At 36.7% G+C, this 144,179-nt stretch overlaps 1 protein-coding gene across 1 annotated transcript; it reads right to left on the bottom strand.

The window, feature by feature from the left end:
• Nucleotides 1–35,266: 35,266 nt before the first annotated feature.
• On the bottom strand, nt 35,267–130,523 carry LOC131079997 (uncharacterized). Its single transcript, XM_058018046.2, has 4 exons — nt 129,550–130,523; nt 99,340–99,487; nt 92,042–92,148; nt 35,267–35,766 (listed from the first exon to the last, which is right to left on the bottom strand). The coding sequence occupies exons 1-4, from the start codon at nt 130,282–130,284 to the stop codon at nt 35,500–35,502; spliced, it is 1,257 nt and encodes a 418-aa protein (XP_057874029.2). The 5' UTR covers nt 130,285–130,523; the 3' UTR covers nt 35,267–35,499.
• Nucleotides 130,524–144,179: the final 13,656 nt, after the last annotated feature.

The raw sequence follows: 144,179 nt of genomic DNA, 5'->3' as shown, positions 1-144,179 counted from the left end.
CAGACCAAAACCAACTAACCAAATATGAGTATAAGTATCATGAACACGCCAATTCCATCACTAGACTATACTAGAGCCTGCTGGATCATACCGGATCCAAGTTAACCAGAAACCACTTAACCTACCGAGATCAGAAGGGTGCCGGTAAAGCATCCAAACAACTAGTGTTGACATCAATGACAAAACATCAATGCAACACATAATCAGTTCCACCAAATGGCCAACAATCTCCCCCTTTGGCATTGATGGCAACACTAGATGTGAAAAACATCTAAGTACTAAGAAATGCCAAACAAGTCTCCCCCCTGTAAAAGACAACAAACAATCACCTGCATATAGCTCTCAATATCTCTCCCTTTTACTTTTCATATCTCTCCCCCTGTGACTTTTCTTTTTCTTCCTTTATCTTTTTTTTTCACATCAATATCTCTCCCCCTTTGACATCAATGCCAGAAATCTGACAAAAATATCAAAGCAAAAACATAAGCCTTTGAATCTCAAAGCTGACTACTCCCCTTGAGCAGTAGCATCCCACATTAGTGCCAAAATGAATAATATCTCTGATAATGCATGTTGGACTGATGCCAAACTGCATCAATCAAGTCTCTACCGGAGGGGCAAAAACTCCCAATCTGTCTCTCAGGTACTCAAATGATTCCTTGAATAAAGGTTTAGTGAAAATATCTGCAATCTGCTCTTTAGTGTTCACATAAACTAGTCTAACTTCATTTGCTTCCACCTTCTCCTTCAAAAAGTTATACTTGATAGATATGTGCTTTGTCTTAGAATGAAATACCAAATTTTTTGATATATCAATAGCAACAGAGTTATCGTAGTGAATAACTATCGGTGCATCACAATCCACCTTTATATCCTTCAACATTTGATTCATCCATAAAAATTGTGTACAGTTAGTAGCAACAACAACATACTCAACTTCAGCAGTAGATAGAGAAGTACATGACTGTTTCTTGTTGATCCATGAAACCAACTTCTTTCCAAGAAAGAAAGCTCCACCGAAAGTACTTTTCCGATCATCAACGTCTCCAGCCCAATCAACATCTGTATATGCACATAAAGTAAAGTTATTGTGAGACATGGACCAACTCTGATACCATGTGAGATTTTGCCAAGATCAAGAGGCAATGGAAAGCACAAATAAGAGAGATAAAATATATGATAGAAATAAACTGTATTCTATCAAGAGAAAATACTGATCAACTGGATCATCAAGCGTTACATACAATGAATATGAGCCTTCTTATATAGGCAAGGCTATATGGATATGTAAGCACATAAACATGACATGTGGCTCAATAAGAAACAAGGGTAGGTAGGAATAGGTGTGGGTAGGTAGGAGAAACAATATAATATTCCACGTGAGGTGGATCACCCACTGAATGTGGAGTGTAACAACAAGATAAGTCCACAAAAGGTGGTGTTTATGGTGAAAATGGATAACAATAATAACAATATTGAAAGGCTAAATGAATTCAACCACGAAATCCTAGCCTAACAATCAACAAAGATCCACCATAACATATGAAGATTACCTAAGACAATGCAAATCAAATGAAATCACAAAGATTATACCATCACATGTCCAATAGGGTTTGGATCTCCATTCTTCCTATCTCCATTGATCTTGCTTGATATATTTGCTCTCAGATTTTATATGCACAAGAGCTCAACAAAGAACGGAACGTGGTTGCAAGTAGGATCGTAGTGTAGTCGAGTCCTCCAAATTGTCGATTAGGCTGAGTGATTAGAGTGATTAGGGTTTGATAATGAGGGAAGCATCTCCTTATATAGAAGACACAATAAGAAATGGAGGGATAAGATTGAGAGGTGTAAAAAAGGAGGTCGGCTAGGATTAGAGGGTAGGTAGAAGAAATAGTAAAATAGTGAAAGGGGTAGGTAGTGTAGGAATTAAGAGATGAATGACATGTGTCATGGGTAGAAAAAGCTAATGAATTAATTAAATAAATAAAGATTTATTTAATAAATAGAAGAAGTAGGATAATTAAATAAATAAGAATATTTATTTAATTTAGGGAAAAGGATAATTTAAATAAATAAATGTATTTATTTAAATGAGAAATAAAGCTAGAAGAGGATAAATGAATTAATTAAATAAATAAGAACTTATTTAATTAATAGAAGAATTAGGCTTAGATAATTAAATAAATAAAATATTTATTTAATTAGACTGGACAATTTTAGGTGTCTACATTTTGCCCCTCTTTGAGACAATGCGACTTGTCGCGTTGTTTCAAAGAAGATGAGATGAACTGATACAGAGTTGCCCCAGAATGGGAATGATATGCCCCCTCGAGAGATTGGATGAAAATGTCTGGAAAGATTGCAGACAATCTCTCGATAAGAAAGAAAGGCTAGAATGGAATGGTCGGATAAAGTGACAAAGTCACAGGATAATGAAGACTGACTCGGGAAATGAAGGCAAGGGCTAGGGTAGGCTATAAGATAGACCATAGGGGAAAATACATCCTCATTGTCATCTACACATCCATGAGATTAGAGTGCAGAGTGAAAATAGAGCAGCAACAGTCAGCAGCGATGGCTTTCACTCACAGATTCGACCACGTTCGTCGATTTCAGAGGCCAGCAGAGGCAGGAGAGCCAGTAAGTACCACCAAACCTCCTTGTACTTTGATGCATTTATTGTTGTCATTAATGCATACTAGGTAATGTAATAAATGCACGTTTATGTCAGGAAAGCGTGTTTGCATTTGAAAAGTATGAATTTGCATCTTCTAGGTCAAATCGGCAGTTCTGTGATGAACATACGCTGTCGATTGGATAAGCTGCTGAGAGGATACACTCAAGCAGGTCCTCTAGGAAGACTAGGATAGATCAAGGCACTTTGTGATGAATAGTGAGTACCAAGATAAAGTACTTTGTGATGAACAGGGAGTACTAAAATATGAGCAGCACTTTGTGATGAACAGGGAGTGCAAATGTGAGTAACACTTTGTGATGAACAGGGAGTGTCACACACGTAGTACTTTGTGATGAACAGTGAGTACCACTAGGATAGAAGCAACACTTTGTGATGAACAGTGAGTGTCACTAGGATAGATAACCATATGCATTTAGATAAAAAGTAGCATTTTGTGATGAACAGTGAATGCCACCATGACTGACATGATTAATTTGCTTGACTACAGGAGTATCTGCCTATGCTAGAGTCACGGGAGAGATTCCCGTCCACACAGAGGTTGCGACCAGAGTTGTCATTTCACGATAGAGCTGCCATTGAGGAGATGGGATTGAGACACGTATTATATGTGCCTGAGTTTCGGGCAAACATGGGTTTGCTGATTGCGCTGGCGGAGAGATGGCACTCCGAGACATGCACATTTCATTTGCCGATGGGGGAGATGACAGTCACCCTGGAGGATGTATATAGGATTATGCGGATACTGATTGATGGGGAGCTGATTCTGTACGATCGAGACGGAGACAGGGATGCCCTTAGATGAGTGTTCTAGGATCCAAGATTGGAGATGAGGGCAGGACACGTGGCATGGGATACCATGACATGGATAGGATTAGCACTACCAATAGTGTTGGTAGGAGTGATCAGTGAGTTCCTCTATATCAGTTTTGTACCATTTTGTATAATGATGTAGACACCTATGGGTGATTGTAGCCATATGATTTTGACATCATTGTATCATGACACTTTATATATATATATGAGATGATTCATCTTTGCGGCAACTATATGCATGTGTACCTATGTGATGAGATGTTCTTATGTGATGCTTATGATATGGATGCAAATATGTATATGATGCCATGCAACATATATTTTTTTTGTTCGTTTATGTTTTATATGTGTATGCATGATGCAAATGTGAATGTAAGTAATGCAGATGAATATGATAATGCAAATGTAAATGTGCTAACAGGTGTTGTGTGTAGGATGTGATGCAGTTGTGATATCTATATGTATGTATGAAATGCTTATATGTGGTAATGTAGGTGCAGCTACATGAAATGCAAATGTTTTTGGTGTGTCATTATACTCAGTCATGTGATAGCAGGCTACGTGGACTCGAGAAGGATGATGGAAGTCAATCAAGAAAGGGGGATGGAAGACAGAAGATATGACAGTGAAAGAGCTTCTTGTGCGTTATCATCATTGAGCTTTATTATGGCAAAATAGGTAATGACAATCGAGGCATATGTTTGACCCAGAAAGTCATTGTACCTGTTTGCATGGAGATAAGATAGTCACAAACAAGGAATGCCCCAGTTCACACTAGACTCACAGTGTCCTCATATCCTTGGACAAGTCATAGGATTACTAAGAGACAATCCACAGATAGCAAAAGAAAATGGGTGACGATACCCCATCCTCACCTTTCTAGTCAAAGACATCCTGGAGATAGAATCTCTAGTCAGAGACATCCCAGAAAAGCTAAAAGACATGTCACCAAAAAAGATGAAATCAAAAGAAAACCAAGAATCGACACCAACATCCACTATAGTCCTCAAGTTTAGTGTCTCTTGTCACTTGTATAAGTCTTATTTTATTGTGGTCACAATGTTCACTTTCATAGAAAGGATTAGATAGCACTGAACCATAATGTTGTCTGAGTCTGTTGAAAGATTTGATTTGTTGAAGCCCATTGTTGCTACTGTCTCATCTGAAACTAACTGAATCCATGAAACTAATACTTTATTGCGGAGAAGACGAAACTTTATTGCGGATCTGTGATGCAAATGTTGCTTTATTGTGGATTGTGTGCGGACAGACTGAAGGAAGCTGGAAGAAACTGTACTCCTTGAAACATGTGATGTTCTCAGTTCCACACCCATCACTAGACGTAGGATTTTGCCTTAGCCACAGATAGGATCTGATTTATTATGGATGGAAAGGGATGTGAAAAGGGAGGTTTATTATGAATGGCTAACCAATCTTAGGTAGATCAATAACAAGCCATGATGGGATTGGGTAAGTTTATTATGGATGAATAGGTTGTGAGTGTGTGCGAAGTGAAAGGATGAAAGTGAATCCTGAAGGAGGGAGGAGCAATGTCTCTACGCATGGCGCTGGTGACCCAGTTTTCACCATGGTACTTGCCCAGGGCGCCACCGAAGTGGTTTTCACCGTTGGACGAAATTATTTCTCTTTACTTTTTTTGATTTTTTCAATGTTTTTGTGTCACAAGGCGCCTGTTTGCCAGGTTTTCACCAAGTAACGATTTTTTTGTTTTATAATTTTTTTTGTATTTTTGATTTTTTTTTTGATTTTTTTTGTATTTTTGAATTAGGATATTCCAAAGAGCTATGTGTAGAACCTGCGAAGGTGCATGCTATTGATAGGATCCTCCAAAGGTTCACCTTCTGTAGTTGAGAGCTGATATGCCCCTGATCCATAGGCTGCTGTAACGATGTAAGGACCCAGCCAGTTGGGTTCGAACTTGCCCTTCTTCTCTCTGTCTTGCTGATTTTTGGGATTTTCTCTGAGAACTAAGTCACCTACCTCAAATGTGCGAGGCTTGACTTTATGATTGTAGCTGTGACGTTCCTTGACTGAATGATGTGTATCTTGAGTGTCTGTCTTCCTTGATGAAGGAATTGAGATAGAATTACTAGAGTGTGGACTACACAGGCCCGTATGCGTGTCACCTGAAGAAGTTTGGGCATCCCTGATAACAAAATCCTTTGAGTAAGCTCCATTAAAGGTCCATGATGTATCGCTAGAAGGGGATGGATGTGTGGAGCAAGTGGAAGAGTTATGAAGGCATATGATTGTGAAAAGAAGTGAAAGTAGGATAGCATGATGGAGACTTAGGATCAACAAGTATGCTTTTTGACTTGAAATTGTAGAACTTTTGCCCCCAGTTATTTTGATATTAGGGGAGATCAACTCTTGCTCTTTTTCTTTCATAGGATTTTTATCCTTGAATTTTATTTTTGCAGAGTCCAATAACTTTTGATTTTGATTTGGACTAAAGGACTTTTCTTTATTTTTGACTTTTAGATTTTTCTTTTCAAAGCTTAATTTTTGATCCCCAATGAGTAAGGGCTTTTGTAATTCTTGTTGATCCAAGTTTGGAAGTGGAGTGTAAATGGAAGGAGTGGATGAAATAGTAAAGCTATGTGAGTTTTCAAGAGGGCTGGCGATATGCTCAATAGATTCTTCGCAGGAACCACTCTTAGGAATATTGATATCAAGAGATGCTTGCACCACTAGAGGAGATTTGCATTCAGACTTAGTAGCCACAACACTAGGTGGTTCACACCCAATTCCTTGGTCTTGCATATTGCTTGTAGATTGTTCCTGTCGACAAAATGTGTTAGGGAGTGGGAGTTGATCAACATGAAAGATATACTCACCACATCCTAGGTCTTTAATCTTTAACTTTTCTTTTAGCTCTACTTGTTTTGATGTAGAAGCTTTCAAGGATTCTGGATCCATGTATGCTGAAGATGGAACAACTTCTCGATTAGCTGGAATTGTTATTTCTGATCTAGGTCACAAATTGTTGCAATATATGAATGGATTTGGATCCGCTTTGATGGTCACTTCAACTCCATTGTGTGGAAACTTGATACATCGATGATATGTAGAAGGGACTGCGCTCATCTCATGAATCCATGGACGTCCCAAGAGTATGTTGTATGTGAGATCTAGATCTAGGACTTGAAAAACCACATCCTTTGTAACTGGCCCAACTCTGAGAGGTAAGGTGATTGTGCCCTTGGATGAACGCTCTTCATCGTCATATGCCTTGATGGCGATTTTGTTTGTAGAATTTACAGCTTTATCAGAATATCCCAATTGTTTAATTGTGCTCAATGTACAAATGTTTAGACCTGCTCCTCCATCTATCAAGACTCGTTTGATTCTATGTTTGTGTATGAAGGCTTCAATGTGTAATGGTGCATTATGTGGCTGACTTACGGAGGTGTCATCGGCTTCTGTGAATGTAAGGGAATGTGGAACGGAAAGGTATCCCATCATGGCTTGAAACTTGTCCACGTTCAGATCAGTAGGAACAGCGGTGTCTCTCAAGATTTTGTCAAGAATAGCTTTATGAGCGGGGGATATACGTAGGAGCTCAAGAATGGAGATGAGCGCGGGTGTCTTCCCTAACTGTTCTACAAGGTCATACTCAGGTTTGGTAGATGAAGAAGCGGTGTTTTTAGTTGAAGCACCTGGCAAAGTAATTTTACCTCGACGAGTTGTAACATGACATTCAGAAGTAGGTTCGGAAGAAGATCCAACACCTCTTAGGACAATCTTGGGTCGCTGGGTAGAACTCTCAGGAGTTTTGTCCTTGATGATAATAGTAGAGACATGATTGTCCATCGAGATGTGATTGATGATTGAATCATAGTTGTAGGGTGCTCTAGTATAGTTGGCTTGATCATCTGTGGCTTTAGCTTTTCCCTTATCATGCTTTGGGAATGGTTCCTTAAACATCTCATGTTCTTGATTGGATGAATGTCCCTCAATCTCAATGTCACCTCTATCAATGAGATCCTGTATGATGTTCTTCAGTCGATGACAATTTCTTGTCTTATGACCCTTGCTCTTATGAAATTCACAATACTCATCATCATTCCACCAATTCGGCTTAACCTTTGGTTCATATGGAGGAAAATCTGGAACTGTGATTACCTTGTTTGCCACAAGCTTCTTGAAAACTGACTCAAGTGGTTCTCCCAATGGAGTGTACTTCCTTCGTGATCTGGAAGTTGTTTGAGTATTTACTTGATTGTTTGTAGAACTTGATCCTGAAAAGATGAATTTAGGTCGCACTGTGTTGGCATCAACAACACCATCATTGACTGTGTTCTTGTTTTTATTCCAAAATCTTGGCTTCTCTTTTCCTTTAAAGTCATCTTTGTTTTCCTTAGATATTTTAATGACTCCTTGTTCAATTAGGACCTTTTCTGTTGCTAAGCCTTTTTCGATAACATCCTTGAAGGTAGACAAACAAGCTTTCCTTAAGTCATAACCAATCTCTTTGTTAACATTTTGGGTGAACATCTCTACCATTTTTTTTTGTGGAATCTCACAAGAGCATCTGCTAGCTAGATTTCTCCATCTTTGTAAAAATGATACAAAAGATTCTCCCTCTTTTTGCTTGGTGTTGCACAAAGTAGTGACTGATATGTCTATCTCTATATTGTAGGAGAAATGTTGAATAAATGCTTCTGCTAGGTCACCCCATGACTTAATACTAGGTGGAAGTTGGGAGAACCATTCCATAGCTTGATCACCTAAACTTTATGGGAATAATCTCATCAAATATGTCTCTTCTGCTGCTACCTCAATGCAAGCTGTGAAAAATTGTCTTATGTGTGCCTTAGGATCCCCTTTTCCTCTATACTTATCAAATTTAGGCATCACAAAGTGTGTAGGAAAAGGAGGCATTGGAATGCTCTTGTCAAATGGATAAGGACATATGTCTCTCATTGTGTATGTTGGCTTCGGTGTATTTATGTCCTCCATTTTCTTTTGTAAGTCCCTGATTTGTTGCTCCAAATTGCTCTTAGGTGGAGATCGACTTCTTGGACCATATCCTATGTTTGAGGCACCCATTGGAGGAGGTGCATGTTGCATATATGGATGATATTGATCATACACATGTTCATATGGAGGAGATTTGTAATGATGTTGCATATATGGACCACTTGGTATAGATTCATGTTGAGGAACACCATATCTATTTTGTGCATGTATACCATACTCTACAGGCATGTCATGTTCTATTGTATTGCCCCCAAATTTGACATGAGGTTTCCTTGTGTCCAAATTTTGAGCATGCCTTGGAATATCCCATTGCTTTGGTGGTTGATCCTTAGCATTGATATGTGATTGAGCATATTTTTCTCCATAAGACTTCCATAATGGTCTGCGAAGGTGAGTATCATATGTTTGACCATGTGTATGTGGGACCTCTGGTTTTTGAAGCAAAGCTGATGGTGATTCAGGTACCATATGTGGTCCTCTATTTCCTCCACTATTAGGTCTCCTTTGATCCATATTGGAGTGAGGTTGTTGCAAAGGTCTATGTTCCATTATTTGAGACATGTCAAAATCATGAGGTATCTTGGCTCCACTTTGTGCCATCATTTGTAAGAAGTATTGTCTATCCCTCCTCATTATTTCCTCAACCAATCGATTGAAATGGGGATTCATAATGGATTCTTCCACATCTGCTGAATGTACTGAAAGGTTGTCCACATTGTCATTTTGTGTAGCATTGTTGTTTATAGTGTCCATGTTCTCAACATTTGGAATGTTTCTATAGGCATCCATGTCAGGTAATGCAGTATGATCAGAATTGAAAAATATATCATTGTCATACTCATAAAAACTCATGTTTGCGGACTCTTGAGCCTCTTTAGTTTCTCTCCTAGATTTTTGAAGACGGGTTTCAACCATGAACTAGGTATTGACCAAGATGTGAGAGACTAGATGAAAAATGGAAAGAGTATGGAAGACCAAGAGTTGTATGGAGTGTAAATGAATCTGAGGTGTACTTGCAATGTCCAAAGTGTAAGAGCAAGTATGTATGTAGTAGAGTAGGTGTGACTTTCAAAGAGATGATTGTTTCTCTTGATGAGGTAAGCTAACCTTGACTCTAAGTAAGACCAAATGAGACCCAAAGGTAAGAAACCTTGATGAGGGACCACTTAGCAAAGTGTAGTTGTATGTAGTATGTTGACAAAGTATGACGAGGACAAGCAAGTGACCTTTTGACTCAAGTTTAGACAAATGTGAATGTAATGTAAGGTGTAAAGCAATGATGGATTTTGTGAGACCCAAAGACAAGTTGAATGCAAGATGAAAACCTAGAGAAACAACCTAGGAAGCTCAAGAATTCCGAAACTGATTGCTCTTGTTTGCTTGACTGTAAAATTTTTCCAATTTGTGAAGTTGTGACCAAATCTGAATGTTTGACTGTTTTTCGTGACAAGAGGACACAATGTTGATGAGGACTCAATGTTTGCAAGTGTTTAGACTTTCCAAGAAAAGTGTGTTGTTTGATGTAAAAATGTTTTGCATACACTTGAAAACACAAAAGACACAATGTTTTGCTGTTTGGTTTTGAATGTTTTGAATGTTTAAAATAAGTCAAGCACAATTCTTATGGCTGGCCAAGACAATAGTTGTTGATCCCACATGGGGTTTTACCCTCGAGGCTACGCTATTTAGAGCGGATACTTAGATGCTTGACCTCACTGGCTCCACCCTCAACACTCACTTCTCGGGTCAGCCAAGCATCAGTCCCCATGAAAACTCCCCATGGCGAACTTTGTATCTCTACTAAGAACTGTATGTGTGTGGGCCACTACCAGAGGTCCGACCTCCTGCCCCAACAACTAGAAGGATTTGGGCTTCTAAAACAAAAAGGTGCTAGTAAGGGCATCCGCTCGTGTGGCCATACATGCGGCACTTTCAACTCTGTAAATACAGAAGGCTCCCAGCCAGTAGGGGTTACGCCCTACAAATGATCAAATAAATTTGATCAAACGGGTTTATGGGGAGACATAGTGTCGGTATGAATTAATTAAATAAATAAAGATTTATTTAATAAATAGAAGAAGTAGGATAATTAAATAAATAAGAATATTTATTTAATTTAGGGAAAAGGATAATTTAAATAAATAAATGTATTTATTTAAATGAGAAATAAAGCTAGAAGAGGATAAATGAATTAATTAAATAAATAAGAACTTATTTAATTAATAGAAGAATTAGGCTTAGATAATTAAATAAATAAATATTTATTTATTTAGACTGGACAATTTTAGGTGTCTACAGGTGGAAATTCTCCTACACACACTAACCCAATGTGGCACAAACACCCAAGTGTCTCATACCCAAACTACTATGAAATGCATTTCCTAAGTAAACTTAAGTAAGGTGTAATAATATCCACGATGAATAATTATTTACACCAACACCCCCCCTTAAGTGCAACTTAGGGGAATGCACTTAAGTCTACAATGCAACTAAGCAATGCAAGATGGGTCCCGGCTACCAGGCCATGTTAGGTACCCATGTACAAATGCAAATGCATGCAAACCAATGCAATGAAATCTCTCACAAAGCGAGAAAAGAGAGAAAAACCCAATGGGAAAAAACCCTCCCCCAAAAGAGAGATGAAAACTAGATACAAAGAACTCTCATGGAAGTATGTGAAGGACAAAACCCCATGTGAGGAAAAAGTCCCCCCCATATGAGAGAAGGAGAAGAGAGACTAGGAAGCCCCCCCTCAATCTGGAATTTGCACCAATGATAGAAGCTCGAAGATGAATGAAGAAACTGCTCCATGAATGTCGAACAACATTCCTCCCCTTAGGAAGAAACAAAACCAAAGGTGTATCCATGAAGTCTCCCCAACCATGAAGGGAAGATGAAGCAAAAATACTCATGATGAAAGGAATCTCTAAAAACTGCTCAAGTGTCCCCATGTCGATGTTGAAAGGTACCCCCTCCAAAGGTGGTAAACTATGCCACACTACTGAAAAAGGTACTCCAAGATCTAGCGGAGATGAATGTAGAACAATATCCAAAGACTCATATGTATCCTCAAAAGATAAAGAGACTTCCTCCAAGTGTTGTACAAAAGTATCCACAATCATGTCAACCTCTAAAGAATGATCATGTAGAGAATGCACAAGAGGGTCAGAGTGATCCCTCACAAAAATCAAAGAAGGATCATCTTCATCAAAGAGAAGATGAATGTCATCAATGGTGTCTCCCAAATTTGCAATGTAGGAGTCCACAAACAAACCTACAATGTCTGTCAAGTAGGCATCCCAATCAACTGAAGCTGGAAGACATGAAATATCCCACTGCACTAAATCATAAGAAGGCAAAACTGTTGCACTAGTTGCATCATCAAGTGCAATAGGTGGTGTGATATCAATAGAAGGAGATGAAATGCAAGGCTCAAGAATGGGGTCACATGTGAGGATCCCCAAGTTCAAATGCCCAAAGTTCTCCTCAAAATCTGAATCATCAACATAGGAAGAACCAACCTTATCAATAGGACCAAAATCTAAAAAAGAGTACAACCAAGATGCATGATCAACCACCCCAGTCGTAATGATAGCTCCACTCTCCAAGTCTCTAATGATAACTGAATCCGGTGTGAACTCCACAGTTTTCCTAGTTGCCCCATGTGTGATTTGATAGATGGAAAGAAGATTATTTGTCAAGTGGGGTACACACAACACATCATTGAAGGAGTTATCCCCAATGACAATAGATCCTTTCCCAATCACATCCATGTATGTATGATTGCCCATCAAAATCTGCGGCATGTGGTAAGGCTCAAATGTAGAAAATATAGATTGCGAAGATGCCATATGATGAGAAGCCCCTGAATCTAGAAGCCATCTCCTTGAATCATGACTTGTAGTAGCACAAAGAGCTTGTCCCTTTCCTTTATCTGTCCCAAAAGAGTGATCCTTTCCTTTATCCTTGGAAGAAGAAGCCGATGTAGACATTCTAGAAGGTAGGTTGATTCTATTCTTCTCAAGAAGATTCTTCAACTCATCAATATCCTTCTTATAACAATAATGTTCATCATGTCCCGACTTCTTGCAATATCCACAAAAAAGATTGTCCTTATATGATTTTCTCTTAGGTGAGAATGGTGAATCACCTTGTTGTGGAGAGGAAGATTGTGCTCCATCTTGATGTGGTTTTGACTTAGGTTGCTTTTGATTCTTGCCTTTTCTTTGATTACTTTGATTCCCTTTGTTAGCCACCAAAGCTTGTGACTTTGAAGATTTGAGAATCCCCATCATGGTCAACTTAGATTGCTCAAGTATCAACATCTCTGTGAATGAATCAAATGAGGGAGAAGTGTATGAGGAACCTTGAGCTAACCTATGGGTGTGAAAGCTAGATACAAAGGCTGCATACTCTGAAGGAAGCTTGTCCAACAAGTTATAAACCAATTGAGTATCCTTTTTGTCAATTCCACAATCCTTTAGCTTTGCTCTTAGCTCAGCTGCTTTTGTGACATAATCTTGGATTGTATCAAAATCCTTGGGATCCAAAGTTGTGAGTTCACTATCAAGCTTGTAGCCCTTAATCTCATCAACTTGACCATACAATTTCTTAAAATATCCCAAGCCTCTTTAATTGTTGTACACTTATCAATGTGAAAAATGAGGTCATCTGATACATACTTTCTAAGAGTTCCAAGTGCCATAGCATTCTTAGTAAGCCATTCAATTTGAGCATTAGAATCAGCCTTAGGATCAGGTGGTGCTGTAATAGTTTCATTTACATACTGAATGCATCCTTTTTCCATTAGTTTACTCCATGCCTTAATTTTCCATGATGCATAATTATGAGGAGTTAAAAGTGGAAATTTAGGAGAACCCATAGCACCAAAATGAAAAAACACAAGATAGAGAGAGGTACAATCACACAAGACACCCCCCCAAAATACTAAATCAAGAATTCCCCCCAAAATGCTGATTTTGGCACTTTATACTTAGTGCGTATACAATGGGCCACTTGCAAAATAAGACAAAGTGGACTTCTGATTTCAATTTACAATTTCTCAAAATGAGATCTAAGAGACTTCAACAAATACTGCTAGTGATCTAAACTGAGATCCAAGCAAAATGCAAGTACCAAATATGCCAAAAATGGCCAAATAATGAAAGTACAATTTTTACTTAAAATTATTGCAAACAAATGGCAGATTATGAAAGTAGATGAAAAAATATGCACTTTAAAAAAAAAGGCACCTTTAAAGGAGTCCATATGAGCCCAAATGAAGCCTCCAAAGTTGTAAAAATTGGGATTTCATGATTTCTGAAAAACCTATATCCGAAAATCAGAAAACTCCTACACCACTATCCAGATCATGAAATTCTACCCCAAAACAAAAAAAATTGCTCGAAAAAACAAGTCTGGATGAGTGAGATATCGTTATTTGAAAATTGCCTGCAAAATTATAATTTCTGGAAAATTTCCACCGCAGCGTCAAACTTCAAATGCCTCTAGATTTGGCCTCCAAAGTCTAATTTGGATGAAACAAAAGGCAAAACTAACTTTCTTGGACCTCCTTAATCCAATGGTATCCTTAGATTTGACCCATCAAGCTTCAATAAAAACCTGCAATAGAAAACTCCAAAATACACAACCCCAAATAGCATCAAATTTCTCTCAATTAGCAAACCAATGACACTCTAATGGCTCTGATACCATGTGAGACATGGACCAACTCTGATACCATGTGAGATTTTGCAAAGATCAAGAGGCAATGGAAAGCACAAATAAGAGAGATAAAATATATGATAGAAATAAACTGTATTCTATCAAGAGAAAATACTGATTAACTGGATCATCAAGCGTTACATACAATGAATATGAGCCTTCTTATATAGGCAAGGCTATATGGATATGTGATCACACAAACATGACATGTGGCTCAATAAGAAACAAGGGTAGGTAGGAAATAGGTGTGGGTAGGTAGGAGAAACAATATAATATTCCACATGAGGTGGATCACCTACTGAATGTGGAGTGTAACAACAAGATAAGTCCACAAAAGGTGGAAATTCTCCTACACACACTATCCCAATGTGGCACAAAAACCCAAGTGTCTCATACCCAAACTACTATGAAATGCATTTCCTAAGTAAACTTAAGTAAGGTGTAATAATATCCATGATGAATAATTATTTACATCAACAGTTATCATTCTTAGGTACCATAAGCCATATTCTGATGTACCTTGCAAGTATCTAAAAATCCTTTTCACTGCCATCTCATGATTTTCTCTAGGATCACTCTGAAATCTTGAAACAATACAAACAACATTCATAATGTTAGGCCTAGTCTGAGTCAAATAGAGCTGACCTCCAATCATAGATTTGTATCTTGTAGGATTTACCAGTGTAGAAACATCTTTTCTTGTCAATTTATCACTTCTAACCACAGGAGTACTTACCGGTTTAGAATCTCCCATACCAAATTTTTTCAATAATTCCTTAGCATATTTAGTTTGATAGATGAAAATGCCTTTGTTAGTCTGAGTAATCTGCAAACCTAAGAAAAATTCCATCTCACCAATCATAGACATCTCAAATTCTTTCTCCATGTTCTTAGAAAATTCTATGCATAATTTATCTTCACCTCAAAAAATAATGTCATCAATAAATACTTCAACAATCAGTATTTCATCATCAGTGATTTTATAATATAAATTACTGTCAGCACTGCCCTTAGTAAAGCCAAGCTTCAAAAGATATTTATCCAATCTTTCATACCAGGCTCTAGCTGCTTGTTTTAATCCATATAAAACTTTCTTTAACCTGCAAACCATATTAGTATCATTTGATAGCGAAAAACCATTAGGTTTCTCAATATAAACTTCCTCATAAAAATCCCCATTCAAGAATGCACATTTAACATCCAACTGATAAACTTTGTAGTTTTTATAAGCAACAAATGCAAGAAATAATCTTACAGCTTCAATCCTAGCTACCGGTACAAAGGTCTCTACATAATCAATTCCTTCCTTCTGAGAATATCCTTTACAAACCAATCTAGCCTTATTGCTTATAACTTCACCATCCTCATTAAATTTATTTCTAAAAACCCATTTAGTTCCAATGACATTTTTATTTTTAGGTCAGAGAACTAAAGTCCATGTGTTATTTTTCTCAATCTGATCTAATTCTTCTTCTATAGCTTTTAACCAATGTTCATTTTTACACGCCTCAATTACTGATACCAGTTCAGCTTGTGAAATTAAACATACCTCATTAGTTGCTAGTCTTCTTCTTGTCATCACTCTATTGCTCTTATCCCCAATGATTTGATCTTCCAGTTGATTCAGTCTCACATACCTAGGAGTCTTTTGATTCTTTGTTCCTCTTCCATGTTCTTCGGTTACTGTAGAATTCTCTGATGTTGTCGGAGTAACTGGTTCAACTCTCTATTCTGGTCAAGGTGCTACCGGTTTAGATATAATCATTTCCACTGTCGATTCCTTCTCATAAACTTTGATTTGACTTTTGTTCAACTCATCTACTTTGACATTAGCACTCTCCACAATTCTCTACAATCTCTTGTTATAACATCTATATGTTTTGCTTTCATTAGAATAACCAAGAAATATGCCTTCATCACATCTAGGATCAAATTTCCCAATAGTATAATCTCTCCTTATATAACATTTACTACCAGAAATTCTGAAATACCTAACTGTAGGTGTATTGCCAAACCATAATTTATAAGGTGTCTTAACTGTTTCCCCTTTGATATGTACTATCTTGAATGTATAAACCACTATACTCATTGCTTCTCTCTAGTAGATATGAGGTAGACTAGATTCCATCATAATTGTTCTAGCAACATCTAAGATAGTTCTATTCTTCCTTTCCACAACTCCATTCTGCTGAGGTGTCTGGGGAGCAAAAAATTGTCATCTTATACCATGCTTGTCACAAAAGTTAGTAAACTCACCAGATGCGAATTATCCACCATGATCTGATCTCAAACATTTAATCTTCAATCCTGTCTCAGTTCCACTTTAGCCTTAAATATTTTAAACTTTTCAAATGCTTCAAATTTTTCTCTCAAAAAAGTAACCCACCTCATTCTAGAATAATCATCAATGATTAGCATGAAGTATCTATCACCATGAAAACTTTTAACTCTAGCAGGGCCACACAAATCAGTATGAATAAGATCAAGAACATCATTTGATTTATCTTGTATACTCCTAAAAGAGGTTCTAACCTATTTACCCATTTGACATTCTTTACATACCGGATTATAGGGCTTCATAATCTTAGGTATATCCCTAACTGCCTTAGTTGAATGAATCTTCACAATGCAATCAAAATTCACATGACACAACCTTTTATGCCATAGCCAACTCTCATCAATCCGTGTAATCAAACATGTCTTCTCACCAGAGTTTAAATGCGATATATTACCTTTTGTCTGTGTACCGGTTGCAATCTCCAAGCCAGATCTGTTAATGATTTTGCATTTTCCATCCTTGAACTGTAATTGAAATCCCTTATCTACTAATTGTCCTACACTCAAAATATTATGCTTCAAACCTTCAACATAATAGACATTGTCAGTATTGTTCTTACCATCTAATGATATAGTTCCTTTTCCTTTAATCATACATGCCTTGTCATCTCAAAATCTAACTAGTCCACCATCAAATTCTTGCGGAGACAGAAACTTCCCTTTATCTCTGGTTATATGATGTGAACAACCACTGTTAATTACCCATTCATCCTTGTCTTCAATTTTAGCAGCAAGTGCCTTCTCTTCAGGTACATTCTCTTCCAGTGCCAGATTATCTTCCTTGATAGCCAGGAACACCCATTCCTTCCCATAGCTGAATCCACTAGCAGAGTCTTCTGCCTGTTCATCATCTGAATCATTAATGCCTTCCTCATCTGCTATGTAGCATGATTGTCTTTGTTTTTCTTGTACTTATATTTGTTCTGATATCCAGGGTTAGGCTTAAATGATCTTTTAATTCTTTCTTCAAATATTGAATTCCTTTTAGGACATCTAGATGCAAAATGACCAATCTTATTACATGCAAAACATTTAAAAGGTGCTTTTCCTTCATACTTACTTCCTATCGGTCCTTTAGGTACTCTTCTAGCAAATAGTGCTTCAAGTTGCTCAAACTCATCATCTTCTCTCTTCATATCTTCCAATTCTTTTCCATATAAAGGTTTCCAGTGTTGCTTACTGGTTGTAGATGTAGATGCATGAAAAGAAGGTTCAGTCTTCACAGCTCCAGAAGGTCCAAATTCCTCAAGCTCAAAAGTAGATAGTTTCCTAGCCAAAGTATCTCTATTGACAAATGTATTAGCCATTGTTCTAAACTCATTAATAGCAATAGCCTTCATTTTGTAAGTTGGTGGTAGGTCTCTCAGGACTTTAGAAATAATTTCATCTTCGCTCAAAGTTCTACCAAAACATTGAATTCCCATAACAATCTCATTTACCCTTTCCATGAATGCAGTAATCCTTTCATCTTCTTCCATCTTCAGGTTTTCATATCTCACCTGGTAACCATCAAGTTTAGTAATCTTCACTGTAGGGTCACCTTCATTAAAAGTCTCCAACTTATCCCATACACCCTTTTTAGATGATTTGTCGGTTAATCCCATTATTTGTTGATCATAAAGTGCACACAAGAGGGCTTCTCTTGCTCTATAATCATTCTAAAGCTCCTTATCTAGGTTTGTTGGAGGAGGATTACCAGATCCTGGATTATAGGGTGTGACACCATTTTGTGTGATCTCCCAAATTTCCTTGCCAAGACATCTCAGATGAGTTTCCATCTGAATCTTCCATACTGTGTAATTTGTTCCATGAAGCCTCGAAATATCCCTTCAAAAGATAGCTCCAAAAGAACTGGATGAACTTGAACTGATAGTCACCATAGGATCTTCCTCAAGCGGTTAAGCTTTCTGTAGAGAGGACCAAAGCTCTGATACCAATTGTTAGACAATTCAGATAATCAGAAGACAATTGAGAGGTGGGGAGGGGCGGGGGTGAGTCACAGATTATAGGAACATTCAACAACTAAAACTTTAATACCGGAACCCAAAACAGTAATACCGAAATAGCAGTTAATCCAATTAAGTATAAATAATAATCACAGAATAAAATCCATCCATAAAACACTAAGATTTGTACATGGAAAACCTGGTAAGGGGAAAAACCACGGTGGGAAGCCTTCCCATAGTCAGATAATACTTCTATAGTAAGTATGCGAATTACAATGAAGGGGCCTGCACTTGCAGGAAGGCCAACAACTTAGAGTGCACTACTCATCACAAAAGGAGCCTCACCGACTACATATAGATCCAGGCAACAATCTGGAGAAGTGTTGAACTACAAAAGATAGCATGTCCTATGCCAGAGTACAGTTCTAGTTAAGCTCAATACTGGAGGACTAAATCCTCTTACATAAACCCAATTCGATCTCCAATGATTGACCAACTCCTCTGCTTGTATGATATTACATTATTCACACATTACATTCCTTGACCATGACCTCTTACATTAACCATGATGATCTACAATGAGATCTTACATCTATTTATACAAACCCTCGACCATAAACACTCAAGTCAGCCACCAGATAATAAACCAATTACATAATTACAAACCATGTCGGCCTTACACCAAACAAGTAATATCAACACATAATACATCCCAGAAATACATCAATAGGTCCTATCCACACGTTACATTAAAGCTGGTCCATAACCTAGATCAACCGAGACCAAGTATAGGTCCACACATTTTAGCAATGATCTCCAATCGCCAAGTCTTGAACACGATCACCAACAACATCCTAAAACTCCATCAGAAGCTGCACCAACACCACTTATGCAATTCATCAAAGATCTCCATCAAAAGCTCTGCCGGTGAAACCCTCGCCAGAACCAAAAATGAATCTTCTAAGAAAGTAGGATAGCATCCAATCACCAGACCAAAACCAATTGACCAAATATGAGTATAAGTATCATGAACAAGCCAATTCCATCACCAGACTATACCGGAGCCTGCTGGATCATACCGGATCCAAGTTAACCAGAAACCACTTAACCTATAGGGACCAGAAGGGTGCTGGTAAAGCATCCAAACAACTAGTGTTGACATCGATGACAAAACATCAATGCAACACATAATCAATTCCACCAAATGGCCAATAGTAAGATCACAATGGACAATCACAAATTAATGACAACAAAAATCAACTTTTTGACTTGGCTCCAAATATATCACTAATCCAAGAACACAACGATAGCTCAAAGCCCTATATAGTTGATGAGAATATGCAATCATAACCCACATGAAATTGATTAATTATAATCTCTCTAAAGATAAATCCTTGGTTATAAATACATAGAAGTAATCCTCCTCCTACACTACTGATTTATATTTATATTTTTTTGATATTGTGAGATTGGTAAAAGGGTTCCAAACTAGTTCCTATCTACTAGACACTAGAGTCACAATTCATAGAGAAGAAAACAAAGTGGGATCAAACAACATGGAGCTATATATTTGTATACCACAAAGATCATGAAAGTTTTAATAGAACATATCACAGTCCAAAATTGCATACATCCATATAAAATATGAGAAATATTCTTAGAAAGCTCACGATATTTTTAAAGTGTTGTCATACTTATGTAACTTGGTATTACAATTTCATGTTAGTAATTGTGATAAAGGAAAATTCTTAATGACAACTTAGAAACTTTCCTAGATTTAAATATACTTCCCTAGAGATATTTTGCAAGGAAATCCACTTACAACACTAATCTTCTTTGATCCCCATTGGTCTATAATACTTGAACGAATTGGATATGGCATCTATAGTTATGAATTTTTTGGGTAAATCCTTGATATTTAAAGAGCCACAATTGAACCAACCTCTTTAAAATGCTAAAAAATATTCATTATAATAGTGGGGTGATACCCTAATATGTGACACTATAGTGCTCTCAAAATATATGGTTGGGAATGAATCCCCCTCATAAATTGTTCTCCAAATCAAACCTTGTGCATTAATTGTGGTAGTTAGGAGAAAACCTTGAAAATTTAAATTTGGCACCCAAACACATACTGAAAACGGGTACCTTAGGATCCATCAAACCTTTATATCCATTAAAACAATCACCTCCTATTTAGCAAATCTTTGGATGATTAGAAATTTAAAAAAATGAACCCTCAACAAGGCAAAGAAAACCATCAAAGTATTGGCCAAACCACCTACCCATCAAACCATTGGACCTGAAAGAGGAACATGAAAACCCCGACGCCCCAATATAAGTCATTTTGTTAGACATCAATCTGTCGAGCTATCTTTGGAATGCATACCATGGGATAGGATGAAACACTCTAAAATTTTGAAAGGTCAATGGTGTTAGCAAAGGAAAGGCAACGTTTAAAACTTTTGGGGATGTATGGAAAGGCAAAAGGGATGAGAAAGGTCAAAATTCCATTTTTTTAAAAAGAAATTTGTAATGGAAGAAGAGGATATTGGGTTATTATACTTTCAAGGAATTCAATACTGAGATGAAAAGTGCAATGGGGATGAATGGATGAAGAATTTTAAAAAAAGAGCCAAGTTTTAGGGAATTTAAGAAGGGATGCTAGGAAGGTAAGAGAAAATTGAAACTCTAAAACTCTAAAATTCTAACAAGTTGAAGATTTAGTAAAATTTCAAAAGTGAAGCTTGTGGACTACATAGTCAAGAAATTGGGGAGACAAGGACCAAGGGATGAATGGAGGACGTAGTTTGAAAATTCGATAGACACAAATGACTAAGTAATTTTTAATACCTTTTGACATTAGGGATTGGGGATACAAAGAAATAATATAGGGGAATGTGAAACTCAAAAAATCTATTTAGATAACACAAATACAACTTTTAACCTTCGCACCTTGGGTCTTAAGGAAGCTTAAAAGAGGTATGAGTATAAAAGAAACTATAAGAACCCAAAAGTCCAGACTTTGAAACAACCAATTTTGCAAGGTTCCAATGTGGGGTTTTGAGAGTGATAGGGAATGACATGATAGATGTAGCATCATAAATTGCATCCCTATCCAATTTCTTGCTCAACTAGGCCCTATTTTAGTATGTATGACCTCCTACATCCAATTTTGCTCATCACAACCCAATTCAACATATCATTTTGGTATCCCCTCCCCATTTATGATCTCAAGTCCCAATTTGGGTCTGCTTTGGAGGGAGCATTGTGCCTAGGGTGTCTCACTCCCCTTAGTTCGGCCCCAAATTAAAATCACACAACGATCGAGTGAATTTAGCGGGAAATATTTTTCTATGTTGACATGCTCCATGTTTTGCACCCTAAAATGCTTGCGAGAGGTATATAAGAAAGACATCCTCCCTCATTTTGGTAAGACCATGGATATAAGAAGGATAAGGCATTCAAGAATTCAAGTATTCATCATTCAAGGTATTCCATCCCACCATATTCTTCATTGTGGCAACCTTCAACAACCTTCATGCAAGCATGTCTTTTGTGATGTCCTTTTAGGTCTTTTTTGTGGAGTCATGCTATTGCATCAACATTGATGATCATCTTCAAAGAAGCATTTGCATCATCAAGGTATAAGACACTTCCATTTTTAGATCTAGCCTTTATTACCTAACGACACACTTTCCTTTCAAGTTTATTTCAATTCTATTTCAAAGTTAATTCCAAAACCGAGGTTTGACTTTTACAAACCTCTTTCTCCCCAACAATTTCCTCTCATTTCTGTGTGTGGGAATAGGTGGAAAAGCTATGGAAATAGGTATAGACTAATTAAGAAAAGATCTACAATCTGCAATTCGTCAAAGTTGAAAAATGACAAGAGTAGGTCGAGCTAGGTGACTGAGTCCCCGGAGCAGCCCAAGTTAGGCAAATGAGTCTCTTCAGTTTTGCCTCAAATTTGGTTTGCAGGTTAGTATCGGCCTATATTAGTACATACTTTTCTAGAATTGGGTTATTAGTCTGTTACACGCAGAAAATGGTCAATTCCTCATCCTAATTTAGATTTCTTCATCTATCATTTGCATAGCTACTTTCAACTCACAACGAAGGACCATTGCATCCACTTCGTGTTTGAATCATCTTGAACCTAGTGGATCCTTCTCCTTCTGAATGTAATCAATGTGGAAATAGGCCTAGTTTCCTAATTTGCACGCATTAAGCAAGTGAACCCTATATCCCCACATTGCAATAGGATGAAAACTCCCAAAACTTTGTCAAATAAAAAAAATAAAGCACTTAGACAAATTTGGAAGCATCAAAGTGGGGAATTAGGATTGGAGGGGATGGTATGAAAAGATGAACAACCAAGAAACTTTCAAATCCTAAAAAACTCAACACTTTGACAATATTTGATTTTTCAACTTGGCTAATTGACTAAAACATGAAAAGGGCGGATTAATACTGTTGCAGATGTGATTGTTGTGGATGAGATGATGTTGTTAAGTGGTTGACATTTATGTCAACATATTGGTGGTATTGATGATATCGTTGTTGTTCTTAACACTGGTAATTTGAAATATGTGATTTTGGAATCTTTGGTGCTCTGGAAGATGTGTTGGTGATCCGAATATTTCAGGTTATTGGATATGGTGTTGATTGTTGGTATTAGTGTACATCTTGGTCCTATTATTATTTATGTTGCTTTAGGAAATAGTGTTTGGGTCTGGATAAAGTCTAGAATTTGAGGATGTGCAATGACTTGTGGTGTAGCATGTGTATCATAATTTTGGGACCGAAATTTGTAATGAGTGTAATGTGTGGATCTGATTGTTGATGTGTATTGTGATATGGTCTATTACTCATTCCTTCCCACCACTAGATGTTTAGAGTTTATCTATTTTAGATCTCTATCTTGGACGACTTGGAAGATTATGCTTACCAGAAGATAGTATATATATGAGTATAATCTAATTGAGTTAGATATAGAAAAAGTGTGACATTTTTTTGAAGATATGTGAGATTGGAAAGGAAATATCTGACTGTTGGTGATGTGAGCGAGTGTGTTGGTTTTGAGGTACCAGAAGCACTCTAGTTTGTGCATACTGTGTTTTAGTGGTGGATTCTTTCTTTCTTTCTCTCTTTCTTCGATAGTGAGCCTTTTTCTGGGCAGCGAGCCCACCCGCAGTGAGCATTTTGGCAACGAGCCACCTTTGTAAAAATCAGCTTAACCGATGTCAGCTTAATCGATGTTTATATCGAGAACTAACATTCTCCGTGGTTTTTCCCTTCTTGGGTTTTCCATGTCATATCTGGTATTCATTGTGTAATCTATTGTATGCTTAAGTTTTCATGTTATATCCATGTTAATTAATTTTGTTAGTTTGGATCTGGAGGTGAAAACAAAAAAAGTAATTGTTTTAAGCTATCAAATGATTCACCCACCTCTTAGTTGCCCAGATATTCATCAATTGGTATAAGAGCTTTGGTTCCTTGGAGACAAGCTTAACTGCTTGAAGTAGATCCTGATCCGATAACACATAAATTGACTATTCCTATCTTTGAAGGATCTGACTATAGTTTCTAGAAAGTGAATATGAGAAGCTACCTAATATCTTTGGGATACAATACTTTGAAAGCAATGCAAACTAAGTATGCTCAACCAATAAATGGTCTTACCACTCTTGATGAGATTCAAGCTTATGAAAAGAATGAAAAGGGAAAGGTATGCTATCTTTAGTGCTTTATCTAAGACTGAATTGACAAAGGTTATTTCATTGAATACTTATTATAAGGTTTGGAAAAAGTTGAGAGATATATATGAAGGAAATGAGAGAGTGAAATTATCAAAGAAGCTAATAGCTAAGTGCAAATATGAAAAATTTGAAAATGGAAGGAGAGGACATAACTATATGAAAATTTGAAAATGGAAGAAGGAGAGGACATAACTAGCTATTTTCAGAAGGTTGAACGTGTGGTGAATGAAATCGGAGAGCTTGACAACACTTTGCCAGATGAAGATATAATTGAGAAGATCTTGATGTCCCTACCAAAAAGTTATAGTGACAAGATCTCGACTATTGAAGAAACCTATGATTCAAAGAACTTCACTAGAGAGAAGCTTTATGGCACTTTATTAGCATTTGAGATAAGGAAGTTTGGAAAAGACAAGCCTAAGACTAAATCTACATTTAAAGTGTCTAAGGAAGATCCAAAAGATGTAAATTTTGATGAGATGGAAGTTAACTGTGTGAGGAAATTGAAGAAAGGCACCAACAAATACAAAGGTATGTCACCCCTTAAATGTTTTAGATGTGGAAAGATTGGTCATATTTCTACTAGGTGTCCGGAAAAGAATTCAAGACAGAAATCTGGAAAAAATAAAGGAAAATTCAATTAGAGAGCCTATTTTTTCAAAGATGATGCTAGCATTTCAGATGATGAATCAGATTATGAAGATGGTGATTGTTTGTTTTTAGTAGAAAGAGATGTTCCCAAGATTTATATCCCTAGGACTATTGCTACTGCTTTACATGCTAGAAGATATAGAAATGAATGGTTGATTGATAGTGGATGTTCAAACCATATGACTGGTGACAAAAGTAAGTTAATGAAACTTGATAAGTATGATGGTGGTACTATTAGGTTCAAATATGATCAAACAACACAAATTGTGCAAATTGGTTCTATTTATTTTGATGGAAAGCATAATACTAACAATATTTACTGTGTGAAGGGTTTGCATCGTAATCTTTTGAGTGTTGGACAGATGTGCAAAAATGGTTATAATGTTGTCTTTCAGGATAATGGTTGTGAGATCTATAAAGGATCCAAAATTGTTATTGCAACATATCTACTAGAAGGAGCTACAAAGCATTGTTTGTTGTCTAAGATCAATGATAGCTGGCTCTGACATCGAAGAATGTGTCATATAAATTTTGACAACCTAGCGAAGACTAGCTCATCAAGTGCAGTGAGAGATTTATCAAAGCTAACCAAACCAGATAACAAGATGTACAAAGAATGTCAAGTTGGAAAGAAATCAAGAGGATCTTATAAAGGAAATGAGCATTCGTCCACCAAATTGTTGGATTTAGTGCATATAGACCTATGCGGTCTGACCATAATAAGGAGTATACAAGGTGAGAGGTACTTCATGTTATTCATTGATGATTACCCTAGAATGTCATGGGTTGCATTTTTGAGAGAAGTCAAAAGCTTTAGAGAAATTCAAAATATTCAAGGATAAAGTTGAAAATGAAGTTGATAGAAAGATTAAGTGTTTAAGGTTTGACAGAGAAGGAGAATTTACTTTTTATGAGTTTAACAATTTTTGTGAGAACCATGGTATTAGAAAACAATTATCTACCTCAAGAACACCTCAACAGGATGGTGTAGTTGAAAGGATGAACTAGACATTCCAGGAAGTAGCTAGAACAATGATCAAAGGAGAAGAATTCCCATAAATATATTGGAGAGAAGCAATCCATACTGCAGTCTACACCCTTATCAGAATTCTATACCAGAAAAGACATGGGAAGACATTTTATAAGCTATGGCATGGTAGACTCCAATAGTGAAACATTTCAAGGTATTTGGAAGCAAGTGCTACATCTAGAGAGATGTGGATAATCTTTAAAAGTTTGATAGTAGAGCTAATGAAGGCGTATATATAGGATATTCTACAAGAAGCAAGGCATATCAGTGTTATAACAAAGGCTTAACAAGATTGCTGAAAGTGCAAATGTGAAGGTTGATGAAGACACTTCTAAAGAGTTTGACAAATTGGTAGGTTATGAGTCTGATGAACAGGATGATAGAAAGAGGGAAGAGAAGACCATAGAAGGAGAAGAAGAAAAGGAAGCTTAGGAAGCTCCTACATCTACATCTAAAACCCCAAGATATGTTCAGAGGAATCACTCAGTGGATCAGATCATTGAAGACAAGAACAAAGGTATCATCACAAGAAGCAAAGTAGCTCAAGAACAAGTTCTATTATGTTTACTTTTAGAGATTGAACCAAAAACAATAGAAGAAGCTTGCAATGATCAGAATTGGATGAAGGCAATGAAAGAAGAACTCGATCAAATTGAGAAGAATCAGACATGGGAATTAGTCAATAGATTGCTAAATAAGAATGTGATTGCAATTAAGTGGGTATTTCAGAACAAGATGGATGAAGATGGAAAGGTTGCGAGAAATAAATAAAGGTTGGTTTGCAAAGGTTATACTCAGATTGAAGGAATTGATTTTGATGAGACATATGCCTGAGTTGCTCGGATGGAAGCAATCAACATGTTTTTGGATTTTGTAGCTTTTAAGGATTTCAAAGTTTATTAGATGGATGTGAAATCAAAATTCTTGAATGGAGAGTTGAAAGAAGAAGTTTATATTGAACAACCAGAAGGATTAAAGTTGAAAGATGATCTGAACATTGTTTGCAAATTGAAGAAAGCCCTGTATGGACTAAAACAAGCCACTAGAGCTTGGTATTGAAGGCTAGATAAGTACTTGATTGATCAAGGATTTCAAAAGGGTTAAGTTCGCAACAATTTATATTTCAAAACCAATTCAGGTAAAATCCTAATTGTTGTAGTGTATGTTGACGATATAATCTTTAGAGGTAATGAAGGTATGTGCAAAAAATTTGTTAATGAGATGTAGAAGGAATTTGAGATGTTCATGATTGGTGAGTTAAATTTCTTCCTTAGTTTGCAAGTTAATCAGAATGACAAAGGAATTTTTATTTCTTAGACTAAATACATCAAGGAATTGTGAAAAAGTTTGGGTTAGAAAACTCCAAACTGGTATGTACACCTATGATCACCAGATGCAAGTTGACAAAAGATGATAAGTCCCATAAAGCAGATGCAAGTTAGTACATATTAATGATTGGAGGATTGTTATATTTGACTACTACCAGATTGGATATAATGTATGCAGTTTGTCTGGTAGCCAGATTTCAACAAGAATCGAAAGAGTCCAATGTTGTGGCAGTGAAAATAATCTTCAACTATCTAAAAGGAACAAAAGATTTTGGATTGTGGTACCTTAGAAGTTAAAAGTTTACTTTGACAACTTATACTGATCTAGATTGGGCTGAAAGTGTCGATGACAAGAAAAGTACAAGTGGTGGAGCATTCTTTCTAGGCTCTCGGTTAGTGGCGCTTGGTCAAGTAAGAAGCAGGATTTGGTCTCTTTATTTACAGTTGAAGCATAATATATTGTAACATCTTCATGCTGCACACATATTTTATGGATGAATTAGACTTTGAAGGATATTAGAGTAAAATTCAATGAACCTATTTGTATTATGTGTGATAACACTAGTGCAATAAATATTTCTAAGAATCCAGTACAACATTCCAAAACAAAAAATATATCCATTTGGTATCACTTCTTGAGGGAAAAAGTATTAGATAATAAAGTAAAGCTTGAGTATGTACCCACAAAGGAGAAAATTGTATATATATTCACAAAGGCATTATGAAAAGATACTTTTGAGTATCTATGACAGAAGTTAGGGGTTTACCCCTTTCTAGTTTGAATTAATGTGCATTGGTCCAGTGAGCAGATTGCATATTTTTATCTGGACTGATGCTTGGGTGCTTCTTCTTAGGGGGAGAGAGTGAGTTTCATAGGGGGAGTTATGCCCACCTTTATCACTGTTGTCAAAGGGGGAGAGATCTTGAGAGTTTTAGTGAGTTTTAGGTTATTTAGTTGTAGAGATGGTTTTGTGTTTGTTGTTGATGGATGTTGCCATCAATGACAAAGGGGGAGATTATTGTAGATGTAATTGTTGTGGATGAGATGATGTTGTTAAGTGGTTTTCATTGATGTCATCATATTGGTGGGCATTGTTGATATCGCTATTATTCTTAACACTGGTAATCCAGAATATGTGATCCCGAAATATTTGGTGCTTCGGAAGATGCATTGGTGATTTAGATATTTTGGGTTATTGGATATGGTGTTGATCATTGGTAGTAATGTGCATCTTGGTCCTATTATTATTTTTGTTGCTTTGGGCAATGGTGTTTGGCTCCAGATTTAGTCCAAAATTTGAGGATGTGCAGCTGCTTGTGGTGTAGCGTATGCATTGTGATTTTTGGGACCAGAATTTGTAATGAGTGTAACATGTTGATTTGATTGTTGATGTGTATTGTGGTATGGTCTACTACTCATTCCTTCCCACCACCAGAATGTTTAGTGTTGACATATTTTAGATCTTTGCCTTGGCCGACTTGGAAGACTATGCTTCCTAGAAGACAGTATATATGAGAGTGAGCTGATTGAGTTAGATATAGAAAAAGTGTGACATTGTTTTGAAGATATGCGAGATTGGAAAGGAAAGATCTAAATATTGGTGATGTGAGTGAGTGTGTTGGTTTTGAGACACCAGAAGCAGTCTGGTTTGTGTAAATTGTGTTTTAGTGGTGGATTCTTTTTTTCTTTCTCTCTTTCTTCGACAGTGAGCCCACCTGCCATGAGCATTTTGGCAGTGATCCACCTTTGTAAAAATGACCTTAACTGGTGTCACCTTAATTGGTTTTTATATTGAGAATTAACATTCTCCATGGTTTTTCCCTTCTTGGGTTTTCCATGTCCTATTTGGTATTCATTGTGTGATCTATTGTATGCTTTTGTTTTCATGTTATATCCGCGTTAATTAATTCTGTTAGTTTGGATCCAGAGGTGAAAAGAAGAAAAATAATTGTTTTAAGTTATCAATTGATTCACCCCCCCTCAGTTGCCCAGATATTCAACAAATAAAACATCCAAAGATACAATTTTAAGTAAATTGAAACATTTAGATTTTCTCAAATTGATTATTAACAATGGGTCACATATTACTAAGACACATAGAAAGGGTCTAAAGCAAATTTTTTTTTACAAATTTGAAACCCAATAACTATAAAATTTCCACATGTTTACTATACACATCATATTGTAGGTAACTTCAAGCATGATCTAAAATTAATTTTAGGCAAATTAGATGGATGCATATCTACCTATCTAAACATTACAACTTGAATTGATAGCCTCATTATTTGTAATCTATTTACGACTTATTTCAGTAATTAATAAAATGGAAAACTTTACCATATACTTATCATTTCTTTCATACCCCTTTAAATGGACTTATGAGGCTTTCACACTTAGGGTGCACTTTATGGAGTCACCCTATTTCCCAAGAATGCAACCCTAAAATCTCACACTTTACTAGCTAAGGTACATGGTTGTCCTTTAGTTATACTCATGAATTAAATCTTATATAATATGTATAAATCCATTGTGTATGTGATAATTAATCCTTCCTTTAAATCAAGGAAGGAAGATATTGGATATGATCTACTTGAGATAATTTCATTTAAGTCATGCTAAGTCTTATGGTTATTAACAATTAAATGCATGTCTATTACCATGTTTCTCAAGTTTGTGTGATTGTGTTTATTCATTTGATTTAAATTAGGTGCAAGTGAGAGGATGGTAGAGAAAGGTACTCTTAGAGACTGTTAAAAGGAGAAAATCTTGTACAAACTACTATTGATGGTAGATCATTTTGCTATATTTTTCTTCACATAGGGTTTATTTTAAAAACTAATTTTATATAATTATATTTTTCTTTTGATATTGTGTTTATATTTACTCATTTATGATATAATTCTACATATTAGTAATAACTAAGACTCAAGTGAATATGAATAATGAGAATATGTCCATCTCTATTGATGTAAGCCTTCCATGTTCCAATACTGCATAGAACTAGTGACTAATAAAATAAAGAATATAAGGTTCATATTTTTGACTTATACACTATCCATGTTGCTTAATACCAACTTAATTGTATTGCCCAACCCTTCATGTACAATAATATTTGTTTACAATGGTTTAATTTTATTTCCCCAGTGCCACATTTGAGGCATTTTTATTGAAAATTAGTTAATATTATTATTGATGTAATTAATTATATGATTTTATATAAAGTAATATGTTGGGATTTATTAGTTCACCCATGATTCTATAGTATCTCTCTCTTATGACGTTTTTATTTATTTATATCCTCCATGAATGATGTATAAGAGGATAAATTTGATATTGTGGTTGAAGGTAAAACACCCTCATGATGCCCTTTTTTCCATGACATTGACATGACTTACAATTCCTTCAATTACTATGTGGAATTTTTTTTGTTGAAACTATATCATCCAAATTTTAGGATTGATTTGATTGTTCTTTCTAATATTTATATCATTGTTGTTGAGAAATAAGCAAAATGTATGTCTTTTTGAAAGCGTGAAAAAATAAATTATGTATTAATCAACATTGGTCCTTAATAGAATCATATTTTCAATTTAACAATAAGAAACCTATTTTATATAATTTGTCACATTATTAGTACCTCAAAATATTATAAAATTGCTACGAACTTTTGAAGATGCAAATTTGATTATAAATATTATTGTTTTTTATTAGATAAAAGGTGAAAACAAGGGACCCTACCTTTACAAAGCATGAAGCCAAATTAGTTCATCACAAAAAACATAAAAAACCAATGTAAAGCTACAACAGTAGTAGTAGAAATGATAACAACAACAATAACCTAGGTGATCCTTGTCCTTAGGAACTCCAATTTTCCCATGTTATTCCTCAATGTTCTACTTTTGGGTTTTATCTATAGATTATTTGTTAGCAATATTTTTCTTCATCATTTTTCTTTTCGCTTTGGTCTAGGTATACAAATTTGGTTTCTTTGTAGAAATGGAGTTCTTGAAGGGCTTGTTGGTACTTATAATATTGAGAATATAATTCAAACTAGAATAAAACAGTTACACCCATAATCTCTTTAGGTTTATCCTTATCAAATTACCTAGGCACAATATCCTCCCCTACTAAAAACCACAACATTCACATCTTCTTGTGTAGGATTATCTTTCAATTTATGCTTGAGGGTGGATAATTTGGTAGATATTCTATTCTTTTTAGGGCTTGAGTGGGAAACTTCCTTTCCCTTTTCTCTTATCCCAATTTTACTTTTAACTTCAGTAGGGAAAAATTCCTTCCCAACTTTAATATCATGGGGACCTTTGGTCACTCCAAAATGTTTCTCCACTTCCACATGGCCACAAGTTGACTAGGGCAAGATTGGGTAGTCATTTTTGGATTGGGGGTGGGGCCTTTGAATTGCAAGGGTTTGTTAACTATACCAAGTGAGATGTTAAGGTGATGGTGATACAAGTAGAAGATTAAACCCTAATGCAATGGGAGAGTTACTATATTGGATAATATTTCATGAAATTCTTAACAAGTGACAATAGGTAGTGGGAGAAACTTATACAAGCTGTGATGAAGGTGGTTTAGAAGGGGGAGTGATAGGTGAAGATACACTAAAATTGACCCTCTAAAATGAAATATCTTATAAGATGGAAAAATATCTAATCACACAGGTTAGGAAGGTCATCCCTCTTAAATTCATTTTGAAACTTGACTAGGTGTTTTTCACCCTCAAGAAAATCATTTATGCACTCTTCGTGTCTACTACTCTTTGGAAATTTGATCTTTATACCTTCCATGCAAAGACTAGTAGCCACCTTAATGAGTTCCTTTTCCACTTCAAAACGAACACCATCAATATCAATTTTTTATCATCATTCCAAGATTGGGAAAATTTTATAGAAATTGAGGGGTCAAAGCTTCTCATAGATTTACCGTACAATTGGACGCCACATTTTTAAAAGATTTCCCACACAATATTCTTATTCTGCACCTATTGGCATGAAAGTGATTTAGCTCTTATTTTGTTTCCACCCATATTCGCCCAATTTGTCAGGAGAGTTAGCAAACTAAAGAGCAATAGGTAATCAACCAAGAATAGAAGGAGAAGATTTCATTAAAGTTTTTCTAATAATTGTGTTTAAGATACCATCTCTTGCACGTGAGCAAGACACTACCTCCATAGTGGATTTTAGTATTCTAATAGTAGTTTCTTTAAGTTTAAGCCATCGAAGAATGAATGTTCTTTTGCAAGCCAAGGGAAGTATAATTACACCAATTATGGAAAAAATCACACAAACCCTTGACATGACACAACCATAATCCCTTTAAATTAATCACGATGTGGAAGCCACAACTATCCTTAATCATCAGTATATCCATTACTTCATAATGGGGGTTCCAATTTAAGGAAAGACTAATTCTTATCATCATAAAAAAATATTTTTTGAGGAATATTAACAATGTGTTTCCAACACCTCCAATCTTCAGCAAGGAAACCAACATTGGCCAATCCATCTACTTAATATTACCCTTCTTGAAAACATGAGTAGAAAAGAAGTAAAAATTGGAAGACCAAAATTTGAAGTCCTTAGCATAACTTTCCAATTTTCATCTCGATTCCATTTTTCCATTGAAGACGTCAATTATAACTTTTGACTGTCCCTCAAATTGGATGTTACCAATTCCAAGAGTGAGGGAAAGATGGAGATCCCAACAATCCATGACCATCTCAACTTCATTATTCATTTTTAATCCAATGCTTCTTGGATAATCTACTACAAGTTCAACTTTATCATTCCTCAATATTCCTCCTCCATTGCCCATATTTACTTTTGAAGCCCCATTAAACTTAATTTACCCCATCCTATATGTGAGGGATTCCACCTCACAACCTTTCTTTGTATTTGTTTATCAAACCCAATATTAATGATCTCTCTTTGTTAACCCCCGAATGACAAGCAATTTTATCTTCTTTGGAAATAGGAGGATAACTAGGATTTTTTAAAATTGTCACTTCCACATTTTTAACAATGGCTCTGTAGATGCCACTTAAGGTCACATTCATCTTTTAGAACTTTTCCCTAAATATTCTATTGTTCTTCTCTTTCCACACCTCCCAACAAATATACAAGGGATTCAAATACCACAATTCCATAACCATTGAATGTTGAAAATGGGGGAGACCGAATTTCAATAAAGGAGTTTGTAGAGTAAGGCATAACCAATTGAATTCATATTTTTAAATAATGTTTTCCCTTAAGTATAAAGAGTACTCATAATGGAAGAAAAGGTGGTTTGCTATTTCTTCACTAGAGGAACAAATAGTAGAATTTGGGAGGGAGAAGCCCCTTCTTTGTAAATTACTTTCAGTAAGAATTCTATCAAGAGGAACAGTCCACCAAAAGTGATTGACTCTTGAAGTGAAATACCATTCTAGATATTAGTCCACCTCTTTTCATTTTTAGGATTGTCTAGTTGAATTGAGCACCTTGAAGCCACTAAATGTTGACCCTTTATGTCTTTACACCAATAGGTTATGTCAACCTGTTAAAATATAGGTAGCCTCAACACTTTTATCCTATATAATTTTATGGGTTGTTGATTTATAAATGCTTCTTTATTGTTTCATTAGTAAAGTTTTTTGGTTTAAACACATGCTTTATCATTGTTCATGTTATTACTATGTTGTTTACCTCATATTTCAACACCAAAGACTTGTGATCCCAAGCCAAGCTATTGCTTGATGAATCTTCTAGGGCAGTGTGGTGTTGCATTGCATCATAATGCTCGATAAGCCTATTGAGACCAAGTGGTACTAAATAGAATTGAACACAACAATATGTCCTTGATATTTCATGAGTTTATTAAAACTCAACATTGATTTGGCTTCCCCATAATCAAAGCAAAAAAAAGGAACAATATTTAAACATATTTACTACTTATTAAACTTGGACATCTTGTTGATAGGGAAAATTATATTCGGTTAAATGCAATTCACAATTAGATTCCTTGAAAGTGTACTTGATTTAAGTGGTGGTGAGAGTGACATTGGTTTTCCTCTCAATCTTTGTTTTTCTCTCATGTCTTTCATGCCACAAATGTCATAATCAATGACGATATTTAAACTTATTTACTTCTTATTAAACTTGGATATCTTGTTGATAGGAAAATTATGTTTGGTTAAATGCATTTTACAATTAGATTTTTTGAAAGTGTACTTGATTTAAGTGGTTGTGAGAGGACATTGGTTTTTCTCTCACGTCTTTCATGCCACTGATGCCATAATCAATGTCGATATTTAAACTTATTTACTTCTTATTGAACTTGGGTATCTTGCTAATAGGGAAAAACATAATTGGTTAAATGCAATTCACAAGTAGATTTTTTTAAAGTGCACTTGATTTAAGTGGTGGTGAGAGTGACACTGGCTTTCCTCTTAGTCTTCTTTCTCTCATGTATTTCTTGCCATGGTTGTCATAATCAATGGATTTATTGTTTTTTGTGAATTGTTTATACATTGAAAAGACATTAAGCGCAATAAAGTAGTTGGTTTACATTTTGCTATTTAGTAGATATTCTAACATGAATTATCGTCTTGGTGCCAAGTTAAAGAAGAGTTAGATGATATGTTCAATCCATGTTGTTGTGCGAAGCCAAGTTGAGCGTTAGCTACTACGGTATAGATACAACATATTCAATTCTTAAACCAACCAATAATTTAGTATGAAATTAGAGAGCTTAACTAAATTAGAGAGCTTAGTTTAGTAAAAACTATGATTTTGTAAATTGAAGTGTGTTTTAAACAATGCTATAATCTTGCATTAGTAGGCTATGAATAAAGTTTCTAATAGAAAAATTCACATAAATCTCAAACTTATTATATCCAAGTAAAAAAATAGAGTTCCAACACTCAAAGTAATATGCCCACAAATTATTTTTCATGTTTTAGAACACAAAAGTAGAATTCTCAACCTCTAAACATTATTCAATTTCAATGCATATAAAAATATCAATCAATTATAATGTCATGGAAGATCCCATTTGATTCAACTATAAATAATTTGAACATGGAAAATGACAATAATAAGAACCTCATATGGTTCCAAGAATGAATCACCCTTACCTTTTGATTATTAAGTTTGGATGTTCCATATATGACAATGCTTACAATGAACCTAAGTTATCTATTCATTTCAATTTTTTAATTGCTTCATTTGTTGCTTGAACACTATACCAGTTGAGAAGTGGCGATACCAATGCCTTTGCAAGCTGAGGTTGTCCTAAAACAACCAAAATTTTAATAAATGGTTCAAGAGTCTTCTCATTTATAGTACCACCTAATGTGAGAAGGAACCATAACATTTGATGTATGGGGGTCATTTGTATCATATAACGCACACTATAGACAGGGTGCTTTTGATAGAAATATGCAGCACTTCGACCTCGTTGCTTCTCCTGCAATTCCAAGTCAAATTCATATCATAATTTTATATAATTCATACTTTTCATAACAAGAAACTAGTCATATCCCATGTCAAGGCTTTTGAATTATAGTCTTGGTTTGTGTTTAAAGAATGAACATACAATATCCATGAAGCTAAATGAATAATGATTCCCTAAAGAATAGAAAAATATAATATGTTCCTTAAAGAAATAAAATAATATTTATAGCTTCATCTATCCATTGAATCTTAGATAATTCATATTGGAGTCCACTGGTAATTTAAATAAATCCTTACTTTATGTCATATGTTAGAATATAATTATATCCTTATTTTTATTTTCAAAGGAGTAGAGAAGAAATCTTGGTCAATGTAATATAAATCTAATCAAAGAAAAGCCTAAGCACACAAAAGGATGTGCATCAATAACAATCAATATAGACCATATAAAACAAGGAATACATCACAAAACTATAAGAAAATTATGTAGCCATTCATAAGGTAACTATTTACAAATTCCCCTTAGAGAGCCAAAGAAATCTACATTATGTATATAGTAAGATGAGGTTTATAATTATATCAAGCTATGTAAACAACACAAGACCTCTCTTAGTAGACACAATATAAGGACAATATATATAGGATACCCAATTAGACTACAAGGCTAAGCACAATAAAACAAAAAGATGACTAAGCAACCAAGGATAAATGTTAGACAATAATTTAAAGGATAGTAATGTTAGATGATATGCAACAAATAATATAATGAGAAATTACAACTATGCAAATGAAAGAGGTAGGACAAATAGATACTTACCTAGGGTTGACATGGAGCATTAATCTCCCCCTTAGCTTAGGCAGTTGAGGAGTAGTTGTAGGTAAAACTAGAGAAGAAGCCCCAGTAGACCATAGGGAGGAACCCTAGAGATTTGACATACATTAGAAGTTAATAATCGTAGGTCCTTGCATCCAACTTGTCTTGGTGATGTGTTCCTTGCCATATTCCTCTAAGAATCCCCTAAGAGAAGATGGGTAGAAGTAAGTGGAGGCAAAGAAGATTTTTTCATTTTTACCTTCAAAAAGAATCTAGAAGGATATAAATAAGGATGCAAACCTTAAAAATAATCTCAAAATAGTTGACATCAACATCCCCTTAGATCACAAATATAATGTGTTTGTCCCTCATTGGCTCAACTATTGTTGTTCATCCAATAGGGGTCAGGTTGTAATTCATATTGCAATTCAATGGAATTGTTGGTGATGTCAACCAACAAATCTTAGGTTTAAGAAGGAAAATAGAATGATAAAAGGAGGCCTAAAGCTATTTATGTGTGTTAGGGGGGGGGGGGGGGGGGGAGAAGACAATAATGCAAGGATATATATGGGAAAAGATTCAAAAGAGAAAGAGGGAATTGAGAGGATACTAACGCAATAATAATGACCCACAATACATCTTTTGTGAACTACTGAAATTAGCCCACCCCAATCTCTATTAGGGAGGTAAGTACAACTACATGTTTTGACAACACGAAATGTTCGGCCATTTTCAAGCCTATACATATGCTCCCACAAATCTCATCACTTGTCATGCAATGTAGGAACAACATGAGCAACCTTCTTCGCCCTTACAAAACATTGGTCCTTCAAGAAAACATATAAAAAAATAAATAAAAATGCCTTGATGACTCGAATGGAATTTCAAAATATCTTCTAAGTTCCTTTGTTTGAAAACAATGCATCCATGTGTCTAGATTTGCTTGTTGCTCTGACAAGAAGTTCCTATGGTAGCCTAAAGATGCAAGACTACATAGAAAAATGTAATGTTAGCATACACACAAGTCTAATGTGTACCTATATGTAAATGCAAATAATAACTCTCAAAAGGTAGGTCCTAGGACTAGTTTGGATAGCCAAAAGGATCAAGCATTACTTAGGCCTAGAAGGCCCAAGAAGGAATCAAAAGAAAGTGCAAATAGTTACGAGAGAAAAGTTAGACATAATTAAGTTCAAAAATCCAAACTTGTACAAGGGAAAATCCCAATCAAATTCAAGAGAAAACCTTGTGAGATTGAGAAATGGTTGAGAGCGCAACTTCAAGTCCAAAGATGTAGCTACATTCAAGTAATCTCATTACATGTCTTTGTAGAATGCGTTAAAAGAGAGAAAGAAAGGAATTGAAAAGAATATGGAAGAGACTTGGAAACAAGATTGTCTATTGAGGGAGATATTTAAAGGGAGAGGCATGGACAAGATAGTGCAACTAGGTAAAAACAAGGTATATGTCTAAAACTAGGCAACTTAATCAATTCCTCAAGGTTCACAATTTTCAATTTGTAGATTCAAAACACTCAATGGGTTTGGACTTGGGCTAACTAGTAATGTTATTAAGTATAGTCCATGATAAATTTGCTAATAATGTAATAAATTGCTACTTTCCATGAAATCGTGGAAAGACATCTCAACCTGAAAAATCCACACTAGAATATATCCAATCTTGCAAATTCCGATCCTACAACTCTTGTTGAGTAGGTTCATTTTCAGCTTGTAGATGGTTCCTAAGAGGGAAATTAAACATTAGAGGCCTAGAGTTAGTTCTTCTAATTCGTTGGTTTGCATTTGTGTTGTTAATTGAACCATCTCCATGACCATCATTTCCACCATCACTTCCGCCACCATGTTTATTATTATTGTTATTGCCCAAAATATATTTGAGTCATCATCTTACACATTTGAGCAATGCTCTATTGTAAATCATGTTACCCTTAAGACAAATAATTGAGAATGTATCTGGTGCTAGGATCCTCTCTATGCTCTCTTTCTTTGTGCTTTCTATCACCCATATTTATTTCAAACCTTTCACCTTCTACAAATGGATCAATTATCAATCTCTCTTCAATATTTAGGTTGGATCTATTCCTTTTGAGGTTGTCATCATGTGTATAAGGTGGGTGTGTATATGGTTGCATTACTCAAGTCAAGTCATGCCAACTATGCATTTATATTGAACCCTCTAAGCTAGCAGGCTACACAACTTTGATACCACTATAATAACCCCCTTCAATTTTTCACCCAATTGTTATTAGTCTCTTCCCAATGTTACCATATTTCTTACTCTCTCATAATATGATTCTATGATTGTTATAGTGTTTATTTGCAGTTTTCTTGTTTTCATGTTTTAGATTTCATGAAGTATAGCATAGTGCATTGGAAATGAACACATAAATATTCATAGGAAAAGTAATAACAATTGGAACTTAATTTCCTTGAAACTCAATACAAGCTTTGCAAACAAAGTTAAGAGATAAATCACATAAATGTGACCTTAAATGACAGAGGTAATATTTACACATACAACTCAAAGAGAATACACAACAATTCATATGCTCACATCCAACTATGAAGAGAAAGTCTAATGCAACAACAAATACTCTTCATGCCCACGTCCAAGTAGAAATCTTGATCAAACCTATTAAAGTTCTTCAAATTTCAATTCAAAATCAAGGTACGTATAATGATGTTGTATTGCAATGCAAATATTTCTCACAATATATATCAATTCTGTTTTCTAATTATTTTCTATGTATTGCAGATGGTGGAGAAAGAGCATTAATAATTTCGATGTCCTTTGGATAACAATAACACACACACACACACAGATATATATATATATATATTTCTTGGCAAGGATTTCTTCATCTGATCGATGCTATTTCATCAACACTCCCTCTTAGCTCGGGAAGATGAATGACAACATATCTAGCATCACATTTCTCAATATGGTCAGGATTCCTTATGGAGTCTCATAATCTCACTCTATAGAGGATCATATCACTCAAACATGTGATATGAAGTATGACCTAAACATGTGATACAAAAATCATATCACCTAAGCACGTGACATGAAGTATCACCTAAACATGTGATACAAAAGTTCACCACAGTAACTTGTGATGACAAGATATCACCTAAGCACGTGATATCAATATTGCAAAGCAAGCAATACTAAGGATAAAAACACGAGAATAATTAAATCCTCATTTTATCCAAATAGTGGTATGTGCATTGACATTTCAAAATGCCTTTACCACAATATAATTATGGCACATCCATAACATACCAGGAATCACACATGATATCTGGTTTGATCATTATAAGATCGCCACCTTATAATTTCTACATACAAGTGTCCATTATTTGAGAGATCGTCACCTCTTAGAAATGTACACAGGGGGTGGAGCCTATAAAAGTCATAGCATGACAAAGAAGTTTACACATTAAACATCTTTATTAATATATAAGTACAGATTACGAAGCAAATTACCTTTCAATCATACCAAGACCGTTTCTGAAGTGCTCAACTTTCACCCTGGAAAGTGGTTTGGTAAGAATATCTGCTGTCTGGTCCCTTGTACAAATGTATTCCAATTGGATCACATTCCTGTCTACCATATCTCACACATAATGGTATGGAATCTCAATATGTTTGGATCTGTTATGAAACACCGGATTTATTGAGAGTTTTATGCAACTCTGATTGTCACAATGAATAACTGTAGGTTTCATTGGTTCACCAAATAACCCTACAAGCAACTTCCTAAGCCATACTGCCTCTCGAGCAGCCATGGAAGCTACAATATACTCGGCCTCAGTGGAACTCTGTGCTATTGATGACCGTTTTCTGTTGATCCAGGATATCATCGCTGAACCTAAACTGAAGCAACATCCTGAGGTGCTTTTTTTGTCAGTTACACTTCCAGCCCAATCTGAATCTATGAATTCGTGTAAATCCAAATCAACTCTCTTATACATGAGACCAAGATTTAAAGTACCTTGTAGATATCTCATGATGTGTTTTACTGCTACCAGGTGTATCTCCTTTGGTTCATACATAAACTGACTCAAAGCATTAACTGCGTAACAAATATCTGGTCTTGTATTTACCAAATACATCAGGGACCCAATCATTTGCCTGTATAGAGTAGGATCTGTGGGTTGTGATTCTGCTGCTGCTTCCTTAAGTCTATGAAGGTTTGTTTCCATCAGAGAAGTCATAGGTCTGCAGTTTAACATTCCAAATCTCTTCAAAATGTCCAAGGTATACTTACCCTGGTTTAGTATGATGCCATCAAAATTTTGCCATACTTCTAATCCTAGGAAGTAATAAAGGAGTCCCAAGTCCTTCATGCCAAATTCTTTAGCAAGGTCTTTCTTGCACTGATCTATGATGTGATCTTCACCTGTAATTAACAAATCATCAACATATAGAATCAATGTCAACATATCATCTTTGTTTTGTTTATAGTAAAGATTTGGATCTACATCATTCTTTGAGAAACCTAGCCCTGTGAGATAAGTATCAATTCTTTCATACCAGGCCCTGGGAGCCTGTTTAAGCCCATAAAGAGCTTTCTTGAGTCTATGCACATGAGACTCTGCATTATGAATCTCAAATCCTTCAGGTTGCTCTAGATATACTTCTTCTGCAATCTTTCCATTAATAAATGTTGTCTTTATGTCCATCTGATGTACTTTCCATCCTTTTGCTGCGGCAATCGCTAAGACTGCTCTTACTGAGGTGTATTTGGCCACAATTGCAAAGGTTTCTTCGTAATCAATTCCTTCCTTTTGTGAGAACCCTCTGGCTACAAATTTGACCTTGTGTTTCTCAATGCTGCCATCTGCAGCATGTTTGATCTTGAAGAGCCATTTGGAAGATACAACAGATTTTCTAGCTGGCCTGGGAATAATCTCCCAAACATCATTTTTTACAATGGACTGGTATTCATCAGACACGGCATCCTTCCATACTTGATGTTTAAGTGCATGTGATACATTGGTAGGTTCAACTTTTGAAAGTTCATTCATGAGGGCAACATAGTTGGTGAATCTATTAGGCCTTTTGCTTTCTCTGAAGGTTCCTGAAGGGGCAACATACTTATGAGCTTCTTCTACAGTTTTGGTGGCCCATAGTGGTATTTTCTTGAGATTTTCTCTAGGCGGGTTTTGAATTTCACCTTCATTTTCCTCAAGATTCTCCCTCTGAAACTCAGGAGCAGGATCTTCATCTATGCTAGGAGCAGGAACATGGACTTCAGGTTCTATGGAACTTTGGGCTTTTATGAAGGCTAAGTCTTCTTCAAAAATTACATCCCTACTAAGTTCAATATGCCCCTGACCAGGTATGTAGATTCTGTAGGCCTTGGAGGTTTCACTATACCCAACAAATATTCCCCTTTTTCCTGAAGGCTCTAGTTTTAACCTTTTCTCTTTAGGTACATGGATATAAACAGGGCATCCAAATATTCTAAGATGGCTAATATCTGGCTTTGTTTTAGTAAAAACTTCCTCAGGGGTTTTATCTTCAATATGGGAGTGAGGACATCTATTTTGGATATACATGGCAGTGCAGGAGGCTTCTGCCCAAAGATGGGTATCTAGATTCTGATCAAGAAGCATAGATTTGGCAGCTTCTACAATTGTCCTATTTTTCCTCTCAGCTACCCCATTTTGTTGAGGATTATAAGGTACAGTAAACTCCCTCTTAATCCCAACATTTTTACAAAAATCTTTAAATAGATCTGAGGTGTATTCCCCCCCATTGTCAGTTCTTAGGGTTTTAACTTTATTACCTGAGAATTTTTCTGTTAGGGTTTTAAATTCTTTAAACTTATTAAGGATCTCTTCTGATTCTTTACATTTCAAAAAGTAGATCCAAGTTTTTCTAGAGTAGTCATCCACAAATATTACATAATACAAAAATCCCTCTAAAGAGGGTACTGACATAGGTCCACATACATCAGAGTGGACTAATTCTAAAACATTACTTGTTTTCCTAGTACTATTTTGAAAAGAGCCCTTGGTATTTTTACCTAGGGCACATCCCTTGCATGCCCCTGAATGATATTGCTTTAACTTGGGTAAACCTGTGACAAGGTTTTCCATAGATGATAAAGCTTTGAAATTCAGGTGACCTAGTCTTCTATGCCAAACTTCATTAGCATCAACAACTTCATGGATTAGGGCTAGGTTGGGCTCTATGCATAGCTCATATAAGTAACATTGTCTTTGACCAATGGTTTTGGCTTTCTCGATGGACGAATTCTTTGGCCAAGCCAACACTTTGTTGTCCATGAAGGTCACCCTATACCCATTATCCTCTAGTGCTGAGATGGAGACTAGGTTCCTCTTGATGCTGGGACATATAGTACTCCTGTAAGCTGTAATGATAAGCCTGAATTCAGTATGATGATGCAAGTTCCAATTCCTCTGACTGGATATGCAAAGTCATCTCCGATTGTTACTTCCTCATTGGTCTCCTCTATCATGGAGTCTAACACTTCTCCGAACCCTGTAATATATCTGGATGAGCCACTGTCAATCACCCATGAGTTAGCCTTGTTTGATACTTGGTTTGAAAGTGCTGAGTAGAACACATATTTCTCGGAATCATCTTCGTCCTTTGACTTTCCAACTTTGACAAATGTAGCTTGTTTAGATCTTTCGAGACATTTAGCAACATAGTGCCCGAACTTGTCACACCTGAAGCATTGAATATGAGAGAGATCCTTCTTGGAGGTATTCTTGCCTTGATGTCCTTTCCTCTTCTTTAATTGTTTCTTCTTTCTTTTCTTATTGGAGTTGGTGTTTAGAACTTGAAAATCTTCATCTATATTCTTATGCTTGATCCCTTTCTTATTCAACCTTGATTCTTCTTGAAGACAATCCACTTTTAGCCTATCAAAATTTGGATATTTAGCCCTTGCACTGATGCCTTGAACGAACATTTCCCAGACACTAGGTAACCCATCTAGAGCAATGAGTGTTAACTCTTTGCTTTGGATTTCATATCCAAGTGTTGCTAGTTCATCCCTTAGGGTAGATATCCGCATGAAGTAGGCATTGATTGACTCCCCTTTTATCATACTTATATGATTTATCTCTCTTTTTAGAGCCAAGGTTCTGCTTGCATTGGTTATCTCAAATGCATTTTCGAGTGCCTTGAACATATGATAGGCAGTCTCATGTTTCTTTATGATTGGCATAATATTGTTTCTCACTTCATCAACTGTAATCTTGATGGCCTTTTCATTACCCTCGATCCATGTTGTTTTGTCAGGTTCATTCTCAGATTCTTTAGGTCCGACTCTTACAAATGATTCAACTTTATTCTCCTTTAGGATCATCTTAATTCTGAATTTCCATGCTGAGAAATTGTCGCCTCCTTCAAGTCTATCTTCAAATTTGATAGTGTTGGCCATTTGAAGAAATGTGATGTTAGATATCTTCTTGACTTTGAATTTTTCACGAATTTGAATGCCTTAGGTTCAATCTACCGAGGCTTTGATACCATGTAAAAGTTCTTCAAATTTCAATTCAAAATCAAGGTATGTATAATGATGTTGTATTGCAATGCAAATATTTCTCACAGTATATATCAATTCTGTTTTCTAATTATCTTCTATGTATTGTAGATGGTGGAGAAAGAACATTAATAATTTCGATGTCCTTTGGATAACAATAACAGGCACATATATATCTTACAAGAGAGATGTCATGGGCAGACATGTCTCCACCCGTCCATGGCATCTCTTAATTGTGCCTCTACAAATAAACCGATATGAATTGGTGTATGCTTATCGGGTTTAACACAACGATCAATGTTTTGTTTATGCCAAACGATCGGTATTGCCAACCGATAACAATGTGAATCTGCAATGTATGCTATCGGGTTACTAGACCCGATAGCATATTGGTGTCGATTCAATGAATTGACACCAATATGCTATCGGGTCTAGTAACCCGATAGCATATGATCGGTGCTTAACTAATGTTAAGCAAGTCGCCGATCAAAACAAAAACGCAATCGGATATTATTCATTGTTAACCCGATACATATAGTTATCAACTTTTAATATAAATTAATTATATAAATATATATATATATATATATTTTTTTTTTTTCTTGGCAAGGATTTCTTCATCTGATTGATGTTATTTCATCAACAAAACCCAAAATATCCAACATACCATATGCCAAAGAAAGTCCTCTCACAATCTAGACGGGAAAGTAAGCTTGAGATAGATGAAGATAGTGGCCAGTTGGGAGGGTTCCCCTTCTAGTTGACTCCTTAACCACTCGTTCCTGTGTGCAACAATAATAGAAAGTGGTGACCAACAAAGATAAACTCAAATCGGCCCCAAATAATCTTCAACTACAACAGTAAAGTAGGACGCCTAGCAAATATGCTCATATTTGGGAAGAAGATGCCCCACACAACTGTATTAGCAAACCCACATTGAACAATTGCTATCTTACCTCACACCTCATTGAATTTTTGCTATTTATTTCCACACCCTTGGACATTCAAATATCACACTAAGAATGAGTTTCCCATCCAACAACTCCAATGCTATGCATAAAAATGCGCCATTGATATCTCTCACTTAGCTATCTCATAAATTGCATCAAAATTTAATCATTATACCCAAATGAGAAATTTTAGTGATCTCTCCTACAACTAGCTAGGGTAGATTAGTCTTACTATCGAATCCAATACCCTTAGGGTGTCCAACTCCAAAAAAACTCTCCAAAAATATATGAGAGAAAGAGCCTTGAAATATCCTTTTTATAACATCCTTGAAAGCCTCTAGAAAATTTTCAATTTCCTGCACTTTTAATATTTTATTTAAACCCAAGAAATAAAGTGACTTTTATTAATTCTCCTTTAATAATCCACTAGAATCAATTTATAAAGCTTATTAAATTAATTAAATAAAATTGCTCATTAAATAAACTTTGCTAAATAATATAAAATAATTCCCTTTTTTTGGGGGTTGGGGTCTAGCTCGATTGGCGAGAACTTCGAGTAAGCACGAGGTCACAAGGTCTAGTCTCCCACCAACCCACATGGTACCAAAGGACATGTTGCGCCAGTGTCACTGGTCACATTAAAAAATTTATTAGGCGCATTGTAGTTTATAGGGGGGGTGCTATACCCGATTCCTGTAGTCTAAAAAAAAAATTCCCTTTTTCTCAACTTTAGCCTACAAAAATTAACAAGGCTAAATAGTTTCTCTAGACTTCTATGTGGAAAGGGACATTACATTCCAATTGTTATTCAAAGAATGGCTCATTAATATATTTAGCCTCCAAAGAGTTGATTGGATCCTACACGGGTTCCCTAAGCTTGCATAGTATCACAACTCTTTTTGGATGATGCAAGATTGTTTGACCCCTAATCTATTTCCGAATTAACAAAGCAAATGGAACATGTAATAACTTATAAGTAACCCTTTTCTCACAATTCTTACCAATTTGAGTTTAATCCATTTGTCTATGTTACCATTTTTGAACAAGTTGACCAAGAAATTGATTTCACCACCACACAATACATTGACTTAAAAATGACATCGAATATAGCAACCCATTGTCTCTTTTGCCTAATGATGATTTTGTCCTTTAACTCCTAAGCACTAGAGACACACAATTACCTCCTTTGACAACTATTTAGCCACTATAAATACCAAAACTAATGTTATACAAGACTTCCCACCAACCCCATAACATATTGAAGATAAAAACTCTATACGAGCTCAAGAAACTATGTTGTTCAGGTTGAAACCACCAGAATACTGAGAGGGGGGGGTGGTGAATCAATATTTCCAAAGATTAAAACTTTTCTTCACAATTATAACCTTCCACTTAAATATCAAACAAACTTGACTGTTATTATACATGAAGAACACAACCACAAGATAAACACTGGAATTTATATGTGGAAAACCCAAATGGGAAAAACCACGGGCAGTGTTAACTCTCAGGAGAATATAACTAGTTATATTTGTGTTTACAAATAAAAGTGGCTCTCACTGCTAGATTACAAAAATGGCTCACTGCCGAATTGCTCACTGCAGATACAACAAAGAGATGGCTAACTGCCAGAATGCTCACTGCAAGTAAAAGGGTTGAACTGAAAGGGATAGCATCTCCAAATGCATGGGATCAATTCTAAGGTTAAGCTCAGATTAAAAATCTCAAACTCTACAACATATCCAGTTAGAGATCTTTGCACAACTATCTTGCAATAGGTCCGGTAAAGGACTACTGCACCACTGCAACACTGTCTCCATTTGTTGTTCGCAACATACACTTCACACACTGCTATATTTGCTGCTAACTTTCACACATCACACACCTTCACACACTTAGTCTTGTTTTTCTCTTTCGTTCCTTATGCTACTCTATATATATATATATATATATATATATATATATATATATATATATATATATATATATATATATATATATATATATAACGGAGGGCACAAATACAAAATAGTGTGTCGGCCAAACTCAACACGTTATCAATATGCTCATGTCGGCCTCCGCAAGACTTCTACACGCTTCCTTTACATACTTCGATTGCCAATGCATACATCGAAATTACCGGAATGGGGCAGGGTCATCCGGATCCAAGAATATTGACTCATTATCACAAAATCAAGCTCAATATCTCCAAAATGTAGATTCTACGCGTACCAAGAGAACCACAACACAAAACTTGAAGAGATACTTCTGACAATTACCGAAGCAGATAACATCGAGACACATAATTGATACTAAGGTCAATGAGAATTCCTAACATCGGGATAATGAGAACTCCTCAAATCCCTAACTGCGCACAACTCCCCCTTACTTATGCAACTCCTCAAATCCATATTCCTTTCTCCCCCATTTGACATCAAGGACAAAGGATGTCTTTGATGAAAAAGAAAAAAAAAGAACAAATATATACACCCAAAAATGTCAAAACTTATATATCACACCAAAAATTTCAGCCACTCTTCTTTGGAAATATAAACTTGTATTTTTCTTTCAAATCCAGAAGAACTTCCCAAGAATGTGTAGCCAGTTTGATACTTACTAAAAGACTTTAGCACTCAACTAACAGATCGACTGAATTCGAAAAAAATATCCAAAGCAGATGGATTCTGCTCATACTCGATTGCATTCTCAAGCAATGCTAAAAAATGCTCTAGTTTAGCTTCAACAATCTCCTTAACTTTCCAAAACACACTCACAATCTTCTTTTTGCCTTTGCAACAATAAGAGCTTAGCTTGAAGACAATTAATTCTTTTCCTCTGCTCACCATCCTTAGCACTCAGAAAATCAAAAGAATTGCCTAGACTTGTCAGTTCATCTTTAATAGCATCAATCTTACTTTTGTGCTTCACCGCAACTGTCGGCCAAGAGATACAATACTTGTAGATTTTACTAGCATTGCGGATATAGTCTCTCAATTCCTCAATACATGTTGATAAGTTTTTTTGTGCATTAATACATTCATTCAGCAAATTATGTATTTCCATACCTTTTTCCTCAACTAACTGCTAAGACATTCTTTCTTTTAGAACCTCATTCAAAGATTCCAGAAGCAAATTATTGATATCTTTAGGGCTCATGTTGTTTCGGATCAAATGCTTCATCAAAATGCTTTCAATTCTGTCTGACTCAACTGAAGTCAACCATTTCACACCTATCTTCTTGATTCCATCCATGCTATCAACCAATTTTATCAAATTAGATTCATCATCTGAATCTCCAACTTCTTGCTCTACAACTTCCGAATCTCCTTTAGCTATAGGGGATTCCAAATCATCAATTACACATCTTCTACCTTGCTTCTCTTTGGCTTTGAAATACTGACAGGAACAAATTGTTTCCTTTCTTCTTTTTGGAAGACGAATCTCCAAAACTAGAAGAGAAAGATACAAAAACTGAGCCAACACTCCACATGTCCATAAATGATTTGAAATAGACATTGCAAACTTCCTCTTTGTTAGCCAAACTGTTCAAATATCTAAATATTTGTCTTGAAATTGGAACACCAGACTCCCATATAACATTATCTTTTGCTGGAAGGGATTCCAAACAGTACATAACCAAATTCACAAGCAATGACCCAAACCGGAAAGCATAGTTCTTCTCTTTTGTCATCTTAATGTTTTCGAACAACAATTCACACAAGTTGAATGATTTGTTCTCCATCACAAGCATATTTGCCATATACACTGCAATTGCCGAGGTGGCGCCTTCCCTATTTCTCAAATAAATTTTATAAGAGATTCCATAGGCAACATACCTTACCACAAAGTTGATGATTGTGTTAATGATCAAGACTCACTGATCACCCTTCACACCGGTCAAGGCTTCTACTTCTCTATTCAAAATTGACTTCTTTGCCGAAACTTCTCCATTGTCGCACAAACCGGTGATCATAGAAATGACTTCCTTCGTAATCGGATAGGGTTTATCCAACATGATGCATTTATCCCACACACGACGAAGAATTATCTTGATAACTTCTGCATTATCGAACCAAGGGAATTTGGTCCATAGATTCAAACCTTTGCCTTCCAATCCTTTGACCCTTTGCAATTCATCACCATTCTCCGGATTAAACTCATCTAGGAGTACTTTGCCCACAAGTTGAAATTCCTCGTTGCTAGATTCTCCGATGATCAATTTTCCTTCCATGATTGCTTGCACCGCTCACTCTGCTATTGCTCCACTGTTCATGATATACTCAAGCACAAATAATCGATATGAAAGAAATGAACTCAAAAACTGATACTTATCTTGCTCAAGATACTTCATTAGGGTTTTGCCGCCAAGAACTGTCTTATCGATGATGTCAACAAGATTCCTCTGATTACCGGATACCACTCAAAGAATTGTCATGCTGGATTAGCGACATGATCCATTCATACGAGGAGGATAGAAGAGTTTTCTTTCAGATCAAAACTCCCCCTGACCCAAAACTCTGAACTTAATTACCAGAGGAAGGGGCACCTGCACTAGATTCCGGTACTTTAGGATTATTTCCTATGCTCTCACTCTTCTTTCTCTAGACCAAATTTTCTTTCTTCTTTGATTCACCATTCATCACATTCTTCTTAGCAGATTTCTCCATATTTCCATTCCTACATTGATTAGCATAATGTCCGCACTTCTTGCATTTGAAACAACTAACAATCTTCCTTTCAGATCTTATTGGATGTGATCTGTATCTGCATTGAATGGCCTTATATCCGTAGTTATTGCAAATGTAACAGTATGCATGAAAGTTGTAATTATTTGAATCAACTGGATTATAATTCTGTCTGACAACATGATTTCTACAAAGACTTGCTTTATGTCCAAACATTTTGCAACTATAACACTAAAAGCTTCTACAATTTGTTGCCTAGTGTCTAAATTTATTACATTTAAAACAATAGCCATTAAAAGATAGGTACCTTTGTGTATTAGGCTGTCGGACCGATGGTCTTCTTGCATTTGATTTCTGATTCCAAGATTTCTTCTCATTTTCTGACTTCTCTTCTTCAACTTTGACTTCTTTGTTTTCTTCTTTATCATTCTGATCCGAATACATATCGGGTTGGAAACCAAGTTCGGTTTTGTTTGATTTAACTTGCTACATGCTGATCAAATCTTCTAGGAGCTTACTGCTGTCAAGGATCTTATATTCTGCCTTCAGATCCTTCACTTCTTGTTCAAGATTTTCACATTCTCCAGACTTCTGCTTTATTGTCTCTTTCAAGAACTACTCTAACTTGTCATTTTCTTCAATCTTCTGCAACAAATCTTTAATAGTCTCATTCGCTTGTTTCAACTGATTGTTAACCTCCTTATGTCTCAATTTGAACTTCGGAATTTGCTCTCTCAACTTCTACACACATTCATTTGCTACCGTTACATTCACCTTCAATTCTTCATTCTCTGATTCAATGCTTTCTAAATCTTTAAGAGCTATCTTCAAATCTTCCGCCCAGCATAAAGGTGCCATGACTCAACCGATACGGATCTCCCTCAAGCAAGGGACCAAGGCTTTGATATCAATTGTTGTTTAGGTTGAATGCACCACAATACTAAGAGGGGGGGTTGAATCAGTATTCCCAGAGATTAAAAGTTTTATTCACAATTATAACCTTCCACTTAAATATCAAACAAACTTGACTGATATTAAACATGAAGAGCACATCCACAAGATAAACACCAAAATTTATACGTGGAAAACCCAAATGAGAAAAACCACAGAGAGTGTTAACTCTCGGGAGAATATAACTAGTTATATTTGTGTTTACAAAGAGAGGTTGCTCACTGCCAAATTACAAAAAATGGCTCACTGCCAGACTGCTCACTAAAGATACAACAAAGAGATGGCTAACTGTTGGAATTCTCACTGCAAGGTAAAGGGTTGAATTGAAAGGGATAGCATCTCCAAATGCATGGGATTAGTTCTAAGGTTAAGCTCAGATTACAGATCTCAAACTCTACAACAGATCCGATTAGAGATCTCTGCACAACTGTCATGCAATAGGTCCAATAAAGGACTACTACATCACTGCAACATTGTCTCCTTTTGCTTTTCGCAACACACACTTCACACACTGCTATCTTTGTTACCAACTTTTGCACATCACACATCTTCACACACTTAGTCTTGTTTTTCTCTCTTTCCTTGCTTAAGCTACTACATATGTATATGTATATATATATATCGGAGGGCACACATACAAAATAGTGTGTCAGCCAAGCCCAACACGCTATCAATATGCTCATGTCGGCCTCTGCAAGACTTCTACACGCTTCCTTTACATACTTTGATAGCCAATGCATACACCGAGATTATTGGAATGGGGCAAGGTCATTCGGACCCAAGAATACTGACCCTTTATCACAAAATCAAGCTCAATATCTCCAAAATGTAGATTCCACGGTTACCAAGAAAACCGCAACACAAAACTCGAAGAGATACTTCTGACAATTACCGAAGCAGCTAACATCGGGACACATAATTGATACTGGGATCAATGAGAACTAACACCGGGATAATGAGAAGTCCAGGAAACCTCAAGACTCATCATCCAAAGCTGTCCATAACAAGGAAAACTTTAAGAAACCCCCCCCTTGGACAAGGTGTAAAAACCTGGCGAAAGTTGTATAATTCCCGAGGAAAATTTTAATTTTACTAGCGAATTTTTGCAGTTTACGGAGAAAAAATAATAATCTCCATTGGCGAATTAGCCGTGATCGCTCAAAGTTTGTGAAAAATCCTGGCGAATTGTAATGTTTTTAAAACAAGAAAAATATTTGCATGGGCGAATTGTAATGTTTTTAAAACCAGAAAAATATTTGCATTGGCGATTTCAACCTATTTTCAAACCATTAAAAAAAATATTGACGATTTCAACCTATTTTCAAACCATAAAAATAAAATATTGGCGATTTCAACCTATTTTAAAACCAGAAAAAAAATATATTGGCGATTTCAAGATATTAAGTCATTAAAACACGTGGCACACAGTCGTCAACTCTCTGCCTGAAAGACTGCACATTAGAAAATCTCACGACCTAGCGACAAGCTTTTACGATTCTATCTCCAACTCAAGCTGAAAATGCTAAGCTTTCATAACCTCGAGATCTAGTGACTGAGGGAAACTGAACTACCCTTGCCAATTCTCGACCACAAAATGTTAAGTCCTTGTCACCACAGCGACTTGGAGATAGTGGTAACTTTAACCCTTGTCGCGTACTTGCCAACATAAAACTGTTTATCTCTTAACCGCTAGCACTTCACTTGCAAGCTCGCGGCTTGATCAGGTCTTCAGACATTTAACTTCGCAAGATGGTGATAACCATAAAACTTAACCACAAATTGTCTAGTCGCTAGCTCGCGACCTAAAAATGCTAACATTAAACAAACATGAGAGCTAGCGACAACTCTATGAAATGAGTTACTCGCTAACTCTTGCGGCTATAATGTATGATATCAGACCAACTCGAGACCTCGCGACCAAAGCAATTTCATTAACAATCTTCAGCTCGGTAACATAAAATGCTAACACCCAAAAAGCTAGAGACCTCGCGATGTAAACCCAAACCAACTTGTCGCCAGCTCACGGCTTGATCACGTCTACAGACATTTTACCTCACCAGCTGGCGATAACCATAAAACTTAACCACAAACTATCTTGTCGCTAGCTCGCAACTTAAAAATGCTAACATTAAACAAACATGAGAGCTAGCGGCAACTGTGCTAGCAAGCTAATATGTACGAGGAATTTTTAAGGCTTCAATGTCGACTCATTCCTGAGGGACTAGTTTGAAGGTTTCTCCTAAGTCGAGGTTGATTAGACAAGTGAGGACGACGATTTCAGAGGCATAAAAGGATTTGATAGCTTCTAAGTTAGAGATGGGAGATCACAAATTTCTCTGAGAAATTAGAGCTCAGGTTGCTTGTTGTTAGGGATTCTGAAGCAAAATTTGTCCAATCAAGGAGGAATAAAATTAGAACAAAATCGTTCACAATAGATGAGCCTTAGCAGGATGCAGTGGATTTGATAGGCATGACTTCTAGAGTCTACAGTCATGTTGAAAAACACCAAAATGATGAATTTTCACGTGAATGAGCATCACCAAATGAAGTGTTAAAAGGTTATAAATACAATGGAGTGGTGACTTAATTGGTAGAAGAGAAAAGAAACATTTTTCATTTTCTGAGAGTGGTTTTTTCCTCAGAAAGGAAGATGATGTTTGAGCAGGATCGTGCATGGAGTTGTTGTGTGCTCTGTGATACTGGATGAGTGTTTTTTTGTTTTTTCCTATATGAGTTTGTTTATTATCAGAGGGGTTGTGAAAGTGAGAAGGATTGCCAGAGGGGGTGTGAAAGCCTTTTCTTATCAATAAAGGCCAAGCATGGTACATCCTCTGCTTCTACTTTGCCACAAGATGGCAGGGGGTTTGAAGAAGGAGCCTGCAGAGGAATGAAAGAAGGATTTGTTTGGGTGGGGAGTGGCAGCTAGTCATCTTTGTGACGACATGGAAGCTGCAACCCCTCCCCAAAATATTACATTTACCCTAAAGCTCCTCTTTCCACTTTCCTTGATCGTGGGCATGAAGGCTCGAGCCCCTCTTTCCATTTTCTCTATTTTTGGGCATTAAGGCTTCCTCCTCTATTTTAAATTTTAGGGGTGACTTTACTAAGTTACTTCTTGCCAGGTCCCAGTATCCATTTCGAGAAGGGAAACGATCTGTTGGATAAAATGTAACATCTCACATTCCATCCAAAGGCATCAGGGTGATAATGGCATGGCTCAAGCAGTTTTGCAAGTTGTATAGTCATTGGGGTTCCTTTTCTGGTTCCAGTAGTGATTCTAGACTCTAGGTGAAGGGAGCAAGTTGTATATTCATTTACAGAGCAAATGAAAAGCATTTAGTGTCAAGCTTTGTGCAGGTTCTTGAAGGAGTTATATATAAATTTATTTTGTGACGGTCGACGAAAGTAGTAATTTTATTCAATAGAAATTAAATTTTGATCTATTTCTCTCCGATGTATAATTCTATACCTTTCAAATAATCAGAATCATGAGTTTTAACTTTTTTCATTTGTTGCATTGTTATGGTGTATGTAATTTTTCATTTAATGCGTCCTATTATGCCCAGGAATGCAAAATTTCTGTTAGTCTGGAATCATATTAAGGATTCACCTCAGTGTAATTGGTGGGCAGATTATAGGTATGAGTAAATGCCAACTTTATGGAGGAGGGAAAACATGTACATGATAGTCATAGAACACCTCCATGTATATTACATAAACATCCATAGCATATAAAATCATAAGAGTATTAAGAATGAAAGTATCAAACACCACAATAGATAGGAATACAACATAATTAGTAAAACATGCATGCAACTCAATTAAAATAAATATCTTTTGAGGATCCAATTCCATGATAGATGTTATAGACAAATCACAATTTCATGATCAAAGGCAAACAAGAAAACATATTCACCCACAATGAATCAACTATTATAATTGGAAGGTCACTTCATCAAGTCAACATCAAGACAACAGACTAGTGCCTTATCCTAGGGCATAGAGTCACTTACAATTCAAAGACAACCTAATAATAAACTTCAATAAGATTCATTTACAGATAAATATGAATGAATATGCCATTACATACACAACCCAGATTCATATGTAAACTGAAAAACCCTTGACCATTCAATTCACAGTGAAAACAAATTCAACACAAAGACAATTATGTGAAGATCTCAAACTGCAAATGCTATTGATATTATATTCATAATGATATCAAAAAGTAAATTTAAAATGCGATTCAGCTATGAACTTATCAAATTCTTGAACAAGTGAACTATAATAACTATAAGTCTATATCAGAGTTTTCAACATCAATAAAAGTGGCCAACTGGCCATCCCTCTCTACTGATAAAAAAAAAAGTGGCCAACTGACCATCCCTGTCTACCGATTAAAAAAAAAGTGGCCATCCCTCTCAGATTAATCTTGGAATCCTTTTATAAGATGAGGATTCAACAAGCTTAACATTATTGTGAGGAGTCTTGGTTAGCAACCTGGCATTTCTTCTTGTTCTTTAGCATGGCTTGCCACCTGTCCACCTCTTTGTTTGTTGGCCAACTGAATGCCTTTACCTCTTCCAACTTTGCAACTGAATCTGTCCATCTGGCATCTGTAACTGCCCTGGCCTCAACAATAAAATTTGCATGGTCAACCTCAACCTTGAACAATGAATCAAGCATACCGTTAAGGAAATCAACATCAACCTGTTCATCTATATGCTTGATTATTTCTTCTTCCTCTAGAATCAAATCAAATTCGTTGGTCCAATCAAAAACTGATTTCAAATCTCCATTACTATCATAAATTGAAGGCACCAATTTACTATAACCTTTCCCAAATGTTTGCAATTTTTCATTTATAAGCACACCCTTTCCTGTGAAAAATGCATAAGCTGCATTCATTACCTCCACCATATCTTTAGTGTCATAGATCTTGGGAGGGAACTCGTCACTATACATCATTGCAGTATCTAGCTTATCCATTAATCTGCTTCTTCCTGACCAAGCATTGAACAAAGGTCCAAGAAAAGTGACAGCCTGAGAGGATGTTTTACTTGCCTCTTTCAAAGAAACGTGCAAATCATGCACTACCATCAATTTTCCTTTCAATACATTAATCCTATGTTTCAGAATTTCTGACACGACAAAGATAGCCTTGACATTTTGTTCCTTTTCAAGATTTTCAATTTTCTCTACGTATTCCTCCATTTTTGCTGTCACATTAGCTGGTATTTCTTGTACTTGTTCTGTAATCTGTATTGGAGGGGGTTCATTTGCAATTTTTTCTTTCAACTCCACTAACTCTTCCTCCAGAGCGCACTTCTTCATCAGCGTCTCTTCATATTTTTTAGATAATGCAATCAATTGGCTATATGTTTCTGTGTATCTTCTTGACAAATCTTTTGTTTTTGATAAATTCATGAAAGAAACTTGAGTAAAAAATGAGGCAATCTCCGTGTCAGTTGTGTTCTGCAAATTCCAGATCATTCTGTTAGCTCTCTTTTCTACTTGGATATTTAGAAGGTGGGGCTTTTGAGTGGAAGGGGCCAAAGACCAAGCAACAAATGTCTTTGACTTAGGATTAAATCCTGATCCTCTTATTACATCTCCAATTTCAAATTCAGTTTTAAACATTGGGTCCTCTTGCTTCCTAATCTGATCAATAATAAAAATAGACTGGATATCCCAGTCAGGCATCATAATCATACCAGTACTCTTAATCAATTGTCTTGCCCGTTCCACAGATATTTGCTCCTTGTCAGGATCATATTCCTGCAGTGCCTTGATGATCTCGTCTTTCTTTTCTACATTTCCTTCCTCTATGATCAGATTTTGTCTTAATTGATTTTGTTTCAAACTTGTCAATTTTTTTAAAAATTCATCTGACTTAATAAAGTCATCATCTTTCATGAACTCATTTGACAACATCACACGCTCATCAAAGCCTTGAGTAAGGGCTTCGTTTGTTTCTCCATGTTCTTCAAACTGCTCTGCTTCTCTGAGATGTGTCCTTATTTGATGAAAGTAGTGTCCTTGTTCTGTAACAATTGCTTTAGCAGGGTCTCTCCTCACAATTGTACCAACCTCTTTGGTTTTTTGTTTCTTTGCAGGTGGCACTCAGGTAGATTGAACTTCATCCCCACTCTCTACATCATCAACAGACACAGTAAGTGGCCTCTTGCCATGTGAAGAATGTCCATCTTGGGGGTCTTGTTGCTGAGCAGCCACTTTTGGAATTTGAGGCATTTGTTCCATCAGAGTTTCATATAAACTCAACATTTTGTTAATTCTCTCCAGGTACGGGTTATCAAGGCAAAAATTTGAGAAACTAGGGTCAACAACCTTCAATTTTGCTTCAACTCTCATCAATTTTTTCTATTTTTTTCTCCTTTCTTGTACTTCCTCTTTTCTCAGCAAATTTCTAACCACATCATCATCCAATGGTTCATGGTCCTTTATTGTGGCCCAAGGTGTCATTTTTGGCAATGCACGTTTAATAAATTGTTTAGGATCACAAAATCTAGACACAACATTAACCAACCTATATTGTTTAAGGAAATTGTTTACTTCATCAAAGGAACTCCTACCAATGGTAAAACCAAACACAACCCAAAGCCTAGGAAGAAGAGAACCCTTCTCGTGTTTGTCAAGGTATTCTTTTTCAACTAGGGTCAATTGCCAAATAAACTCCATAAAAGCAATCTTAATTGGAACAAATTTTAGTAAAATATGGGGAGGCTGAGGACACCCATAGACTTTGATCACAGTAAAGTTATCAAAAAAGAAAAATTCCCCCCCAGTTATGTGAAATAGACCAGTTTGGAACATACTTGTAAGGTCTCAAAACTCTCCTAACATTAATTAACAATCTTTCCCTATTTATTCCTAGCATTTCCATAATTGACAAAACAATCCAATTTTCAAAGAAAAGGAAAGAAGAATGGGGAGAACTACTGTCCCAAACTTGGGTCCATCTTTGTATTGGCATTGAGACACCCAATTCTTCTTTGAAAAGCTCCAATTCTTTATCCATGAACTCAACATTATAGAACAAGATTAAATGCATCAACAATGAATAATGCTTGAATGTAGGGCTGGGGGCATCACTCTAAATTTCAACTAGAGCATTATGAATGTGTTCAACCACATAGCCCACATAATCGTAATCTTTGTTAACATCTGGGTGTTGAATGTCCATAGCCATCATTAGTAATTCGGTTGACACTGTTGAATCTTCATCAAAACCCAACACGCTGCATAATCCATAGATTGTACAATGCATATAATGGTGGAAAGGTGTGATGTCAAATGGTCGTTCGATACTATTTGGAATTATAACTGGTTTCCTATTCACCCTAGGCATGTATCTGGGCATTGCATGCTTCTTGATAACACCTTTGTATTTGTCATAATCCTCTACAATCCGCTCCAAATCTATATCTGTACATGCAACACCAGTAATCTGGAAAGCTTAAACAAAGCTAGCTCTGTTAATTGAAACTAGGGCAGACTGGTTCTTTCTTCTGATTACCCTAGATACTGGGCAATAGCGTTTGGCCAACTCTTTGATCAAATCCACATCAACATACACATCTAGCACAATTAACTTTGCCATATTTAAATCCCAAGGGTTTGACATCAAGACACCCTTAACCCTATTATTCCAGAAATAATGAAACAGAGCAGAACCAGTCATATGAAGCGTGGTTGAGTTTCTGCATTGGCTCCATAAATATTTCCATGCCAAATCATTTGTATTCAAAGCAACAGAAGTCCCTGGCAGCAAATCTACAAATTCTTCTTTGTATTTCTTGTCCTTCTTTTCCTCAATGGCCTTGGGCTGGGAACCTCCAGTTCCACTCATCGCCTTGCTCATTTTAGCTGCAGGAGAAAAACTTAACCAATTTTCTAAAATTTTCCCACACCCAACACTCCGAATTCTCCAACGTTGTTGCAGAGCTCAATTCACTCGATTACCTTGAAGATAGAATGCATTAATGCAATTATACAAAATCTCGGTTCGATCATGCAATTTATGGTATTTGGGCACTATCACTTCTCTCAAGTCTCATTAATTGCCACACTTGCATGAACTAGCTACTGTGACATTAATTCAAAGCTGAAGTACTCGAGTGAAATTTGAATTCATTCCCTTCTATTTGATTGGCAATTGCCATTCAAAAATTTTACATAACTCGGCAAACAAGTCCACATGTCAATCCCCATCTTTAATCGCACACTCGCAACCGGTTATAACAATTTGGAAAGTAACTGGCGAGTTAGCAACAATGCTACCAAATCCTCTTAATCGCAAGCTCGCAACCCCTTTTACGAATCCTCAAAGAATCTCGCGAGTGAGCGACAACCGTTGATTTTCATCAAGCCCTTCAGTCGCAACCTCGCAACAACATTTGTAATATTCTTTCTTTACCTGCGAGCTGACGACCACTGCAAATCTAACAAAACAACTTATTTCATTGCAAGCTCGCAACTCGAAACTTGACTTAAACTCTTGCGATCCCGCGACAACAAGACACTTAACCGCCACCGCATGCTCGCAACACTTTTTGACTTAAGACTTACAAACCCGCGAGCATGTGATGACCACAAAATCAGACCAAAACTTACCTGTCGCTAGATCGCAACATAAAATGCTAAACAACTTCAAAACCTACGAGCAAGTGACGAAACCAACTAAGCTGCGATACCAACCACATCGCATGATCGCAAATTAAAATGACTTAACTGCTAACACCTCACAACCTTGCGATAACATAAAATCACACCCAATTGTAACCTCGCAACATAAAATGGTCAAGTGCAAAACATCTTGTGAGGTAGCGACAACTAAAATCTCCCAATACTTGCAAGCTCACGACTTAAACTGACTTGATGATAAAGGACTTGCGAGCTAGCGATAACCATAAAATCTCAAAACTATTTATCTCTTGACCGCAGCGACCCAACGAGTACCAACAAAAATCGATGTTTTATGTTAATTACCTTCATAAACAGGCGCGAGTAGTGGCACACAGACCATTAATGACTTACTCGCTAACTCTCACGGCTATAATGCATGGCATCAAACCAATTCGAGACCTCACGACCAAAGCAATTTCATTACCAATCTCCAGCTCACTAACACCCAAAAAACTAGAGACCTCGCGATTTAAACCCAAACCAACACTTGCTAACTCGCCACTTAAATTGTTAAACATGAAACTTATCTGCGAGTTAGAGATGAAACATTAAACATGTCTCATTGTCTGACCAACCGTTTGACCACACTTGACGTTGACATGGACAAATAAAGAGAGGACAACTCAGATTTTCAACGCACGACAACTTCGGTTTACTAGCCAACTAAGACAAAAAACAAACACAAAACCCTAATCGCCATGAACATCATGTTAAGCATTTAATGTAGAATAGTAGAAAGGTTCTAACAATTATGCAATATGAATAATTTTATGGATCTTGTGACTCAAATTGTTGCATTTCATGTTCAACATAATGTGGAACCAATTTACTAATAATTCAATTGTTTACTAATAATTCAAATTCACAATTAAAAATATGAAATAAGTATCCATTCTGATTGACAAATTCAAGGAATACAATATCAAAAATCATCAATGACAACTATAGTATTGCAAATTGAAATTGTAATATGACTCAAGAACTGTAATATAATTATAAATACCTATAAACTGACTGCTAATTCACTTCAGTGACTCAGTCTGAGGCTTCTATATCCCAAATGGACTCAAGATCCGAAAACTGACTAGTACTAACAGGTTCATCTTCATTCTGAGTCGGGTATTCAAAAATTTCTTCGTCTTCATGCTGACTCTGAGTTTGCGATCCATCATTTGTCTCAGCACTAGCACTAGTAGTAGCACCACCAGCTTTTAAAGTGTTGCACAACCCTCGTCTTTCATGCATGGAATTCCAGATTGCCAATGCCCTATCATATGGAAAATCTCTAACATTATACCAAGTTACAAACAACCTCAAGCAAGTTTCCAAATTTTTGTCTAATTTGTTTCTGATCTTTGATTTCAAAAGCCCTAATGCACTGAAAACTCTCTCATCTTCCACCGACCCCAATATCATTGTTTGACATAAATTAGCAAGTTTCAAATATTCTGGTATTGCAATATGCAATACTTCACTTTGATCTATCCTTTTCCAAAGCCTTGTGATTGGTCCAGGTTCAAATGGATTCTCCAAGTCAACCAACTGTTGTTTCATAGTCAATGCAAAGCGTTTACATTGTTTTTTAAGATGATCTGAATTTAAAATTCCTTCTATTGGTTGTCCATTGCAATATGCATCTTTTAAAAATGTCAATATCAATTTCTCTAGTTTTTTATGAAACACCTTTGCGTCATTTGGATTATCTCCAATTGAATGCCAAAATTGAGGATACACAACCCATGGCTTCAAGTATTTCTTCTCAAGGGAATCTTTCATGAATCTCAGTTGAAAGTTCATATGCAATAGACTTCAAATTATCACTAACAGATTTAACAATCTTGTCAAAATCTTCCTTTTTAACTGGTAGTGCTCTGCTTCGCTTGCTCGTCTTCGATTGGTGCATTGGTATCTGAAATCCTTTTACAAAGACACAACTCATTTTTTGTATTGAAATGTAAAAAAAATTCAGCATGATTCAAATCTATAATTATCTGCCACCTAAAAAAATTTGGGCTTCACCTTGTTAGATCTGAATATAGACCATCCACGCCCAAGCATGTTATTTTACGTAGAGTGTTATACTCATTGATATACATAGTTCTGGTTTGGGCTTTCTTAAAAAGTTTGTTCATTGAATCCAGCATGGGGAGAAGACTAGCTAAAGTTAACAGAGTCTCTATATCACTTAACTTATGTAAGAGATAAGGAGTTTTGTCTATTGTGAGGCATTGCTCATACATTAGTCCGATCAAGGATTGATATTCTGTTAGAACTCATTCCGTTGGTCCATGCAAGGAGATCCATCTGCTCTCAACATCCCTGAGAAACTTGTTTCCTGCTGTTACTCCCTCAACAAAAATATGAAATTCTGCAAAACGTTTAGGACTTCAGCAAAAGTATGAGTGGAGCTCGTGGACCAGATCTTCAACTTTTGACACTGTAGGGAAATTGCTTACAATTCTATATGCTAAATTCATTCAATGGGCCATGCAGTGAATGCCAACCATGTATGGTGCAATACTAGTTTGTAATCTTGCGCAAAGACTGGTCCTTTGACCTTGCATTACTACAGCTCCATCAACTCCAACACACACCAACTTCTTGGCAATTGTCAAGTCATCCATACCAGCAATTTCATTCAAAGCTTTCTGCTATTGAATTGCCCCTCATTTTATGAACACAAAGTAGATGAGCTCGACGGACGTGTTCTTTTACGGTATACACATGCATACAAACCCAAGCAGTGTTATCTACCATAGTAACTTCATCTATGGATAATGAAATGAAATTTGACTCTTTTACACTCTCTTGTAAATTTTGCTTTTCCACCTCAACGAGACAGTTTGCCATTTCCCATCCAGCGTTTATTGACCAAAGTGACATATGATAGTGAGGAACATTCAAAAAAGATAATAAATTACTATATTCTGGGAAATCTTTCATAGGACGCCCTCTCGATAGAATATGAAAAATAACACTCATCTGAACAGTCTTTGCCAGGTTTGCATCTTTCGCTGCATGTTCAAGCTCAACCTTGATTGTATTTCCAAATCCACTATTACCAATCAGTGTCATTTTGTGATTATGCTCTTCATATTCCGTTGCATACTTAACATGAAGACATTCTTCCTTTGATTTCCATCTTACTGCTAGTGTTTCCTTTCCGTCTATGATATGTTTTTCATAAACCTTACCAATATGCTTTTCTATGGTGTCAAGCTTTAGCTGCATCTTCTTCTCTCTTCAGTTTTCCAGCTACAAATCTTACACCTGCATTCTGTTGGTTGTTCATCATTGTTTGGGACTGGTTCAATGAATGGGTACTTTGCTACCCAATCAATCTTAAAATTCCTCGTCATCTCCCACTCTCACCCCTGTTTTACTTTCCTTTTTCTTTTCTTCCTACCAACATCATCTTCAGTACTAGCATTTGCATCCGAGTGAATTATCTCATTGTGTGTCTCCCTTAGAACATCTTCTGCCATGTCGGTATTGTCATCCTCATTTGATGCATTTAACTCAATGACAATCCCACCTTGTGGTGGTGGTGAGCTACTGTGAATGGCTTCTGCAACTGCAGAAGTTGATGGACTAGAAACTTTGCCAATTCCAAAGAAAGACTTTATGGTAGTATCTTTAAGTTTAAGTTTTGGGCGTTCTGATGGCCTCCCAATCCCTTCAGTTTCACCGCCCTGAGGAGGCTTACCCTTGTCTGAAATCCCAATCCCTTCACCACCCTGAGGAGTCTCAGTCTCACCCTTGTCTGACATCTCAATCCCTTCACCACCCTGAGGAGTCTCACCCATGTCTGACTATGACATCTTGAGTCTTGACCTCTCACTATGAATTAAAAGTTAAAACTAATACTATCAAGTATGAAGAAATGATTACTCACCTTTATGCCTTCTCAATTCTCTGAATCAAGAATCAGGAATGCCTGGGCCTGTGTTGCAAGATTGTAACTCTAGCCCTCTGCCCTACAATAAACTTCGACGTTCCAACTCAAATTACAGAATGCGAATCGAAAGCTCCCAAATTTACTAATCAGACACGAACAAATTGTAAGAAAGAGTGTATTTATATCAATCCATGACTGCATTTTTGGCGAACTGCGCGGGCATTTCAAAATGCACCTTGATTTAAGCGGGGCGAAATGGGTCCTCGAATGCTTATAATGTTTTAATTGATATTGGCAAATTTCGCTGACGCATGCAATGAACATTTAATTTACCGTTGGCAAATTAGGTCCTGGGTACGTGGTCGTTTTGCTATTTCTGGCGAATAACGGAGGTGATCTAATACCCACGTCCGAGTGATTCTAGGTGAATATTACGGGCATGCACGTCGAACGGTGTGTGGTCAATGGCGAAGCCAGAATACAGTGTACCGTTAACCCCGAAATTCCGGGCGATTTGACCACTATGCTGCCCCAAACTATTCGCCATTTCCTCAAAAAAAAAACACGGAATTCGCCAATTGGCGAAGATTCGCCACTAAAAAACTCTCTGGTCCATAACATGCTGCATAATGACTTTAGACCAAAACAACAACATTGAACTGCACATACTGACTGCATACAATCCTTGCATACAACATTCACAACATCCATAACATCCAGACCAATATCTGAACTGCATACACTGTCCGATAGACTGTATACAAACCTTGCATAAAACATTCACAACATCCATAACATCCGGACCAATATCCGGACGGCATGCACTATCCGGTCAAAACCGGATAGCCGGTTGGACATCAATGACAACATTATTAACACGTCTAACAATCTCCAACAAACTATAGATACCAAAATATTTACAAGTGAAAATTCATGCATTGCAAAATTGGGTCTATCATTTTTTAAGTAGAACAAGATTTAGAAAAAACTTACATTTAGAGTTCAAAATGGAAACATACCAAAGTTTCTAGCATTAACCTTGAAATTGCAACCCTTAACATTGTCACTTACAAAGATATAGTGCCAATATGCTAAAAGTGATGCCTATTTCCAACAAGAAATTGTGTATATATGTTATGAAGAAATCTAAAAATTACTAGAAAAATTGTCAACCTTATGAATTATTTTGAAAAGGCTTACAACACTATCCCCATGAGACTAAAAGAACACTATGGTCATTTGTTTTTGTATACACATTCCAAACTTTATTGCTGTCAACCCAAAATATAACTATCCTTTACAATCCATTCATGTCACGATCCTACCATAGAAGGGTAGACACAACATAAAGGAAAATCACCTTGATGCAAGACTTCGCAATTTTCCTAATTGGGACTCTATACCAGTGATCCACCACAGTGATTATGTCTAACAGCCACAAGTTGTGATCATGTCTAACAACCGCAAGTTATGAATGAAGAGGCACAGGTGGTTTCACTAAGATAGAAGCGATTAAGATTGTTAAGAGCAACAGTCACAATAAAGAGAGATACCACCTTTCGAAAGAAAGATGTCGATAGTAGATGGGACATGACTGTCCAATTACCAGGGGAGAGATATATAATGCAGACCGACTGAGGAAGAATGGGCATTGAAGGATAATTATTTGACTGGCAGATCAGATTCATTCATAGGCAGATTATTGCAAGCATTACGGAGACATCAGATTGGTATGCTGTGTCTTACTTATGAATCAAATATTTATTTACAACTGTATGATATCTGAATACTATTAGAATTAAGGGCAGATATATGGCCTACAGCACAACTATTACATTTGTTCTTATTTTGGTGCATATAACAGAAATAATGAGATCTATATTGGTTAATTAAGTTTATATAACAATTTGCTTAATTTCAATTGTTGACATATTCATTCGTAATACATTAGAAGTTAGCATGCTCAAAGTCCAATTAGTTAATCATTTCTATTGCCCCCCCCCCCCCCACACATAAGGAGAGGCATGACGTTGTTAGGGAGAGGCAGAGTCAATCCACCCCAAATTAGAAAAGCCCCAAGGGTGGTCTGGACAGATGTTCCTAAAACTTGGGCCCAATTATGGAGGTGGAGTCATCGTGCCCTAGACAAGTAAATCCCCATTTAGGGTTGAGGATTAGAAAGGAAGTAAGAATTGGGACTTGAATATAGCCACTATCAATTGTACTATGAATAAATATGGTCATCTAGTTTAATAAATTAATTTAAGGCATGACAATATTGACTAATGGGTGTCGATTATTGGGAAATTGGCAGCTTCCTAGTAGGGGAAATTACAATTGGTATTGGAGCTTTTATCTTGCCATCCTGTGAAAGATAGGTTAATGCAACATTGCCAAAGGGCACAAAGAGCCTTAGAAAGGGAAAGAAAGAAACTAGCAACAAACTCTAACCCCAATCAAAACAATAACATGGATGAACCAATGGGAGCTGAGTTGAAAACATTCATGGAGATGACAACCAAAGCATTAATGGATCAGAATGAAAGAACAACCCAAGTGCTTCTAGTTCTGCATGCCTTACAAAACATGGGTAATTCTATCAATAATCTTAAGACCAATTCCTCAAATGGGAGAGACACAAGTTCAAACCATTCAGAAAACAATAATGGATCCTCTACATCTAGGATACCAAAACCCTCTTTCCTACCAAGGAATGATATACCAAGGGAGGAATAATCCACCCACTAACAGCACCGAGGAAATTGTTGTAGCCTACACAAATTTAGACTCCAAGGTGAGAAGAACTATATCATTTAGGGAATTTTGTGAAGCAAAGAAACATGAGGCACCTGGAAAAGAAAATAAACATCCAAGTAAAGATTTAAGACATAAGGTAAATAAAGTAACTCTTCCAAACTTCGATGGATCTAATAAAATAACAACCCAATGCATGGTTACAAAAGTTGAATAACTATTTACCCTCAGCCCAATGATAGAAGAGGATGCATGTAATGTCCCTACTAGTTAGAGATCACTGTCTTGCAAAATAGTTTGTTAGAATACAACACACACACACACACACACACACACATATATATAACTAATCTAAATTGCAATCTCACTTTAAAATACTTAATTAACATAATCACAATTTTTATCTAATAAAAAGGATACGAATGCCATATGAAAGTATGTCCTTAGGCGGCCGTGAAGGTCGCCTTCTCGGAACCCATCTTGGTTCCAAGCCCTCCAAGAAGTCAAAGGTGAATTCGACCCCTGTCTTGAATGTAATTTCTTACATCCAAGCTATCCAGGAAATCAAAGGTTAATTTGATTCCTGTCTTGGGTGTAACCTCTTACACCCAAGCCATCCAAGGAAGACCCTATGTCCATTCCTTGCCTTGGGTGATGCATCCCATCATCCAAGTCCTCAGAGGGGACCGACCAGATCCGTCTCTTCTTGGTTGAACTTAATCAACCAAGCCATACATATGCATATCAATGTTCAATATATACTGCCCTAGGGATTATCATAATCCCTCCCTTAGACTAAGGGAGTTTCTTCCCTATAGCCTCCATCATGTGATTATATTTATAATACATTTTTTGCATTTTTATTACTATTTCCCTATTCCATAACCCACATGTACATATTCCTAAATTAACATGTATTCATTACATATACTCATAAAAATGTTCATTAACCAATATTCACATTTATTTCTTAACATATATTCCTATTATCCTGATATGTATTTACTATTTATCATTTATACGCATTCCTTAACATTTAAGAACCTTTCATTACATATGTATTCAGCATGTTCTTTATATATATATTAAACTATTCCTATGTTCATTAATATATATATATATTAAATATTATTACTTATTTTTATACATACATCCTGAGACTTCTTACCTGTCTGCCGCAGTCTGGTTTCCAATCTGCAGTGTCGTAGTCTCCTGTCCACCCTGTCTCCCTTCCCTCCTTTTTCCTTTCTGACCCTTGCGGATTTGTCTGGGTTTAATACCCGTGGAGGGGAGTGATCGTGTCCCTCCATGGGCACCCTTTCGTGGGAAGGGATGTGACGGCCCGTAGCCTAAGCTACGACTACCGTCACACCACTTCCCTTCCGAAGGAAGGGGTGTGACAGTAGTCGCAGCCTGGGCTGCGGCTTCCCGTCCCACCACTTCCCGCAGGGGGGGGGGGGGGGGTTCACCTAATTCTATAAACAAGTTTACTTATTTCAATGTAAGTATGTTTAAATACAAATACATTAACTATTAATTTATTAAATAAAAACGATTTCCTAGTTCAATGTAAGTATATTTCATAAATTACGTTAGCTATTAATTATTAAATATCAACATACTTTAAACATATTAAATCAATTGAATATAAATATAATTAATTAATTCTTTTCTAATAATTTATTAGTATTATTTCCTCTCTAGTGTATTAACACTATTACCTCATTTAATAATTGATTTTATCATTATTTGTGTTAAAAGGGCTTACATCATGTGGTGAGGTAGGGATATTACAGTCCCTCTGTCTCAACTTTGCTTGTCCTCAAGCAGTTTTAGATCCTCCTCTTTTTCCCAAGTGGCATCTTCATTTGGGAGATTCCTCCATTTTATCAGGTGTTCGGTGATGGTTCGGTTCCTGAGATCTCTTTTCCGTGTATCCATAATGATCTCTGGGTACAATGTGAGTTTTCCTTCATCATCTAGGGGGGGTAGTTCGCTGTAAGGAACCAAGTGTTGTCCGAGAACCTTCTTATGTTGGGAAACATGTAACACATTATGTATTTTACTGCTTTTGGGAAGTTCAATCTCATAAGCTACTTCTCCAATCCTTCGAATTACCTTGTAGGGTCCATAGAATCGGGGTTTAAATTTTTTAGTCCCATTCTTTTTGGTTCTGGTAAGTTTACGGCTATCAAAAGCTATGGGATGTTTCTTTTGCATGAGTACGGCCCCAATTCCTTCCCCTGATGCATCACATTGTAGTTCAAAAGGTATAGAGAAGTCGGGGATGGCTAATATTGGACAAGTGCTCATAGTTATCTTAAGTTGTTCAAAGGCCTGTTGGGCCTGGTCATTCCACATGAAAGCCCCTTTCTTAGTTAGATCGGTAAGGGGTGCTGCAATCTTGGAGAATCCTTTTACAAAACGTCTATAGTAGCTGCATAGCCCCACAAATCCCCTTAATTGTGTTAAGGTTCTAGGGTTGGGCCATTTCTTGATGGCTTTGATCTTTTCTTGATCCACACTTACTCCAGCCTCACTAATTTTGTGTCCTAGGTAGATGATTTCTTTCATCCCAAATTCACACTTGGAGGCTTTACCATATAATGATTCAGACTCAAGAATATTTAATACCTCTTCGATGTGAAGGAGATGTTCTTCCCATGTCTTGCTGTAAATGAGTATATCATCAAAGAATATCAGAAGAAATTTCCTCAATTGTTGCCTGAATGTATGATTCATGCATGACTCAAAAGGTGGCCGGGGCATTAGTGAGACCAAAAGGCAGAGCCAAAAACTCGAAGTGTCCATAGTGACATCTGAATGCTGTTTTGGGAATATCCTCTTCCCTCATTCTAATCTATGGACCCTACAAGGTAATTCGAAGGATTGGAGAAGTAGCTTATGAGATTGAACTTCCCAAAAGCAGTAAAATACATAATGTGTTCCATGTTTCCCGACTTAAGAAGGTTCTCGGACAACACTTGGTTCCTTGCAGCGAACTACCCCCCCAAGATGATGAAGGGAAACTCACATTGTACCCAGAGATCATTCTGGATACATGGAAAAGAGAGCTCAGGAACCGAACCATCACCGAACACCTGATAAAATGGAGGAATCTCCCAAATGAAGATACCACTTGGGAAAAAGAGGAGGATCTAAAAATGTTTGAGGACAAGCAAAGTTGAGACGGAGGGATTGTGATATCCCTACCTCACAACATGATGTAAGCCCTTTTAACACAAATAATGATAAAATCAATTATTAAATGAGGTAATAGTGTTAATACACTAGAGAGGAAATAATACTAATAAATTATTAGAAAAGAATTAATTAATTATATTTATATTCAATTGATTTAATATAATTAATATGTTTAAAGTATGTTGATATTTAATAATTAATAGTTAATGTAATTTATTAAATATATTGACATTGAACTAGGAATCATTTTTATTTAATAAATTAATAGTTAATGTATTTGTATTTAAACATACTTACATTGAAATAAGTAAACTTGTTTATAGAATTAGGTGGACCCCCCCCTCCCCGGGGGAAGTGGTGGGACGGGAAGCCGCAGCCCAGGCCGCGACTATCGTCACACCCCTTACTTCGGAAGGGAAGTGGTGTGACGGTAGTCGCAGCTTAGGCTGCAGGCCGTCACATCCCTTCCCACGGAAGGGTGCTCGTGGAGGGACCCGATCACTCCCCTCCACGGGTATTAAACCCAAACAAATCCGCAGGGGTCAAGAAAGAGAAAGGAGGGAAGGGAGACAAGGTGGACAGGAGACTACGACACTGCAAATTGGAAACCAAACTACGGCAGACAGGTAAGAAGTCTCAGGATGTATGTATAAAAATAAGTAATAATATTTAATATATATATATATATATATATATTAATGAACATAGGAATAGTTTTATATATATATATATATATATATAAAAACAAAGAACATGCTGAATACATATGTAATGAAAGGTTCTTAAATGTTAAGGAATGCGTATAAACATAAATAGTAAACACATATCAGGATAATAGGAATATATGTTAAGAAATACATGCGAATATTGGTTAATGAACATTTTTATGAGTATATGTAATGAATACATGTTAATTCAGGAATATGTACATGTGGGTTATGGAAGAGGGAAATAGTAATAAAAATGCAAAAAATGTATTATAAATGTAATCACATGATGGAGGCTACAGGGAGGAAACTCCCTTAGTCTAAGGGAGGGATTATGATAATCCCTAGGGCAGTATATACTGAACATTGATATACATATGTATGGCTTGGTTGATTAAGTTCAACCAAGAAGAGATGGATCTAGCCGGTCCCCTCTGAGGACTTGGATGATGGGATGCATCACCCAAGGCAATGAATGGACATAGGGTCTTCCTTGGATGGCTTGGGTGTAAGAGGTTACACCCAAGACGGGAATCGAATTAACCTTCGATTTCCTGGATGGCTTGGATGTAAGAAATTACATTCAAGACAGGGGTCGAATTCACCTTCGACTTTCTAGAGGGCTTGGAACCAAGATGGGTTCTGTTGACGTGTTTTTTATGACCGTGTCTAACACAAAATAAAGTTGCCTAACAGTCACTTCACTCTCTCTTGATCAAAGTGCGATTGTATGCTAAGATTGCAAGAAGTTCAAACAATCGACTCCAAGGTTCCTTCAATGCGTGGACGTGACTCAGTTGGCTGATGTGTTTGCTGGTAATCCAAGGGGCCTTACATTTGCATCATTCTTTCACTTCTTTGTTGTGACTGGAACTCCATCATCGGATATAACAATTTTGCGATGCTATTGCTTCGAATGAACTAAAATGAACTGAAAGTAAAAGGGAAAGGGTTCAGAAGGATCTAAATCTACTCCTAAGAGCAGTGATAACAAGGAATAGTGCTTTGGTGGACAAATTCCAAATAAACCAAGCTCTGCTTCGCCAAGATCAACTACAACTCCGCAAGAACCGGTGCAATCTTCTGGGGATGCTAGTGGATTTTCAGATTGAGAAAGTACATTTGAATACCCAAAAACAACGCAATCCAAACGACCATCCACAATCGAACTTAGCACAAATTTAGGGGGTTCAAGCTAACTTTACACTGCAACTTACAATCAGCAAGATGCAAAAAGTATGAACCATGGAAATTCATCAAAACACCATTACATTCTCCATTGAAATCAAAGCACTACACTACTTCTACTCTAAGTGAGGAAGGTGAAACCATGCAAGCTTTGAAAAAATAATTCAAGTGGACACCATCAGAGAACAATGTTTCACTATTATTTTCTCAAAAAACTTATCGCAACAATTTCATACAAAGCTCCCCCCCTTTTACAAATGAGGGGGTCACCCCTTTATATAGGCCTCAAGCCATGATTACATGCAAACCCTAATTAGGGTTTTCCCTAAAAGATTCTCCACACATGATGCAACAAGGTGGGAATCTCCAATTAATAACCAATCATGCCCATATACAATTAATTCAAAAGTACCCAAAATAGCATCCATTGCGCATTAAATGCACCACCTCCTTCAAATTTGCCCAACATGCATTGAATATTCATCCATGCAAAAATCACCCCATTATGTCATAAATGATCCACCATTTCCACATGCGGCGGCTGCATGCAAAAGGAATCTACCATAAATTCAACATGCAATGACCGGGTCGCCATTTGGTCAAATATTCTGGTAATGAATGTGCCACTCTACTGCCACGTGTTCAATAGATCCTCGCGATGCAAGTGGACCCCGCCGTCGTATATCCACTCCTGCACATCTGGAATTGTTGGAGAGGGAAAATTCGATTCAGAAAGAATTTTCTTGAAGTCTCCTCAACTTTCCTTGCTTGAAGAAGGTTTTTTATCAATTCTGCACATTTCCTATTTTTTTGGAAAATTTCCAAATTAGGGTTCCATGGTCCAGGAGAGAGAAAATTCTCCTACGAATCCAAATCTATAAAACTTTTGAAATTTGGATGTGATTTGATGCCCGAGAATGGATTTTTCAAATTTTTCCCTGGAGGGGAAATTTCTTGTTCAGTTCATCCCTGATTCCTTCCTTGCCTTAGAAATTTTATGTTCAATTCATCCTTGGGTGTATTTCTTCCTTGCTTGGAATTTTGCCCCGAAGGAAGGAATTTCCAACACTTAGCCAAATTTTCATCTTTCCTAGAATTCTGTCCTGAAGGAAGAAATTTCCAACACTTAGCCAAATTTTCACATTTCCAAGAATTCCGTTGTGAAGGAAGGAATTTCCTTAGCCAAATTTTCACCTTTTTCAGGAACTCTGTCATGAAGAAAGGAATTTCCAACACTTAGTCAATTTTTCACCTTTCTTGGAATTATGTCCTAGAGGAAGGAATTTCCATTACTTTGTGAATTGTCCATGTCTCCTTTTCAACATCCCTATTTTTTAGGGATCCTCCTAAAATTTAGGAGCCAGGTTCATTGGATGAAGAATTTCACCCTGATTCTGAATCTATAAAATTTTCCACATTTGGTCAAGATTTGGTGTCTAAAAATAAGATAATCGAAAATTCGCCCGAGGGGAATTCTGCTTTTTATTCCTCCTTGACTCCTTGGATTTCGTGCCTTAGGCAAAATTTCAATTTTTAGCTTGGGTGAAATTTTCACCATGCCAAGGATTCATGGATTTCCCTCCTGTGAATGCCTTCTTGAATTCAGCACCCTAGCCCAGACCTAGGCGCATTTTGGAGATGTCCATGGAGAGGTGAAATTTTCCACTTGTGAATGCATTTCTCATTTTGGCGCCCCAGCCCTGACCTGGGCGCATTTTGGAGATGTCCATGGAGAGGTGGAATTTTCCACTTGTGAATGCATTTCTCATTTTGGCGCCCCAACCCTGACCTGGGTGCATTTTGGCCATGTCCATGGACACATGGAATTTTCCATCATTTCAGGCTCTTCGTCAGGATATATATATGAGATATAACATTTAAGTATAAGTGATATACTTTAAGTTATATTTCATATATATTGTCAGGATGTTTGAGAGTGGTTTCAGGTCCATAGGAATCATAATGCGAATTCTGGATTTTGGAAGATCTTCCAAATTTCCAGACTTAGTCAGATTTCAGGCCATTTTTGGACCAGGATGACATTGGTGGATTGATGTGAATTTCTGGACTTGGATGATTTTGCATGCTTTCCTCTTCTGGAATAGGAGTTCCAAACTTAACCATTTTTTTTTACCCAAATTGTCTGCCTTCTGACTCTTCCTGATTTAGAAATGGTCTTCAGGAACGTTCAGTCTTCAAAGATATTCAGCTTTCAGTGTTTTCCTATGAAGAACCTGCCAAAAATAGATTTTTCCAAATAGTAAGTGTTTCAAAATGTCAAGGTTTGGGCAAAATGGGTCAGAAAAGCACTTACTAAAAATCGTAAGTTTGATTTTTGGCAAAATTAGACCAATCCGAGACTTAGTAAAATCCCTAAAAAATAGGAACTTTCTAAAAATAGAAAGTTGCTCCATTTGGCTCAAATTTTACTGGGAGGCTCCTTGAAGGGTCCTAATTCCAGTTGTATGTTCAGTTTTTCCAAAACCCTAACAGAAACCCCTAAAAACTAGGACAGAAGGCAAAAACCCTAAAATTCACAAAACAAGTCCTAGACTTAGCCGAATTCGCTCAAACAAAAAGCAGATTTAATCAATATGACCCCCAAACACTTGCAAAGCAGAGAGATTGACAAGACTGTTGCGAAAAGACCACAAAAACGCAAGCCAAAAAACCGGGAGGGCCTAAAAAGAAGGGGGTCCCCATTTGCAATGGGGCGATGTGTGAAAACGTCACAACAGGTTCCAAGAAGGCGAGCTTAACGACCGCCTAAGGACATACTTTCGTATGGCATTCGTATCCTTTTTATTAGATAAAAATTGTGATTATGTTAATTAAGTATTTTAAAGTTAGATTAGTTATATATATATATATATATATATATATATATATATATGTTTGTTGTATTCTAACAAACTATTTTGCAGGACAGTTATCTCTAACTAGTAGGGACATTACAATGCAGTCCAATTCGCTATCCTGCATCTGGAGGAATTGGCCCATGAATGGTGGCACCATGGAAACCACGCCCAAGGGCACCAAAATGTAAAAGCCTATGATGAATTCTCACAAAAACTGATCAAAAGATTTGACCGAAAACATACCCAAAAAGATTTTAAAGAACTGTTTCAGTTTAAACAGCGAGGGCCAATGGAGGATTACATAGCTGAATTCCAAGGAATTTCAGTGGTGTTGATGAAGATAGGCTAACCTGTATATTTGTTGAAGGATTGAAAGATTCACTCTGGGGATTGGTAAGTGCCCCTTAATCCAATAACCCTAGATGACGCCACTGAAAAGGGTTTGAGACTAGAAACATCATCTACAAGTATCAAAGCCTCAAGCGAACACACAAAATCTTTCTACAAGAAAGATAGAGTCCACAAGGTCTCATCTTCTTGAGATGAACTTAAACAAAAGAACATATGCTTCAAACACCAACTAAAAATGACCTTAGGGGAGTATCCCATAAAATAAGACTTCTATGTGGTTCCGTTAGATGCCGATGTGATATTGGGCACCCTTTGGATATACTAATTAGGATGTTTTATGTTTGATCTTCTTAACTTGACAATTCGTTATCAACATGAAGGACAAGATGTTACCTTGAAGAGTTTGCTCATTGGGTCCCCAAAAGTAGTCTCTTACAAAAGAATGGAAAGGATTCTTAACCGGGGACAAGGTGAATGGGCTGCTCAATGTATAGGTCTACTCCACAAGGCACAACTATACACATTGATATAGAATCCATCCTTAGGAAACATAAAAGGTATTTAACGACATTCCACCAGGCGCCCAAAAAAAATTAAAGAGGAGATAGGGAAAACTATTAATGAGCTTCTAGAGATGGGCCATATCCAACCGAGTTCAAGCCCATTTGCATCCTCAATGGTACTTGTTAATGAGGACGATACGATGAGGATGTGAATAGATTACTGAGCTTTGAACAGGAAGACTATAAAGTACCGGTACCCTATCCCTAGAGTTGATGAACTTATTGATGAACTTCATGGGGTCAAATACTTATCCAAGATCGATCTGCGGTCTAGTTATCACCAAATATGGATGAGAGAAGAAGACATTCCAAAAAATAGCTTTATTTGTGAACTAGACAAGTAATCCTTGTGAGGAATCCTACCAAAGGAAAATGGCTTAGAATGTTTAGCCATGTTTTGCAACAAGAAAGGAAGCAAAATGAGTAGCATCTTTATCATCCAATTGAAAAAAGAATAAAGAAACTATATTCTTTGGAGTGTTAACCCAATGTCCACTCAATAAGAGAACAAAGAAATTAATTGGAAGGGAACCATAGGGAGCATAATTATTCCCACCCTAGACCATAAACACCAAACCTCTCTTAAGAAAGGAAAAAATATCCTCCAATGATAAATATTAACAATACTAACATTTACAAATACAAAAGTGAAAATAAAATCCCCCATTTGAAAAATTGGATTGAATAGGAGCAATCAATCATTGGGTTGATCATATCTAATTGTAATCTTTAATTATATGTCTGAAAACCATATCACTTCCACCTTGTGTGTCGTCTTCTACTAATGTATATTAGTGGCATAATCCATGGAATGAAATAGATAGGAAGGTATGATATCTATAAAGTGAACCATCTTTGCAGCCAAGCCATGCTAGTAAGAGTTCAAAAGTTTAAAGCTCACACACAACAAAATAAAATAGCATATATGTCATGTCCCCTCTTTAGCTCTATCTAGCACAGACATGTGAGTCAGCTTATTATGGGGTCTTGTAGGCTGGTAGTGATGGATAGAGACTCAGTGTGCTTATACAGTGTTTGAGACTTGGTGTTCTGGCAGTAGTTGATCAGTTTGGAGCGGTTCCTTATTTTTAGGAGGTAGTTCCTACGTTTATGGAGGATATCCCTACTATTTAGGAGGTTATGACCATACCCAGGGTTGGGTCTCCTTGAGATTATTCCTTGGGTTCAGTTTCAGTTTCAGAGGATTTGGGTTTGTTTCCTAGTTTCTAGGAGCATCCCTAGATTTTAGGGATGAGATTGCCAGTGGATCCTTGATTTCCGACTTCAGTCACAAATAGGTGGCAGGTTGACTTTTGGGTTTGTGGTGTCATTTGAGCATTTTGCAGCTATTTGGGTTATATTTTTAATATTTCCTAAGTTAGCGTTTATTATTTAAATAAGGCTATGTTTATAGCCATTTTGGTATAATAAGGGGTTTTTGGCCTCATCTGGATGTGTATCCCTTGGTGTAATAGCTCGTTGGAAAGGTCTTGGACTTTTCTAAATATTTCTCTTTTAACTCAGATCCTTTCGGTGAACGGATTTCTTTATATTTGAAAAAGGGTCCTTTTTCTATGCACTTGGCAACTTAAAATGAGAAATATAACATTTTAACCCTAAACGCCACATTGAGTCACTTTTAGGGGTCGAGCTAAGTGGGAAGGTGTTATAAGGAAGTTGAGACCTAATTCTTGGTATCTTTTACACATTTTCATCTTTGATTTGGAGAATTTGCTCTGGAGAGCGATTCAGCATCTGGGACGAAAACCCCAGGGTCTTGCCTGTCTGAAATAGCCCCCAGCACAGTGGTTATTGGTTCTAGCATTCAGTTTCAGTGCCTTGGAGTTAGTACAACATGTTTCTAGAGGATTCAGTGGACAAAGTTAGGGTTCAGCGTGGAGGTTGGGGTTTCTAGCTTGGCATCACCTAACAGCCGTACGGCTGTACCTTGCAGCCATTTCTCTTCCCACGTGGAGCTATGTAAGAGCGTTGGACATTTGCAGCAGCTTCATTCTTGATTGCAGTATTCACTCTTTATCCAGGTTGGAATCATTGTTATTGTAATCTTCCTGGAATTGTTTGGGATCACTATCTGGATAATTATTTGATTTAAATAATCAGAAATCTGCTTGGTACGATTCTGATTTGGCTGTGTATGAACATTTATTTCCAGTACTCTTTTCATGTACTTGTTCTTCAATTATTACTTGCTGAAAAACTATCAAAAACACAAAAATAAACAAACCTTCTACAACTTCTGTCTATTCTCTAAAACCATTAAAGGAAACACAGGAAAATATAGTTTATTAATTTAAAAACTACAGCAGATCAGCAAGAAGATCCATCAGGGATCTTTCAGTGGTATCAGAGCTATCATCCTGCCAGCCTGTAGGGTTTGTGTGGAATTTTCACACTAGGGTTACATTTTATTCTATGCATCCGAGTAGAGAGGAGATACACAGGTATTATACATGCAGGGTAGCTCAACAGGAGCATGAGAGTGGAATTGAACAGGTACCCAGTATGGCGGATGAACAAGGGGGTGCTAGACAGAACCGGATTAAGGATGAAGAACAGGAGATGATGAGAACTCTCATCACTACACAACCCAGGATAGTCCAGACACTTGACAGATCATAGGAAACCTTGGCACGAATGGAGTTGGATAGACATAGGGGCAGACATGGGCGGAGCAGATCAGTTTCAGTGGCAGGTAGTCAGCATAGCCATCAGTCCCATTCATCAGTTGGGAGCTCCCTTCATTCCTCTAGGCGGGAACGCCATCGTACACCTGCTACGGATAGACCTTTGCTTCCTCAGTTTGTACCAGGTGAACAGCCAGCACAGGTAGATCCACCAGAGGTTGGGTTCCAGGAGTCAGTTTTGGCAGCCACAGTTGAGTGGAGAGCCCTACCCCCAGAGGTTAGGGATGTTTTCCCTCTTCCCCAGTATTGTGCACAGTGTAGAGATACAACTAGGTTCAGAGGAGATCGTGGTTATAGACCACCACAGCAGCAGAACTATGACCTCAATAGAGCTACTGGGAAGATCACATTGGCTACATATGATGGCTCTGGTGATACGAGTGCACGAGCTTGGATGCACAGCTGGACATATATCTATCCTTGAGGCCCATGCCTGAGCGTGAGGCTATTCAGTTTGTTGTGTTGCATTTAGATGGGATTGCCTATGATTGGTGGCACCATGGATTGGTCACCCAGGATCACGCCTTGGTACGTTCCTATGCTAAGTTCACTGAACGACTCATTACACGGTTTGACCGTAAGGATACAAAGCTCTACTATAGAGAGTTGGCACATCTTAGACAGACTGGGCATGCAGAAGCTTATATTAATGAGTTCCAACGTATTGCGGTTATGGTACCTGATATGCCCCAGAGGCGGAGTGTGATGTTATTTATTGAGGGATTGTAGGATAGACTTAAGGGATTGGTACGTGCTTTCCAGCCGACCACTCTTAAGGAGGCCATTGATGTGACATTGAAACTGGATACCATTCCCACTTCTTATCAGGTAGATAAGAAGCCATTCAGGGACTCTCGCCCTGCACAGAAGGCCAATACTTCACAGAATAAAGGAGGGTCATCATCTAGACCCCCTTGGATGAATCAGGAGACGAGGAACGAATTGAGAAGAAAAAAATTATGCTTTTCCTACAAGGAACCTTGGGAACCAGGACACCGTTGTATGGGTAAAGGGAAGGTTCATTTGATTGAGGTGACATCTAAGTTAGGGGATGAGGAGGTACCCGACACTGACACTGAAGATAGCATGGAGGATGTTGAGCAAGTGCAGACACAGATACCCCTGAGCCTTTGGCAACAGCCAAAGTAACTATGGCTACCCTCTCCAGTTATCCTAAATTTCATGCCTTTCGGTTGAAAGGTATACTGAAGGGCAAGTGGGTCATGAGCTTGGTAGACACAGGTGCCACACATAACTTTATTGATCAAAAGTTAGTGGAGAGGCGTGGATTACAGTATGAGGAGTTTGGTGGTTTTGGAGTGAAGGTGCCAGATGGTGCAGTTTTGGGCTGTACTAAACGGATTCCACAACTTAGTATTCAGATGGGGGATTATACTCCGACCGATGATTTTTATGTGCTTCCATTAGAGGATTATGATGTGGTCTTGGGCATGCAGTGGTTACAGGGTATTGGGCGTTACATTATTGATCACCACAGTATGCAGTTAGAGTTCCTTTCTAGGGCAAGAAGATTATCTTGAGGGCAGCTTCAGATGGTGGACCTAAGGAGGTGTCTTCTCGCAAGATGGAGACTATTGTTAGACATAATGATGTGATTTGGGCTACACACTGTTTGGTGAAGTCCAAAACACCTACACCTCAGGATGGCAGGGTATTTCATGTTGATATTCAGTCAGTGATGGACTGTCATGGGAGAGTATTTGGTGACATACCTTCTGGAGTGCCTCCAGATAGAGGTTTTGAGCATGGTATAGAGATGGAGAATGGCGTGAAGCCAGTGATTACCACCCCATATCGTCATCCTAGAGCCTATAAGGATGAAATTGAGAAGACTATTCATGAGTTGTTGGATATGGGTTTCATTCGGCCTAGTTCTAGCCCCTTTGCTTCTTTTGTAGTGCTTGTTAAGAAGAAGGATGGGAATCTACGGATGTGTATAGATTACAGAGCCTTGAACAAGAAGACAATCAAGAACAGATACCCTATTCCACGCATTGATGAGTTATTGGATGAGCTTCATGGAGCTATCTACTTCTCTAAGATTGATCTTCGTTCAAGTTACCATCAGATACGTGTACGAGCAGAGGATGTACACAAGACTGCCTTCCATTGTCACTATGGGCACTATGAGTTTCTGGTAATGCCTTTTGGCCTTACCAATGCACCGGCCACTTTCGAGTCCTGTATGAACCATATCTTCAACAAGCAGTTGAGGAAGTCGATTCTAGTGTTCTTTGACGACATATTGATTTACAGTCGTACTTGGGAGGACCATCTCAGACATGTTGAGGAGGTGCTTAGCATTATGGAGAGCCAGTCTCTATTCACTAAGTTATCCAAATGTGAGTTTGGACTTAGGGAAGTTTTATATTTGGGCCATGTGATCAATGCTGATGGGGTGAAGGTGCATGAGGAGAAGATTCAGGCGATTCGGGATTGGCCCCGCCCTCAGAACATTACTGAGTTACGTGGGTTCCTTGGTTTATGTGCTTATTACAGAAGATTTGTGAGAGGTTTCTCTCAATTGGCAGCACCTTTGACAGACCTCACAAAGAAAGGGGTGTTCAGATGGACAAAACAGGCACAGGAAGTCTTTGATAGACTCAAGGAGGTTATGAGCACTTGTCCAGTTTTGGCATTACCTGATTTCTCGCAGCCATTTGTCCTAGAGTGTGATGCTTCAGGTCTGGGCATAGGAGCTGTGTTGATGCAGAACAGACATCCCATTGCTTATGAGAGCCGGAAGCTGCGAGATAATGAGAGGTTGTACTCTACCTATGATAAGGAAATGTTGGCTATTATGCATGCTTTAGCCAAATTCAGACAGTATCTTGTTGGCAGCAAATTTGTGGTAAGAACCGACCACAACAGTTTGAAATATTTCCTAGATCAAACAGAGCTCAATGATCGACAACAAAAATCGGTGAGCAAGATTCAGGCTTATGATTTCAATATTGAATTCATAAAGGGGAAGAATAATACTGTGGTTGATGCACTCTCTAGGAAACCCTCACTTGCTGCCCTATGTTCATTGAGCGAGATTTCAGCAGATTGGAAGGCTCAACTTTTGGTTGAGTATTCCAAAAATCAGCATGCTTGTGAGGTCATGGATGGTTTGATAGTGGATGACAGATACGGTATGGTAGATGATATTATCTATTACAAGGGCAGGGTTTAACTTGTTCCGGGTTCACAGTTGAAGGAACAAATTTTGCATGCTTTCCATGATACTCCTACGGCAGGACATCCAGGGTATGTTAAGACTTACAGAGCGGTTCGAGAGAGATTCTCTTGGAAGGGTCTCAAAGATGATGTTGTGCAGCATGTCCGTGAGTGTATGACTTGTCAGTAGAACAAGTCGGAGCATACTTATCCTGCTGGGTTGTTACAGCCCTTGCCTATGCCGGAACAGAAGTGGATTGGGATTTCTATGGACTTCATTACAGGTCTTCCTCGGGTGCAAGGGAAGGATTGTATCTATGTGGTCGTGGATAGGCTAACAAAATATGCCCACTTCTTTCCCATTGCAGTTGATTTTACAGCATCTCAGGTGGCTGAGCTATTTTTCAGAGAGGTGTTTAGACTCCATGGTCTTCCCAAGACCATAGTGAGTGACAGGGACAGCAGATTCATGAGTTCCTTTTGGCAGGAACTTTTTAAGCTAGCAGGCACTGAGTTGACACCTAGTACTAGTTACCACCCTCAAACAGATGGACAAACCAAAATAGTCGATAAGTGGGTTGAGAGATATTTGCGTAATTATGTGTCAGGGCAGCAGAAGGCATGGGTACGTTGGTTGTATTTGGGCGAGTATTGTTATAATACTACGCACCATATGTCCATTGGTATGATGCCTTTCAGAGCTCTCTTCAGCTACGAGGCATTATCCTTCAGTGATTTAGCTCTGAGTGACAGTAGAGTTCCTTTGGCTCAGGATTGGTTACAGGAGAACTAGGATATCATGAGATCTCTCAGGGAGAATTAACAGCATGCACAGAATCAGCAAAAGATATACGCTGATCGGCATAGGGTTGAGAGAGCATTTGAGGTGGATGACATGGTTTTCTTGCGCTTACAGCCATACCGGCAAAGTACCCTTAAAGGGGGGGGGAGCTGAGAAGCTCAAACCACGTTTTTATGGACCATTCAGGGTACTCAGGCGAGTTGGAGAGGTTGCTTATGAGGTTGAGTTACCACCAGGCAGTAAAATTCATAATGTGTTTCATGTATCTTGCCTGAAAAAGGCCCTTGGACAACATATTACAGTTTCACTCGATTTGCCTCCCATGGATGAGGAAGGTAAATTGACTTTGGTTCTTGAGGAGATTCTTGAGGTGAGGGAACGACGGTTGAGAAGCAAGGTGATTCGTGAGTATTTGGTACGTTGGAGAGATCTTCCCATAGAGGATGCGACTTGGGAGGGTGAGGCCATTTTACAACATCCAGCATTACAGTTGCTTGTGGGCAAGCATCTCCGAGAGGGGAGGACTGTCATGTCCCCTCTTTAGCTCTATCTAGCAGAGACATGTGAGTCAGCTTATTATGGGGTCTTGTAGGTTGACAATGATGGATAGAGACTCAGTGTGGTTATATAGTGTTTGGGACTTGGTGTTCTGGCAGTAGTTGATCAGTTTGGAGCAGTTCCTTATTTTTAGGAGGCAGCTCCTACGTTTATGGAGGATATCCCTACTATTTAGGAGGTTATGACCATACCCAGGGTTGGGTCTCCTTGAGATTATTCCTTGGGTTCAATTTCAGAGGATTTGGATTTGTTTCCTAGTTTCTAGGAGCATCCTTAGATTTTAGGGATGAGATTGCCAGTGGATCCTTGATTTCCGACTTCAATCACAAACAGGTGGCAGGTTGACTTTTGGGTTTGTGGTGTCATTTGAGCATTTTGCAGCTATTTGGGTTATAATTTTAATATTTCCTAAGTTAGCGTTTATTATTTAAATAAGGCTATGTTTATAGCCATTTTGGTATAAAAAGGGGTTTTTGGCCTCATCTGGATGCGTATCCCTTGGTGTAATAGCTCGTTGGAAAGGTCTTGGACTTTTGTAAATATTTCTCTTTTGACTCAGATCCTTTTGGTGAACGGATTTCTTTATATTTGAAAAAGGGTCCTTTTTCTATGCACTTGGCAACTTAAAATGAGAAATATAACATTTTAACCCTAAACGCCACATTGAGTCACTTTTAGGGTTCGAGCTAAGTGGGAAGGTGTTATAAGGAAGTTGAGACCTAATTCTTGGTATCTTTTACACATTTTCATCTTTGATTTGGAGAATTTGCTCTGGAGAGCGATTCAGCATCTGGGACAAAAACCCCAGGGTATTGCCTGTCTGGGACGTAGCCCCCAGCACAGTGGTTATTGGTTCTAGCATTCAGTTTTAGTGCCTTGGAGTTGGTATGACATATTTCTGGAGGATTCAGTGGACAGAGTTAGGGTTCAGCGTGGAGGTTGGGGTTTCCAGCTTGGCATCACCTAACAGCCGTACGACTGTACCTTGCAGCCATTTCTCTTCCCACATGGAGCTACGTAAGAGCGTTGGACATTTGCAGCAGCTTCATTCTTGATTGCAGTATTCACTCTTTATCCAGGTTGGAATCATTGTTATTGTAATCTTCCTGGAATTGTTTGGAATCACTATCTAGATAATTATTTGATTTAAATAATCAGAAATCTGCTTGGTACGATTCTGATTTGGCTGTGTATGAACATTTATTTCTAGTACTCTTTTCATGTACTTGTTCTTCAATTATTACTTGCTGAAAAACTATCAAAAACACAAAAATAAACAAACCTTCTGCAACTTCTGTCTATTCTCTAAAACTATTAAAGGAAACACAGGAAAATATAGTTTATTAATTTAAAAACTACAGCAGATCAGCAAGAAGATCCATCAGGGATCTTTCAATAGACCCATAGAAAACTATTTTTTATATGCACTTAATGACGCTAGTTTAAATGTATTTGTATCGATAGTGGTTGCCATTGTTGAGTTCCTCAAGCCCTCCTTCGGTGCTTCGGTTCCTCCAAACCTTTATTTTGATATATCATGTAGAGTATTGCAATTTTGTAGCACTGGTGTTGTAATTCAAAATTTTGTGAGGAAAAAATTGCTAGGGGTAGTATTCTAATAGTCCCTCCTCTATTGGTAGGGGAGTAGGGGAGTAGGGGAGACTTTCCTTAACTGCCTATGTAAAATACATTTATAGGATTTAGGACTTTGTAATATTCCCCTTAAATTTTTTTAAATTTTAAACACATCAAACACTACGATGCACCCGTTAAGGTTAGGAAGGATAATCACAATACTGCTGAAAGTAACCCTCCACTTTCTGATCACCGAGAGCCCAACCTGGGAGGGTGAGAGCATATAGTGCTGAGAGGATTGTTAGGAGCTTGCAAACTGAAATTGATTACAAAAAGGGCGGCAAGTCAGCCTCTTCCACTTTTCAACGGGATAGAAAACCGGAAGACTTGGTGGTAAACCAGCCAAGGAGAAACACTAACACACAATCAAATCAACTCAACCGCAATATTTCAGCGGGGAGGACTTAACTCAACAAAATCAACTCAACCGCAGTATTTCAGCGAGAGGACTTATTACGACAAATCAACTCTACCGCAGTATTTTAGTGGGAGGACATACATTATTTCCTGATTACAAACATAGAAGGCGGCCAAGCCATCCTCTTCCACTTGCACAGTGGGAATTACAAATAAGATGCAACAAGAATGATTGATCAGTACTACTGAAACAATCTTACAAAATAGAGATATGAGATTAGATAATAAGCTTAATGCTGATCTCAAGCAATCCACTAACAAAATCACACAACACTAAAACACTACTGCTGTTCTAATTCTACAAGTTAGAAACACACTGTCCAGCACTACCGGAAACAACAAAACACTCACATCTCACTCAAAACTAACAGAAATCACACCAAAACAAATGCAATGAGATATAGAGCATAGGCGACCAATCCCAAACCTCAAACCAGCAACTTCGAAGCTTCAAACATGATGCACACAAGCCGAGGCACCTCCCAAATGGTACGACCTTGCTGTAAATTTCGATTTGCAGCTAAAAATCAGAATCACTGCATCCCAATCTGCAAATTGGCGAGTTTAATCGCCCAAGGAGTACGGTTGGATAGAGCCAATACCCATAATGATACGATCAATAGGCAGGGAGATATGAACAAAAGATTGCTTCAGCCACCACGTCCAACAACACCAAAAAATCACAGCAGCAAACAAGACACTCCAAAACCACACTAAAACTAAATCAAACTCTTCAAAAACGTCACCCAAAATCAACTATCCAGCTAGGTACTGTATTTCAAGTACGAAACTGAAGCAACTAGGAAGCTATTCCAACTTCGAAGTTCAATCACTAACCATTGCGGCAACATAATAGTGTAAATTCTCCAGATAACCAAATGAGAGGCCAAGCACCTGTATTTATAGATTTTTCCCTCTGAAATTCAAATGCAAATGGCACCCAAATTTGTTTGAAACTCACTTCATTTCATTTTCATGTCCCCTCAAGTCATGGCGCCCACTTTATCCAGTCTTCCTAGGCAAAAATTCAAACTTTTCCTAGGTGAACACTTGCAACATAAAAAAAATAATGCAAACGTGAAGTGTTATATTATTCTCAACGCCATCTGACTTGGGAAATAATAATATTAACAACAGATATATATCTTTTTCCCTAAGTCGCCCACAATAAAATTAATCAGTAATAAAATAATTAAATATTAAACCTTAGGATAAGGAAATAATATTTAATTAAATATCTTATAACTCCAATATTGATTAACATCAAAATCAAGGATGAAACTGAGCAATGAGAACCACTGAATTGAACTGGATTAGAGCCCTGCCCAAGACTGCCAAAAATAGCAATGCTCAAACTGCCACTTACTAAAAGTAGTAAGTCATGAAATACTGCTCCGAAGAACATCATCTTCACACCCAAAGAAAGAGCTTGGAAAGCTCGGTAAAATTGTACCATCTAGTCAGCCAAACCCTAACTTACTAAAAATAGGAAGTTCACACTTCATCGTAGAATCAAATGCATGTTATGCCACCCTGAAGTTCACGAAAAACCCAAAAGGAAACCAAAAAAAGAACTAAAGAATTCCCTCCTGACAAACCCTAAAAAGCTCGTGCAAAACTCTACAAAAGTAAGAAACCCTAATTCTCCTTTCCAAATAGCCTACGGGTGACTTTCCTCTAGTTAACAAATGCTCCAGCTACATTTCAGTCCTACATGAACCATACTTTCAGAAAACAATTAAGGAAATTCATATTAATATTCTTTGATGATATCTTAATTTATAGCAAAACCTAGGATGAACATCTTAAGCATATTGAAATGTTCGTAATGGCATCTGAAAATTGTTTTTGTAATGTCTTCTTCTCTCATTCTTATTTGGTGATAAGCAGACCACAGATTGATCTTTGAGAAGTATTTGGCCCCGTGAAGCTCATTAATAAGTTCATCAACTATAGGGATAGGGTACCGGTTCTTTATGGTCTTCTTGTTCAAAGCTCAATAATCTATGCACATCCTCATCGTACTATACTTCATTTTAACAGGTACCATTGAGGATGCAAAAGGCTTGAACTCGATTGGATATGGCCCATCTCTAGAAGTTCATTAATAGTTTTCTCTATCTCTTCTTTAAATTTTTGAGGGTGCCTATATGGAGTAGTAATTATTGGTTTTGCCCCCTCTTCTAATTTTATAATGCATTCAAATATTCTTTTGGGGGGTAAACCTAGTGGGATGTCATCAAATACCTTTTTATGTTTCCTAAGGATGGGTTGTATATCAATGTGTATAGTTGGGCCTTGTGGAGTAGACCTGTATAGGATCATACATTGAGCAGCCTATTCACCTTGTCCTTGGTTAAGAATCCTTTCCATTCTTTTGCAAGAGACTACTTTTGGGGGCCCATCAGGCAAACCCTTCAAGGTAACCTCTTGTCCTTCATGTTGAAAACGAATTGTCAAGTTAGGAAGGTCGAACATAAAACATCCTAGTGAGTAATCCAAGGGGTGCCCAATACACATCAACATCTAATGGAACCACATAGAAGTCTTCTTTTATGGGAACTCCCCTAAGGTCATTTTTAGTTGGGAAACTATTTTTGTGCATTGAATCTCTACTCCTGCAGTAGTAGATGCTCAAAACCCCTTGAAGTCCTTGGTTTTCAACTTCCTTCTTGCCACTAATCATTCATCTATGAAAATGTGGGATGCCCCACTATCCATGAGGGTGATAACTCTCTACCCTTTGAGGGTACTTTTAATGCAGAATAGATGATGTTTGGAGGTTTGAGTGATTGTGGCTAAAGTTACACACTCATCATCTTCAGTCCCGATTTTCTTGCTAGCATTTTCCTCGATTTCTTCATCAGTGGTTGCCTCTATCTTTTGGGCTTGACCTTTCTTGCCACGTCTATGCCTGGTTCCCATTTCTCCTGACAATTGTAACATAGTTTTTCCCTCTTATGACAAATGTGCCCACATTCCCAAGGTTCTTGACATTTGAAGCATAAGTTCTTTTGTTTAAGTTCATCTCTGCAAGATGAGACCTTGTGGGTTCTATCTTTCTTGCATAAAGGTTTTGCCTATTTGCTTGAGGCTTTGATACTTGTAGATGATGATTCTAGTCCCAAAGACTTTTCAATGGCGTCATCTAGGGTTATTGGATTAAGGGCACTTACCAATCTCCAAAGTGAATCTTTCAATCCTTCGAAAAATAGATAGGTTAGCCTATCTTCATCAAGTCCAATAACTTTGGTTGATATTCTTTATAATTCAGCTATGTAATCCTCCACTGTCCCTTGCTGTTTTAACTGAGTCAGTTCTTTGAAATATTTTTAGGGATGTATCCAGTCAAATCTTTTGATCAATTTTTGTGAGAATTCATCATAGAAAGTTACATTTTGGTCCCTTGGGTGTGGATTCCATGGTGCCACCATTCATGGGCCAATCCCTCCATATGTAGGATAGCATCCTCTTCTATTTTTGGGTTGAGAGTAAAATAGGTATTCAACTTTTGTAACCATGCATGGGCTGCTATTTTATTAGATCCGTCAAAGTTTAGAAGAGTTACTTTATTTATTTTATGTCTCAAGTCCTTACTTGGATGTTTCTTTTCTTTTCTAGGTGCCTCATGTTTTTATACTTCAATGCCCATTCTTCCTTGGTCGATCTGCATTATATATCTCTCCCTTGGTAATTGGAGGGTCATGTCCCATCTACTAGCCACATTTTTCTTTCAAAAGGTGGTATCTCTCTTTATTGTGACCATTGCTCTTAACTATTTTAAAATGCTGCTATCTTAGTGAAACCACCCGTGCCTCTTCATTCATAACTTGCGATTGTTAGACATGATCACAACTTGTGGCTGTTAAACATAATCACTGTGGTGGATCGCTGGTATAGACTCCCAATTAGGAAAATCACGAAGTCTTGCATCAAGGAAATTTTCCTTTATGCTGTGTCTACCCTTCTATGGTAGGATTTTGACATATCATGTACCAAAGGAACTTATTTATAGGTTTAATAAATATGCTGTAATGATTTTTTTTGGGATATTCCCAATTTTTGCCTTAAAACAATAATATTACTCAAAAATGATAATAGTTTTATCAAAGATTAAGAATCTATGCTAATATTAAGATCAATGAATCATAGCACAATACTCAAAGTCAATCTTAGCATGAATTATTTAGAAATACTTACAAATCTGCTGAATTAGAGGTTTTTGTACCTAGCCCAACAATGACAATACCAAGGGTTTTCATCCCTAACTCAACAAATGACAATACGAGAGTTTTTGTCCTTCCAACTCTTAGCCCACCTTGGAGATTTTCGTCCTCCTCGACCAATATTAGGGATTTCATCCAAACTTGATAAGAGCATGAAAGTGTTTTCATCCTTCCAATTCATGTGAGCTTGGAAGAATTTCATCCTTCCTATTTGCAAGATACTTCCTCAAATTCAAAACCGATTGTGTGATGTATTTGCTAGACTATTGTTGATTGCTTTGGCTGATTGATATTTCTTGAAGGTTTGAAGAGTAAACGCTTGAATGATTTGATTCCTTCAATAAATCCTTGGAATGATTTGTCCTTTATAATTTATGGGTGAAAGAGTCACAACCCATCATTGTTGTTTTTTAGAATAATAATATATTTCTAAATTAATTCTGTCATTCCCAATTGATGATTGATGGCTGAATGATGATGATCTATTGATGTCCTCAAATGAAATGATCCCCCTTTTATATCTCATGTTTGAGGGAGTCGCAACTCTTCATTTCATGTCTTTTGACCATTCATTAAATTTAATTAAATTTTAATTATATTATATTTTATTTTTATTTTTTGTATCTTAATTTATTATTAAATTCCATTTCAAAAAGGAGACATTACAGTCCAGCCTTCTCAAAATTACTTATCCTAAAGCAATCACAAATTAGGATACCTTTAGAGTTTCTTCTTCACTTGACTAAATCCTTTTGAGGATACTGGGGTCCCAAATCAATCTTGGAAATATTATGAATCTCTTCAAATATGTAGTGTATTTCGTTAACTACCTATTTGTTGTTGATTCTAATTGAACAACTTTGTCTTCATGTCTCTATTTTTTATGGTCTTAAATTATTTTTTATTAGACAGGTGGCACGATTATTGCTCCAATACCATTTGCAATGTCCCTTTTTGGGATATTCCTGATTTTTGGCTTAAAACAATAATATTCACTCAAAAACGATAATAGTTTTTGTGAGGTAGGAATTAGGCACAAGCATCATAACATCAAATTAGTCAACCACAAAACTAAAATGCTATGAAATCAACCCCTAACACATTCAATAAAGGAATGAACATGAAATACTAAGACTAAAATGCAAACCAAAGCTTGTATTCCTCTCATTGCTCTTCCATTGTTCTTCTTTCTCCTTCAAATTGTTGTGGATCTCACCAACAAGACAAGTGTGATTGCAAACAATATGAATGACAAGAGCGAATTGAAAATGACAGCGTAAGGATACTAGAAGCGTGGTTAGGATTGAATGAGAAAAGAGTCCAATTTATAGGACAAAAGTCTCCAAATTTGAAAAAGGGCAATTGATTCACAAATTGGCATGATTTTATGACATGATTATGACAAATTTCTATGCCAAGAGGATGACAAATTGAGAGCAATTTGTGCCTCTCAATTATGACAAAATGGGGAGGAAAAAGTGCCATTTGATTATGACAAATTGGGAGCAAAAAGAGCTCATTAACTTATGACAAATTGGAGAGGGAAAATAGCTTTTCAATTATGACAAATTGAGCACAAAAAGGGGAGCTAATTAGTAGAGAAATTAGGGGGAAAATTAGGAGAAAAAGAAGTGGGAGAAATTAATAATTTTTCATTTATTAATTTCTCTCACAAAAGGGGACAATTAGCCAATTAAATAAATCATTTAATTGTGACTCAAAAGACACTAAGGATAAATAAATTAATTCATTTAACCTAAAGGGATGTTAGAAAGGGATTAACAATTAAAGAAATTATAAAACCTTGGAAAGGAGGAAAGGAAGATGAATTAAGTTAAGACTAGGTCATGACGCAATTAAAGCAATATACACATGACGACGATTGTGATCAAAGAGACAATTGACAAAAAAATGATATTGATTGACAAAGATCGATGACAAATCGATCGAAGATGACAAAGAGATTGAATTGATAAATGACAATTGACAAAGGATCAATGACTGATTGATCCAAATTGACAAGGATTGATGATTGAATGAGACCAATGACAAATCGATCAAAAAATGATAAAAGGGTTAATTTGATGAAGATTGACAAAGACTGATGACAAATCGATTGAAATTGATAAAGAGATTGATGATTGAAGATTGGAAATGATCCAAATTGACTGACAAACGATTGAAAGATGATTGATATTGCAAATGAAAAAGATCTAAGACAAACTGTAATTGACACCGATTAGGGTTACAACGATGTCCAATTGATATGACAGGTTGATCACAATCATTGATTAAGAATAAAAAATGATGTTGACAAGACCTAACTCAAATTGAGAAGATGAAATCGAGTACGGAAAGAATGCAAAAGAATGACACAATGTCAACAAATGATAAAGATCAAATGTGAGACATAGAGGAAAACATTAGTAAGTGCGAAAACCCTAAAAGATGGAAATGTGGACATGTTAGAGTATGACACTGCAAGCGTTGACCATTTTTAAATGCCTACAGTTTTATCAAAGATTAATTTATGATAATTTTCAAATCAATAAATCATAGCACAATACTCAAAGTCAATCTTATCGTGAATTCTTTGGAAATATTTACAAGTCTGCTAATTTAGAGGTTTTCGTCCCTAACTCAACAATGACAATACCAAGGCTTTTTGTCTTCCTTGACCAAGATTTGGGTTTTCGTCCAAACTTGATAAGAGGACGAAAGGGTTTTTCTCCTTCCAATTATCATGCTTGGAAGAGATTTCGTCCTTCCTATTTGCAAGATACTTCCTCAAATTCAAAACTAATTGCTTAATGTATTTGCTAGATTATTGCTGATTGCTTTGGTTGATTGATATTTCTTGATGGGTTCTGTTCATTTTAGAATTTTTTTCTTTTTCTTGCTGTTTTTTATGCATTTGATGTGGGGGACAGTTAGGAGACTCTAAGAAGTCCCCAGTCCCCAAGTCCCTGAGACATTCGGGATGTCAAACAGATCCAGGGGTGCATCCCACTGGAACAACGGAAATTAGGGATCCATAGTATCCTAACGGAACCAAAAATTAATGTCAAACAGTGTTCATTTATGGACAGGCTTCTTGATGGCCACCCACTGCACTCAATGTACATTCCTAATTTTTTTGCCATATCTTTGCATTTTGCCATTATAAGTATCAGGAAGGGATCAATCTATAACAACTGTCATGCTGGAAAGACTATCTAGTTAAAAAAATTAGATAGATGACAGTAGCAAAAGTAATCAGGTGACTCCTCCTTGTCTATTTACTTTTAACAATTTCATTCATTGCAGTTAATATTCATGCTAATGAATGTTTTTTAAGCAATTAATCCCGAGCCCACATTGCAATGTTTTATTTTATTTTTTACTCTTGTATTGGAAAAAAACATAGAACATGATCATCCTCATAATGGATGATGTTTTTCACCTCTCAGCAGTTGCCCTTATAAAAAATATTATTTTGGAGCCACTGCCAATTTTATTTGCAATGCCTAGTTGGTCACAAAAGTATTTGTGAAAATCAATGCATGAAACACAAGAATAAAGAAAAATCTATAAAAGAGAGAGATTACCTGCTCAATCTGCATGGGAAGCTGATCATAGCTAAACGCGGGATGCCAGTGGTATCCAACTGCAGCAGGTGCATGCTTCAGTTTTGCTCCTCCTTTCTTCAACCGAACTGTCCACAATTTTGATGAGCCATAGAACAGATCCTCTCAGTATAAACAGGGAGAATGGGCAGTCAACCAAAAAAAATGCAGTATTATGTTCAGCAACAGAGAACACAGCACATGCTTAAACAGTTGCTGCAGTTTATAGTTTTCAACAAGGATTATTCCATTATTTTTTCAAAACTTCATTACAATGGACTACATTGCTTTTATGCCCTAAGTCCAATAATAAAGCTCTAAAGAACAACCTCTTCAAGTTTTTTTCACACAGGTTTACTAAACTAAGATGGATTGAGACTGCATGCTACAATAATCTCAGCCTCGGTTATAAAGCTGTAAATTTGAACTTAGCAATTTATGGTACACTTAAACAATTTCAATAATCAAAGACATTTGATATGATACTTACTCTCATTTTCACTCATTAAGGCCAGACTAGGGTTTATCCACTGATATTAGACATATGCAGCTTGCAGACATGTCATACAGGAAAAAGGTGTTGCAAAAGATGGTAGAATGGAGACATTTATTTCGATTACCAAAATATATAGAAATGGATGTGCACATATATTTATTTATTCTTCAGAAAAATAGCCCTCAAATCCAACGATTTCTTTTCACACATGGAAATTTTATCTAGAACCTCATTTTTCCAGAAGTTTTAGACTCTCTCAGCCATATTTTGGCTGCTTTAAACTTTCAAGCATTATGAAAATAGTTCAAAAGTAAAATGACATAATTAATGACTTGCACCAGTACAAATTATTATTTAGAATCCCACTTGGGGTTCCTTGCATTGTTTCAACTATTTTTGAAAAACAAAATTCAATTATAATCTATGTTTGACTATATTCCTTTGCCAAATTCCAACTTTTATCCTGAATGTTTACCACAACATACAATGCCACACATAAGTTGATATCCAAATTCAAAATTTGTTAGCATTTATAACATGAAGTTAAATAGAGTAGCTCACGTTTCATTACAGGATTGCGATTTGAGCTCATCTAGTACTAGGTGCTTTGCTTCCAACAAAAGTGCTATAATCTCTTGATCATCCAGTGTAGATGGATCAAAAAACTTCATAGCATACAAAGTTATTGAGTATTTCGATGTTTTTGGGTAGCCTAGTACTCACAAGGAAAACTTGCAAGTCTTTATTAACTAAGTTTTTGGTGAGTCAAAGCAGCAAGTACTCGCTAAAACAAGTCCATGCATTCAACTCACCACATGGAAAATATGTAGCCCAACATGGCAAAAAAATGTGTAATGTCCCTTTTTTGGTCCATTCCAACATTCTTGGAAAGTTTCAAGATTCTTCAAGAGTGCCAGATTTTTTGAAACAGTTTTCTAACAATGGCAAAGTGTTCCAAGGGTCAAGATAAATACAATGTTTTTTTAATGCAAATCCAACTTTTAGGGAGCATTCCACATTTCTTGGAGAGAACCAACTTTCCTAAGACCTCGGGATGTGTGGGTAAAAGTAATTAAATAAATAGTTTAAGTTGTCTTAAGGTGACTTTATATTATAAAGGCAACTTGTGTTTATTTATTTATTTTAAAGAAGAGTGATTTATGTCATAAAGTGTTTTAAAAAGAGGGAAAACTAATGTTAGCACTACTTATGGAGTACAAGTGACTTAAAAGGTTATTATTTATAAGTGACATTGAAATGGAGGATTAAAAAGTAATATTTAATTAAAATTTCTTGAAAAGTCACTTTATTTTATTATATAATATTAGTCATAGCTTTTTGGAGTTTAGTAATACTTTGTAATCAATCCACTACTTTAATTGGTATACTAATTTGAAGTACTTGCCTTGCAATAATTATTTTGAATTGCAATTGATTTGATATCATACATGCATTAGCATTTAAGTGGCGGCATTTGTTATCCAGAGCATGCTTCACCTTGACTCTTGCTTCACAAAGTCTTTCTTTTTCTATACGTGGGTCTAAGTACACAACCTTGTTTGGGCTCAAGTAACTACCAATACTTCACTATGCCTCTCTACATCGGTCATGTCGATGTTGGCCTTTTTCTTTAGACATCTGATGTCCTCATGGTCTCCATTCTAGTTTCTATACCAACGTCTTAGAAAATGTTCCCATTCATCACATTACCAACATTGTATAATGGAATGACCTTTGGAGTTGTATTATGTCCAACTCCACCTCCCCATCTTTGATTTCAATGGTTTCTCAAAGATGTGTTCATGTTATTTTGTGGCTTTGGTGGAGTAGACTCCTCTCCTTGTGTAAAAAGCACTTGTGTGCATCTACTCTTTAGATTGTATAGGCACTCTTTTATTGAATGACCTATAACCTTACAAATATCACAAAACAATTTCCTAGGACAATAAGTTTTGATGTGACCTTCACATTTGCAATCATTGCACCATAGTTCTTTAGGTTCTTTGTTGGTTTCTTTCTTTGCCTTCAATTACTTCATCTTCCAGAACATATACCCCCATAGTGCCTGTATTGTTCCCAATTCACTATAGTTACTCTCATCCAAACTATTATCTTCATCCATTTTTCTTTTGGCTCGAGAGGACATTTTATCTTTCCTTCTATAGCCACTACCTTATTATATACTTCTACATAGGTTGAAGGCAATACCATTTTCATTTTTTCCCATGAAAGAATGAATAAGGCCTTCAATAAACCATCTTGTCTTTAAACCATCACCAAGTTATATATCTAGTTTTACAAGTAATTCTTTGAACTTTCGATTATAAGATCTTACATTTTTGTGTTTACCTTGTTTTGTGTTATAGATTTCTGCTATGATTTCGTTGTCATCTCGAAGCAATTTGAATTCTTCTTCAAAGGCCAATCTCTATACACCATTCGATAGTTACACCTCATAAAGTGGCTAGGATAGACCATAGCCAACATGTTCCATTGTCCTACCCATTTGCTATCCAAATTGTTTCACAAGTCTTACAATGCCTCATATGATCTTTGATCTATTATCTATAAACTTCGGTAGCTTCTGTCTTTCTATAGGGGCTTGAAGGTGGAGTTACCATGATTTTACTCTAATGCAAACCTAGTTCTTGGAACCTACTTCTCATGGAGTTTTGGCTTGGACATTCCAGTGCTACTCTAGCACTCTCAGCCACATGGAATCCTCTGCTCCTCCTATGACTTTAGCTTTCTGAACACTTGTTTCACCTTCAAGTTCTCTTATGTATGGTGTAATCCTTAGCCCTGGAGTTTTTGGCTTGGTTTCTTCTTCTCAAATTAACAACTCTTCAATACCTCAAAGATTTCTCTTATATATACCTCTGCTTCTCTGTTTGAGAAAGAGTTGTTGATTCTTCTTCATATTGAACTTAGTTCACAAAATCAACCCACAATTTGTCTAATAGTGAAGGATGTCTTGATATCTCCATTCACTCATCCTTCATGTGGTTATTCATACTGGGTTGAATCTTCTAACATCTTTTTTCCCGAATACAAGGTTGACTCATGCTTTGACCCCAACTTCTACTTTAGGATGGGCCTAGGCTTGGGATTTGAACATAAATAAATACTTTAAACACTTAGATAAGGGAAGATAATTTTATGCCTCCTTGTTGCTGAAATTATTATTCAAGTTTTTTGTGTTATCTTGCATGTGTTTATTTAAAAAATCAAATAGCTTTTATGGTGCAATTAGGCTTTGTATTGCAAATTTAATTAAAGACGTTGTTGTAGCTTTGTATACAGTATCCATTATTCGGTTTGTTGAATCTTGTGTTTACTCCAAATCAAGATTTGTGTAGTATTCTGGATTTTTACTCTCTATATTTAGTCAGAAAATGTGAGTGTGTGCTAGTTGTTGTAACTTGTAAGTGTTCAACTTTAAGAAAAAAAGGCATAAAAATCTCTCAAGTAGAAGTGCTGATAACCCTTATGCCCATACAAACACAAGTTGTTTTTACTACTTATCACTCTAAGTTTTTAGTTTTATTCATAAGGGAGCTTCCCTTTCTAATTTAAAAAGTTTTATCATTACACACTGTTCCATTTTGTGTTGTCCTAAAAGGGAAAAATTAAAATACGAACACTGTGCAGCAATAGTAAGTTATGCAGAAATAAATTGGTTGTAGAGGATTGATCAATTATGCAGGATATGTGAGTTATGTCTTGCAACAGCTATCAATAACTCCCCCTTTATCATGTCTGTCACTAAGCGGTATACAATCAATTTATACAGCCAAGATATAATGTCCCCTTCTCAGTAGTGACCAGTTTAGTTGGCCGTTAGCCTATTTCGGAGACCCGTAGGCTAGTTGGGAGCAGAAATTAGGGTTTCCTACCCTTGGGAGGATGTTTCAGCATTTTGGTGGCTTGCATGTTGGAGTTTGTCAGTTTTGGTTCTAGATTCCTTCTAGGTTTTCAGAAAGCTTCGCAAAGCTTGGCAAGTTAAGTATTTTTTTGAAAAATGGTGTTTTAAATTAAATAATAACTTAAGGCAAAGGTTGGACAATTTATTTAAAGGGGATTACTTAAGTTATGTTGATATCTAAAGTCATGTCCTTGATTATATGTTGGGCGATTCATGGTTGAGGAAAATATTTTATAAGTGAATTATTGTTAAAGCAAGATGGACACCTTAGGAGGAAAATAAGATAATTTTATGATATAATTCACTTTGTTCTTTGGACGCCATAATACAGTCTATTGATGTATTTTTATAAAGTGTATTTGCCACCATGTGATTGGCGATTTTGGGAAAAATGAAATGAAATGCAAATTAAGGAAATTTGAATGTCGCTGTTTAATCCCATATTGGAGGGAAAAGAAGTTTGATTTGGGTAGGAAGTTATAAATATGTGCCTTGACCTTCATTTGAGACTATTCATATTTATTTGCAACAAAGTGTTGCCGAAATTTAGAGTGATGGCTTCGAGGAATGCATACCTCCTAGCTGATTCTTGGCTTCTTGCTTGAAAGATAGCAACTTGTTGAGATTGAGAGACTGTTCTTTACACTGCCAAATAGATGGAGTTCATTGAAGTAGTAACATTTGATGTTTTTTGATGTATGTTGGGGTGTTTTGTGAGTTTTCAGGTTGCTGGTTGGTTGTAGAGCTGAAGTGGTTTTTCATCATATGTCCATGGGTGAGTTTTTGTGGCTTCTGGGTATTCTTACTATATTTTCCTAAGACCTAGGTGATCCTTCATGTCAGTTTTCAAAGTTAAATTTGGAGATACGAATTTTATAATGCAAATCTCCCTTATGCCTAGGCCGTACCATGCTGGAGTTGTCTAGAAATTCGTGCATAATTGTTTGAGTGAGCTTGCTGCTGTTTGTTGGTCTTAGCTTGGTCGCCTCCTTCCTTGATTTCATCTGCAATTAGTCTCGCGTCTTTCCGTTGAGTGTTGGTGGAGTTGTGAGCATTTTAGTGTGGTTTGAAGTCGCTGGTCTGTGTTATTCAGCTTGCTAGAAAAGTGTATTGGAATTAGAATTTTGGAGTGTGAGGTTGTTTTTGGGGTAGTTGGTCTCTTGTAGCTAGTGAAATGCATTTATCTTTATTTGCAGCTTTGGACAGCATTATCTTTGATCTGAAAATTTATGCTATGTAATGTAAAGCTGATTAGTAGTACTAACAAGTATCTTATTTTGAATTGTATCACAAGACTCACTTAATAAGTGGAAGAGGCTAGCTTTGCTACCTATCTTATCTCATTGTACTTCAGTACTCCCCCTGAATAAGCGGTTGAGTGGATTGTTATTAAGTTTTCAGTCTTCCCACTGCATAAGTGGTTGAGTGATCTATTTCCCTGTTTGTAATAATTGTCCTCCCACTGCATAAGTGGTTGAGTGATCTATTCCCTTGTAATAATTGTCCTCCTGCTAAAAAGTGGTCGAGTGATTCTCTTTTAGTTGCTCGGGGGCTAGCTTGCCGCCCAGCCTTGTAATTTCAATTGATTATTGGAGCTAACGATCTCCTATTTACCGTATGCTTTCACCTTCCCACATTGGGCTCTTGGTGATCAGAAAGTGGAAGGGCTCTCTTTCAGCAATATTGAGTTTATATTTCCTAACCTTAACTCTTTCAACTTCCCACATTGGGCTCTTGGTGATCAGAAAGTGGAAGGGTTCTCTTTCAGCAATATTGAGTTTATATTTCCTAACCTTAATGGGTGTTTGTGGGGTTTGAAAATTGAAATAATTCAAAAAAAAAGTAAGGGGGTCATTACACAAGATTATAAAATGTCAATCACAATAAACCAGCTCTACACATGGCAAAGGGAATTTGAAGTCAATTACACTAAGACATAAGGCCTAGAGAAGTTATAAAAAGGCTTTAAGCCTCGAGGGAAATTTTTCTTCATCCTGAAAAGGTATTGTACAGAATCCTTGACCATTTTTGTAGCCATGTGCAGCGTGCACACTACTCCTGGATTGGACCTGAGATGGCACCCGTTCCTTCTTGGGAGAGTTTTCCCTATTTTATCTACGATCTGAAAATGCTTTGAAAAATAAAAAACAGTCCTGTGCTGTTTTTATTCCAATTTTGGTATATTTTCTGTCTAAATACAATACTTCCTTTCCAGAAAATTCAAATTTCAGTTCAAAACAGAAAAACAAATAAAAAATGTACTCTCATGTCCAATATTTTTTAAAAATTTACTATAGCTGAGTTTTTCGTTTTCATCAGTTAAGATTTGGTTCACAACAGGACCCCACTAATGTCTATTTTGGGCAAAATAGTATGTCATTAGGGAGAATTCCTTATTATGAACTAGCTTCAAATACGTTGCTTTTAAGAATTTGCTATTCAGTGGGTAAAATCTATGAAGTAAATATACCGTTCAGCTGTGGTAATTATCTTGTTCTTTGATGTAATATAAGATGCATTTATTCAAAACAATCTGGGAACTAAAGTTGGCCATTCTGATACAGTTGACGGATTAAGCACGTGCTCTAGGTGAGCCGGGAGGCAGAAATCAATCACAGGTTCTGCTTAATTGGACTTGCTGACATTGATAGACTGATAACTGTTGGATGAGCTTTGTTTTCATGCTTTGTTCATTTACATAGAATAAGCTTCCAAGTGAATATGCTACTGCTTGAAAATTATTGTAAGCAAAAGGAATTAGGATTTGGTCATATTAGGTGCCTTTCCTGACAAACATATGTAACTCTTGGGCTTCAAATCAATTGTACCCATGAATCCATGGTCATATACAAAGCTTACCTCCAAGTTCCAAATCTTCCCACCCATACTCGCTGAATTTTGTATCGAAGGGGCCCTCTGACAGTTCACCAAGCATAGCTGCTGCTTGTGCCAAGCGCTTCCGAGATATTGCAATATTGCCAGTAGCAAAAAAGGCTGTAGAGTAGTCCTGTGTATGACACATAACAATTCAAACAAGATTAGAAAACATAACAAATTGCTTAAGCAATGTATATACAAGCAGAAAAGAAAACATATTTAATTTTGCTTCAGAATTGATTTTATTGGTCACTAAATACTAATCTGAACCCCAACTTTTTCACAAATTATGCATCATCTACAGAGTGGTACCTCAAAAGATTAAATTGTTTCACTGGAGGCCGTGTAGCATCATAATGGCTACTCAAGATCAAACATATGAGGTATTTGTCCTAGAACCTTTTATCTCTTTTCCATACCATATGGATTGGTTGACTAGAAAACATTAACAAAGAAGCTGAAGTAACAAATTGGGGCCAGCATTAGTCCTAAGGGAATTTATATTATGGGATTAACCAAAGTAAGGACCTAATAAGCCTTGTAACTAAGAAAATATTAGTTGTGTAATGCATTTGGACATGGGACGTCATCCCTCTTCATGGAAATTATGTAATAGTTTTCCTAAAATTCATTTATATATGCTAGTAAAGTTGGTAACCAAGAAGGGGCGGTGCAAATTGAAGATCAATAGCTCTAGAAGGGGTGTGTGAAACCTTGTAACTCATATATAGGATATGAGAATGTTGTAAGGCTTCAAGGCCTAAATGTTATGCGAATATTGTAAGCCTTCGAGGCCTTAATGTGATGAGCATACTATAAGGCTTCAAAGCATGAATTTATGGCTGTGCTAATTGATGTAATTTTGAAGTTCAATCAAGGTATCATTGCTATACTTTTCTGAGTTCCATTGTGTCTGAATATTGTTCTTTGGTTGTTTTTTTCTACTGTGCAAGTGGATTTGCATGTTAGAGTTGCAAGTTTGAACTTCCCTTAATTGGGATCTCCATGTAGATCAAGTGGTATCAAAAGCATAAATAGTTCCTGCAAGTGATTTGTGAGAACAAGTTGTAACTTGATGAGTGCAGACAAAAGCATTGATTGTGAGACAATCTGCAAAACTGTGAAGGTAAAGTGGATAGAAGCATCGAGTAAGGATAATGTTTTAAGGATAGTGGAATGACCGAGAAGGGTTCTAAAGAGTTACAACTTGAGAGAGTTCAGGCCAAGGAGAAAGATAACTGCAAAATGAATGCAGAAGACAGAATGCACTAAAACAAAGATAGCAGAAGTTGGATGCACTAGTGATAGCACAAAATGTTATAGCAAAGGCATGGTGAGACATTTGGAAATAGGAAGAAGTCCTCATAAAGGAAGATGAGGAAGTGCTAGTGGTCAATCTAGAAGAGGTGACAAAGATTGGTCCTAGGAAGGACATGAGGGAGGAATGAAGAAGTGTGCAAAGTAATGCATTGGAGAGGGAGACTGCCATGAGGTAATAGGCACAAGGTGTTGCCAAGCATGCAAAAAAGTTCTATGTAGAGGAGTGGATAGAAGCAAAGAAGCTTGGAATAACCTCTACAAAGTGGTGAGGCAATAGAGGTATGTTTAAAAAGGGCAACCAGAAGTTGTCTTATAGTATCAACACACACATTAGCAAGACGCTTGGCAATGGGTCAAGTTGGGTCTGCATTGGCTCAAGAGTGAAAACTGAAAAGAATGAATACATTGAATTTTTCAGGTGAACCTTGGGAAGGAGGATATCAAGATTACTGAATGAAGAGTGAGAACATATCCTTTGGAGGGGATGAAGAGTAAGGTGGTGATGCAAGTGCAACTGAGTGCAATGGAGGAGTACTTTGTGATGGTACCAAGTATGAAGAGAAGTAGAGTTGCTGAAAGTGAAGCAACCAGTTGGAGAAAAGGAAAACAAACTAGAGAAGGAAACACTAAGCCCGAGGTTTCAGGATGGAAGGCATAGACACAGTTTGTAGTAGCACTAGTTGGTGTAAGAAGATCTAAAGGAGGTAAGAAAAGACTACATATAGATGCAATAGGAAGGAAAGGAGAATAATACAAGAAAGGAAAAGCTAAAATAGGCAAATTTTGGCAACAAGAGAAAACTATATTGTGTGGATTAATTCACACAAAAAGAAAGAGGGAAAAGGGGAGGAGTAATCTTGAGTGGAGATGGATGGCACATGGTGGACTGAAACCCACCAACTGATTGAAGAAGGAAATTGAGAAGGACAGTAGAGAGTTGGTTGCAACAACCACAGAGTTTTATATGGAAGATATACAAGATGAACTCCATGAGGCTCTAGTGATTAGAAAAGCAACAAGCATGAAAGTGGTAATGGATTAGTATCCTTTGGTGATCATGAGATTATGTTCTACTGCATCGCAAGTTGTTAAGGTATCAAAGGCAATAATAAATATATTATGAGGAATCTCAAAATGAGGAAAAGTCACAATGGTGCAAAATAATTATTGTCACAAAAGTTCTAGATGACAAGAAACTATAGAAAATTGGCAGATGGAAGAATGAAGAGAAAAGAGGGATGTTGGAGGTTAGCAGTTGAGCAGGGAATCACAGTTCATTTTCAAACCGTGGAAGGAGAAATTGCATTTATGGGACATGAATTGGTTGTAGATGAGTAAGATGGAGCCTTGACACAAAAGGTTGAGGGTGAACAAAAGGCAATAGGATGAGGACATGTTATGAGAAGATTTCTCCAACAAATTGCAAATGTGTTGTAAGAATCCCTTAAGCTAAGAGAAGAAGAAATAAGGCAATGTTCTGAAGTGGATGCAATAAATTGGAGAAGTTAAGCCACAAGAGGGAGCTTAGGAAAAGCAATTGGAAGAGACGGTCAGACTATGGTGGAGCAAGAGCCAAAACTTGGCAAATTAGGATGGGGTAATGGCCTAAGCAAATGTCAGAAGAGGTGACTTAAGAAAATCAAAATTCTTCATAATTAACTATATCAAGTGATGGGGCACATTGAGGTTGAAGTGCAAACTGAAAGTGTAGGTCTATAATTCAGCCCTTATATGTGAGAACTAAGCCCACAGATCATTTACCTAGTTGCTTGATGCAGGATCATCTCAACAGTCAAGCAATCTTGCATCACCCAAAAAAGAAGTTTTCTTCCTTTTGTTTTCTCTACAATATGCAGGTTTTTGAAGTTCCAATCAAAGTTTGAGATTGTGGTTCTAGTAGTACATTGCATAGCTCATAATCTACATTTCAGATGGCATGAGATTTAAAGCAATCAAAATATTTATTCTATAGCCTTCTATCTCTTTTATAGTATATGCAAGGATTGACCAACTAGAAAGCATCATCAAAGGAGCTGAAATACACATTCGTCCCATTGGGGCCAGCATTAGTTATTATATGAATTTATAGTACGGTTAGAGACAAAATTGTTGGGATTAAGGTGCCTCAACCTTAGAGTCCAAACATGTTTATTTTATTTATTTATTTTATTGAACCCACTTTGGAAGTCCTAAAAAGAGGGTACTAGTGTCATAGGTTGCTATGTTGGAACTACGACGGTTACTAGTTCGGTAGAGGAGTCATGGAGAGTTATTATTTGGAAATTGGTATTTATGGTGGAATTCACTTTTGACAAGTGGTGCGAGGTAGGTATTGCATATAGCAAGGTGACTGTTATGGATTTGTTATACTTTGTTGCTTTGGAAGTTGCTATGTGCAACGTGTCATGGGTTTAGCAAGTTGTTTATGAAACCACATACCTCTTTGGCATTGGAGTTGGTTTTGAAAACCATGAATGCTTTTCGCTTGCATTGAGCTCTATAAATATGTGGCTTCTTAGTGTATTTTGTATGATAGGTTGGATGTCTTCTAAGAAGCTATTATGTGTCGGATATTCTCTAGATTTCTTTGCTGCTGTATTTACTACCGAAGATTATTGGCTCTAAGCATTGAATTGTAATTGTTGGTTGTTGCTGATAATACAATTGAGTCTGACTTTTGGAGTGTGATGTCCCCATATTATCAAATAATAATAATTTATATCCAAATAGGCTTTTACACCAATTATTTAATCATGAGTTATTTGTTCATTCAAATTAAAGATTTGAATGAACCCCTTAATAATTAATCAATTATTATATTATCAATTTCATCAAATAACATTTTTATATTTAAACTTTAAGATTATATCATAATAAATTATGGAGCAGCTCGAATTAAGAGCAATGCTAAGTGATAGCGAATGGAGACAACGATTATAATAATCATTACCGTTGTGCATAGTACCGATTTGTATATCAAGGAACGATAGGTTAATGACTAAAATCGAAACAAACTATGATATAAAACAATCAGCGATCTGTATAGTTAATCGAAGATAGAATATCACAGGGGATAGAAAATTCATATAGTACCGAAACATCCATAAAATAATATATCGTATCAACCTTTAGATGGCAGTAAATAAATTATCGCATTAAGTAATGTTTGCATCGGGCCAAAGGGTAGTCTTAGCGAACAGCAAAGCATCCATGAGTCATTGTATCCAATAAGCAAGCATAATATCACCATTATAGCCATCCATAAAAGGAGTTGTCAAATACGTTAACTAATCAGTGGTTAGAAAAAATACATTGGGTGCAATCAGTAAATGATTAGTCATCCAAATGGGTGCAATTATAATCGAGTCAAACGTTGTATTGTTGCGATAAAGTGTTGCAATCCTTTGGAGGTATCCACTTTTGAATATATGTATAGAGCATCGGCCTATTTGACATATAATGGATATATATATTTTGGGTGTTTCGTTCTTGAAGAGCATTCATATATCGCAGAACAGTTAGCGTCAACACATGTCAACATTGTTCTAGGTGATAATCGATTTACCAGAAATATTATCGAACCCTTCCATCATGGAGGATTAGTACAGATGACAGATATGATCCTTGGCGTTGGCTGCTCTCAAATCAGGCAGTGTCAAGTTGCATACATGAGAAATAATTTACTAAGTTACGGCTATAGAAGAATAATGTTCCAACAAAGTATTACAAAGAAGAATAACATAGTGAAGGGAGGCAATGTCATCCAATGGTTACAAAATATACGTAGGAATTGCTATTAATAAAGAGACAAGTCGTCATATCCTAATTAAGCTACGAGGAGGCATCAACGATTACAAGGATGAGTCATAGGAAAGAATACAAAATCAAACTAATGACCAAAATAACAAAGAAACGACCAATAGTGGTTATGAAGAATAACGAGTCTAAAGGGACATGGGATATGTCTTTACTGAGTGACTTATCATTCCAATCACAAAGTATAAGAAGGCATTTCTGCAATTTTGAATTGAATCATCATAGTGTTAAATTTAAATATCAGATTATATGGAGATAATTCAAATACAACTACACAAAATTTATCCTGGGAAAACCTTCCTCTTGAAGGTGAAAAAACCCAGCAATGATAATTCTTATTGTATTTATCAATTTACAATGTCTTTACAATATTGAGCACTTCTATTCAACATTCACAAAGTGAGAGGAATGTATACAATCTGCTGTAGGTATATCACGAACTGCTGTAGGTGAAGAATACGATCTACTTGATGATCAATCTGAATTTCCAAAGGAGATGGAATGCACCGATCTATATACCCAATCTCAACATGATCAAGCAACACGACTTATACCAAAAGTCGGCTTCAACCAACACGTCTCATTTATTAGACAACGGTTATATTATAATTAACTTGACTCTTCATAATCACGTCTTATGCCAAGGGTCACGACTTTCAATGTGATCGGTGTATTTATTAACAAGTCTTTTTATTATAAATGACGGAAATAAGAAATCAGACATGTTAAATGTGTAAGGCCGTTTCGGCCCTTCACACATTTAAAAGCAGAGTCGGCCCTGAGAAGTCCGACCGAAGCTATACATCAACACTCCCTCTTAGCTAGGGAGGAATCCTTCTCGATATCTGAGTTGCATAGTCATATCCATCATGGCTATTCCCAGAGGGTGAGTATAAACAAATGCTAAGTCATGAAGTCTCTCACATGACATTCACCATACCTACTCGCAGAGGGTGAATCCACCATACCTACTCGCAGAGGGTGGAACAAGGGTTGGAACCTCAAACTTCTCTCCCAGAGAAGAATGAACAACAAGGGCTGATACCTCAAACTTCTCTCACGGAGAAGAATGCATAACAAGGGCTAATACCTCAAACTTCTCTCAAGGGCTAATACCTCAAACTTCTCTCACAGAGAAGAATGCTCAACAAGGGCTTGCACCTCAAAATTCTCTCACAGAGAAGAATGCATTATAATACATATCAAGTTATCACCAATGCTGAGACTCCCTCTCAGCAAGAGCTTCATTTTCCACAATTCCAAGCTTGTCTCGAAAATGCACAAATTTCACTTTCGCAAGAGGCTTGGTGAAAATGTCAGCCGTCTGTTCCTCAGTACAAATGTATCTCGACTGAACAACATTCCTTTGTACCATATCTCTGATGTAGTGGTACTGAATCTCTACATGCTTCGTTCTGTCATGAAATACTGTATTGACTGAAAGCTTTACACAACTTTGGTTATCACAATGTATGATGGTAGGCTCCAATGATTGACCAAACAATCCTGCAAGGAGCTTACGAAGCCACACTGCTTCGTGAGTTGCTACACATGCAGCAATGTATTCTGCCTCTGCAGTGCTCGGAGCTACTAAAGGCTGCTTCCTACTACACTAGGAAATCATAGCAGATCCCAAGCTGAAGCAACCACCAGAAGTGCTCTTCCGATCAGTAACACTCCCTGCCCAATCAGAATCAAAATATCCTTCAAGAATCAGGTCCATACAGGAAGAGTATTTCAAGCCATATCCAACTGTGGCATGCAAGTATCTCAAGATATGCTTGACTGCAACTAGATGTATCTATCTAGGTTCACTCATGAACTGGCTAAGTGCACTCACAGCATAACAAATATCTAGTCCAGTGTTAACTAGATACATCAGGGACCCAATCAATTGCCTATACATAGTAGGGTCCACAAAATCTGAACTAGCTGCAACTTCCCTTAATTTCTTCAAGTTAGTTTCCATTGGTGTGGACATAGATTTACAATCTGTCATTCCAAATCTCTTCAAGATATCGATGGTGTATTTTCCTTGACTTAGGATAATCCCACTGGGCCTCTGCCAAACTTCCAACCCTAGAAAGAAGTGCACGAGTCCTAAGTTCTTCATCTCGAATTCGGAAGTCAACTCCTTCTTACATCGATCAATGAGATGATCTTCTTCGGTAACAAATAGGTCATCAACATAAAGTACCAAGATCAACATATCACTATTGAATACCTTGAAGTAAAGGTTTGGATCAACGTCATTCTTGCAGAAACTCAAACCCACCAAGTATCTGTCAATTCTTTCATACCAAGCCCGAGGAGCCTATTTAAGGCCATATAGGGCTTTCTTCAATTTACACACATGAGACTCTTTCCCATGAATCATGAACCCCTCAGGTTGCTCGATGTAGACTTCTTCTTCAATCACACCATTGAGAAAGGTAGTCTTCACATCCATCTGATGCAACTTCGATCCCTTAGCTGCTGCAATGGCAATGATGGTTCTAATGGAAGTATAGCGAGCAACAGGAGCAAATGTTTCTTCGTAATCTATTCCCTCTTGTTGAGAGAAGCCACGAGCCACAAATCTAACCTTGTACTTTTCAATGTTGCCATCAACTGCATGTTTTATCTTGTACAACCACTTGGAAGATACAATAGACTTCCCTTTTGGTCTAGGCACAATATGCCATACATTGTTCTTGAGAATGGATTGATACTCCTCATCCATTGCATCTTTCCAAACTTGTTGTTTTGCTGCTTCCTCTACACTAGAAGGTTCAAACTCAATAAGATCACACATTAATGCAACATAACCAGAAAATCTTTGTGGTCTTTTGCTTTCCCTGAATGTGCCTCTAGGAGCAACAAACTGTTCTGCTTCCTGCATAGTGTTTCGTGCCCAAAGAGGTCTCTTTCGAGACACAACAATATCTCTAGGCCCATCAATGGGATCCAAAGGTTCAATTGGATCATTACTCATATCAGGTTTTGTAGTCTCCCTTTGAATCTCAGGAGCAAGATCAACCTCCATGTCTTGAGGAGTTTCGTCATCTATCTCCATGCATGAGCCCTTTGATTTCCTAAATGCAACATCTTCCTCAAATGTGACATCCCTGCTAACTCATATTTGCTTCTGACCAGGAATGTAAATACGGTAGGCTTTGGAGGTTTCACTGTAGCCCACAAATATTCCTCTCTTGTTAGAAGGCTCCAACTTGGTTCTCTTGTCCTTGGGAATATGAACATACACAAGACAACCAAATATTCTCAGGTGGTTGATATCAGGCTTGATACCTGAGAAGGCTTCTTCAGGAGTCATATTTTGTAATATCCGATGAGGACATCTATTCTGAACATACACTGCTATTCTAGAGGCTTTTGCCCATAGAAAAATCTGAAGGTCTTGATCATGAATCATAGCTTTTGCAGCTTCAACAATAGATTTGTTCTTCCTTTCAGCAACCCCATTTTGTTGAGGGTTGTAAGGAACACAAAACTCCCTCTTGATCCCTGACTCAATACAAAAATCACGAAAGCTACCCGAGGTGTATTCACCTCCATTATCAGACCTTAAAATTTTAATTTTCTTTCCAAAGATATTTTCTACAAGAGCTTTAAACTCTTTAAACCTGCCTAGGACTTCATCAGACTCTTTAGACCTTAAGAAATAAATCCAAGTCTTCCTAGAGTAGTCATCTATAAAAGTTACATAATACAAACATCCACTTAGGGATGGAATTGACATTGGACCACATAAATCTGAATGTACAAGATCTAGTATTTCTTTAGACCTACTTTCATTGCTATGAAAAGGACTTTTAATATTTTTACCCATAGCACAACCTTTACAAGTACCATCATTTACATGAATAAGTTTAGGAATACCTTTTACCATCTTCTCCAAAGATGGAAGAGCCCTGAAGTGAAGATGTCCAAGTCTTTTGTGCTAGAGTTAACTGGAACTGGAAGAATCATGAATAAGAGCTTGAATTGGGAGAGTGGTGAGTTTGTATAAAATCTCATGTCGATTTCCAATCACACAAGCAGTCTTGATGCTGGAGTTCTTAGGCCAAGCAAGAACTCTTCCTTCAGAAAATGCAATTTGATAGCCCTTATCCTCCAGGGCTGAAATAGACACAAGGTTCCTCTTGATCCCTAGTACGAATAATACGTCACTTAGATGTAGAGAAAATCCAGATTCAAGTTTTAGAGATGTAGCACCAACTCCTCTTACAGCATAGCGTGCATCATCCCCAATAATGACTTGGAGATGTGACTCTTTCTCCACTAGATCCGAAAGGTGCTCCCGATGACCGGTGATATGTCGAGAGGCTCCACTATCAATTAACCATGTATCACTGTCTGTAGGAACATTGCTTGATAATGCTGATATGAAAAGAAAACCATTGGAGTTATCTTCAACCTCCTTTTGAGATAAGACTTCATTGATGTTTGCTCCTTGATGATTAGGTCTTGTCAAACAATCCTTTGCAAAGTGACCAAACTTGTCACACCTAAAACACTGGATGCGAGAGAGATCTTTCTTCCTTTTCCTAGAATCAGGTGCAGAATCTGATTTGAAATCTCTATTCTTTTTGAAGTTGCCTTTCTTCCAATAATTTCGTTTCTTGGTAGATTGAGTGGCAAGAACAAGTGTATCTTCATTTTGAGAACTCTTGACAATTCCTCTAGCATTCAATCTTGATTCTTCTTGAATGCAATCTGCACGAAGTTGATCAAACTTAGGTAATTTGGACCTTCCACTTATGCTTTAGATAAATGGCTCCCATGAATGAGGCAGACCATCCAAGGCTAGCATAACAAGGTCTTTATCTATCACTTGATCTCCAATTGCGCTTAGTTGATCTCTCAATTCTGAAATTTTCATGAAGTAGGTGATGACTGAATCTCCTTTTGCCATCTTCACTTGGTGGAGTTGCTGTCTCAAGGCAAGAGCCCTACTTACGTTGCTAATCTCATATAAACCCTCCAAGGTCTCGAACATATCTCTTGCAGTTGTCATCTTGGAGATGAGAGGCACCAAGTGATCCCTCACGGAGTCGATTAATATCTTCTTTGCTTTGATGGCATTTTTCTTGAATTGCAGTTTCTCATCACGATCTTCAGGTTTAGATAAATCCTTTTCCTCTATGAATTGAAGAAGATCATTTTCTTCAAGTGCAATGAGCACTCTAAACTTCCATGAGGTGAAGTTAATTGCGCCTTCAAGCCTATCTTCGACTTTAAGACCGTTCACCATTTTTGAGACTTAGAGATACTGCTTGACAAAGATAGAGAGGAGAGAATACTTAGAAGTTGTATAGAATCTGATCACGATCTTCTTTCACCGTGGTTCTGATACCATGTTAAATTTGATGATCAGATTCTATGGAGATAATTCAAATACAACTACACAAAGTTTATCCTGGGAAAACCTTCCTCTTGAAGGTGAAAAAACCCAGCAATGATAATTCTTATTGTATTTATCAATTTACAATATGTCTTTACAATATTAAACACTTCTATTCAACATTCACATAGTGAGAGGAATGTATACAATCTGCTGTAGGTATATCACGAACTGTTGTAGGTGAAGAATACGATCTGCTTGATGATCAATCTGAATTTCCAAAGGAGATGGAATGCACCGATCTATATACCCAATCTCAACATGATCAAGCAACACGACTTATACCAAAAGTCGGCTTCAACCAACACGTCTCATTTATTAGACATCGGTTATATTATAATTAACTTGACTCTTCATAATCACGTCTTATGCCAAGGGTCATGACTTTCAATGTGATCGGTGTATTTATTAACAAGTCTTTTTATTATAAATGACGGAAATAAGAAATCGGACATGTTAAATGTGTAAGGCCGTTTCGGCCCTTCACACATTTGAAAGCAAAGTCGGCCCTGAGAAGTCCGACCGAAGCTATACATCAACACATAGGATATAATGAGAATTGATCAAACATTGGGAACTTAACGATTAAAAGATTACATCAAATATATCAATTCAATCACCATGAGCAATTACAATATCTTCCCTTCTCAAATCAAAGGAAGCTATCAAGATAAGTGTTATCTTCCGAACTATCCTTAAATTTTAAGTTAAATATCATAATAAGATGTCTTCAATTTGGGTAAATATCGTATTACAATTCTCAACTTAAGTTGGAATTGTTGTTTCAGGATTAAACTAAGGAAATTCCCATTAGGGGACATTACAGTATGATAGGTTGGATGTCTTCTAAGAAGCTTTTATGTGTCGGATATTCTCTAGAATTCTTTGTTGCTGTATTTACTCCCGAAGAGCGTTGGCTCTAAGCATTGAATTGTAATTGTTGGTTGTTGCTGATAATACAACTGAGTCTGGCTTTTGGAGCGTGGGTTTTATCCTGAAAGCGTTTTCCCATGTATATCTAGTGTTGCAATTTTATTTGTTTAAATCTGTTTTTGAATGTGTTTATTTAATTTGTAGTAGTTAAGGGCTTGAAAGAAATTTTTGCATCATCGCTCCTATTAGATTTAGTATTTGGAACCCTTTATTCCGCACTTGTCTTCCTTTCAATTGGTATAAGAGGTTTGTCCAACTTTGTTATTGTTGTTGGGTTGATGGGTTTTGTGTGCTAATCTAGTTTCAGTGGGAGTTTTGCAAAGGAAGATTTCAAAACCTTGTTGTAAGTTTGATATGGCAAGCACATCCAACAAAATAAAGATGAAGAAGTTTGATGGAGGCAATTTTGAGTTGTGGAAACTCAAAATGGAGGACATGCTTGTGGATAGAGATCTATGGGTTGCGATTTCCTCAATGAAACCCCAAACTACAGTGCAGGACATATGGGATACATTGGATCGGAAAGCCAAGGGTATGATAAGACTTTGTTTGGCTGATTCGGTACTCTTGAATGTCCATGAAGAGAAAACAAGAGCTGCTCCTTGGAGGAAGCTTGGCAATATTTATCAAGGGAAATCCTTGGTAAATAAGTTATTCTTGAGAAAGAAGCTATATTCTCTAAGGATGGAGGAAGGAAGATCCATTTCAGATCACATGAATGCATTCAACATGCTAGTTGCTCAACTGGCTTCTGTCAGTTTCAAGATTGATGGTCAAGAGAAATGCATGCTTTTGTTATGTTCTTTGTCGGACTCGTGGGATCATCTTGTGATGGCCATTAGAAGCACAACAACCACTTTTATGATAGTATGTGGTTTCTTTGTTGTTATCTGAAGAGATGCGAAGGAAATATTTTGAGATGGCTAAGGAGGCCCTGGTTGCTCATGGTAGAATGATGGAGAAAGGCAAGAAGGAGGACAAGAAGGGTAAATCCAATCTTTGGAGAGACCTAAATATCCTGGTAAAAAGTTCGAGGCAAAATGTTGGAACTACGACAAATATGGTCATTTTCAAAAAGAGTGCAAGGAGGAGAAGAAAAAGAAAGGTAAAAAGGAGTTCTCCAATTTTGACTTTGATAAATCCTCTCATGATGAAATAGATGCTTTTGTCACAGCCTTGGCAACACATGCATCAAAAGATGTGTGGTTGATAGATTCAAGTGCCTCTTTCACATGACCTCTCTCATAGGTTGGTTTTTTAAGTACGAAGAGTTTGATGGTGGGAAGGTGTATCTGGGTGATGACTCTCACCTGAAGGTTGTTGGCCATGGAAGAGTTAAGATTCGATTCCCTGATGGCAGAGTGAAGGGGATTGATGGCGTCCTACATATCCCTGGTTTGGCATGGAACCTACTTTCAGTTAGCAAGCTGAGTGATGTGGGTGTGCAAGGTATTTTCTCAAGTAGTGGATGTAAGATGACAAGAGGCTCTATGTTGCTTGATAAGGGTGTTCAGATTGGCACCTTGTATAAGCTGGATGCAAGCATAGTTTAGTGCTTTTGTGAAGTCCAAAAATAGTGGATTCTTCATCCTCACCATCAGATCAAGCAGAAAAGAAGACTATTGTTTCTACACCTGATGCTCGTGCTTTCTAGGTACCTAAGGGTGCGAATGCTTTGCAGATGAAGCTCCCAGTTGAGAAGACAATGTTATGGCACCAAAGACTCGGTCACATTAGTGAGAAGGGTCTTCAAGCCCTAAAAAATAAGAGCCTTGTTGGAGGCCTTGATGACTGTAATCTCGAGTTCAACTTATGCGACATTGTGTTTATGGTAAACAACACTGTGTTTCTTTTTATTCCAGTTCTCATAAGTCTTTTGAGGTTTTGGATTATATTCATTCAAATGTGTTTGGTCCTATTAATGTTCCTTCGATATCTGGATCTATGTATTTTGTCTCTTTCATAGATGACTATAGTAGGACATTTGTGTATTTATTCAGAAGTAAATTTGAAGTTTTAAGTCGGTTTAAGGAATTCAAATCCTTGGTTGAAAACCAAACTAGTAGAATGTGCTTGAGAACTGACAATGGCAATGAGTTTTGTTCGACAAAATTCAATAGATTTTGTAAGGATAATGGGATTGAGAAACATAAGACAACTCCATACACCCCATAGCAAAATGGAGTTGTGGAGAGGATGAACAAAACGTTGATGGAGAGGGCAATGATTATGCTGAGTGATGTTGGGTTTGAACAAAAGTTCTGGGTAGCTTTTGAGTGATGTTGGGTTTGAAGAAAAGTTCTGGGTTGAAGTAGTGACTCTTCATAATATGCTAATGGCGTTTCTTCATGATTAAGAAGTCTTACTAATAGTTAACTTTAATAACCCACTACATTTGTTATCTCCACCTTAGCCGATTTCCTTGATGGATATTTATTTAGTCTATTCTATTAGTCTTCCTCATTGATTAGGAAATCAGTAATATGCCTTTACTTGATCGATTCCAATATGCTTTGTTGACTTCTCGATATATCGAGCAAGATATGTTGTTGATCGAGACAATTAATTAACCTTCCTCCCAGCACGGCTATAATGATAATTTGCATTGACTATTGTGATTGCTCTTAATAAATCGTTGTCTAACAATTCTTAAATAATCTTTATATTTATCCTTTATGTATGTTAATTTTATTATTATTCTTATTATTAAATATATAAATTATATATTTATTTAATATGTATATTTATTATTAAATATATAAATTTTGTTTATGTACACTATGTTTATAATCTAACATGTAATTTATTTTTATGATATAATATTAATTTTGTTTTTATTTGAATATTTCAATATTAGTTATAAATATTAATTAAATAATAATATTTAATAAATAAATTTCAAATAATCATTCGATGGTAATTACTATATTAATTAATATTAATAATTACTTCATTTAGGATATATATATATATATATATATATATAATGATCGAGGGGACATGACACATAGGTAGAGCATTTCATTGAAAAAGGTAAAGAAAACCTTGTTTGTAAGTTGAAGAAATCTCTGTATGGTTTGAAACGGTCTTCTAGAATGTGGTATCAAAAGTCTAACACCTATGTGTTGTCTTTGGGATTTCTGATATCTAAATCTAACCATTGTGTGTATTATAAATCTGAAAATTGTCACATTCTTATCGTAGTCCTATATGTGGATGATATGTTGTTTATTGGAAATGGTAGAAGAATGATTTCAAATTTGAAGTCTCAATTAGCACCACAGTTTGAGATGAAAGATCTACGTGCAACAAGATATATTCTTGGGATCAAGATCATTAGAGATATTGCTAGTAGAAAGCTTTGGATGAGCTAGAGTATGTTAACTTTGTGTTGAGAGATTTAGCATGTCAACTTGCAGGTAGTCAATTATTCCAGTGTTAAACAGGACAAAGCTTTCTATGGAGGATTGTCCAAAATCTCTTACTGAGATGGAGGATAGGTCTAGAGTACCTTATGCAAGTGTTGTTGGCAGCTTGACGTATGCTATGGTCTGTACGAGGCCAAACATTGCCCAAGCAATAGGAGTCCTTAGTCAATATATGGCTAATCCTAGTAGGGTGCATTGGGATGCGATTAAGAGTGTTTAGGTATTTAAGGGGTACTTTCGAGTATTCCTTGTGTTTTCATGGTTATCCCTTTGGACCTCGACATTCAATTTGCATTCATGGATATGTGGATTCAGATTGGGCAGGTGACATTGACAACAGAAGATCCACTAGTGGATATGTTTTCACAATGCTTGGTGGTGCTATTAGTTGGATGAGTAAGCGAAAAGCTATAGTCGCTTTGCCCACTACAGAAGCAGAGTACATGGCAGCTACTCATGCTTGTAAGGAAGCCATTTGTCTTAAAAGATTGTATTTGGATGTTGGTTTTGATGTAGGTCAGATTATTATCTATTGCGACAGCCAAAGTGTTATTTGTTTAGCAAAGAATCGTACTTTCCATTCCAAAACAAAGCATATTGATGTATAGTTCCATTTTGTTCATGATATGGTGGAAGATGGAGAAAGTTGATACTTTGGTAAATGTTGCAACTGCACTGATGAAGCTAGTAAACACTGAGAAGTTCAGATGGTGTGCCGATTCTATGGGCCTTGGAACCTTGAGCAGGTGATAAAGTTTTGACTCTTGATAGGTCTTCAACAAATGGGATACTGCTGGGATTTTAAAAGGTGTCTCAACCTTAGAGTCCAAACATGTTTATTTTATTTATTTATTTTATTGAACCCACTTTGAAAGTCCTAAAAAGAGGGGACTAGTGTCATAGGTTGCTATGTTGGAAGTATAACAGTTACTAGTTTGGTGGAAGAGTCATGGAGAGTTATTATTTGGCAATTGGTATTTATGGTGGAGTTCACTTTTGACAAGTGGTGTGAGGTAGGTGTTGCATATGCCAAGGTGGCTATTATGGATGAGTTATGATTTGTTGCTTTGGAAGTTGCTACGTGCAACATGCTATTGTCCTCATTTTTGTTTTAAAAAATGAGGGACCATTAAATAAAAATTTTGTCAAAAAATGAAAATTTTACTCTATGGCACGCTTCCCGAGGCAAAATTTTGCCTAATCCTTGGACTGACTTAATTCTCAATCCATCCTCTAACCATGTTTCAAATTTCATTGCATTCTGAGTTCGTTTGCTATGTCTTTCCTTCAATTTCGGGTTTTTTCTCCCTGACTGCAGGTGGGAAATTTTCCTTGAATTGCAAGTTTTAATGATTTTCTTTGTTTTGGTCTTTGTAGGGAAATTTTTGGCTAATTACAAGTGCACTTTATTGAAAAAAGAACTTGTAACTTACTTTTTATTTCCCCCTTGATGCTTTTTGGCTTTTTAAGTCATAATAGGGATTTTTTTGGATAAGTTACAAGTTAATTTTAAATTGCATATTTAAAAGTCACTTGTAATTCTTTTGAAAAACCCCTATTTTAATGTCTTTTGCTTGTAATGGGGAATTTATTCCCCTATTACATGTGTTGAGTATTAGAACTTGTTGTAGGGATTTTATTTTCCCTTTACAAGTTACTTATAACTTGTATATCTCTCTCCAAAACCCGATTTTGCTTAGAAATGGAATAAAGTGACAATTTTAAACTTGCTATTGTGCCCAAAAAACCCGATTTTTTTCATAAAGTGTAAATTGGGGAATTTTAAACTTGCAATTGGATTTCTAAAACCCCATTTTGCCTTGTTGAGAGAAAAGTAACATTTTAAACTTGTAATATGGGAATTAAAACCCGATTTTCACTATTACATGTAAAATGAAACTTCTTGTTCTTTCCCAAAAACCCGACCAGCAATATTGGAGGATTTTGTTGACAATTTCCACCGATTTTTGTGGAGAAATCTTAGGAGGAGGAAGGCGTTTTGGATTCCTTGCTATTTTCATGCATTTTCCAACTCTCTTCATGCCATTTGGAAGATATTATCGTTGGTTTTATGGTGTTTTAACAACAAAAACGTTTTTGAAAAATGCCACAATTTGCCTCATTCAAGTGCCACGAATCTTGTCTTTCCTAAATCGTTTTGGCTTGTCTTGCCTAGGCGTGGAGGTTGGGTGCTTTACTTGACCGATTCTTCATGCTTTTAATAGGCATTTTGATACATATGACATTTTTTCAAAAACGTGGCTAGGGTTTGAATCTTCTTCTTTTTTCTATAAGAGATTCTTTCTCTTCATTATAGTTGTTAGTTTTGTTTAGCTCTTTCCTAAAATCGGTTTTTGTGAGAGATTTTCCCCTTTGTTCCAAGTTTGCAAAGCAATTTAAGAAGTGTATTGATCTTCCCCATTTTCCCTCTTTACTTGTATTCGGGATTTTAAATCTCGATTACAAATTGAATGAAAATAATTATCTTCCCAAAATCCTTCCATTTTCATCCATGTTCATTGCCATCATCCATACATACCATTCTCACCATTTCATCCACTCATTTCACACCTTCATTCATTTTCCCCATTTAAAGTCTACTTGCGGTCAGCCATCCAGAACCCGAAATTGGTCCAAAATGCAATCAAAAAAACAATTGAAAATGAGTTTTAAAGGTCCAATTACAAGTGCAAACTTGTAGTTACCCATTACACATATGAAGTTGCATGTTTGTTCTCCACAATTGCAAGTTAATGCTCTTGTTTTCCCCACAAATGGTAATGCAGCTTCCAGAACCCGAAATTCACTTGTGAGCCCATTTTTGCATCAATTTATCTCTTCCCTTGTCAGTTTGGTTTGCACACACGATCTACCAAATCAATGGATTAAGGCAAAGGCATGGGCCTTATTTTTTGCAAGCAGATTTCAAGAATGGAGGATGATACAAAGAAGAGATACAACAACAATTCATGGTTGAGAGCATAGAATGCTTTCAAGACAAAGATGGTCATGACATGAAAAGAGGAAGGCAACCCTTTCCCTCCTGAAAAGATAGTACTACCCCAAGCAAGAAGATAAGGATGCAAGTTCCCGTTCCGGTTCAAGATGTCTTTACCAATCCAGAATACTTCAAGTTCTAGCATCTTGAAGCGACATGAAAATCATCACATACAAAGGATGATGCAGTTAGAGTCGCGTCTTTAGACACATGGAATAGTTTTAGTTATGCATTTTTAATTTTGTTTTGACAAGTTACATGTAAAAAAATAACTTTGTAATTGCAAGTTAACTCATTACTTGCACTTTTGTAATTACATGTAAAGCAACTACAAGTTGTGTTCAATTAGGATTGTAGTTGGAATAAGTCATAATTAGTTATTGAATAAGTTTTGGTGGTTGAGAGAATTTCTCAAGTTAGTTGGGATCCTCCCACCTTTTTCTCATGACTCCTCTCCTATAAATACTTGAGGGGGTCTATTGTAATTTTTATCTTTTTGGAAAGCAAGCAAAAACTCTACCAAATTTACAGCAAAGAAGTCTTTGAGCTTTCATGTGTGAATTCAAGAATTGAAAGGAATAGAAGGAAATTGCTCAAGCTTTGAGTTTTGTGCTACATACTTGAGTTTGTGTTCTATATTATCTTTCTTGCAAGTTTTTCTTCAAAGAACTTAATCGAATTTGATTTGCAGTCTTTGTGCTGCAAGTATTTGAAGTTAATATAAATTAGAATAATTATTGTTTTGAGAGGAGTTGTAAGTCTTTGTGCTTGCACTTATTCTTAAGAGAGTTTAGAAGCAGATTTTGTGAGAAATAGCTGTGAGTCTTTGAGCTTATACTACTTCCCATTGTTTTAAGTAGAAAAGAATAAGATATTCCAGTCTTTGAGTTGTTATAATTTGTTCTTGATAGAATTAGTATAGAAAATGGTAGATAGGACTTCACATAATCAAGTCTTTGAGTTTGATATCGTTGTCCTGTCCCATCCCGAAGGAAGTGACGGAAGTCTTTGAGCTTTCAGGAAACTTCATTTCCTTTCTCTCATTTCATTTCGAAAGTTGTTACTGTTGTTTTATATCAAATCGCTATCACTTTTCTGTGAAGAGAAAAGGATATTGTCTTTCTTGAAAGAAGATGAAAGACTGCTCTCCTATCCTATTTTATTTTTAAAGTTGTAGTTAGATAGGGGAGTCTTCCCTTAATTAAGAGAGTTTTACTCACACACTGTGGTTGAAACCACAATTTTGTATATTTCCCCAAGTGTACAAAATTTTCAACCAACACATGTCATGGGTTTAGCAAGTTGTTTATGACACCACATGCACCAATGTTGGGAGTTGGTTTTGGAAACCATGGGTGCTTTCCACTTGTGTTAAGCTCTATAAATATGTGGCTTCTTAGTGTATTTTGTATGATAGGTTGGATATCTTCTAAGAAGCTTTTATGTGTCAAATATTCTCTAGAATTCTCTGTTGTTGTATTTACTCCTGACAAGAGTTGGCTCTAGGCATTGTATTGTAACTGTTGGTTGTTGCTGATAATAAAATTGAGTCTAGCTTTTGGAGTGTGGGGTTTTTCCCGAAAGGGCTTTTCCACGTATATCAGTGTTTTGAGTTTATTTGTTTAAATCTGATTTTGAATGTGTTTAATTAATTTGTAGCAGTTAAGGGTTTGTAAGAAATTTTTGCATCATCTTTCCTATTAGATTTAGCATTTGAAAGTGTTTATCTAAGATATTGGATTCTTCTGTTTTAGCCCGGGTCCTAGAACGAGTACGGTTTGGATACGTCTTGGGTTCTTCCTGGGTGTCTGGGTTCTTCGTGGATTCTTCTATGAAGGAGCTACAAAGAACCCACGCACCTAGGAAGTACCAAGCGCTGCACCCAAGCTTAATTTCATAAATTAAAACCTTGGTTTCACTTTCATAACTTTGTGACAACATTTTTTTATCAGAATATGCCAACAAGCAAGCAATTAAATATCATTTCAGTTGCATTTATGAGCTATACCTATGAACACGGGATTAGTAAACTTTATATCAGCATTACAGAGATTGATTTCAGTTGATTTACATTATGCATATGTAGCAGCTGTTTGCTTATGTTTTGTGAAATCACTTTCCTTATGTTGTTAATGATTTGGCATTTTGTCCAATGTTAGAAAAAAGAAATTGAACAAGCTTCTGCACTTGGCACAGCTAGTAGTAATGGCAATACAATTGATTGTGATTGACCTTGATCCTTTTGCTGAAGAAAATGAATATTAAAAATGATTATAATTTGAATTTGCATTGTGTAATGACATTTTGAGACTTGAGTATTTTCATTTTTGCAAATTATGAATGAGCTATCAAAATATTCTATTTATTGGCAATTATGGATTTATGAGTATCACTCTTCTTATAGTTCTCCACTGATACAGTTTATATTTTTTAATTTTGATGTTTGAACATATATATATATATATATATATATATGTATGTATGGATGTACCCGTACCTGTACCCAAGGAAATTTTTTGCCAATTCTGAGATTCTGTACTCGATTCCATATCCGTACTCGAATTGGTAACTTAGGCATTTATTCCACACTTGGCTTCCTTTCAAAAATAATGACTTCATTTGACTCGAAATTAAGAAAAGATAATTTGTGTAATGCATTTTGTCCATAGGAGGTCATCCCTCTTCTTGGAAATCATGTAATGGTTTCCTAAAGTAATGTTGGGAACCAAGAAGGGTTATCCCAAATTGAATATCTCTAGCTCTAGAAGGAGTGTGAATTGAAGTAGGCTCATGAGGAAGCCTATCACTCATTTGTAGGATATGAGAATGTTGTAAGGCTTCAAGGCCTGAGTTATGTTGTTAATCTGCAAATCATTTTATTGTCTTAATGTCTCTTATTTGTATCGATGGTTGCTGAATGTTTGCAATGGAAATTATGTTTTTTAATGGCTCAATGTTGTAATTAAGGGCTTGTATTTGTGTGATAAATGTTGACCCTAAGAACTATGAAAAGGCTCTTTTACGGGAGCTACATTAAATATTAAGTTGATACGGATGAACGGGAAGGTGAACCACCAAACCCCATTAAACTTAGAGAAACAAAACTATACTTATTTACATAAACTAATATTTGTTAAGTTAGTTTCAACTCTTACCTCTTAAAAATTGGTAACTACAAAATAAGACAATAATTCCTATGCTAAATGTGAATTCCAAATCTATCAGATATGGGACAAAAACAAAGATACTCGTGAAAATTTTGTTAAGGCCTACACAAATAGAATCCTTAGAAGCAATCCTATTGAAGTTGCATCATTTAGAATGTCTGAAAAAAGAAAAGAAAATGTCTTTCGTAGATGGAAAAGTACATAGAATAGTAAATTATGTTTATTTATGAACTAGACAAGTTATCCTAGTAAGGAAATTTACCAAAGGAAAATGGCTTAGAATGTTTAACCATGTTCTGCAACAAGAAAGGAAGCAAAATGAGTAGCATCTTTATCATCAACTTGAAAAAAGAATAAATAAACTATATTCTTTTGGAGTGCTAACCCAATGTTCACTCAATAAGGGAACAAAAAATTAATTGCAAGGGAACCGTAGGGAGCATAATTATTCCCGCCCTAGACCATAAACACCAAACCTCTCCTAAGCAAGGAAAAAGTATCCTCCAATGATAAATATTAACAATACTAACATTTACAAATACAAAAGTGAAAATAAAATCCCCCATTTGAAAAATTGGATTGAATAGGAGCAATCAATCACTAGGTTAATTATAACTAATTGTAATCTTTATTATTAATTCTGAAAACCATATCACTTCCACCTTGTGTGTCATCTTCTACTAATGTATATTAGTGGCATAATCCATGGAATGACATAGATAGGAAGGTATGAGATCTGTAAAATGAACCATCTTTGCAGCCAAGCCATGCTAGTAACTAGTAAGAGTTCAAAAGTTCAAATCTCGCACACAATATCTAAGAGTCCAATGCACAACAAAATAAAATAGCACAGACCTATAGAAAACTATATTTTATATGCACTTACTGATGCTAGCTTAAATGTTTTTGTATCAATAGTGGTGGCCTTTGTTGACGTCCTCAAGCCCTCCTTTGGTGCTTTGGTTCCAACAAATCTTTATTTTGACATGTCATGCAGAGTATTGCAATTTTGTAGCATTGGTGTTGTTATTCAGAAATTTTGTAAGGAAAAATTTGCTAGGGGCAGTATTCTAACAGTCCCTCCTCTATTAGTAGGGAAGACTTCCCTTAACTGCCAATGTAAAATACATGTTCATACATACATACGTACGTACGTACGTACGTACGTACCTATGTACATACATACATACACACACACACACGTACATATGTATATACAGACGTACACAGAGACACAGACGCAGACACATACATACATACATACATACATACATATATATGAAAATGAAAGAGCTATTTAAAAGATATTTCATTGCATGCATGTATAACTGCCAAAATAAAGTGAATAGTAAGACACCATTCAAAGAGAGATAAGATCCTCTTTGATGCCAATTTAAAAAGATTAAGGAAGTTCACTTAGACTTATTTAGAGATCTAAAATGAACAAAAGACCTTCTAGACCATCCAACACAATCTCATTGAGAAACAAACAACTATGCAAAAACAGTGCAGAGAATCTTCATAAGTAACGCTGAAGATGCAAAACAAGAGGCATAAAAACCTTCTAAGCATTTAACTTACATTAATATTCCAATGTCTTATTACAATCGAAAACTTGCTTCACAAAAGCTTATATGCATTACATAGTTCAAGATGTTTACAGTTTACACCTAAGTTACCGGTTTGGGTTTGGGTTCGGATTCAGGTACGGATTCGCGAATTTGGCAAATTTTATTTTTTCTTGGGTACGGGTACGGGTTCGTTCGTACACACACACACACACACATGTATATATATATATATGTTCAAACATAAAAATTATAATTATAAACTATCACTACCATTATTTATTATTACAATGATACAATCCATACAAAAATGAAATATACAATGTGACTGCTACAATGATATATTACAGCAGTTATAAACATATCAGATATTACAGAGAATAATATAATACAGCATCATTCAGCCATGAAAAAAGGATCCTAAGTTAGAGCATGACAAAGATGAATAAGAATAGCATTAGGACAAAAGGATGAATAAAATAAGGACATAAATAAAAGCAGATCTGCAGTAGTCTAGAGTAGCTTGGTGAGATAGAACAAGAGAATATATGAGCAGCCTTATGTAGAGGATAAGAACAAAATTTAGAGCAGACCGGTGAAGCATATTGGAAAAGATCAGAAAGACATGGGTTTACATGTTAAAAAAATATTTTAAAAAGTATTTTTTTATTGGTTTTTGTGTTTTTATGACCTGTGGGCCCCGTTTTTGGGAACCCACGGACCTGGGTTCTCCTGGGTCCACCCGGGTTCTCCATGGGTTCCACCTGGGTCCTTCCTAAGTGTATGGGTTCTCTGTGGGTCCCTCTGAGAACCCATCCACCTGGGCAGGACCTGGGTGGAACCGAGGGAGAACTAGGGGAGGACCAGGACCGGGCAAGAACCAGGACCCGGACCCAGCCTAAAATGCCAAGAACCAGTATCTTAGGTTTACACTAAAGGTTCAAGCTTTAATTATGACATGATGAGGTAATATGTGAAAGTAACCAACTTGTAAGTTGTAGCTACTTCACAACTAACATTATAACTTTATTCATAGTTAACTACCAACAAGACCCTCTCTTGATCACTTAAACTAAATTTAAGTGATTATGTCTCAAACACAAACAATTTTAATGATTATATTATAAATCTGAGTTGAGGCAAAAACTCAATGCACAATAGAGCACCTAAAGTTCCTAAGATTTTCAAAGTCATCGTAAGGTATTAGTCTTCACCTTACTCTATAAAGGCCTCAATCTTGTCTAAAAAGTACTGCCTTGATACAAAACTGCTCCACCCTCTAAGAATCTACTCCAATATTGCCAAATCAAGGATTTTGAATTCCTTTGTGCAACACTTTTGCTAGATGATAAGGAGATTGACTTGCTGGACATTTGCATAGATATTTCATTTTCTGAATTTAAGTCACTTATGCAGGAATGAAGAACATAGGCTCCCCTGATGAAGAACTATGTATTTGAGGGCCTTGATGTTATGATATGCTCATTATGAAATTAACAATAAGGACTTGTTGAGAAACAGGAGACATGTCCTCAGGGAACTTAGGTCTATAGAAATCTTTAGATGCCTCTCAAGAATAAAATGATTTGGTTAGAGTCCTAGACAGAATCTAATGATTATCGTTGAAGACACTAACTCTTTATATTTGAACTTTTTCTTCACATCTAGGAAAGCCTACCTTAGCCACAACGTTGACTAATTGAGTTAATGATGCACAAATCTCAATACTTTGACAATCATGCTAGCAAACTCAACGATGACCTTTGTCTCTGCAATTCTCTGAGAAATATTCAAGTGTAGCTACACATTGAAACTGCTGCTATATGTGCCAATATATCTTCATTCATCTTTCCATTTGAATCAAAATAATCTTGCATATCCATCTAAAACCCAAATCTTAAAAGATCAACTATAAGCTCACAACAGAACTTCCTCCCTATAGGAACAATATCCAATCAAAATTGCATACTAGATGGGTGATGGTTTCTTTAGCGAATTGTTGAAGATCTCACATACAACCATCATCTAGCATGAGAACTCAACCAAAAGGATGAAATCAAACATGCCAATCAGCAATCTTGAGGGTCTCCCAAAAAAGATTTGAAGGCGAGAATATAAAAGTAGGACTCACGCTAGATGAAACGACTTGTCCAATCTTGGATTACTCTCATGCCTCCACTAGTCAAGTGAAAATTTAAGTTCTCATGCAGCTTAAGGAAGGCTTGTGTTGTCGGCATAAATTGCCTGTTGTTATGTTTGATAATATTTGTTATCCGACAATGTATTAATTAATTGCATTGAGTGAGTTGTCAGTCTCGGGTAGTTATGTGTTGGTTGGTTGACGGTTGTGTACCTCTCGGCAACCGTTGGGTCCTTTAAATATGTCGTGTACTGCCAAGGAAGGGGGACAGTATTGTCGGATTTGTTGTAATCCTTGGCCAACCATCTATGGTCTTCTTCTCTGTAATGATTGCATGTGCGAATAAAGATATATTTTACTGTCATGTCTGGTATGCATTGTCATGTACATTGTTATTTTCTATATTTAATTTACCAGTTGTACCAGTAAACATTTTGGCACCGTTGCCTTAAAAGAAATTGGGTCAGCCTTGAGTGATTCATGTCCGTAGATCCCATCAAAGGTGAGAAGAGGCCACAAGGTGGTCAACACCAAGCGATTAGGTGATCCACCGATCCTCGGCCAGAGGGAGCACAGAGACGAGTCGAAGCCTGGAAGTACTCGGAGTGTTGGGATGTTGGAGGTGGACGTGTAGAGGACACGCACGTGTCTGAGAGTGCAAAGAAAGCACTAGAATGTAGCGGTCGGAACAGTTCACTCAGGTCCGACACACTTGGAAGTAATCGAAGTGTTGGGGACGCTGAAGGTGGACATGTAGAGGACGCCTGCGTGGCTGAGAGTGCAGGGAAAGCACCGGAACGTAGCAGTCGAAACAGTCCACCCAGGTCCGGCACACAAGGCGAATACACACGTACCTTTTGAGTGAAAACAATGTTGAACACCCAGGAGAAGCAGAAATTGTCGAAGTTCACGGGAGACGGGTCGGAGGACCCAGTACGGCATTGCAAAACATGCATAACCATTTGGAAGGGAAATGGCCAAGATGATGGAACAAAAATCTATAACTGATCATTCTAAATTATTTCTTCTTGTGGCCTCTATAAAATATGGAATAACATCAATAGATCAATCGCCCCTCCACAAAAGTTCTTTAATGCCATAGTTAGATTCCATATTAATAAAATGCAAAAGCATGTATACCAAACAAGACATCATATAGAATGTTTTGGTCTCAACAACCCTTACAAGTTGTTAATGAAGTGATTTGTTAATAATGTTGGCTCATCTAAAGGACTTTCCCCCAAAATACAAACTACATGAAAACATGCATCTAGGGATGAAAGGCTTCAACTTTTAATAGCCTCACCATTTGGCGGAATAGAGGAATTGCACGCTTTTGCACTTTTTAGACTTTTCTTTTTGCAAACTTAACCTTCAAGTAGCTCTTTCATGATATGGATAACTAAATTATAATTAGAAAATAATTGTTATTAGTATTTTTAGCTCTAAAGGCATTCAATGCTAATTTAATGCCCCTTTCTCCTATGAGCTTTGGGATTAAGAGCATCATTTCAAAGAACTCAAGATTGAAAATATTAATCTCAAGTTCTTGAGATTTCAACATGATGTAGTTTCTCTCTTAAAAGGGGTGATAGCTTGATTAAGTTAGGCTTGTTTTGGATAAGTAACAGGGGCTCTAAGGCCCTATTTTGGTATGATTCTTGGGACGGTTTTCCCCTGATAATGTCTATGTATCCACACTTACAACATCTTTGTCTTAGCTTCTTGGAGGCTGGGTGATCTTTGGTTGAGGACTTCAAAGTTGCTTAGAGAATTGGGCAGATGGATGCATTTAAATGGAAGGATTCTCGAGATTGGTTGTCGGGGGGGAGGATCGATGGAGGACTGAGAAGAGTTAACTTGGGTTTTAACTGGAAGAGCTTCTAGTTCTCTGATGAGGGGTGACATCTTAGCTTGGACTTTGATCCAAGGGGAATTATATGGTTGCTTCTGTGTATCAAGATCAAGATCAGCATAAATATAGGGGGGATGAGGTTCCTTGGTGGAAGCATGTGTGGAATAAGTTTGCTTGGCCTAAATACAATTTCTTCCTCTAGATAGCAACTCGTAATAGATGTCTCACCTAGCATAACTTGCGGAAGCATGTTTTACAAAGTCCGTCTTTTTGTGTCCTATGTAGTAATAGTGAAAAGTGCTCTCCTCATTTGTTTCTTTAGTGCTCCCTTTCTAAAATCATTTAGCATTTTTGGTTTAGAAGTAGGCTTGTATTCATGCTTCCTCTCTTGTGGACATCTGGAGAAGTTTGGAAAGGCCGTCGACTAAGGATTTTTCTCTTCAAGTGGCTTGGAATATTGGTCCTTCCTGCATTCTTTGGCAGATATGATTGGAAAGGAACCATAGAAAAGTTGTTAGTCCACTAGCTTTGGCAAAGGATTATGGGCATGCTTCAAGAGACTATTTATGCTAAATGTGGGGTGTCTATTCCCTTGGACCCTGGTGAGGCTGAGGTGATGCGGGGCTTAGGATTATTTGAGAATGGTTCAAAATCTATCTCTTCTAGGGGTAGGCAGGTCTCCACCAGAAAAATCCAAAGGGAGGGTAGATGGACTTTGCGTTTTGTTGGTATTTTAAAGATTAATACTGATGGACCCTCCAAGGTAAATCCTCGACATTGGAGTTGGAGGAGTTGGGAGGGATAGTACCGGTGTTGTCCTTTACTTCTTTTCTATTTATAAAGGTCAGCAAACAAATAATCTTATGGAATATTGTACTATTCTTACTGCTCTAGAAAGGTGTTGCACTCTTGGCTGGAGTAAGGTGATTTGGGAATCGGACTCTCAGATTCTGATTAACTCGTTGAACCAGAAGAACCTTGATGGAGTGAATTGGCAGTTGGCTTTGATTGTTCGGGAAATTCTCCAACTAAGTAACTCTCTAGATTTTATTTCCATTGTTCATATCTTGAGGGAGTGGAATAGTGTGGTAGATTGCATAGCCAAATGGGCTTCAGAGCATATGGATGGTTGGAATGTTGATGGGTGGAGCATCTATCCTCAGATTGCTCCCAAAGGTTAGCCAAGTTGATTTCTGAGGATATGTCTAACTAATGGGTTTCTTTGGTAGTTAATTCCCCTGGTTGTTGTAGTTGTCTCTTTGGTTGGACCTTTTGGGGCTCTTGGCAGATTTGTATTTCTGACTTTGATTAAATAAATTTTTACCCCTATTTTTCAAAAAAACATGATGTGGGTTCTCTTGGTGGTAATGCTTTACACACTGCAGAACCAAACACGTTCATGTGAATGTACCTAGAAAGGTGGTCAAGGCGTTCAAACTTCATACCATAAATGGGTCTCTGACATCCTTCCTATACAATTCCTTCGACCATACCTCCATGCCAACGTACTCGAAGTTTGTATCCTAAACTTTATGTACCTCAATGAGAACATGAAATATTTGGTCTCATCACATGTTTGTTTGAGTAAATGAAGAACCATGAAGATAAAGAATCTTCAAAAAAAGATAGATGAGAGAAGATGCTTGCGGGATGGGAATTGGTTTCAATTGATTCTGGTGGCTGTTTTTGTATAAATAAGAAGCCTGGAATAGAGATATGTAACTGGAGGTCGCTTATGGATTCTTTGTAATGAAGTTTAACTTTGTTAGCATCAAGATTTTACACACCATGGACTACCTCATCAAACAGTTCATGTACCTTTGTATGCCAAAACAAAAAAAAAATCTTGTTGCAGTAGGGATGGTCAACTGACTTTACAAACATCCAAAAACTCATGTAAGTACTTCAGTTCATTGCTGTACAACACAGCCATGGCAAGAGTATGTGAGAATGGCATGTTAAGAAAACAAATAATATTTCTGCATTTTCATCACTCTGTTTACATCAATCTGGCAATGTTAATTATTCAGCATTTTTCTTTTATCAAGCATCCTTAAGCTAGTAGCCAATTGCATTTCTTCCTTGTACTGGTCAAAATGCCATAAGTTATTTTTATAGAGAATTCTGCCTACTTATTAAAATGTCACGAACTCTTTTATCACATTATATTCTTCGTCATCCTATAAATCACTGTGAATAATCCACAAACGCCTCAAACAAGGTAAGAATGTTTAGAATGGCAAAGCAACTCTCAGCAAAAACTAGTGCAGTGCAAGCATTTCGGTGTTCATTTCATACTCTATGATTCAAATTTAGTGCAAGTCTTTTGCAAAATGAAGTTCGGAAACACTCCATTTTTATAGAGAATCTTCAAACCACCCTCAAACATGATATTCAAAAGTTTCTGCCTTAGAAATCCCAGAAAACTCTCTCCGCAAATGGTCCATTATGTGATCCAAAAAATTATTATTCCTTTCTTGAATAATTATTCTATTTGTGAAGCTATGTTTCTTGTGTTTTGCTGCTGAGGTGTCCTTCTAAAGCATGATCTCCTTGATGATAACGCAAAGATGTCTCTATCAAACTGCCCTAAAGGGGTTTTCAACTTGACGTGTCACTAGGTCATCATTGACAGTTTTCAACCTAGTAGACTCTGCCAAATAGCCATTTCCACTTTTCAACTTGGGGATTGAACTACAAACTCCCGTTGCGTTTTTCAGTTTGTAATGGCAAGAGACATCTTGGTTTTATAATAAAAGTAAAATTGACCTAGATTCTAGCATGGTTGACTATATAAAGACCCCATAAAGGCAAGCAATGAATCATACTAATAATGAGACTCCAAAGTGACCCAAATTAAGGTACATGAAGTAGAATAAGCCCCAAAAAGATTGAGATTAACAAGTGGAAAAATGCAGTTAATGTCTTGCTCTCCCTTCTCCTCTATTCGCTGTTAGAATGTATCCATTACAAATGTAAATGCAATTATGAGCACAAATGATTGCAATATTCTCAAAAGTGTTTTCTCCTCTCCATGTGCCAACTCAAACAATCTATCAAAATGCTTCGATAGCCCAATCTTTTCTATATTCTGCTTAATGAAAGAAGGTGTGCCTGATATTAAAAACAATTGAACTGTTTTCTCCCACCCTTTCCCCGTCTACCTGGATTCTGGAGGGACACCCAATTAGATGGAGCAAAGTTCAGACCTTTCGTTTGGTAAACAGTCCAGTGGAATTTTATATGAATGTTTGAGCCTTGAATTCACCAGATTTATATAGAAATCCCTATTATAAGTATGATGGCTTTCGCAAATAATTGTCTTTATTTTATTTACATCAACGTATAGGACCGTCCATCTCACTATTAAAAAGGAATAAAATAAACTCATTCTTATGTACTGTGAAAATCTCATGTTTATCAACCCCCAGTATAATAAATGCAAGTGGAGTATGGTTGCACAAAGAAAGAAAACATTTTCTAGCACATTGAGACTATAATTGAACTACAGTATTACAATTAAAAATCAAGATAATATTACCCAATAGATGATAATTGCTTACTGTAAGTTTGAAGGGCTCCGACTGTGGATTTTCGAAATTGTGGGTGTTTATAACACGTCCATATGTAAAAGTTGCGTCATCCCCGTCTGTGAGAAAACATTGGTACAGTTCCCGAGCGTGATCTTTCAGAAAATCAGGGGTGACAACCATATCCGAATCAATAAACACAATGACAGAGCCCCTGGAATGCAAGAAGCCTAAATTCCTAGCCCTTGCTGCACCTCCATGATTCTGCTGCAGGACCTTCACATGAGGAAAGCGTTTGCTAGAGCTGATAAATTCTTCACAGGAAAGGTGTCCTTCATCATCACTCAACAGAAAATGGAGAGTACCATCTGTAGAGCCATCATCCACTACAATTACCTCATACTCCTTAATACCCGACTCTCTGTAATTACTCTGTTCCTCCACTGCCTTCAAACACTTGCTCAATATCGGCAGCCTGTTGTATGTGGGGATAATCACACTCCATAAGCCCTCCTCCCCCTTCTCATCAATGTATGACCGCAACTGTGGATCCTTTTTTGACATCATTACAGTGCCTCTTCGGCTACAGCATTTCCCCATCAAGCTGTTAAGTTTTGTCTTTGACTGTCTTCCCCCTCCTTTACCATAAGAATTGAAGTGCATGGCGAAGGAAGAGAAACGTCTAGCATCCATGATAGGATGCAATTGCAGCATGGTGGCGTGGGCACTTGGAATTTCACCAGTAAAATGGCAAAGTAGCATTCCCATTTAAAAGGAAAAATCGTCATGCCTGAGTTATGGAGGCATGATCCATGGAAGTACTTTAAGCATTTCCAGGAATGAAGCAGGACGGAAGGACAGGTCTTCATTTTTTTTTAATATTCGAAGTCACAGATGCCACGCTCATATTCTGAAAAGAGCTATTTCGAATTGTAAAACTAGACAAATTCTCACCGAGTAGGAGGCGTATCATACAGTAGACAGACAGGGTGTGTTTCTTCGCGTGTCAGCCTTTTTATTCGTGATTTTCCTGTGTTTTAGTTGGACGGAATAGAATAAAAGGTTTTCTAACTGAAGAAATAAATAATTTAATTTCTACATGGGACAGATTCCCTTTACAAACTGATTTCTGCCCATTTCAATTTTTTTTAAGAGTTTGCCAAGTGTTAATAAAATTGTTTTTTTGTGGTGTTTATCTTTCTTTTTTTAAAATGTTATTAGTGTTAGTGATTAAGCAATTACTATTAATTCCTTAACCTTCTTTATCCATTTTTTTTTTAATGTTATTAGTATTTGTGATTAAGCTATTATCATTAATTCCTTTTAAAAGTTTATTTTTTATGTGTTTCTATGTGTTGGTCGACATTTACCATGATCTTTGAAGGATAAGCAAATACAATTGATCTATGTAAATATCCATCGATTTGAAGGATTTTGGGTGTATATGGTGTTGCCTTTGCAAGTGCACTTGCAGGTAGGCCATGCTATCTTAATATAAGATATTTTTTTTATTTTAATTTTGGTAAGGACGACGCCCTTCCCCACCCTACCTCTTTCTTACTGAGTGTGGACTTTGTTTGTGTGCTTGTTTGGTTGTGTTTTGTTTCTTATTTTCATGGATTATGCTTGTCTATTGCACACACAAAACTGATAACAAAGGAACTTCAAACCTAAAGTGACTTAATCCTACCCAGTATGTAGTCTCGCACAATTCCTTGTCGTGTTTAATTGTTATTAAAATATCTCTAAATTTTAGTTTATTTTATGGCGTTTGAATTTGAGACACTAGGGTTTGAAAAATGATTTGGGGTGTCTATCCATATAGCCAACACATTTTATATTTTTTTCTTTTTGTTCACGTAAGTGTTAATTACGCTTCGCTTTATTGTAGAATACAATTTTTTCTAACCCTGTTGTAGATATTTCTTCTCTTGAGGAATTTTATATCAAAATTTGAGAAAACTTGAAAGCAAAATGTTGATGGTTGCAAAATAGAGGCCGATTGATTTAATGCCTTTGTAAGGAAGTGGAGATTGATGCCAATTTTTTTGGCACTATTTTAGCACTTTATTTTTAGATGAAATGGTTATCTTATGTTAGGATCCACTAGGGGAAGAGAAACTAATTATAGATGGATTTGAAAGATTATATTTGATTTAATAAAATAATATTTAAATGTATGTGAATTATAATTTATAAATTTTTAATACTAATATGTATTAAAAGAAAAGGTTTTTTTAATTAAAATTATATTCAATACGAGAATAGGATGCCTCCATTGCAAACTCTCGTATTGGACAAAGATAGTTTGTGATGACAAAATGATACATAAGATAAAGGACAATTCAAATCATGAACCTAATCTCAAGCAATGACTAAGGACAAGATAAATATGGATGCAACTCCTCATATTGGTTCAGGTGTGTTATGCATAAGGCTCTGAAAGATAATAGAATGGTTGCATATAAATATCTTTTACAATTCCATGATGAAGTTCTCTCCCCAGTACAAATCGAGCGACTTCAAGGTCCTAGAAGCCATTTGTATTCTGATTCATACTTTTTGTAAATAATCAGATTAATTCTTAAACAATAATTGACATAAAATGCTTATTGCCTACCATGTTGTTGGTCTTCTTCTTTTTAAAACAATTTTTCTAATTTTGGACTAAGTATAGGGTATAGAAATTAAATTTTTTTAGATATTTAATTTCTATATTGAATAAAAAATAAATCTCAAATATATTAAAGAAAAAAATTGTGAATCAAATATTGTTACAATATAATGAATATAAATCGTATATTTTAAAAAACTTGTTTTTATCTTAGTCTTTAAAAATGATTTTGATATTAAAAGCAACATAACGAGGGTGTTGTCCCTATAACATCCACATCCCAAAGGTGTCCAAAACCATCAACAAACCCACAACCAAAAAGCAAAAACAACTATGTCCACAACAATTTGTAAGCAGATGAACCACTAGCTAGAGAGTAAAACCATAGTCCAAAAATAGATCAATAGCTAATAGTAAACAAGCTATAACTACCTAATTTTTTTTAATCAGAAGAGCCATGCTCCAACAGACATAAACAACATAAAAAGAAACCCTTATAACACTAATTGTGACTAGGCTTCTTGACACCATGACCCACTTTCAATAGGTCATTATTGCAAACCTTCAAACCATCCTCATTTGTCGTGTCTCCTAGCACCTTATCCTACATTAAACAAAGAGATGTCAGCGAGTTGTGCATAACCCTGAAGCTGAACTCAGAGATGTTTCCTATCTTCTTCTCTAAGTCAAAGATTTTGTCCTTCAACATACACAACTCCTCCCCCATGATCTTCAACTCACTGTCAGCCCTTTGACATCCTATATAGCTTTCACCCATAGCAGTCTCCTTAATGTCCTCCTCCATAGTGACCTCCTCCATTCTATCATACCTAGTTTGGTTCCCCCGTTCAACCCAACTATTGTTCATCAACTTCTTTGGGTTCTCCTCCAATTCTTCCCCCCACCATCCACATTCTCCTCTTCTTCCTTTTCCTCGTACTCCTTCCCTTGTTCTTCCACTTCATCTTCTGAGCCATAATCAACAAGTTTAAGTCTTTTGCCTTTCCCAAAACCCCAAAAGGCTAGCCTATTCGACCTTCTTCTACCTTCATTTTTGTTGTTTCTCTCCCTACCATCCTCTTCGTCCTTGCTAGACTCTTCTAGGATAGTAATTTTCTTGTGATGGCTATCATTCTTTCCTTTTTTCTTGTTTGTTAAGGTCTTTTTTTTCCCTTAGACACACCAATATTTTTTATGACAATTGAGGAAGAGGGGGTTTTAGGGGAAGAAAAAAAAGTAGCATCAGATTGGTGAATGCATTACATTTTCCAAGCACCAGGTGTACCAATTAAAATAGGGGCACTCAAGGAAGGGGCTTCTATAACCATGACATTCCTAGGTGGACACAAAGCTAGGTGGACAAAATATAGTCTATAAATCAAGCCCTAGTGCAAGGGCATACAATTTTTATCTTAGTTTTTAGGATCAAGGGCCTCTTTAACAAAGTGTTCCAAGGAGTGAAATGGGTGAATTGGGAAGGAGATAATGTCATGATTCCTAAAGTGATTCAGAAGAGACATATGATAAAAATAATACTTTAAAGCAGCCTTCTAAAGCAAAATACTTCATTATCATCAAGCATATTGTTTTCTAGTGTTCAATTCCACCCTACAGCTTAACTGGGCTTCATTCCCACAAAAGAACCTATTTAAGCTTCATTTTCATTGTGACTATCCTATTTACCTAGGAGGTGCTAAATTGTATAGACAATTCCTCATCAAACCCTTTCAAAAGTTCCAGGTATCCATAAATGAGGTCACCCCCCTTACAAATGTGCCACACAATCTCAATATTCCTAAACTCATCTAGATTATCATACTCAACATGCACATGGCCTCCTATTATGAAATTAGTGAGAAGGTTTCACCAAAAAACCAGAGAATCGCGAAAAAACTTTGTAAACTCTATCCTAGAACAACAACTAAAAATGTGAAAGTTAACCTTGTGCGGGTCGTTAAGCTCATAATAACACTTGTATCTTTCCTTAATCCTTCACTCATACTAGTGGCATGACATGCAGTAAGATGTGAAAGTGGAATTAAAATATGTAGCCTTTCTTTCCCTAGGGATTACCTTGTCATTATTATCCTAACTCCCACACATCTCACAATAATGATACTAGTGCATCATAATGTGGCAATAAAAAAGGCTCATGAGACACAAAAAAAGGACACCATGCCACATCAGTGAAAAGGAACTACCATACTCAACGTGGTTGTACCATACCCGCTTAGGAGACACATCAGCAAGTTCCACGTCATCCTCGACCAGCTCATAATCTTATTTAAATTTTCTTGCCAATGATATTCATAATTGTAGCCCATCGCCCAAACAATTAGGAGTTGTAGGAGTCTGCTCTCAAAGAGATGGATGCTACCCATTTGAGTCCAACACCAGGGACTCTCGACGCAAGAGTAATTGAACATTATTTGGGACGAAACCCTTCCTCCTCTAGCATCTCCATCCTTTAATTTGGAAGCCCAAAGCCGCTAGAGGTAAAGCATCAACAACCTTGTTGCCCTCTTTATAAACATGACCAATTTCAAAGTGATCCAATCCCAAAAGAAACTTGTAGATGTCTCTAATCATCCTTTCAATTGATCAATTAACCTTGTTTAGACCCTAAACTGCACCAATTATGAGTTTGGAATCATCTTCAATGGTTAAATCCTTCAATCCAATTGAAAGGGAAACTTTGAGTCCCTAAAATAAGGCCATCCCTTCAGCTTGGTTATTAGTACTTCCCTTCAAATTTACAAAGTAAGCACCCACCATTGCCCCTGTATACATCCTTATGACTCCCCCTACAACTGCCTCACCTAGGGACTGTCTTGCAACACCATCGAAATTCAGTTTAAACCACCCCAAACTAGGTGGACACCATCTAGTATTCCTTCTTAGCAACCTTTTAGTGTTGTCAAATTTGGGATAAAATCCAAGCAGACCCCAATTCTTAGAAATCTTATCATCAAACAATGAGGGGGGAAGGGATGGAAGGGGAAAGATGTGAAAGAGAGGTTGTCCATAAGGGACTTAAAGAAGGATCTAAAAACCACCTCAGCATGGTTTTCCAACTCACGAAAGATCTTATTGTTTCTCTCTTTCCAAATTCTCTAGCCAAGATGAGGTAGGATTTATCTTTGTAATTGTTTAATCAAGGGGTTATGAGAGGGCCCCCTCTAATCCATAACGAATTGTTGCAGGTCCCCATTCATGATCCAGGGAGTATCTAGCTTTTGCATCACCAAGCCCCACAATTTTTTTGTGAATGTCCAATGAATCAATAAGTGAGAAACACTTTCTTTCTCCTACTTGCATAAAACACAACAATTAGGGAATTGAAATCCCCTCTTGGATAGGTTATCTTGAGTAATAATCTTGTTGTGTAGAGTAGTCTACCAAAAGATGTTAATCTTTGGAATTATCTGCTAGTTCCAAACCTTCCTCCAGCACCCTGGAGCAATATTTTCCCTAAGGAGAGAGAGATTTGTAGACTCGACAGTTAAATCACCGCCTGGGTTCAATTTCCATATAAATTTGTCCTCTTAGTGGAAAAGGGGAATTCTAATTTGTTTTAGATAATTTTTTAGTTCCAAAGCCTCATGCACCAAATGAGGTTGATGATGGCAACATTGCAAGATGTTTTTCCAAGATTTGGCAGGGGTGATGTAGTCCAAGACCCAATGTCCAAAGAACGCCTTAGCACCATCACAAATGTTCCTAAAGGAATGGCATAGAGTTAAGGGTTTATCCCCCAACCAAGTATTCTCCCAAAAATGGATATTACCCCAATTTCCAATCTTTCATAACAATCCAAATTGAATAATACTTCTGCTTTTGAGGATATTCAATAAGTTGTTTCTGGATTTGATTATGTGTATCTTTTTTGCATCAATTTTTTGGATCACACTCTGTGATCCATCATTGGGATGAGAGAGAGCGCCAAGAGATGTAAAAATAAATTGCAGACAAAGGCTCCTTTGAGTGTTAGGATATTGTTCCAGATCTTTGAGCCACTCAAAAACCTTTGAGTTGGAAGAACCCTATAGAACTTCTCATTGTTAAGATACTTGGCACTCATAATATTGCACCAATCAACATTATGAAGGGCCCACTTCCATCCAATTTTTTCCATGAGCACCTTATTAAGAAAAGGGATTTTTCTAGTTCCAAAACCCCCTAGATTTAGGATAACAAACTTTGTCCCGAATGACCAAGGCCATTATTTTCTTTTCTTCCATGCTAGTCCATAAATTATTTCAATTTTTTTTGTCATAAAACACAAAATCTTAAATAAGGAAAGGAATTAACCAAAATTCCTTGCTGAGAGGTAGCTACGAGCTTAAGCTTTCCTACACTACTAAGGAGCTTTCTCTTCCAACCAACCAATTTCCTTGGATTCTTTCTAAATTTTTTTCCAAAAGGTGTTAGAGACCTCTTTAATCGTGAGGGGTATCCCCAAGTAGACCCCAAGTAGGGCAGTGCTCTAGCAACCAAGAATAGCCTCGATTTTATCTTGCAATTTCACTGAAGTATGAAAGAAATAAGTACTACTTTTGTTGTAATTTATGTGTTATCATGAAGCTTCCGCATACTATTTGAGAAAAACCTTCCATTCCCTCACCTCAAACATTGAAGCCGCACCAAAAAAATGGTATCATCAAAAAAATATTGCAAAACAACCAACGAAAGGGAAGAAGCAAGCTTAACCCCATACAGTTTTCCCTTGCCGATAAGATTTATTTTATTTTTTCCCAAACCTCAACCAAAATAATGAACAAGGAGAAAGGGGATCCCCTTGTAGAATGTCTCTAGCCTCTCCAAAGGATCCCCTAGGCACTCCATTGACCAACACAAAATACCTCATAGTGGTGACACACTCTTTGATTAAGCTAATTAGTCTGCATCCAAAACCAAATTTCATGAGGACTTTAAAAAGAAAGTCCCAATTAACTTTGTCATAAGCCTTAGAGATGCCAAGATTGAGGGTCATCCTTGACTAACGACTCCTATCCATAGAATGAATGATTTCATGTGTGGTAACCACAACATGTAGGATCTACCTCCCGAGAACAAACCCCTTTTGGTTACAACTGGTGAACCCATCCAAGAAAGGCTTAAGCCTATTCACCAAAAATTAGAGAAAATCTTATAGATAGTATTATAAAGACCGATGGATCTAAAACCTGTAATCCTTAGGGGCTCTTGAATTTTAAGAACCAAATAAATATAAGAATTGTTCAATAGTTTCAATATTTTAGCAATTCTAAAGAATCCTTGGCAGTCATGGACACATCAAATCCCACAAATCCTTAAACTCCTAAAAGAAACCCAAGGGGAAGCCATCAAAAACTGGGGCTTTGTAAGCCCCCATAGAAAAAACCGCACTCCGAACCTCCTCATTAGTAACTGGAGCCAACATAGTTAGCCTCATCTAATGCATGAGGAAGGCCTTGGAGAAGTTGATCCTCCAATAACATATTCCTAACCCTACTCTCTTCTCTAAAAGTATTACAAAAGTAATCAGAGACCAGAATGCTCAACTAAATGCCATCCTTAATTTCTTGGTTTGAGTCATCCCTAAGCCTTAAAATCATATTCCCCCTCTTATTTTTACTATTTTATCTATGAAAGAAGACCGAATTTCTATCACCCTCTCACAACCATTGAATTCTAGACTTTTTATTCTAGTAGATTTCCTCTTGCTTCAGGTTTTCTTTCCATTGTTCCATTAAATTTTCCTTAGCCCTATGTGTAGATTCTGAGGATTCCCCTTGTGCCATCCTTTCTTGAATAGCAACCAATCTTGAATTAATCTCTTTTTTCTTATCAAATATATTACCAAACATGAACTTTTTCCACCCCCTCACATTTTTCCTTATCAAATCAAGTTTATGAGCAATTCTATACATAGGAGCTCCCTGAATTAGGGTGATCCACCATTCACTGATATAATCTCTAAACTCTGGGTGTGTTTTCCACATTATCTCCTAGTGGAAATGAATACGTCCACTGGTGGGTCTATCAAACCATTCCAAAAGAATGGGGTTATGATCTGGAACTGTCCTAGGGAGGGCATGAAGAGTGGCATAGTATCCAATAGTTTAGTTGGCTAAGACTATAAACCTCTCCAGCCTAACCTAAATAAGGTGATATCCCTTCCTATGGATGAACTAGGTGAACGATTGCCCCTCAAGTCAATATCAATAATGACATTCCTAGTAATAAAGTCTGCCAGATCAACCATATTGCTTGAATAGTATATCAAGCCTCCATGTTTCTCTGAAGGAAACAAGGGGTAGTTAAAATCATTTGCCACAATCCAATGTGAATTCTTGTCCAGATGAATCAACAAGGAAATCTCATCCCAAAGAACCAAACAACCAGATCAGGTGCTGGGTGCATACACATTAACAAGACACCAAGAGTTAGATTGAGTGGTAAACTTAACAAATAAAGAACTAGCAGAGGAAGATATAAGAGATCCTCCCAACTTCATGGTGTTCTCCATGGTGACCACACCCCCCAAGGCTCCATTTGCATTACTTTAATAAAAAATAGGATCCTAGCCAAATGTTTCCTACAATATTACTATAAGAATTGTCCATCATCTTAACTTCTTGAAGCAACAAAATGTCAATCCTTTTTTCAAGAATGCAGTCCTCAAGGGCCAACTATTTTTGGGATTTGTTTAATCCCCTCATATTCCATGAGAGGAATTTCATTTTTTAATTCTAGTTGAATAATCAAGGGTCCTCTGCCTCCCATTGGTTATTTCCCTTACCACTTCCTTGTGTCTAGTGAGTCTCTATGATGGGCATCTAGTCTTCAATTCTATCCCCACATAAATCTTCTTATTCCTAGTCTTCCTTTTCAGAGTCACCCATCCATCATCACCAATTTTGGGACAACCACTAGATGAAACACTAGGTGAGGAGAAAGTCCTCACCATACTTACAGAGGTAGGAATTAAATCAGGAGGGGGGGACAAAGACCTTGTGCCCACCCGATTTGCATAAACCTAGAGTAATCGGAGGTTGGACCCCATCAAAAACAATGCACGTGGGAGAGGCAGATGAGAGTGGGATCTCCCCCTTCTCAAGGGGTCCCATAAACACCACATTGTTCAAGGTTCCCAAAGAAGTCACATTAGTAGAAGGCAGAGGGATGTCTCCTTCAAGTTGGGAATCTAATTTCTCAAGAGTTGTATTCCTTTGGTTCCCCTAAGAAGAATTATTGGGGGTTTCCATCATCTTGAGGAGCCCTTTCATGAAAGGATAGTCCTCACTATCATCCTCCAAGTCATACCCTTCTGAAATCATGCACATAGATACGAGCTCGATGGATGTGCATATTTCCTTCTATTTAAAAGGATTTTTTGGATGGAGCTTACAATCAAAGATCAGGTGTCTAGGCTTAGAACGCTTTCAGGCAATAAACCATGGCATTCTCATAAAATAATGCTTGAGTCCAACTTCTCAAATTAGATTGCAAGGTAATAAAATTAGGAATATTCTTATTCACGACAACCATCACACAAAAATAAGTAAAAAGTAACCTAGATCTTAGTCTAATCACCTCGTTTGTGGACACATAGTGCCCAAATGTGTTGCCAATCCACCAGAATATTTGCTTGTCCCAAATCTCGAGTAGGAGCCTAGGTAAATGGATCCACACATGAGTAGTCTTGTTTAAATCTGCAGCAAGATCGAAACCAAGTTTCCATCTACAAGGAGAAAGATGGTGTTTCTTTTAATCCCAAGATCCTAAAAGGACCGCAACTAAATCTTCCTCTGTTGTAAATTTAAATAGGAACATAGCACCAAACATAGCGCTAATTGTAATACTTTCATTTAGGCTCCCTTTTAGAGACACCCATTTCCTTACCATCTCAATAGTGGGTCTAAAAGAGAAATTTTTCCCAACCAAAGCATTCTTCATTGAAGAAACAACTCGGTCCACCATCAAATCTGGTAATACAATAGAAGTTCCTACCACAGTTTGCAAACACTTCGGGATTATATTGAGGTCAACTTTACTATGTGTCTCACCAATAAGCACATTCTTCCATCCATTGGAATTTGCATTTTCCTTTGGATTTGTCTGCTCCAACTTATTGGAGTTATCAACATTATTATTATTGTCTGGAATGGGGACAACAAATCTCACTGGCAGAGAATCAGTAGCAGCCAAAGTGGGGTCATTGGAAAACACTTTGATGATGACCTAAGAAGAATCCTTCAAGACCGACACAACAACAACATCTGGAGGAGGACCTGCAAATGAGGAAGCCTGGCCCCCACCTCCATGGACACCATGTGCAAGGATCAAAATTTTAAATTTGAAAAATATTCAAGTGGGAAGTTGCAGAGACACAGGGAAAGGGGCTATATATATACTTGGTTAAAAGGAAAATGTGCTTTAAAAATGTTTGTCTCAAAAGAGCTTAAAAAATAAAAGAATGTATTTTATTATTTTTAAATATGTTGGACACCTTTTGGGTTGCTGCCAACAATTGCTACATTGTTTACTCTACTTGTGTACTGAACATTCATTTTTCAATAGTTGGTGCATTTAGAGATAAGTACCCCTATTAAACTCTCACATTTAATTTTTTAATATCTATTACAATTATCAACTCAACTAATAAATCTAGATTAATTGTGATTATAGATTGTATATACTTAGTTACATTGGATTATTCAATGTAAAGAATTCTATTTTCTTAAATAAATTGGTGAATCTAATATGTCATATGTCACCACATAGGCTTTGGCCCCGAGGTTTATTTATTCTACATTAGGGTTTTGTATTTATTTATTTCTTCTTTACCTTCTCTCCAAGATTCGGTTAGGGTTTTATTTCCTCTTTCATTTCATAAATGTATCCTTTTGTAGGGTTTGTAGCTCATAAGGTAACCTTACTTCCACCCATCCTATCTACCAATGATGTGATCCTTGGGTTTCATTTATATGTTTTATTTTTAGCTAAATTTATGATTTATGTCAATCCATACCTCATTCTTATACCAATTCTTCATCTTTAGTAGGGTTTAGGATTTTGATTCTCAACATTCATCAAAGCCTACCCATCCATAGATTGTGGTTACTACTTGTCTTTGTCACCTTCTTTCTCTCAAACTCTTGCCCCCTCTATCTCTAAACTAACCAAATCCTTTTATTTTTTCAACTCTCAACTAAGTCTATACACACATTCTTTTAAGTTTTTAAATTAAAAAATCATTTTATGGTAATTTGGTTAGCCAATATTTAATATTGAGACAATTTTTTATTATTGATTATTAAACTCGTTAATTTAATTAATAATATTTATATATAATTGTTTTATTATATTAATAATTATTTATATATAAATAAATAGAAAGATGATATGACCATGGGCAAGGGGAGGGAGGAGAGCAGAGTTGAGGTATTGGCTGGTGGGTGAATCAGGCAGATGAAGATTTACCACATCAAGAATAGAGGAATAGTAATCACTATGGGTGAAATGATTGAGGATTTATTGGGCACTTTGATCATGATAGAAGTTTTGGTGTTCATTGCACCTATAGACGAGATAGATAGAAGGAAAGGAAGTGGTAGAGATTGAAGAAGCTCTTGATTAGTAATGGTTTTCAACATCAAGACTATTGAGAGGGGGTTGTTGTCACAAGGTTTCAATCACCCTATGCCAAACTCAAGAGTTGGACAATCATGTGCACACATGTAATGATCTTCGAGTTTGTGGCTTGCGTATTGTGAAGATTAATCTCAAAATTATGGTTTGATTCCCTTTTGAAACCTCCTAAAACTACTAGTTTGACTAGGAAAAGGGAAAGAGAGAGTATTGATAATAAAAATTATATAGTTAATAGAAGGTGATGCACCAAAATTTATCCAAAACCAGCATTAGCTACTCCTCACAATTTGATTCAACATGAAGCAAAGGACACAATTCAACTTTAGCAACCTTCATACATCAGTGTTTCATAAGGAGGTTTGAGTTTTCAATTTTGTTGAAGAACTTAATGTTCTTACAACTTCAAACTGCTACAAGGGATAAACACTAATTATAACATGTATACATCAATTGCATTATATTTAAAGGTGCTTGGATGAGACATAAATGAAGGAGTTTGTATAATAACTCACAAAATTTACATCATTCACACATATAACACACAAAAGAATAGATTGGAATAGGTCCAAACTGCTATTTTATGGAAATTAAGGATTTATATCTATTACAAATCTTATAAAAATGAGTTACAATGTTGTTCTCGAACATGAAAGAGATCTGAAAGATACAATACAAGCTAAAAGAAGATAAAGAATTACTTAAAAGAGGGAAGAAAAGAAGAATAAATAGAAGAGATTCTTCTTTTAGTCTGGAAGATATGACCAATGTTGGACTCCACCTCTTCAACCTCAAACTCAAGTTGAATTGAATTCTTTCACCCTTAAAGGTTGCTCCAGGTTGCATGATGAGACTCTTGGGGTCAAATTTGGTTGAAAAATATGCAAGAAAGAAGTGAAAAATACTCCCAACTATTGTTGAGCTATCCCAAAAGTAGCCTTAAGTGGTGTGCAACCCATATGAGACCTCAAACTCGTCTTGAATTGATTTATCTGCCTCTAAAACTCTTCTTTTGAAGGTCTTCATTTGATGTTGAACTCATGTGCATGATTATTTAACTGATGACTCAACCTTCTTAGTGATGCATGATGCTAGGTTAGCATTCTAAGTTGTTTTGTACTTATCCTTCATGAAGTGTGGAGTGTTTCAAGAGATCAAATTATTCATGAATTGAAATTCTACGCCTTGAGTCTCAAATTGAGGAGTGAGTTTAAGACTTCCTTTTCCTAGCTTCACAATAACTTGGTATCACTATCAAATACCTTGGTTGCATTCTATCTTGACTTTTCTCATAGTTTTAATCTATGAAACTCTTTGCTTTTCCCTTTAATCTCTGCAAAAATAATGTTATTATATGTTTTGTAGCCTTTTCTGTTTAGGGACCATCTTCATGGAGATATCATTCACTGTTTTGGCTTATTATCTTTAATACATTTGTCATTGCACAATCTTGATCTTTTTTTATCTTTGAGCTATGTCTTTCTTGGTATTTAGTGTAATGTTCTTAATGCTACAAATAAGTCTTAATGTTCTTAAGTTTTCATTGTATCCACATTTACTACCATTAAGACTATGAAATAGAAACAACTTGGGAATATTTGAATTGTTATAAAGTTGATCCTAGAAGAGTGACTGTCATATCTTTAGCTTTGAAACTCAAGTGTCCCCTATATTTCATGACCTCATTATTCCTTTTAAGAGGACTATACTTAATAGATCTTACTTTATTTTACCTCTAAAATTGTACTCTAGATTTCATGGGCTTGAAAGAGTTTCAAATCTTCCTATTCTCGATATTTATGCTACTTCAAAACAATGAAATCTATGGGGAAAATTCAAAAACCCCAATATTTCAATCTAATATCTCCTCCATACAACCTTCAAAATCATGCTCATAGTGAATGAAAATATTATATTTGAATATCAAACTCTTTCTTGATTGCAAGAACAATGCAAACAACTATTCGTTTGCATATAAAGGTTCTTTTTAGATCTAAAATGCTACCTTCATCGTAGATCCTTGATTATATATCGTTGTTTTCTTGACCCTTATCTATAGTGTGAAGTCCTCCCACTGTTGTTTCTTGGTATACATACTTGCATGTTCTTGAAAACTAAAATTTCATTGAATGGACTCCCTTTAGATGAACCACAAAGGAAGTAATCCCATATAAATCTGCTTATTAAGATCTCCTTAGAAGGTGTGAAAGAATCCTTGATCACCATATCCAATTTGAGAGCTGTTCTTTTGAAGATAATCTCAAAGTGACCAATACCTAGAACTTAACCTAGCTCATCCCAAACACAAATATAACATTTTTATTTCTTCCTACAACATGGAAGTAGTAGTTTTAACAACCTTTAAGATATGAGGGACAACTTGACTCTTTGACTACCATGTCATAACTATGCC

The sequence above is a fragment of the Cryptomeria japonica genome, chromosome 3, assembly GCF_030272615.1.
Source record: "Cryptomeria japonica chromosome 3, Sugi_1.0, whole genome shotgun sequence".
In the NCBI taxonomy this organism is placed as follows: Eukaryota; Viridiplantae; Streptophyta; class Pinopsida; order Cupressales; family Cupressaceae; genus Cryptomeria; species Cryptomeria japonica.
The sequence above is the reverse complement of the archived record's forward strand: the minus strand, read 5'-3'. Positions and strand labels throughout refer to the sequence as shown.

Coding starts and splice junctions, on each gene's coding strand:
- LOC131079997 (XM_058018046.2), bottom strand. CDS start 130,284: ATGGGAATGCTACTTTGCCATTTTACTGGTGAAATTCCAAGTGCCCAC. Junction 92,149..99,339: donor GGAAGATTTGGAACTTGGAG/GTAAGCTTTGTA, acceptor AATTGTGGACAG/TTCGGTTGAAGAAAGGAGGA. Junction 35,767..92,041: donor TTCCCATGCAGATTGAGCAG/GTAATCTCTCTC, acceptor TTGGAATTGCAG/GAGAAGCAACGAGGTCGAAG.